Source organism: Perognathus longimembris, chromosome 9 (assembly GCF_023159225.1).
Source record: "Perognathus longimembris pacificus isolate PPM17 chromosome 9, ASM2315922v1, whole genome shotgun sequence".
Lineage (NCBI taxonomy): Eukaryota > Metazoa > Chordata > Mammalia > Rodentia > Heteromyidae > Perognathus > Perognathus longimembris.
The window spans coordinates 12,056,703-12,200,881 of NC_063169.1; the positions used below are offsets into that span (position 1 = coordinate 12,056,703).

General features: G+C 41.6%; 1 protein-coding gene and 1 pseudogene across 2 annotated transcripts; one reads left to right on the plus strand and one right to left on the minus strand.

The window, feature by feature from the left end:
• Positions 1-22,065: 22,065 nt before the first annotated feature.
• Positions 22,066-43,617, minus strand: LOC125357544 (annotated as a pseudogene).
• Positions 43,500-108,089, plus strand: Sec63 (SEC63 homolog, protein translocation regulator). Of its 2 annotated transcripts, none has more exons than XM_048353736.1 (21): positions 43,500-43,739; positions 61,982-62,081; positions 69,797-69,911; positions 71,221-71,333; positions 74,232-74,293; positions 74,801-74,859; positions 76,125-76,175; positions 77,132-77,240; positions 77,879-77,973; positions 78,080-78,212; positions 79,871-79,963; positions 81,230-81,384; positions 83,748-83,895; positions 86,254-86,336; positions 88,744-88,803; positions 89,465-89,638; positions 92,832-92,990; positions 94,712-94,813; positions 100,741-100,812; positions 105,767-105,871; positions 107,076-108,089. In XM_048353736.1, exons 1-21 carry the CDS (start codon positions 43,616-43,618, stop codon positions 107,217-107,219), a joined length of 2,256 nt encoding a protein of 751 aa, XP_048209693.1. In that variant the 5' UTR covers positions 43,500-43,615; the 3' UTR covers positions 107,220-108,089. The 2 variants fall into 2 exon arrangements, with proteins under 2 accessions (XP_048209693.1, XP_048209692.1); XM_048353735.1 differs by having other exon boundaries at positions 43,501-43,739; positions 100,741-100,839.
• Positions 108,090-144,179: the final 36,090 nt, after the last annotated feature.

A 144,179-nucleotide genomic window follows, 5' to 3' on the forward strand; every position in this document is an offset into this window, starting at 1 on the left:
TTCTTGTGATATCTTACGACCTGTTTTTCTATCCCTTGTCTAGGTCAGGTAGACATATATGCAATATACAATGTATCAAGAACATATACAGTATTCACAGACTTGGTCTCTACTGTCTCTCCGTCTCCCTTTGTTAACAGTCATATATCAGGGAGATCATGCCCCTTTGTTTTCTGTGTTCTAGGCTTGTCTCACTCAACATTATTTGTTCGAGTTCTGACCATTTCCCTGCGAATAACAATATTTCACCATTCCTAATCGCTATGTAGTATTCCATTGTGTATAAGTACCATATTTTTTGGATCCATTCGTCTGTGGAGGGGCATCTGGGTTGTTTCCATATTTTGACTATTGTGAATTGTGCCACGATAAACATGGAAGTACAAATGTCTTTTTGATATCTTGGGGTTTGCTGTTTAGGATAGATGCCTAGGAGTGGTATGGCTGGGTCATAGGGTAGGTCTATATTGAGCTTTTTGAGAAACCTCCATACTGTTCTCCAAAGTGGTTGTACTAATTTGCACTCCCACCAACAATGGAGAAGGGTTCCTCTTTCCCCACAGCCCCTCCAGCATTTGTTGTTTCCCCCCTTCATATTTTTTAAGGAAGCAACTTACCAAAAGGGGAAGAACAAGGGTTTTGAAATTCAGCTAGGTTAAAACTACCACTCTTCCTTTTATTTAGGCCAGCAGTTTAATTCTCTGAGCCTCAGCTGCACACATGAAACAGGAAGTAATAATGCCTCACAAAAGAAATGAGGTTAAGTATACAAATATTTAATTCTATTCAGCACGTACTAGCCAATCTTTTCCCCAAGTGACTACATACACTATGCACAGATTATACCATGCATGTAGCACTTGATGTATATCCCCTGTATTGTGTCCTAGGTTCTCTATGTTTGTGATTGTTATTCTTCCTCTCCCGGCTAGAGTGTAACCTCTCCTAGTTCAGGTACGTTTCCTGTTTCATCCTCTGTACCAGTAGTTCAGCAAGTGGTTCTGGAAATAACTAATATTTGTTTGAGGGAAAATGATAAATTATATTGCTGAAAGCTGATTATAGTGGCTCACACTTATAATCCCCTCTACATGAGAGAAAGAGACAGGAGTATTTCAAGGCTGGCCCCAAGCAAAAACCTTAACTGAAAAATGAGGGTACGACTCGTGTGGTAGAGCTCTTGTCTACAAAACACAAGGTCCTGGGGCTGGGGATATGGCCTAGTGGCAAGAGTCCTTGCCTCATATACATGAAGCCCTGGGTTCAATTCCCCATCAACTCATATACAGAAAACAGCCAGAAGTGGTGCTGTGGCTCAAGTGGCAGAGTGCTAGCCTTGAGCAAAGAGAAGCCAGGAACCAGTACTCAGAGGACTGGCAAAACAAACACACACACCCCACAAGGTCCTGAGTTCAAACCCTAGTACCTGCAAAACCATGCAAACAAAACATGTCTAGATTACATTGTCTTGTATCATTAGGTGTCTTTGTAGTTTATGCATTTTAAGGAATGCTTGGTCTGGAAGAGAAGTCCTTTAGCTGCCTGTGGAAAGCATACATGATATATCACATACCTGTATGGTGGAAGATGAGAAGTGCAAGCTTGTGTTTAGGCACCCTCACATTCAGATTCTGGGTGGGACAAGTGTAGGGTGTCATGCATTACTGCTCTGAAGCCAGCATCTTCGGTCATACCTAATACCTTCCTGCGTACCAGTTCCATCTGCTCAGCCTCTGCTAAATGAGTGTTTATTAGATCTAACTGTTAAAATGACTGAAGTAAGGAGGTCAGATCTGGCCAGCACCATCTCAGCCATATGTGATCAATTGTAGGATCTGGCGTCTTCATGGGTGTGCCTGAATTCCTAGAGGAAGGGAAGTCCCACCCCCAGGTGATGGGTGGTCCTGAATCCCTGGAGACAGGGCATTTGGCCTATAGGTTACTGAACCTGTCAGTCAAGTACCTGGACTGGGAGCTTCCTGTGACCATGCCCCTTGACCTTACATAGGGTCAGATGAGCTCAGGCACCAGTCTGCCATGCCACATGTCTCAGTGATCACGTCCTGTGTCCTGTCTCCTGTCTCCTCTCTCATCTCCAGTCACCATGGAGTCCCAGGTCAGCTCTCCACTGGAGCTGATTTGGTTTGTTGGTCTTGTTTTTGTTCTTTTTTTCTTCTCTGGCCTGTTTCCTAATAGTGTTGAGTGTATTTGCAGGCTGCAGGCCTTTGTAACAACTGGCTGCCTGCAGACTGCTAATGCTCTAATAAAGATTTCAACAGTCTGTCTTTCAATATGTGGCTTCTTGGGTAATTTACCTTATAACAATACCAACAGCAAACCTTAACACAATGCCCATAACTGGTTTAATTTATCTTTCCTCTTCAGTAATCTCACACATTACCTACTTACTTGCTGTAATGAACATGTCATTCAGCTAAAATAAGATTAACTACTACCATGGCATTCTGGACAGAGAACATTAATGCCGTTTTGTGTTTCATTGGAAGGTTCAGCAGTTAGACAATCCGGTGTTGTCTTTCCTTCCTCTGTAATCAAGATGGTTTCACTCAGGATTAGAGCTCCCCAGCTGATTCTCCTGATGGAACATTTGGAGCAGCCAATTTATATGCCTAGATTATAGCCTGGCAGCCCTGACTACATTGAGAATCAAATCTGGCTGGTGGCCTCATCAACCCGCAAATTGCACTGCACTTTGTGGAGGCCCCTCTGCCCCAGCACGGATGCAAATCTTACCCATGCAGACAGGTGGAAAATTGGAAGGGAACTTGAACATGCTTCTGGAAACAGCGCTAAGATGCCCCTTGATGGGCGCAGGGGCCAGGAAATTAACCCAAGTTCCTCTACATGAATGAACATTCTCCTGTACCTCTTTCAATGGAGCTTTCTGGATTGTTCCAGCTGTACTTTTTGTTTGAACTCTAATTATAATCATACTTCTCCCACCATTATTTAAGGCTGATTAGTACTGATTTACATGAATTGTATCTATGGTGCTATATGAACTGACACATTGTATCCAGTTACACTGCAAGTTTTGAGAAGTTGAGGACAAATAACCCCAGGGTTATTCCCCAACTGCAGGGTATGCCCTGGGCCCTGGGCCCCACGGTGGCTGCCTGGAATGTCCAGCAGGTGTCCTGTCCTTGTCATGCCTTCTCTTCTGGGAAACACATTCTGTCTTTGTGCTTCATGATGGTCAGGACCACAAAGAATCAGCATGGTGATTGACAGAATTGTCCATCCATTCCTGTATTTCTTCAGCAAAAATGAAGAACCTGCTACGTGTCTGCTATGAACCTCTGTGCTGACTCACCATTCTCAGACTCGCGAACTAATAGTGTCCATTGTAGCAGACATTGAAGACGTTTAAAAGACTATGGGAAAGTGGAGCACCAGTGGCTCCTGCCTGTACTTCCAGCTACTCAAGAGGCTGAGATCTGAGGATCATGGCAGGAAAGGCCTTGACTCTCTTATCTCTAATTAAACACCAAAAAGCTGGACAGGGAGCTGTGGCTAAAGTGGTAGACTTGAGCAAATAGTCTTGAGCAAAAAAAGTTCAGGAACAGTGCCCAGGCCCTGAGTTCAAGCCCTGGATCAGCATACGCGCACACACACACACACACACACACACACACACACACACACACACAATGAGGGAACAGACTGTTTCTTGTCACACACCAGTCCCGGAGCTTGAGGGTAGAGCAGGGCACACTTTCTAAGGCCTCCTTTCCTGAATTAGCCACCACCTCTTCTGCTGTCACCTGCTCCCTGGCCTCTGGCTGTGACAATAGCAGGCCACTGAATGTTGCTGTATGAAACTGGTTTGTTTAGGTCTCAGCCCTGCAGGCTGCCCTTACTACCAGGTTGGATGGGCTCCAGGTCCTGTCATTGGGGTAGGATTTCCTTAGGGTCAGGACTCTTTCAGTGAGGGAGTGGAAAGGGGGAACGGGGTTGGTTCTGATTCCCACCACAGCCCTCCTCCCCTGCAATCCTGGCTTCTAGTTGTTGACCATGTCTTGTTCTCCCCAGGGAAAAGCCAAAGCCCCCACTTGTGGGCTGATCAGATGCTGATCCGGGGGTGCTGGAGTCGCTTCTCCTGAGCTTCTCCTCTGGAGAAACCTGCGTCATGCTCAGAGAATGTGAATCCAGTCATTATGCTTCTTCCTCCTTGCTGCCTTTATTTTCTTGCTACAATCGGGGGACACATCCGAAAATGAGACTCTTGGTAGAGAGACAATAAACACACTTTCTTCTTTTTTTCTTATTTCTGGAAGTAATAAGTTATGACTGTCAGTGTGGCTTACCTAAGCAGATGAAACGCTAATGGCAGAGCCAGGACCAGAATTCCACTCCACTGCACTTCCTCATTCTCCACGCTGTTCTCAATGATTCTTTCATTGCCTCTCAAATTGTTAATTAAGATTTATTGAGTTGGGCATTGATGGCTCAAACTTGTAATCCTAGCTACTCAAGAGGCTGAGATCTGAGGATCGAGTTTCAAAGCAAATCTGTGAGACTCTTACCTACAAATAACCACCGAACAGCCAGAAGTGGCGCTGTGGCTCAAGTGGTAGAATGCTAGTCTTGAGCAAAAAGAAGGTCAGGGATAGAGATCAGGCCCTGAGTTCAAGCCCCACAGGACTGCCACACGCATGCATGCACACACCCATGTCATACTTATGTGAAAAACTAAGAGAAAGCTAAGGGAACTGAGTTCAAGCCCTACTAGTGGCATTAAAAAAAATCTATTGATTTCAATCTTTACTGAGCTATTAGCAGACACTAATCTAGCCATTACAACACTTTTCTAGAAAATGGGCTCTCTGGGGCTGGGAATGTGGTTAGTGGTGGAGTGCTTGCCTAGCATGCATGAAGCCTTGGGTTAGAGTCCTCAGCACCACATACACAGAAAAAGCCAGAAGTGGTGCTGTGGCTCAAGTGCCTTGAGCAAAAGAAGCTCAGGGACAGTGTCCAGGCCTTCAGTTCAAGCCCCAGAACTGGAAAAAGAAAGAGAGAGAGAGACAGAGAGACAGAGAGACAGAGAGGGAGAATGAAAGAAAGAAAAAAAAAGAAAAGAAAAGAAAAATGGGCTCTCTGGGCAATTCTTTGAGGGAAAACCCCTCAGGATTGAGGGACAACTCTTCAAGCTTTCATACTCAGCTTTGTGAAGGTACTCCACTGAACTGAACCTTCTGGAAAGGGAAGCACTTCATCCTGCAGTCCTGTTGTTGTCAGACTCCGAGGCCCCATCTCCAGCCATCTTTTAGTAGAGTCTCAGCCTCTATTTTGGATTCCTTCTTATCTACAGGAAGGAGAAACTGCTGGCAAGGCCCAGCAGTGAATGGATGATGGTCAAACACAAAATTCCTTCAATAACTACCATGTATTTCTTACTTTACTTGGGCCTGCTGTGGTCATTTATTGAAATCAACACACACACACACACACACACACACACACACACACACACACTCTGGGGCTTGAACTCAGGACCTTTCGCTTGGCTTTTTTGCTCAAGGCTGGCACTCTACGACTTGAACCACAGCCCCACTTCTGGCTTTTTTTTTGGTAGTTAATTGGAAATAAGAGTCTCATAGACTTTCCTTCCCAGGCTGGCTTCAAGCCATGATCCTCAGATCTCAGCTTCCTGAGTAGCTAGACTTACAGGTGTGAGCCATCAATGCCCAGTTGTAATTTTTTTTTAATATAAGCAATGAGTATTATGTCAATTGGGACTGCAAATTTAGCTTCAAGTTGCAGTAGCCACCTCTTACATTGACTTTTGATGACAGACAAAGGTTCAAACTACTACTCACCTCTAAAAGGTGCCCCACTATATTTGGAAACATTTCTAAAGGTAGGAAGACAGGTGTTGGGAACTGGTGAGAAAATATTTTCAGTGAAATGAAGGATAAACAAACCAATCATCTCCTGTCTTTTTATGTCCTACAAAGGAAAAAAATCCCAGAAGTTGTAGGCTCTCTTAAGAGAATACTTAGTCCTTATTAAGTATGAAAAAGCATGCTATTTGGAGGAAAAGGGCAAGAGAAATTCAGATTATATAAGCTTCTGGGGGCAAAGTGATACTGCCCACCTAGAACAGAATCTTGCTTTAATGAGAAAAATCTCAGCAGCCTCCATGAGCTAAATCAAAGCTTTTATAAGTAGTTATCAACACTGCCATGTAGGATTCTGCTGAACTATAGTCTTAGGAGACCTTTTTCTCTCTCTTTCTCTCAAACATTTATATTGTAAATGTGATATAAATATTAAGGGCTCTGAGAATTATACCAATAAATAACATTTATACGCACCTTTTATTTTCTTTTACAAACCTTACTCATTCCCCATGTAAGTTAAAAAAAAAAAAAAAAGAATGCTTCAGGGATTGTGACAGCCTTGAGCCAAAGTCCCCTTAACTACAGTCTAACTCATTGTAAAGATATTTGTGGTCGTGTTGTTCTGTAATCCCATCCAAGGAGAGATCTGATTTCAAGAAAGGGTTTCTATAAGGACCCAGTCTAATCTAAAGCCCGTGCATGTGTTACACGACCAACATCAAGAAACAGAGTCCCTGGGACCCTTGTTTTGTTCTGAATCTATCAATCGTTTCTGAGAAGTTCCTGAGAAGTTCTTGAGAAGAAGCTGGTAACCCCCTCTGACTCCTTATCTCTAATTCTGGCTTCATAAAAATCTCTCGGGGTGGGAGATAAAAGCTAAAACAGCACATCTGATACTCTTCTGGTGTTGGCTCCTTTCCTCTGCTTTCATTCACATTGACCCCTTACATTCTATCTCCTTTCAACCACTCCAGAAACAATATGGCTAAACTCAGTTTATCCAAAGCTCTGGTGCTGGACTGTGTCCACCCATTCATTTATTGAAGATGCATGGTGGTCCCCCAAGAGCAAGCGGGCAGTATGCCAGTCACGGGACTGGAGCAGTAACCAGAAGAAAGTAAACTAGACTTAACAAACCTTGGGATCTAATGCCAATCCAATGTTGGCTCTTATGCCCAGGACAGATGACCAATTATTAATGATCAGGGAACCTAATTGTATACAGACAATTTTATTTGAAAATATTAATCTGTATAACCTTTTAAATACAGTGATTATTGTTTATTTGGTCATTTTAACAAAGAATTCTTATATTTGGGCCTAGCATGATAGAGTATGTCTAAATTCTCACTCCTGGAGGGGAGATAGGAGGACTGTAGTCTGAAGTTGGACAAGCAACATCTCAAGACCCTATCTGAAAAACAAACTAAAAGCGAAAAGTACTGGGGGTCTGGGTTAAGTGGTAGAGCATTTCCCTACAAACATAAGGCTCTGAGTTGACTCCTCACTACCGCTGCACCTCCACCAAAACCAAATTTCAGTAGTCCATGAAAATGTATAAATGAAATGTATAAATAATATAATCATCGCCAAGCTTAATGAGAGCTGCATACTGTAATAGCATTACAAAAGAGGCTAAGCTAAAACTTTAATAGGCTGTTGTAACTCAAAATCTTTTGTTCAGACTTATTTAGTTATCATTTATTCAGTAGTACTAGAATTTGAATTCAGGGCCTGTCACTTGCAAGGCAGGCGCTTTGCCACTTGAGCTATACGCGAGTGCTTTTACATCTTTCAGATAGGGTCTCAATTTTGCTGAAGATCAGCTTTGGATAGCAGCTCTCCTACCTATTCCTCCAGCGTGGCTGAGATGACAGGTATATGCCACCACCTCCAGTTTGTTGGTTGCAATGGGGCGTACATAGGCTGACCTACACTACAACTCTTGCACTCTCTACCTCCCTAGTAGCTGAGATTATAGGTATGAACCACGTGCTTAGTCTTCAACACACTCAGATGTCAAGTGAATGATAAGTATTTATATGTAGAGAGGCGAGAGTTTGTCACAAAGAATATTTGAACTGGGGATTGTTTTCCAAGGTGTTTCTCTGCGTGAGCGTGGGAGGAGGACTTGCTGGGTTTAGATAGCTTTGAAGAAGAGCAGTTTCTGAGGCTCAGAGCTCAGAAGTCCACCTTCCACCAACAAACAGTAGTGCCTTTCTCCCTTTCTCTATGAATATATGATTTCACTTAATGCAGCTCTTCTCCTTTCATGGTACTGACTAGGATGAATTAATGTCCTTTCCCAGGGACAGAGATGGGCAGACTTTTAGAACGATCTGCCATACCTCCATCAAGGGCAGGGGACAAAACTGGCAGAGGCAGGTTTTGCCTTGGCTTTGGGGATAAGGCATGGTAAGAAACAATTGAGGAAAATTTTTCCATCAGATCTTGACTTTTCAGGACCAGAACAACCACTACCACTACAGGGGCAGGGAAAGACTTAGACAAGGGAAGATAGAGAAGGAAGCAGCAGCAGCTCTTCTCTAGAGACGGCCTGAATTCATGACAACGTGGCCATTTGCTTTCTCTAGAGGCCATGCATAATCCCTGCCTCTAAAATGACAAGCCAACTGCCTGCATATCTGCTACTCTCATTTCACCCTGGAGAGTCTTGGCAGATTTCTTTACAATGGAGGAGTTACAGCTTGTCAAACAGTAGTTCCAGACTGACTTCAAGACTTCCTACCCATAAAGCAGGTGCTAATGCCTACCCTGTTTCTCAGAAGACAATACATTTTCCACATGACTCATGCAGTCTAGCACTCTTTCTTGTCAGTTTTTTCCTTTACCTACCAGTCTATTACACAGACTAATCCTTCTACTACCCTCTGTCCTTAGTTACATCCTTAATCCAAAGCCCCCCGCAGTGCATTTGCAATGGCGTTTCCCAGTACCCTTTACTGCTTCCTATAGCTGTGGTCTAAAATTACTATTCCTTCATCACTAACTTTAGCTCGGAGTGTAGACTCTGAATAGATGAATACATTTGAAAGTTACTGTTAGAGACTGGAGGTTATGAATTCTATTTAGTATATTGAACATAAATATTCTTTCCCTACTGCTGACACTCCAGACACTGAAAGAAAACTTCAGAAAGATTTTTAAGGATAACTTAGCCTGAAATGAATTCAGACTAGTTTAGAGAGTAAAAGGGAAGACTTGGTGTAAAACCTGTGTGTGCCAGTACTGAGGCAGAACTCAGGGTCTGGGCACTGTCCCTTAGCTTTTTCATGCAAGGCTAACACTCTGCCACTTGAGCTACAGCTTTACTTCTTACTCTTTACTAGTTAATTGCAGATAAGAATCACAGAGATTTTTCTGGCCTAGATTGGCTTTGTACTGTAATCCTCAGATTTCAGCCTCCTGAGTAGCTAGGATTATACGTGTGAGCCACCAGTGCCCAGCCAAGAAACTTTTCTGAACTTTACCACCAAAATGCCTTCAGGGAAGCCATCTTGTTGAACTCCCTAATGATGTGCACTGGGAAAGGCTTAAGAAAAGATTTGGGATAAGAAATAACAGGGTTGCTTTTGAGTTCAAGTTACTGGGAACCGCCCACATAGAGAAGGTCCACCCTGTCAGGGGGAAGAAAGCGCCACCTTCACTTGTGTGTGACTTGGGAGCTGACAACACAGTGTCTGAATAATCTGTCATTTCATTTCTTGTCCGAAGTCCTACAGCTCTCCGGCTTTCTCCATATCAGTGCCCATTTAAGCTCTGCCAACAGGTATACAGGCAAAAGAGAGGAAGTTCAGGAAGGTCAGCCTCACTGTAAAGGTTTACCAGGGAGCCAGCTGACTTCATAGCACAATGGTGAGAGCTTCTTTAAATCTTTATTTTTCCTAGATTCTGCCTCTGCTTGCCTTCCTCGCTTTTTTCCATTATATTTCCTTTATCCTTCCTTAGAAACATCTTGTTTTCTAGTCTCACTTGAAATGAGAAAAGTTCTGGGAGACTTCAGCATCTGGCACAATATATCCTGAGGGGAAATTGAGGCTCAGAGATGAGAAATGATTTGCCCCTGAGAGTGAGGAACTTGTCTCTTGGCTATTGGCCTCAATTCTTTCACGCTGTAATGCTGTCTTACTTCCCCAAGACAGCAGTGAAAAGAAAGAAAACTCCAGGCCCTGTTTTTTGGGGAAGAAAAAGTAATGGCAACATCATATGTGCATTTATGATTTCAGAATGGTTCCAGAAGTGAAAAAGCCACACCCATGTAACAAAATAAAAAAGAAATCTCAACTAAATTAGAAACTAAAAATGATGTCAATGTCTGTTGAATCCTCAGCTCTCTGATTTGTTTCTGCAGTTAACATGTCAGCTGCCCAATGCTTCTCAAGAGCAAAGCTCTAATAATGTGCTCATTACACTCCTCGGAGCAATGGAAATCCCAGAGAATCCAAAAACCTACATTCTCTATGTATCCTACTACTGTCTTCACTTTTCTTTTTTATATTTTAAAAATTATCTTTAGTTGTAGAAAGGGGTTCAGTCCAACACATCAGTTTATAAGCACAATGCATATTGATCAATATCACCCCTTCCATCATTTTCTTCCCTTTCTATGCATGGATTTAAGGTATCTTCCTCCCCCCACCCCAATCCTGGAGCTTGAGCTCAGGGTCTGAGCGCTGTCCTTGAGCTTTGGTGCTCTGCCCCTTGAACCACAGCACCACTTTTAGCTTTTTCTGAGTAGTTTATTGGCAATAAGAGTCTCACAGACTTTCTTGCCCAGCCTAGCTTTGAACTGCACTCCTCAAATCTCAGCCTCCGGAATAGTTAGGATTACAAGCATGAGCCACAAGCACCCAGCTTCAAAGGCATCTCTCTATTAAAATATAACACAAAAAATTAGAGTTGAGGAGCTGGAGATATGGGCCAGTGGTAGAGCACTTGACTAGTATACATGAAGCCCTGGGTTTGAGTCCAGTGTGGCACAATGAGCCAGGTGCTAGTGGCTCATGACTACAATTCTAGCTACTCAGGAGGCAGAGATTTGAGGATTGCAGATCAAAGTCAGCCTGTGCCAGAAAGTCCAGGAGACTCTTATTTCCAATTAACTACCCAAAAGCTGAAAGTAGAGCTGTGACTCAAGTGGTAGTGTCAGAATGGAGTGAAAAAGCTAAGGTACAGAGCCCAGGCCCCAAGTTTAAGTTCTAGTAGCAGTGCATGTGTGCATGCACACACACAGACACACACACAGACACGGTTGATATAAAAATGAAATATTAGAGATTATTTTTGATAAAATATTCCTAGAGAGAGCCACTTCCAAATCAGTCTCTAAGTAAGAGTTGAGCACATTAGACCTGTGGCTCTCTAGTAGAAACCAAGACTAATTTAAGAGTAAGAACTGGGGGACAGGGCGAAGGGAGAAGGAGAGAGGAAGTGAGGTTAATCAGGGTACATAGTATGCATGTATGGAAATATCACCCCAACTAATATATGCTAATAAAAATTATTTTAAAAAGAACATTAACTTACAATGTGGTTTGTAGAGCAAAGGGATTTCTAAAAAAATAATCTTATTGTTATTATCACTGTGTTGTACAGAGGAGATACCATTTCATATGTCAGGTAGTGAGTACACTTCTTTTTTTGTGGGGGGGATAATGTCTCCTTTTGCTTTTCACCACTTTCCCCCTCCCATCCCTGAGCACAAGTTACATAGGTCATTTCCCACAGTGTCTACTGAATGGCATGATTGTATCTGTTCACCCTTCCTCCCTCCCCCGAAGTTTTTGTTTAACTTGTACAATGATAATTTTCCATCACCAGGGATGCTGGGGAGCTGGTTTCCATTTCCCATTCTCTGGGGACCTTTTCTGGTAGCCTACAGAATAACCAGAGTGTGCGTGAATCAGGAAGTGGCACTGTTGCTCAAAGCAGTAGAGCACCAGCCTTGAGCAAAAGAGCCCAGGCCCTGAGTTCAAGCCCCACAACCCATTGTAGGGAGTAGAGCTGACTCCATCTTGATTAGGGAAACATGGTAGCAAATGTTGGGGGGAGTAGAGCTGACTCCATCTTGATTAGGGAAACATGGTAGCAAATGTTGGGCAGGGTAGAGCTGACTCCAGCTTGATTAGGGAAACATGGTAGCAATTGCTAAAATGAAGTTAAATATTAGGTCAACCTGATGCCAAGCTCGGCTTTGCTTCCCTTGGCTTCTATAAATGCCTTAATTTGTTTGTTGCTTGTTCTACCCCCTGTGTCAACCTCCTACATCTGTACTAGGCTTTTACCTTTATAAACCCCAACTGGAGGACTGCTGGGGGTCACGGTGTCAGCTCCCGAGTCTGCACTGTGTCCCTGGCGGGTCAGCCTGCTTTTTTAGGTCACAGTTTTTTAGGTCACAGTTTCAGCTCCTGAGTCTGAGCTGTGCCCCTGGCCGCTTTTTGCTTCCCCCCAAAATCTTTTTGCTTGAGACTGTCTATGAGTGGTGGACTCTTGGAGGGACGTGGAATCCCCTCCCTCGAACCCCATAACACAACCAACAACAAAACAAAACAAAAACCTGGTGGCAGAGTGTGTACAAACACCCAAGTATCTGCGTAATGGTATGCCAAAGCATATTAAGTACCTTGTGGTCAGCCTGAATCCCCCCCTCTGTGGGGAGGGATTGCCTGCATGGGCAAATGAACTGAGCCGGCCTTCTTCTCCATGCTCATCACAATAGGACACTGGCTCCCCTCAGTCACAATGCTCCAGCCCAACTGTCTTCCATTCTCCTCAAATTGCACCTGCTGCTCCCAGCCCCTAAGCCTTTCCCCTGCCTTCCCCTGTCCCCCTGGGCTGGCACTTCCTTCCAAGGCGCTTCACCTCCATCCCCTCAGTCTCCAGCCGTCCATCCTGTTTGTCTCCCCACGTAGCAGTGAGTTCCTTTTTTTTACTCTTCTCCCTCTAGAAGATAAGTTCTTTAGGAATGTACTCCTCTTTTCCATTAGAAGTAACCCCGGCATCTTAGCACCTGAAGCTTTTATTTTATTTTTGGTACTGGTAGAGGGGCTTGAACTCAGGACCTTGAGTTCTTGCTTAGCTCTTTTGCTCCCGGCTAGCATTTTACCGCTTGAGCCACTGGCTCTGCTTCTGGCTTCTTGCTGGTGAATTGGCGGTAAGAATCTGCCCAGGCTAGTAAAAACTCAAAATCCAGAATGAGAGAAAAAATCCTTGACTCAGCTTCCCAATGACTCTCTGGTTTCTAGGCTCCTGAATTCAACAACAAAATATAGTTTGAAGACATTCACAATGAGGATAGCAAAGATTTACTAAGAAACAGAGTGAAACAAGAAAACCAAAAGGGAAAAGAATGACACATCCTTTGGTGAATGCCACAGGGGTAGAGGAAGGAGCTACACGGGCAGGCTTCCTCCTAGGAGTGTTTATATCACCTCAGCTGCAGAGATGTCTGTCTCCAGACAAGAGATCACCTGGCAACTTTCAACCATTGTGCTAATTCCTATTTTGATGCTATCATCCCCACGTGCAGACAATAGGTTTAGGGTGGTTTTACAATCCAAGGACCTTTTGACTTGGGTGTCTGCTTCTTGTGACCTTGGACATTGCTTTCTGGTCAAAGGGTTTCTGAATCAGGACTCATCTACCAAAATTGGAACTCAACACCTGGAAAAGGGTGTGGATTATCTTCAGCATTTAGAATGCTAGGCATAGAAGGGGGAAAGTCCTTCTTCCAAGGATAGCACCCAAGAGAATGACCATTATTATAAACATGTCATTTTACTCACATATGAAATATTTGAATTGTTCAGTGATTTTTTTTTTTTTTACTCCTAGTTCCTGACTCTAGCTTAGTTTCCCTATCATCTGTCCTATCCATCCTACCTCCTGACCCAAACCAAGTCTTTTAGAGGAGCTGGACCTCTACCACCTGATCTCTAAATGTGTTCTGGAAGAAGGCATGTGCCCAGAATGAGGAGAGGGAAAAAGATCCAGGGAGCTGAGGAAGATCAGGAGAGGGCAAATAAGGAGGAACAGACTCAGAAATGTTCTACAGCTTTTTTGCCTTTCTCTAGTATAAGTAGTAGTGAAAAGCCAGACTTTGAAGTCAGGCCCAACTTTACCAAGTGAACCCCACTTTACCACGCGAACCTGAGATAAGCAGGCCCTGTGAGCAAACCCAGGACAAGCTTATTAGGGCCCAGCCGGTCAAGAACTCTAACCGCAAAAAAAAAAAAAAAAAAAAAGAACTCTAACAGCTGGGAATGCTTAACTCTAACTGCCCCCAGAATGCCTCGAGCCCTGAGCCAACCAGATTTGTACCCGTGTCCTAATCTTGCTTGCTTGAACACTTGATTGCTGTAACTTTTTTTTTTTTTTTTTTTTGCCAGTCCTGGGGCTTGGACTCAGGGCCTGAGCACTGTCCCTGGCTTCTTTTTGCTCAAGGCTAGCACTCTGCCTCTTGAGCCACAGTGCCATTTCTGGCCATTTTCTGTATATGTGGTGCTGGGGAATCGAACCCATGGCCTCATGTATATGAGGCAGGTACCCTTGCCACTAGGCCATATCCCCAGCCCCTAACTTTGTTTTTTGTCTTACTTGAACACCTGATTGCTGTAGCTTTGTTTTTTGCCTTTATAAGCCCTGTACAATCGCAGCTCGGGGCTTCCTCCTAACCTCCGCTGTGTCGGTGGGTAGGACGAGGCCCGAGTTGCAGCTCGCCTGAATAAAGCCTTGCTTGCTTTTGCATTTTGGAACGTCTGAGTCTCGGTGGCCTTCTTGGTGGTCGTTTCGCGACTTGGCATAACAGTAGGCCTTCCAAGGATTTCAGATTTATTCTTCTTAGGAACAGGAGTGGCTGACTCTCTGGGAAGAGCTGGGCCACTACAGAGGCAGAAGTCACAGAAAAGTTTTGACTGACACGGGAGCTGCTGAGTGATCTCAACAACAGCTGACCCATCATGAGACCTTAGGGAGAAAAAACAAATGAGAAGTCCGTTTCTGAGCTTCTAGTACTCAGCTAGCTCCCTGCAAGGTGCTTGGAAACAGATTGACTAACATAATAGAATGATTTTGTAATCTGTCATAATACCATAAGCCACAGATCCACAGACTTTGACCCCATACAGGTATAAAAAGCTCCTTTATTCAGTCACACATGTTCTCCCTATGGGGAGGGAGGAAGGGGGTCCACCTCTAATTATATAACCTAAGCATATGTTTTGCTGGAGCACAAAGCATTATATTCATTAGCAACAATCTTATAAGCCTGGTTCTTTTTACTAGCCTGTTAACTAATTGACAGTTAAGAATTTGTATTATTAATATACTGCAGCTAGGCATTGCTTAATCTGACAGTTTGATTAAAAATGTAGGCAAGCTCGGCAAGCCAGCATGACTACCAGTCTTTGTGTGGAAATCCTGCTTATCAAGACTCTTAACTTGCCTGCAAAACAATATGGCTTTGGCAGAAAATTGCTTTCCTAGGTCAAAGTCCAGGAGTCAGTGGAGTTACTTGATTGGAGGACTTTTGGTGTTGTTCCCTTTGGGACACATCTGAACAAGGAAGTGATTTCTGCTTGTATTGTCTGAGAATCTTATTGGCCTGGTTCACTTGTTCTGGATAAAATTCCTCCAGTGATAGACTTCCCTAAATCTTATGCTTTTCTCTCTCATTCTTTAATTATTTTAAATAATATTTATTATCTGCAAGTAGTTGTACCAAGTGAAATTTTTTATTTTATAACGAGTAGAAAGAACTATTTCTCAAATGATTAGCAACTGAGGCAAAAGAGAGGTCGGACATGCAGGGGTGGGCTAGTAGAAAGTGCGTGGAACTATCCCTGGCTTCCTTTCCTAGGAAGACACAGTGGGCATGCCCAGAGCTAACACTTGCCAGCTAGTCTGCCGAACACTGGTGGCTTTTCTCTGCATTTCTGAGGCCGCACATATACAGAGCCCTGGGGGCTGATACAGAAACCACAGAGAGGCAGCTGACTGAGGGATGGTGGTAACCATCAGCCTGGAGGTAGCAATATCCAGGCGCCTTGACATGATCCCCTTTCATCTTTGTGACTGTTAGGTTTTTAAAGTAGGTAGCCGGTTAAAGGAGAACGCCACGCGGCATTCAGGCAGGAGAGAACGTTTATTACCGAACTGCTGGCCGGAGAGAAGGGAGAGGGAGGGAGAGGGAGAGGAGAGAGAGAGAGAGAGAGAGAGAGAGAGAGAGAGAGGAGAGAGAGAGAGAGAGAGAGAGAGAGAGAGAGAGAGAGAGGGAGGGGGAGGGGGAGGGGGAGGGGGAGGGGGGAGGGGGAGGGGGAGGGGGAGGGGGGAGGGGAGGGGAGGGGAGGGGGAGGGGGGAGGGGGAGGGGGAGGGGGAGGGGGAGGGGGAGGGGGGAGAGGGAGAGAGAGAGAGAGAGAGGAGAGAGGAGAGAGAGAGAGAGAGAGAGAGGAGAGAGAGAGAGAGAGAGAGAGGAGAGAGAGAGAGAGAGACCCTCACTCAGCCCTGCTTTATTTAGGGCAGGGGCAAGGGGGTGTGGCCAGGTGGATTAGGATGTCACCTCAGGGAAAGGGGAGGTAACTGCCTCCAGGTCTGCAGGTTACCCAGGTAACTGGGTGGAGACTTAATGAGGTGGGGGCATCTGCATGTAGCCCTCAGGGAGAGGACCTAACAGTGACCAACCAGGTAGGGAGAGTCTTAGGATTTATTGTCTCAATCTAACAAAAAATTGAAGGAAAGGACATAAAACGTTAGGGGTAAAGAAGCTGAAAGCTTTATTATAGGAGCCAAGGTAGTTAAATGTTCCATCAGATGGAGAATTATGAGGCAGGAAAAATGGCGGGTAGAGGCAAAGTTTATTTGAATTTAAGCTGCTAGGGGAAACTGAGGAAATGTCTTTTAGCTATTGGAGGGCTGGGATTAAACCTCCAACCCAGACCTCCTGTTTGGGAAGGCCATCTCAAGCAGTAGGAGGTTTTATCCACCTGCTTCCCATGCAGAGAGGAGGAGGAGAGGGAGGGGGGAAAGGGAGGGAAAGTAAAGGGAGAGCAAGAAGTGGGGGTACAGAACTCAGAAGCCCCATGGAGGCTATAAGGTCCTCCTTTATAGTCCTTTTGTTCATTGAAGCTATTCTGGCATCTGGTGAGTCACCACCTTTGCTTGCTTACTTGTCTGTCAAGGGGTTGAACTCAGTCAGGGTCTGGGGTACTATTCCTGAACTCTTTTAATCAAGGATCCGCTTCCCGTTTTCTGGTGGTTAATTGGAGATAAGAGTCTCCTGCCTGGGCTGGCTTGGAACTGTGATCTCAGATCTCAGGTCCTGAGTAGCTAGGATTCCAGGCGTGAGCCACCAGGGCCTGGCCTACTCCTTTGCCTTCTGGACTTTTTCAGAGGAGGGAGCTCCACCAGGCAGTCTCGGCATTTCCAAGGTCTCCATTTGTCCTGACAAAGCTTAAAACACTTACAGGATCAAATTTATTTGCAAAAGAATTCAATAATTCAACATTACAACAAAAATTAAAATACCCCAAATATAAAATGCACAACATCTGACACCTAATAAAAGTTGGTAGGCATCCAATGAAGTAGAAAAATATCCCCCCAATTCAAGGAGAAAAATCAACCAAGAGAAACAGATCCAAGTGTGACAGAGAGGACTGGGAATATGGCCTAGTGGCAAGAGTGCTTGCCTCATATACATGAAGCCCTGGGTTCGATTCCCCAGCACCACATATCTAGAAAAGGCCAGAGGAGGCACTGTGGCTCAAGTGGCAGAGTGCTGGCCTTGAGCAAAGAGAAGCCAGGGACAGTGCTCAGGCCCTGAGTTCAAGGCTCAGGACTGGCAAAAAAAGTGACAGAGATAATGGAATTTATAGACAAAATTTAAAAACATATAGTATAACTTTCAGGGCTGGGAATATGGCCTAGTGGCAAGAGTGCTTGCCTCATAAAACATATAGTATAACTCTTTCAAATAGCTTTAAGAATATTGTGCTAGTCATATTTTCTTCATGGTGACAAATACCTGAAAAAAAAAAACTACTTAAGAAGAAAAAAGGGTTGAGTACCTGTAGTCCTAGCTACTAGGCTGAAATCTAGAGGATCACAGTTTGAGGTCAGCCTGGGCAGAAAAATTTGACTCCATATCCAAAATAACTAGCAAAAGCAAAGTACTATATCCCAGTACCCCAATACTGCCAAAAAAGAAAAAGAAAAAGAATTCAATGTATATCCTATAAAACTTAAGAAAACTGGGCTGGGAATATGGCCTAGTGGTAAAATGCATGCCTCACATACATGAAGCCCTGGGTTCAATTCCTCAGCACCATGTATATAGAAAAAGCCAAAAGTGGTGCTGTGGCTCAAGTGGTAGAGTGCAAAAAGAAACCAAGGACAGTGCTCAGGCCCCGAGTTCAAGCCCCAAGATAGGTTAAAAAAAAAAAGAAAGAAAGAAAATCAAGGGAAAGAGTGAGTTGGAAGAGATGGGTGAGGATGTTGGAAGGGATAAACTGCTTTGTTGAATGGAAACTCCTTTGTACAGTGACTTAAAGGTAATAAAAATAGTTTTAAAAGGAAGGGTTGACATTGTCCAAAAAATATACTCATTGCCTGATTTATGAAATGGAAACCCCTCTGTACATCTTTATAATAACAATGTTTTTTAAACTTTACAAATTATTTTGGCTCAGGGTTACAGAGTTTTAAACTGCTCACTCACCCCCATTTCAATGGGCCTGTGGCGGCACAGAACATCATGGTGGGGCAGGTGGGAAGTGAGGCCTGTTTACCTCCATGGGGGCTGTTATGCACAGAGAGGGTTCAGGGAGGGGTAAGCGTTCCAATAGTCCCTCCTCTACCTTGGAAGCGTGGTCTCACTAGTGACCAAAGCTAGCCTTGAACTAACTATGTAACTCAGCTGGCTTCAAACTCACAATGGTCTTGCCTCCACCTCTGGAAAACAGGGATAACAAGCATATACCCTGCCCCAATATAACCCTTACAATAGGATAAGCCAATGCCCTAACTTCCTACAGACACGCCTTACGTGTGTGTGTGTGTGTGTGTGTGTGTGTGTGTGTGTGTGTGTGTGTGTGTGTAGGCCTGAGCACAGTCACTGAGTTTTTTTTTCACACAAGTGTAGCACTCTACCACTTTGAGCCACAACACCATTTCTGATTTTCTGGTGGTTAATTGGAGATCTTAGAGACTTTCCTGCCTGGGCTGGCTTTGAGCTGCCATCCTCAGATCTCAGCGTCCTGAGCAGCTAGGATGACAGGCATGAGCCATGGGGATGCCCGGCTCTGTCCGACCTCGTAAAGGTCCATCACCTCCCAGCAGTTCTACAGGCTGGTGAAGAGGTCTTGAACACGCTCCCCTTGGGCATTCCAGGACAAAGCTGTAACAACTATAAAGGACATGGTGAGAAATAAAAGAGGGCAGTACCACGGTCGAACTTGGGATCTCATACTTCCTAGGCTGGTGGTCTGCCACTTGAGCCACACCTCCAGCTCTGTTTTTTTTTTTTTTTTTTTCTTTGGCCAGTCCTGGGGCTTGGACTCAGGGCCTGAGCACTGTCCCTGGCTTCTTTTTGCTCAAGGCTAGCACTCTACCACTTGAGCCACAGCGCCACTTCTGGCCGTTTTCTATATATGTGGTGCTGGGGAATCCAACCCAGGGCTTCATGTATTTGAGGCAAGCACTCTTGCCACTAGGCCATATTCCCAGCCCCTGTTGTTTGTTTTTGCTGGTTATTTCTAGGTGATGCTGAGGTTTGAACTCAGGGACTCTTGATTGCTAGGCAGGCTCTCTACCACTTGAACCACACTCCCAGCTGCTGGTTATTTTTGAGATTGGGTTTCAAGAACATCTCTTTGGGGTAGTCTTAAAGAGTTGGGATTACAGGCGTAAGCCACTGGTGCCTGGGTCAAGATGCACACTTTTTTTTTTTTTAAGATGTAGAAATGTGGGGCTGGGTATGTGGCTTAGTGATAGAGTGCTTGCGTAGCATGCCTAAAGCCCTGGGTTCCATTCCTCAGCACCACATAAACAGAAAAAGCCAGAAGTGGCGCTGGTGGCTGAAGTGGTAGAGTGCTAGCCTTGAGCAAAAAAAAAAAGAAAAAAAAAGCCAGGTGCAGTGCTCAGTCCAAGCCCCAGGACTGGCAAAAAAAAAAAAAAAGAAAAAAAAAGTAGAAATTTGTTTTCTAGTATTGGTACTGCCACAGGTTTGGCAGTCCCTGGACTGAGGATATTGTCTCTTAGGCAGTCCCTGGACTGAGGATATTGTCTCTTAGGCTTTCTCCTCCTTTGCTTCTCTTTCTTGTCCTGTAAATTCTATAACTTAAATATATTTTTTGAATCTACTCCCATGACTTCATCTGGGGAAGGCTCCCAGATTCCCATTCTAACCACTGCCACCTCCAATTTCTCCTACAGCAGAGCTAGAGAGATATTTTCTTCTTACAATGAAACCAAAGTCTGCCTTTCACTGTTCCTAAGAGGAAGTCCACTGTGCAAATGAGAGGCCCTTCATGCTCTTCTTGCCCCTGGAACCTATCCTTGCCTGGAAGCATTCTGCTCTTCCCTCATGACTCCATTCTTGTCCTTCGAATTTTGAGGCCTCCTACCTGTAACATTGCTCCTAATGACCTCTCTCTCTCTCTCTCTCTCTCTCTCTCTCTCTCTCTCTCTCTCTCTCTCTCTCTCTCTCCAATCCTGAGGCTTGAACTCAGGGTCTGCACACTGTCCCTGAGTTTCTTTGCTCAAGGCTAGTGCTCTACCCCTTGAGCCACAGCTTCACTTCCAGCTTTTTCTGTGGTACTGAGGAATCGAACCCAGGGCTTCATGTATATTAGGCAAGCACTCTACCACTAAGCCATATTCCCAGCCCTCCTAATGACTTCTCATTCCATGCTTATCTGTTCCCTCACTAATTTCCCAGCTTAAAACCCCATCCCCCGGGGCAACTTCTCCGAGCACCTGTGTCCCTTCCCAAACCACAGGGGCTGCTCCTGCCAAGCTTTCTCAAATCTCTCTGACTTAAGAGCAGTAGCTTATCTCACAGTATTAGAATTGCTTAATTGTCTCTCTGTCCCCACCTCTGTGCCTGTTCTTCTTGGCATCCTACCTAACCCAGTGCCCGATTTTAAAAAGGAAGAATCCATTTTCATCCTCCATAATGTCTCCCAGCTCTGCTCTTTGCACCTGAGTCCAGCCCTATGCCATGTCCCTCTTACACCTGGTTGGGAAACAGAATAACTTAGCATCCTGATCCAGGGGCTTCATCTCATCCTCCCTTCCACAGGCATGAACCATTGTCCTTAAGCACCATTTTGATCACATCATTCCCTTTTTCAGAAGTCCACAATAGCTCCAGTTGTTTCTTGAATTAAATTAAAACCACTAATCATGGACTTCAATGGTCTCCAGCAATTACCTGCTTGCCTACTCTACATTTAAGTGCTGTCTTCTTTTCTAAGGTCCTCAAGTGTGGCTTCCCTGCTGGCCTGCAAATCTGCCCTATGTCCATCTACCTCCTCAGCCTCCCATGGCACTCCCTCCTTGGTTAGCTTTTTTTCGGCATATTTCCTCTCCTCTTTCTTCCCCTACTTAAAAAATGTTGTTCAAACAATGTGCTAGTGGCTCATGCCTGTGTAATCCTAGCTACTTGGAAGGCCAAGAATGAGAGGATCATAGTTCAAGGCCAGCCTTGGGAAAAAAGATTGGGAGATCCCTTCTGAACCCATAGCTGGTACAATGATGTGCCTTTGCCATCTCAAGGAACAAGGCTGAAAACCAGGAGATTGAGGTGTCAGGCTAGCCTGGGAACATGCGACTCAGCCTGCACGGAAGGAAACGGGGTATGGTAGCACACACCTGTGATCTCAGCAAGGCTGGCAAGCCTGAAGTAGGGGCATCTGTTTATAAATATCATGGATCTTTCTATTATAGCTGCCTCTAAACTCCAGACCTAGATTCCCAGTTTCGAGAGCATAGTGTGTTCTCCTATCCCGTTTCTCATCAGATCTCTGGGTCAGTAATGTTTATGTGCATGTTTTAAAGGATGGTCTAGGTAAGTCTTGGGTTCTTTAAAGATGCAACATGAAAAATGGAGACCCAAGAGAAAATGTAGGGATTGAATAGAGGATAGAGAAAGGACTTTAAATTTTTTTCACCAATTTATTTCTTTTAAGTCACTTTTAGGTGAGGTTCAAGTAACTGAAGAGCCTTTATGAGCGAGTAGCTTATATTGTCCTGATCCAAGATATGTTGCAAATGCAGAATGAAGTAAAATGGGAAATAACATCTTTCTTAATGACAGGCTTAGAAAGCCTGATCCATTAAGTTGTTTCCTTTATCTGGTAGCAGTGTTGATCTATACCTGGCTGCTGGACCACCAGTTTCAGGTATAGCTGAGAATAGCTGAGATAATAGACTACCCCAACCTAAATCAATCAGTCCACCCTGTGTCTTAGTGCCCGTCTCACAACTCAATCACCTGCGCTCAAAGGGAAACTTGCAAAACCTTTGTACGCCACCTTGCCTGTCAAAAATAGGATCCCTGCCATGGGTAAGCCAGATGCCACTGGAACCATTGTCCCATGGCAGAGGTATCAAAAGAGACTGCCAGCTATTCGGTCACAGAGAGCAGCTCTGATCCATGCTCAAGGACATTCCCGTCTGCTTTTGGAAGTTGGTTAATTTTTCTGGTTGTGATATCAAACATGAAGTTTTCCTTGACAGCAGTATCTGGTTTGTGGTTTTTCGTCTAGAGCCTCTCAGCAGCCAGCTCTCTGGTTCTATCTACGCCACTTGGGGAACGTGATAGCAGTGGGGCACCTGTGGCTCCAACCTGTCATCCTAACTACCCAGAAGGCTGAGGTATGAGGATTGTGGTTCAAAGCCAGCCTGGGCAGGAATGTCTATAAGACTCTTATCTTTAGTTAACCACAAAAAGCTGGAAGTGGAGCTGTGGCTCAAGTGGTAGAGCACTAGCCTTGAGCAAAAAGTGTTCGGAGACAGTGCCCAGGTCCTGAATAAAATGGAAATACAAAAAAAATTACACAAAAACAAGAATGTGATGACCATTATATCTGATTGTATCCCTCTTAATCTGTTCCTTACTGTTGAATAACACCATTTCTATTTCCAGATTAGTTTTCATGAAGATTATAGATGAAACTGTTATCCCGTTCAACTTAATTGTGTGTGTGTGTGTATGTGTGTGTGTGTGTGTGTGTGTGTGTGTGTGTGTGTGCTGGCACTAGGGTTTGAACTTAGAGTCTAGCACTTGCTTTTAGCCTTTTTGTTCCTGGCTGGTATTCTACCACTTAAGCTATGTCTCTAGTCAGGCACATTGCTGGTTAATTGGAGATGGAGTCGTGTGGACTTTTTTTTTTTTGCTTGGCTGGCTTTGAACCACAGTCTTCAGATTCCCATTCCTAATTAGCTAGGATTATAGGTATAAGCCACCAGTGTCTGATTTACAAGAAAGGTGGCCTTCTATTTCCAGCACATTTTCCTGGGAAACTCTTCTCTCTGTGGCTGAAAAAGGAAAGAAAAACCTGGTATTTTGAGGCCATTTGAGATTAAAGAGTGACATCTCTTGGTGGAGAAAGAAAGGGGCTGTTTTTATTTTTTTTATAATTTATTTATTAACTAAACAAATTTTTTTGACAAGGTGTTGTGCAAAAGGGGTACAGTTACATAGTAGGTCAGTGTGTACATTTCTTGTGATATCTTACACCCTGTTTTTCTTTCCCTTCCCTAGGTCAGGTAGACATATATACAATACACAGTGTACCAAAAACATATATAGTAGCCACATGGCCTATGCCAAAGGAAATTCGCCTAGGGCTTTATTTTTTTTATTTTTTAATTTTTTTTTATTTTTTGGCCGGTCCTGGGGCTTGGACTCAGGGCCTGAGCACTGTCCCTGGCTTCTTTTTGCTCAAGGCTAGCACTTTGCCACTTGAGCCACAGCACCACTTCTGGATATTTTCTGTAACGTGGTGCTGGGGAATCGTACCTAGGGCTTCATGTATGGGAGGCAAGCACTCTTGCCACTAGGCCATATCCCCAGCCCCTCGCCTAGGGCTTTAAATGTATGTCGACAATAGATTTTGCTTATCCTTGTTCTTATATGAACATACATACATAGCTTTTGAGCTATTGTGATCCACTGAGAGGTCTATTTTTGACCTTTATATGTTGAGTAGTTGTTTGGTTTTAGTTACATAATGCAAGGTCACTGACCCAAACCTGTGGGAAATACCATTTGACAAGAAGATTTTGGTTTCACAGACCTGGTCTCTACTGTCTCCCCTCCCCCCACCTTAACAGTCATATATCAAGGAAATCATGCCCCTTTGTTTTCTGTGTTCTAGGCTTGTCTTGCTCAACATTATTTGTTCAAGTTCTGACCATTTGAAAGGGGCTGTTTTTAAATGGGCCAAAAGGCAGCAAGCATCTTCAAGCAAGTGTTCTTCAACCTTCTAAAGTTGTATGAAAATTGAGGGGCTGATTTTATTTTTAATTTGATTTATTTTAATTAAAGAATTAATTTTGTGCTGATACTGGGGCCTGAACTCAAGACCTGGAAGCTGTCCCTTATCTCTTTTTGCTCAAGGCTAGTGCTCTGCCACTTTAAGCCAGAGTTCCACTTCAGGGTTTTTGGCAGTTAATTGAGACAAGGGTCTCATGGACTTTCCTGGCTGGGCTGGCTCCCAACTGAGCTCCTCAGATCTCAACTTGTTGAGTCACTAAGATTATGAAGTAGACAAAATTATTCCTCCTGGTCTTTCCAGCATCCAGTTGCTGAAACGTGGCCAGCTGGGGCTGTTGCTGGAAGGTGGGTTGGGGCAGTACATGAGGAATCTATAGCAGGAAGCCCAATGGGCGTTTTTCAATAATAATACAGAAGGGGTAGTAACCTGATGTCATGATTTCTGTACAACTAAAAGGAATTGCTCTCCTGCTCAGAAGTTGACTTCAGCCCTCCTGGCCTTTTGAATATTTGAATAATGCCTATTTTTGTGTGTAACCACCTAGCATAAAACCCAAAGTCTCCTCTCCCTGGCTATCCAGATTTCTTTCTGGCACTACCCCGGTTCAGGTCTTTGGCAATAAACTCCTTTATGCTCTCTGAAAAGTGGTCTTGATCTTTGCTGGTCTATCACCCTAACACTTACAGGACAGGTGTAAATCGCTTGCACTCAGCCTGGGGGTTGTAACATGTGTTTGTTGTTGTGTTGTTTGTTCCCACCCCCCCCCCCGCCCCCAGAAAGTGGTCTTGACTTTAATTAGGTTCCTATGAAAGATTAAGTAAAGTCACTGGGTTGGGTTTGCATTCTCTCAATGCGGTTGGATGGGATGAGACTCAGATTCCTGGGTCCTACGGAAGATTTCAGTTGGAATCTCTAGAGACATGGCCTGGGACTCTGTATTTTTAACAACTTCTCCAGATGATTCGGTGAAATTTCTGAATTAGCTAGAAATCTTGCAATGTTTAATATTGTGTTTTTTTTAATCAGTCATTATGGTATAAAGAGTGCCTGCATTTTCCCCAATAGACCTGGATGAAAATTCCAGCTCAACTACCTTGTGGCTCAATAGCCTTGGCAACTGATGGATTTCCCTGATCCATAGGCTCTCATCTCAAAATATGGAGCTAAATAATTTATCTTGTTTAGGAAATGTTGTCTAATACATAGTAGGAGTTTAAAAAATATTGTTTTATTATTTACTATTCATAGTTTCTAATAAACACTGAATAGTCCCCCAAATTATTCAGACCCCACATGGTGTGTGTGTGTGTGTGTGTGTGTGTGTGTGTGTGTGTGTGTGTGTGTGTACTGGAACTTGAACTCAGGACCTCATGCTTGCTAAGTCAGCACTCTCCTTGAGCCATGCCCTCAGCCCCCATGATTGATTGATATTTTGGTGCCAGTCCTGGGGCTTACAGTCATAGCCTGGGTACTGTACTGTCGTTGAACTTTTTGCTCAAGGCTGGTGCTCTACTACTTGAGCCACAGCTCCACTTCCACTCTTTTGGTGGTTGTTAGAGATAAGAGTCTCGTGGATTTTTCTGCCCGGCCTTGTTTTGTACCATGATCCTCAGGTCTCAGCCTCCAGAATAGCTGTGATGACAAGCATAAGCCACTCTCACTTGGCAAGATTTATTTTTTAAATGCTTTACAAGAATTCTGTAAAGCTATTGTCCAAAAATTTTAAAAAGATAGGTTAATTACTTTCTTTTTTTTTTTTTTTTTTGCCAGTCCTGGACCTTGGACTCAGGGCCTGAGCACTGTCCCTGGCTTCTTTTTGCTCAAGGCTAGCATTCTGCCACTTGAGCCACAGCGCCACGTCTGGCCATTTTCTGTATATGTGGTGCTGGGGAATCAAACCGAGGGCTTCATGTATACAAGGCAAGTGCTCTTGCCACTAGGCCATATCCCCAGCCCCAGGTTAATTACTTTCTACAATGACTCATCAGCCATGTCTAAAGAGCTTTTCTTTTTTTCCTTTTTGCCAGTCCTGGGGCTTGAACTCAGGGCCTGGACACTGTCACCAAGCTTCTCTTGCTTAAGGCTAGCACTCTACTACTTCAGCCACAGTGCCACTTCTGGCCTTTTCTCTTTATGTGGTACTGAGGAATCGAACCCAGGGCTTCCTGTATGCTAGGCAAGTACTCTACCACTAAGCCACATCCCTAGTCTTAAGGAGTTTTTATTATATCATCAAATATACTTGAACTGTAAACTGTAAGCTGAAATTCTCTGTCAGCCTCACAGAAATATGAGTACATGTTAATTTTCTGTAACGTTTGCCACCCTGAAAGTCTCTGTGAACACCACAATTCTGGCAAATGGAGAATATAAATACCACTATTACCTTTCCATTGGTAATGGGATGGTTCTGAGGAAGGGTAACTCTTCTGATACGCTATGTCTGAATAGTCATGTTACTGACAGTATTTGATTTAATTAAGAAGCTACTAACTAGTATGTTTAAGGGAGCAAACAATATAAAAAGAAAAAAGTAGAAATTCTTATTTTTGCAAAACAAGCTATAAAATCTGATGTTTGATATGAACTCCTTTCCCCCTCCTTCACACATGTGTGCATGCATACCCACGTGCACGTACATACACACACGCCATATACACACTGGACTGGCTTGAGCAAAACCCCTCTCTCCACTTTCTGGTGATTTTGAAGCTCTATTCTGCCATATATATATATATTTTTAAAAAAACAATGAAGTATTAATTTATTTTCACATAGACTAAGCAAAATATCCATTTGACCTAAACTACATAAGAATGTAACTCTAATAATTTTTTTTTCTAGTCCTGGGGCTTGAACTCAGGGCCTGGGCACTGTCCCTGGCTTCTCTTTGCTCAAGGCTAGCACTCTACCACTTGAGTCATAGTGCCACCTCCAGCTTTTTCTGTGTAGGCCACATTCCTAGCCCCCTCCCCCTTCCCACTTTTTTTGAGTAGTTTATTGGAGGTAAAAGTCTTCTCATGGACTTTTCTGCTAGGACTGGCTTTGAACCATGATTCTCAGATCTCAGCCTCCGGAGTAGCTAGGATTACAGGTGTGAGCCACCAGTACCTGGCTAATTTTTTTTGGCCAGTCTTGGGGCTTGGACTCAGGGCCTGAGCACTGTCCCTGGCTTCTTCTTGCTCAAGGCTAGCACTCTGCCACTTGAGCCACAGCGCCACTTCTGGCCATTTTCTGTATATGTGGTGCTGGGGAATCGAACCTAGGGCCTCATGTATACGAGGCAAGCAGTCTAGCCACTAGGCCATATCCCCAGCCCTAATTTTTTTTTAAATAGTACTGGAGTTTGAACTCAGGACCTTGTAAGCAGGTGCTTTATCTCTGAGCCATGCCTTCTGCCCTCTTTTGTACACTTCCTGGCTTATTTTTTGAGATGAAGTCTCACTTCCTGCCTGGACTCAGGACTGGACTAGAATCCTCTTGTTCCTTCCTGTTGTATCTGGGATGACAGAACATCATGTCCTGCTTCTTCTACTGAATGGAGTCTCATGGGCTTTTCTTACCAGGCTGGTCTGGAACCTTGATCCTTCCAGTTTTGGCGTCCCATGTAGATAGGGTGACAAGCATGCGCCATCACACCGCTATTTGTTGAGAAGGGGTTTCACAGGTATGTCCCAGCTGGCCTTGAGCCACATCCTTCTGATCTCAAGCTTCCCAGGATTCCCTGTAGCTAGGATTACAGGCATGAGCTGGGCGCTGGTAGAAAAATACATGTTTGTTTGTATCATTAAAAATAAAATCACAGTTTTGTGTGTGATGCAGTGGTCTGCTTATCTTAAACTTATCACCTTAGGTGTACATCTATTTACCAAATTCTTGGAACGTGTACTCTCCAGTTTTGTATTCCTTGATTGCCATCTGCTGGTAGACCTCTATACTAGAGGCTATATTTAAATACTAGTAGCAGTACTTTTTTTTTTTAATTGAGAACTTATAACTTTCATTTGTTTTGTGTGTGTGTGTGTGTTTTGTGTTTTTTTTTTTGCCAGTCCTGGGCCTTGGACTCAGGGCCTGAGCACTGTCCCTGGCTTCTTTTTGCTCAAGGCTAGCACTCTGCCACTTGAACCACAGTGCCACTTCTGGCCGTTTTCTATATATGTGGTGCTGGAGAATCGAACCCCGGGCTTCATGTATAAGAGGCAAGCACTCTTGCCACTAGGCCATATCCCCAGCACCATAACTTTCATTTGTTAACTCACTTATCGAGGAAAAAAAAACTTTATGAAGCAGGAAAAGGTATTCTCATCTTACAGGTGAATTCCCCAGAAGATTGGAACAACCTCATTGCAACTCTAGAATTTACCACCCACCTCTTCTGAGTCCAAGGCCAGTCCTGGGCCTTGAACTCAGGGCCTGAGCACTGTCCCTGGCTTCTTTTTGCTCAAGGCTAGCACTCTGCCACTTGAGCCACAGCGCCACTTCTGGCCGTTTTCTATATATGTGGTGCTGGGGAATCAAACCCAGGGCCTCATGTATATGAGGCAGGCACTCTTGCCACTAGGCCATATCCCCAGCCCTGGATGAGAATATTTTGAACACCTATGGTGATTAAGAGAGTTAACAGCCATGTGTGTGTGGAACCTTAGGTAATGATAACTGTGATTCTAACAGATAAGTCCATTCACTCAATAAATATTTGTTCAGCATTTACTGTGGCCTAGGTGCTAGGGATACAGAGATAAGCAGGTCAGACAAAATCTATCCTCACAAATATTTGATTCTAATGCAGTAGGCAGGAAGCAAACACATTAATATGATCTCAGAAAGTGGTAAGTGCTACCCAACAAAATAAAGCAGGAAGGAAAAGTGATGGCAGAGGGAGGGTGTTATTTGTGAGAGATATCCTTGCAAATAGATCTGAACAAGTTGAATTTTGCTGACAAATTTCTCCTTGTAGGCACTGAGCAAACACCTTCCATGCAGCATATGGAAACTTTTGTACAGGGTTTGAACACAAGGCATTGTGCTTGCTAGGAAGGCACTCTATCCTGAATGATATCCCTAACCCTTTATTTTTCTTTTTGGATAGTGTCTGTTTTTTGCCTGTCAATTTTCCTTATGTCTCTTGAGTAGCTGGGATTCCAGGCATAAATCGCTCTGCTCAGTCTATGTGTAATCCTTTCAACACCTATGAAATAGGTGCTGGAAATCTCCTTCATTTTACTAATGAGAATACAGAAGCAGAGAGAAATGGAGCTGGTCTCCAAAGGCCAGAGGCGCTGTTCTTTCATACCACTTCATAACTTTTCAAAGCTCTTTTGTGCAAAGGGAATAATACATGCAGAAATGCTTTTGTAGGATACTTTGTGGACACACATAAGTAATTGGGGAAGTTATAGCTATTTTAATTTTTTTTTGCCAGTCGTGGGCCTTGGACTCAGGGCCTGAGCACTGTCCCTGGCTTCTTCCCGCTCAAGGCTAGCACTCTGCCACTTGAGCCAGAGCGCCGCTTCTGGCCGTTTTCTGTATATGTGGTGCTGGGGAATCGAACCTAGGGCCTCATGTATCCGAGGCAGGCACTCTTGCCACTAGGCTATATCCCCAGCCCTAGCTATTTTAATTTTAATGTAATCTGATTTGACCTTCGTGGCATCTTTGTGAGAGAATCAAGGACATATTTCTTTTTTTTTTTTGCCAGTCCTGGGCTTTGGACTCAGGGCCTGAGCACTGTCCCTGGTTTCTTTTTGCTCAAGCACCACTTCTGGCCGTTTTCTATGTATGTGGTGCTGGGGAATCGAACCCAGGGCTTCATGTATATGAGGCAAGCGCTCTTGCCACTAGGCCATATTCCCAACCCCAAGGACATATTTCTTTTTTTTTTTTTTTTGGCCAGTCCTGGGGCTTGGACTCAGGGCCTGAGCACTGTCCCTGTCTTCTTTCTGCTCAAGGCTAGCACTCTGCCACTTGAGCCACAGCACCACTTCTGGCCGTTTTCTGTACATGTGGTGCTGGGGAATCGAACCCAGGGCTTCATGTATACAAAGCAAGCACTCTTGCCACTAGGCCATATTCCCAGCTCAAGGACATATTTCTTAAACTCTCTAAGTCTTCTTTTTTCATCATGTGGAAACTGGGTGTGGTTAGAGGTCCTAATTCATAGAGCTGTTTGAGGATGGCATGAGCTGGGCTGGTGTATTTACAGTATGACAAGTGTTCGTGTCACTAACAGCATGGGTTTTGTTTCAGTAGGAGGTTGTGAGCAGTTGTCAAGAGAGAAGGTTGACCCTGGAGAGAAAATGCCTATGTATGTGAGCTGAATGTCCTGCTGCCTGATGATACTCAAGATTTCTGTTCTGTTTTTGGTGCTGGGGATCGAACCAGGACTTTATGCATGTTAGGCAAGCACTCTACCACTAAGTCACATTCCTAGCCAAGCTTTTCTGTGGACTTTCTTATTGGCTCCTTTGTCCCTACCCCAACTTCTGAGGACCCCATATAGTCATCACCAACTTCTAAAATAACAACATAGGTAATTTTCAAGTGCATTATTATTATTGCTGTTATTGTGATTATTATTATTATTATTACTATAGAGCAGGGACATGCATTTCAGTAGTCAGGATGCAAAGGCCGAAGCATTTAGATAGTGGCAATGGTGGTCTTGAGAGCATGAGCAATGGTCCCTCTATATACATAGTCTAATTTTGCAGAGTTATAATAGAATCGGCCAGTATTAGTTAACTTTCCATTACTGTGACAAAATTCCTAAGAAAAACAGCTTAAGAGGAATAATTTCTTTTGGCTCTCGGTTAGGGATTTCAGTCTATAGTCTTTGGCTTCTAGGCTTGTGGTTACATGGTGGCAGGTGGTAGAGCAAAGCAGTTCACCACATGAGGGAGGAAGATGAAGAAGAAGGGAGGGGAGAGAGAGATGGGAGAGAGCTAGAACAAGGTATGTCTTTCAAGGTCATGACTTCAGTGACCTACTTCCTCCAACTAGACTTCACCCCCTATAGTTTTTTACCACCTCCCAATAGTCAGTGGACTGACTAATCAGTTGATGAGATCAGAATCATCATTGAATTCCCCAAAACCCAGTTCTTCAACACATGAACCTTAACTTTAAAAGACATTGGAGATCCAAACCATATCACAGCCATGGCAGAAAGCAATTAAAAAAGAGTTCAATAACAACACATGACATTGGATGAATAAAAGTACATTTGGTGAAGCCCTATACACTTGGCTATATTTAAAAACTAGTTGCAGTCTTTTATTGAGAACTTATAACTTTCATATGTTAAGTCATTTATCAAGGAACAAAACTTTATATGAAGTAGGAAAAGCTATTCTCATCTTACAGATGAAATTAAATCATTTGGCTAAGGTCACATGGGTAAGAGCCAGGTTTAATTTTTTTATTTTTTTAAAAGATATTCTTAGGGGCTGGGAATGTGGCCTAGTGGTAGAGTGCTTGCCTACCATGCATAAAGCCCTGGGTTCGATTCCTCAGTACTACATAAATAGAAAAAGCCAAAATTGGCACTGTGGCTCAAGTGGTAAAGTGCTAGCCTTGAGCAAAAGAAGTTCAGGGACAGTGTCCAGGCCCTGAGATCAAGGCCCAGGACTGGCAAAAGTAAAATATTTTTAGGGGCTGGGAATGTGACTTAGTGGTAGAGTGTTTACCTAGCATGCAAGTCCCAGGAATAGCAGTGTGTGTGTGTGTGTGTGTGTGTGTGTGTATTCTTTGTCCAAACAGAAATGTATTCCTTACCTGACTTATGAAACTGTAATCCCTCTGTATATCACATTTACAATAGCAATACAAAATTAAAAATATTTTTATTATCTTTTAGTTGTACAAAGGAGCTGCCATTCAATTAAGCAATTTATGAATACAATGCATCTTGATCAGTTCACCCCTTCCAACATTCTCACCCATCCTTCCCCACCCACCCCTTCCCTCACTTTTCTTAATTTTGTAGGATATGCATGGTTATTTTAGCCATGTAGCGAATACATCTTGATCTGTTATCCCTTTCAACATTTTCATCCCCCTTTGGCCCACCCCTTCTATTTTCCTTAATTTTGTGGTATATACAATAAATTCTTGACTGCAGTCTCCCCCCTCCCTGCCTTCATTTTGAAAATTTAATGTATGTTGGGAGCCCATTCTCTTTCCTTTGTACTCTTCTATTTCCCTTTTACTCTCCGAGCTAGAGCTTTCCATATTGTCATTACACACTCTAGAGTTGAGCCTTGACTATCATAAATCTATTTTATCAATATGATTTATAATCCTTCCCACTCTTGTTTTTTTCCAGATAGTATCTTCTATGTGGTTTAGAAGTATTTAGAGGGCTGGGAATATGGCCTAGTGGCAAGAGTGCTTGCCTCATATACATGAAGCCCTGGGTTCGATTCCCCAGCACCACATATATAGAAAATGGCCAGAAGTGGCGCTGTGGCTCAAATGGCAGAGTGCTAGCCTTGAGCAAAAAGAAGCCAGGGACAGTGCTCAGGCCCTGAGTCCAAGGCCCAGGACTGGCAAAAAAAAAAAAAAAAAAAAAAAAAAAAAAAGAAGTATTTAGAGCATCCTGACTACATGAGTGTCATTGTCCCCTTTTGTGTTAGCATTTGACCTGACAGTATACATTTGCTGCTTTTATTTATTAACACTGAATTTTTTTTTTTTTTTTTTTGGCCAGTCCTGGGCCTTGGACTCAGGGCCTGAGCACTGTCCCTGGCTTCTTTTTGTTCAAGGCTAGCACTCTGCCACTTGAGCCACAGCGCCGCTTCTGGCCGTTTTTTCTGTATATGTGGTGCTGGGGAATCGAACCTAGGGCCTCGTGTATCCGAGGCAGGCACTCTTGCCACTAGGCTATATCCCCAGCCCAACACTGAATTTTGGGAATATAGATTCCACAACTTTTGTTGCTCCCGTTCAACAGCCTAACCATCACCTGGAGCTTGTTGGAAATGCAAAAATCACAGAATCCCATTCCAGATTTGAATCAGAACCTATTTTAAGAAGCCCATGGGGGATTCATATATACATAATAAAATTTGAGAAGTGCTATCTATAGCTTTGAGCAGAATCCCTGGAGCCACCAGACTTCAAGTTACCTATTAGAGGGGAGTTTCTGATCTTTAACAGTCTCTAAGAGCTGATTCGCTCCTATTGGAGTAGATTCAGAGCCCTGAGGATGAGTTGATGGGATGTCTATCTCCCCAACACAGCCCCCAACCTTCTCAAAGCAGGATATAGGTTGTCATGGTAATGGGAGTCGATTTCAAGATGAAGAAACTGACAAGTGTTTTGACATGAAGAGGAGTTTACCTTATGCGAGTGTGCTGGTTCTAAAACTTGGCTTCTAAACCACCCTCTGTATCAATCATATCAATTATTGGCATATCAATTCTGATATAATTGGTAGGGAGGGTGGCTTCTGCATTGAAAAAATTCTTTTGAATTACTCGTGATTTTTTTCCTTTTTTTGGCAGGAGAGTGGGTACTAAGGTTTGAATTTAGGACTTTATACTTACTAAATAGGCACTCTTCCATTTGAGCTAGTCCAATACAGTTTTGCCTTTTGCCTGGGCTGGCCTGGACACATGTCTGACTGCAAGCTCTTTTTTTTTTTTTTTTTTCCAGTCCTGGGCCTTGGACTCAGGGCCTGAGCACTGTCCCTGGCTTCTTCCCGCTCAAGGCTAGCACTCTGCCACTTGAGCCACAGCGCCGCTTCTGGCCGTTTTCCGTATATGTGGTGCTGGGGAATCGAACCTAGGGCCTCATGTATCCGAGGCAGGCACTCTTGCCGCTAGGCTATATCTCCAGCCCTGACTGCAAGCTCTGTGTGTGTGTGTGTGTGTGTGTGTGTGTGTGTGTGTGTGTGTGTGTGTGTGTGTGTGTGTGTGTGTGTGTGTGATGGCATTGTACTCTTGGAAGGGGGTCTGAACTCAGGGACTCTCCTTACCAGGCAAGTATACTCTGTCCCTACGCCATGTGCTAGCCTGGAACTTTGATCTTCCCAGTCTCAGCCTACCATGAGGCTAGAATGACAGGTGCATGCCACTGCACCAGATTTGGGCTGAGAATGTGTCTCACACCCTACTGGGCTGGGCCGGTATAAAACTACATCTTAGGGACTGGGAATGTGGCTTAGTAGTAGAGTGCTTGCCTAGCATGCATGAAGCTCTGGGTTCCATTCCTCAGGACCACATAAACAGGAAAAGCTGGAAGTGGCGCTGTGGCTCAAGAGGTAGAGTGCTAGCCTCGAGATAAAAGAAGCTAGGGACAGTGCTCAGGCCCTGAGTCCCAATCCGCCAGGACTGGCCAAAAAACAAAACAAAAACTATATTCCATGCAGCTAGGATTTTAGGCTTGATCCAGTGGCATCTAGCACAAGCGGTGTTTTAACAAGTCTCCCAGTTAATTTTCATGCAACCAGAGCTTGAGAACTATATTAGAATCTTCTCACCTTATAATACAAAGAATGTTTGAGAATATACTTACTAAGATGCTTTTTGTGATGGAGTATCCCACGGACCTTCAGAAAGCTTCCAGACAACAATTAAGTATTTATTATCTTGCATATAAACATGTATATTATACTATTACTATAGTATAGTATTACTATAATCAATAATTACCAACAATTCATATTATCAATGCATTATATTTAATATAAATATGTGGACTAGAATAGAAATGTGTCATGGTACATATCCCCTAAGTGAAGGTGAAGTATTTTTTAAATCACACTTTTTTTTCCCCAGCAATATACTGAGCCACAATGTAAAATAAAGTTCTTTTTTTGCCAGTCCTGGGACTTGAACTCAGGGCCTGAGCACTGTCCCTGGCTTCTTTTTGCTCAATGCTAGCACTCTACCACGTGAGCCACAGTGCCACTTCTGGCTTTTTCTATATATGTGGTGCTGAGGAATTGAACCAAGGGCTTCATGTATACGAGGCAAGTACTTTACCACTAGGTCATATTTCCAGCCCCTAAAATAAATTTCTTGTTATGAATCATGGCAAAAAGGAAAAATTTTGAAAAGTATAGCTGTATGGGACATTTGGTAGTTATTTCTCACCCATGTGAACAAGGCATGCTTTATGAATAGAAATAGAAATACAGGTTAGTTGCAAAGAACCAGTTAGTAATCTTTGTGAAGGAAGAACTTCTTTTTTTTTCTGGTCTTGGATCTTGAACTCGGCCTGAGCACTGTCTGAGAGTCTGTCTATACTCAAGGCTAGCACTCTACCATTTGAGCCATAGCACTACTTCCAACCTTTTCTGTTTATATGGTACTGAGGAATAGAACCTAGGGCTTCATGCATGGTAGGCAAGCACTCTACCACGAAGCCACATTCCAAGTCCTGGAAGAAAGAACATTTCCTAGTGCTGTTTTTTTTTTTTTTTAAATTCTGTGGAGCAATCTTGGGTTAGTTATGGTTTTGTTCGCCTAAATACCTCAATTTTTGATGTAAAGAGATATAGACACTGGCATACCATTTTAACATCCATGTAGAGTGTATATAGACTCTCTACTATACAGTACTTAACCATTGTTAAAAGTAATTCGTGGGGCCACGTGTAGTGGCTTATACCTTCAATCCCAGCCAACACTTGGGAGGTTGGGGCATTGTGAGTTAAAGGCTAGCTTGAGCTATGTAGCATTTACTTATCTAACAAATAAATGATGGCCACCCGAAAAGGAACAAACAGATGCTGTTCATTCAGAACTTTTAGTACCAAGGGATTCACTTGTTTTTCAGAGATGCAAAGCCAGGCATGAAAGTAGAGGAAATTGGGAAGGCTTTCAGTATATTCTAAATGTAGGTTGTTGGCATGGAGAAGCTGGAGGCAGGCTAACAAAAAGTGGGGCATGCTCTGTGATTGGTTTAGGGAACACATGTGGCCGGTTGATCTGGACTTAGAAGTGAGGGTGGAGGAAGGGCTGATAGTCCTTGACCAAGTCATGATGTTCCAGGCATGGTGGACCTTTTTTTTTTTTCTGCCAAAGGCCAGTTGGATATAGCATCATTTGAGGGCCATACGAAATTATCAATAGATAGAGAGCTGGGGATATGGCCTCGTGGCAAGAGTGCTTGCCTCGTATACATGAGGCCCTGGGTTCGATTCCCCAGTACCACATATACAGAAAACGGCCAGAAGTGGCACTGTGGCTCAAGTGGCATACTGCTAGCCTTGAGCAAAAAGAAGCCAGGGACAGTGCTCAGGCCCTGAGTCCAAGCCCCAGGACTGGCCAGAAAAAAAAAAAATTATCAATAGAGGCAGATGGCCACAGGGAGCAAATGGGTGGCATCCAAGAAGCATAGGTGTCTGTTCCTTCAAGTATCACACGCTTTATAAGGGCAGTGAGCTGGAGGTTCTCCACCCCTACAGCAAGTTATGACAGAGGTTTGGTTTCCTGCGTTGGTTGCTGAAAGGGTTGTGGGTCAGAGGTGTTATATAGGTGTGGCCATTGTCTACTTATCAAAGTAAGGCAATAACTTCACCACCTGAAGGGCAAATTTATTCACTTCTTTAACACATATGACCTCTTGCCAAATTGCCCAGTGAAACAGAAATTGAAGGCTGGGCTGAAATGAATACATCTATAGGTCTAAGTTCTCTTACCTTACCTGTTAGGCCATACCAATTGGCTTTTGGTTGACTGGAAATTACTGCCGATGCTGAAACTTTTTAGCTGGTTAATAAACAGATCTCGGGTAGGCACTGAAGTCCTTGCTAATCTGATGTTAGCTGTAAAAGCTAGGAACGTTGTAGTGGCTATAGCTACTCATTCCTTAGAGGTGTTAGATGTATGTATTTAACACTTAACTTTGGTGTGTAGTTGTTTATACATCCAGGAATGTTTCCTCTAACCAAGACGCAAGCAAACTCATGGAGCCTTGTAATATGAAAGAGTGATATACTGGGCTGGGAATATGACCTAGTGGTAGAGTGCTTGTCTTGTATACATGAAGCCCTGACTTTGATTCCTTAGCACCACATATATAGAAAAAGCCGGAAGTGGTGTTGTGGCTCAAGTGGCAGAGTGCTAGCCTTGAGCAAAAAGAAGCCAGGGACAGTGCTCAGGCCCTGAGTTCAAGCCCCAGGACTGGAAAAAAAAAAGTGATAGACTTTGATTTACAGTATTAATACATCTCATGAAGTATGGAGATACTGGAAGATAAACATTGTTTGAAATGTATGGAGACAGAAATTATTCTATGGAAATTTCTACTTACCAAATACAAAAATTCCCTGGAAATTTCTGCTTATCAAATACAAAAATTATATGCAGAAGATTTGGATTTCTTTGTTGAACTTTGTTAAGAAGGAAAATCTCCCTTGTAGGAATATGTTCAATTTGTCACATATATGTATATTTGTTTATATATTTATTTATTTTTGGTCAGTAATGGGCCTTGGGCACTTGTTTCTGAGCTTTTTTTTTTACACAGGCTAGAGCTCTACTACTTTGAGCCACAGCTCCACTTCCAGTTTTTAAGTGTTTAATTGTAGATAAGATTCTCATGGATTTTCTTGCCCCGTTTGGCCTTGAACCATGATCCTCATATCTCAGCCTCCTGAGTGGCTAAGGTTGTAGGTATGAGCTGCCAGCATATAGTTTATAATTTATTTAGTGTCAGTACTGGGGCTTGAACTCAGGGCCTCATGATCTCACTTAGACTTTTTGCTCAGGGCTGGCACTCTGTATCTGGCTTTTTGCTGTTTAATTGGAGATAAGCATCTCTTTATCTTCCAAATCTGGCTTCAGACCTTAAACATTCTGAGTGGGTAGGATTACAAGCACGAGCCACTGGTGCTAGCTGGTTTGCTTTATTTTTGAGATAAGTCCTTGCTTTGTATAGTCCAGGCTGGTCTCAAACTGGAGGTCTTCTGGTCTCAGTCTCCAAAGTACTGAGATTACGGACATGTACCCTCCGCCCAATTTATAAAGTATTTCTTTAAAATGAAAAGATGAAAATTCTCAACTTAACATGGAAAGAGATTGATAAGACAGAATCTTCTAAACTGGCGCCTATGGCTCACACCTATAATCCTAGCTACTATGTGTGAGCATTTCCCTAGCCTCAGGTCCTCAGCTCTTCCCACTAGCCCCCAGATCCACCCATACCTAATAAGCCACTCCTACTCACTACCTACCTACTGCCCCTTTACCCCCAGAGAGAGAAGCTGCCATTTGGATAAGGTGCAGACGCCATGTTGCTCCCTCTCCCGTGGGAACTATGGCCCCACTAATAAACCTTCTTATGAACCTTCTTCTCCAGTCTGTGATTATCTCTGCATGGTCCTCTGGGATGACCGGGACCTATGCTTTCACTCTGGAGGCTGAGATCTGAGCATCGTGGTTCAAAGCCAGCTCAGGCAGAAAATCCCAAAGACTCTTATTGCCAATAAAACAATAAAAAGCTGAAGGTGGAGCTCAAGTGGTAGAGCACTATCCTTGAGCAAAAGAAACTCAAGGACAGCACCCAGGTTCGGAACCCAAGACTGGCACAAAAACAAAACAAGGGCTGGGAACATGGCCTAGTGGCAAGAGTGCTTGACTCCTATACATGAATCCCTGGGTTCGATTCCCCAGCACCACATATATAGAAAACAGCCAGAAGTGGTGCTGTGGCTCAAGTGGCAGAGTACTAGCCTTGAGCAAAAAAGAAGCCAGGGATAGTGCTCAGGCCCTGAGTCCAAGGCCCAGGACTGGCAAAAAACAAAACAAAACAAAACAAAAAACAAGAATCTTCTATCCATGGAATTGTCAATACAGGAAAATAAATTGGTATTTGCTTTGTTGTCATATATTAAACTGCAGAATTTATGGCCACACAGTGTAAGGACTTCGCTAAGATGGAAAGAGCATTACATTTCTTTATGTGAGTATAAGGAAAAAACACTATACATGGGGTTGGTACTGTAAGGTCCACTCCCAGGAGGTCTCCATGCAGATGCCCACCACCTGTTTTTCTGTGCCCAGTACCTGCGTTACCTAGGTAACTGGCACACTTGGAGGCACACCCTTCTCTGAGGTCACATCCAATCCACCAGGACATACCTCCTTGCCTTTTCTCTCCTTTCCCTCTTTTTCTCTTCTTCCTTCCACTCCGTCTCCCCATGCCTACATCTTGTGTGGTCTGGCAGTTTGCTTTTCTCCAGTAAACTCCTTTCTGTCTGAACCATGTTTCCATTCCAAGGAACCTCACAGGTACTACCTGTGTTTTCAGGCATCCACTAGGGGGCTTGGAATCGCTTGCAGACCCATTGCAGATGGGGTGGTTATCGTATTAAGGTGTGAGGAAATGGGAAGACACAGTAGAAATAATTGCGTATAGCTACTTAATAATGATTCCTCTCAGTCTCTGCAGATAACTCTATTAAACAGAAAACCAAATGCTGATGGTGACTGCACATGTCCTTTGCATGCATAAATGTAAGTCAGCATTGTTCATACTAAAAGGACTTACAGTAGAGGAAAGATTTCCTCTAGGGAAAAAGCAAATATTGAAAGGAACTTAAAAATAGGTTTTCCTTACCTGAGAGGAAATAATCTACCTAGCAATTATATAAGGATAGTTAATATATTCCCTTATGAAGACAATACTGAAATAGATTTTAGTGCTGTTGGACACAGATGTGCTTGTAGCCTTGTTTCTTCTGTATTTATTTACTACCATTAACTATTTCACTAAAATGATCTCTTAAAAAATGTGTGAGTTAAAATATCACTATGAATCAGATATTGAGTGAAATTAATTGGAAGTATGATTCAGATTTACTATGGGAAGTATTTGGAGAGTATTCTGTGTTGTTCTAAAATAAAATGTACACACACACAAACACACATTTGTGGCAGTCCTAGAGCTTGAACTTAGTGCCTAGGCAATGTCTTTAAGCTTTTTTGCTCAAGGCTAGTGCTATACCACTTGAGCCATATCTATACATTTAGGGTTTTGCTCACAGACTTTGAAGTGTGATCTGTAGACCTCAGCCTCCTGAGTGACTAGGATATAGGGCGTGAGCCACCATTGCCCGGCTTTGTACTTATACTTAAAAAATATACAATATATTTTCAAATCTTCCAATTCTTTGGTTAAAATATTACTATGTTGGATTTGTCTTATGATTGACGAATTAATGTAGCTTGTTCATATTGTTATGTCATGGTTAAATTGGATCGTCATTCTTATTCATGATCCCAAATCTGTACTGGAGATTATTCCTGTAGAAAGTTAGAATATTTAAGATCAATAACTTATTTTGCCCTAATATTAGAAAATGAATGTATTATCTTCACACCAATGCTGAGCAAAATATAATTGGAATGATAATTTAAAAAAAGTTAAATGTTCTTAAAACCTGGTAAGGCTTAACAGATTAAACATAAGCAAAAAGAATTTTAGTGTTAGGTTGGGGGTGGGGGGAGAACAGTCCCTACCCCTTCCTCTTCACCTGCCTGAAACCAGTAATTCCCTGTCAATCACCTGACTGAGTCAGCAAAGGATCCCAGGCTCTAAGGTCACTTCCTCTACTGCTGAGGTCATTTCTTGAGCTTCCCTGGTAATGCCCCCCTAAGACAGTGAGAGGTCTGCAGCCTCTGGGATCACTTCCACATCCTCTGTGGTCCTGCCTTTTCCTATCTAATCGGGTTCAACAGGAGTTCCCTGCTCTCTTTCTCTTTTTCCTTCCCCTCTGCCTCTGGCCTGCCTCAGGCTCCATCTTGTGCCGGCTTCCCCCAATAAACTCTTCTCTGTCTGAACCATGTCTTGGGTCCTTTCCACTAATCTTACATTAAGAGTCCTATCCACTTCAGTTGAGCCAAGTTTGGGACTGATTTGTGTTTGGAGCAAGGCAAATTTTTCATTCTGGGCATGTCAGTGTTAGGTGATCACAATACTGTGTCCACTTAAACCAATCTTCCTTTCTTTTTTTTTGGTGCTTGTCCTGAGGCTTGAACTCAGGGCCCAGGCATTTTCCCTGAGCTTTTGTGCGGAAGGTTAATGCTGTGCCATTTTGAGCCACAGCACCATTTCATGGAGTTTCCTGACCCGGATAGCTTTGAACCAGGATTCTCAGAGTAGCTAGGATTAAGGGTGTGAGCAACAGGAGCTCGGCTTTTCTTACTTCTGTTTGCTTGTTCCCCGGTAATAAACAGCCCTTAGAAACTATGCAGACAAAAGTGAGGGGGGAAATGGAAGAGGGAATGATTTTCAGAATTTTATTTTAAAGTGGGTAGATGGGAGATTTGAAAAGAGGAAAGAGAATACATGAGAACACAATCTTTCACGAAGGGAAAGCATAACAGATTATGATAAATACTTGTTTTGAAGACATAAAGTAAAAGAAGATTTCTTCCACAATGAAAGGCATCGTGAAAGCCATTTAGGGAAGATAACCTAAATTATTAATGTGAATCTTTAAAAGGTAGTGAAATACAGTTGACATATTTGCATAATACTTGATTTTTCCTTTGCAAAGCATGTTCATGATTATTTCTTTTAATCTTTACGTCCACTCTGTGAGGTTGGTCGGGTGGGTTAAATTTTTTTTTTTTTTTTTTGGCCAGTCCTGGGCCTTGGACTCAGGGCCTGAGCACTGTCCCTGGCTTCTTCCCGCTCAAGGCTGCTAGCACTCTGCCACTTGAGCCACAGCGCCGCTTCTGGCCGTTTTCTGTATATGTGGTGCTGGGGAATCGAACCTAGGGCCTCGTGTATCCGAGGCAGGCACTCTTGCCACTAGGCTATATCCCCAGCCCTGGGTGGGTTAAATTTTTGACGCACAGAGGTGATGCTGACATAGATCCAGCAGAGGCTGCCACGCTGCAGCCCGGCTGATACCTGTCTCTGGCATCCCATACTAGGGGCAGTAGGGAGAGAAACTTCCCAAAGCCACTGCTCCTCCTAAGGGAAGACCCCAGCCCAGAGCCCGCAGGGAGATGCCAGCTGCTCTCCGGGGAATGTGCTATAACAGTCAAGGGCACCGCTTTTATGGAAGCAGAGGGATTCGGGTTTGAATCCCTAGGACGTCTGTAGTGTACACGACCTTAGGTAATCTTTTGGAGGATCAATTTCCTCATGTACAAAGATTTGCTGACAAAGCCTTTTTTTTTTTTTTTGGTGACAAGCGACACAAAGAAATTGAGGTCCTAGCCTACTGTTGTGTCGTTTACAACGTTGGTAAATAGGCACAGAATAGTCTATGGAGGTTTGAGGAGTCTTCATCTGCAAAACGGGCACCTTGGGATTGGGTTGCAGTGTTTTGGTTTTGTTTTTGCCGGTCCTGGGGCTTGAACTCTGGGCCTGGGCCCGGCCCCTGAGCTCCTTTTGCTCAAGGCTATCGTCCACCACGTGAGCCACAGCGCCACTTCTGGCTTTTTCTGAGTAGATTATTGGAGATGCGAGTCTCACCGGGACTTTTCTGCCTGAGGTGTCTTTGAACCGCAATACTCAGATCTCAGTCTCCAGAGTAGCTAGGATTACAGTTTACTTTTTCTTTTCTTTTTGAACTCAGGGCTTGGGTGCTCGGATTGCAGTTCATAAATACCAAACGTTACTTTGCAAGCAAAAGTACCTTTCTCCTCCCTCAGTCTAAACGACACTTGTTTCCAAAATGTGGGAGGAGCAGATCGGAACGTGGGGTAAGGAAGGAGGGTAGAGAAAGGAGAGAACCTTCGTTCCATTGCACCCTGGCTCGCACCCTGACGATCCGCTCGTGCCCACAGACGGGGGTCGGAAAGCCGTGCTCCGGAGCCTACAGGTGCTCAGCGATCCCCTCCGGCGCCAAGGTGGGTGGGTGCTGGGGAAGAAAGTAGAGGAGGAAGGGGGAGGGACTCCGGGCTAGGGGCGGGGCCGGCGGAGGAGCCCAATAGGGATGGGGGCGGGGCCGTGCCTCGGGGCGGGGCTCAGGGGGGCGGGACCTCGCCGAGTTCGTTCGCTGCACGCGCCACGTCTTCCTCAGCGAGCGTGAAGGGAACAGCCGGGAGAGGGAAGAACCCGAGAGGGGGCGGGGACTACCTCCTCTCGCGAGAGCTTGCGACGGCAACGGCGGCGTGTCTGTGAGAGTAGCGTGGGGGCGGGGAGGAGAGGCAGCGGCGGCGTCCGAGCTACGCCACACGGGGCCGGGACGCTGGGAGCCCGAGCGTGGAGCGGGGTCGTGGCGGCGGCGGCGGCGGCGGCGAGGAGAGCGAGGAGAAGGGGGAGCCATGGCGGGGCAGCAGTTCCAGTACGATGACAGCGGGAACACCTTCTTCTACTTCCTCACTTCCTTCGTGGGGCTCATCGTGATTCCAGCTACTTACTACCTCTGGCCCCGAGACCAGAATGCCGGTGAGTCCGGCCGCCCGCCGCCTGAGGACCGGCCCAGGCCCCGGCAGCCTCTCCGGGCGGCTCCGGGCCCCGCCGCTCCCGCTTGCCCGGCCCGGCCCGGCCCGGCCAGCGGCGTCCCGGGTGACACCGCCCGCGCGGCCGGGCCTCGCGTCCGTCCCGGCGTCCGGCGCCGGCGGGGCCCGGGCCGGGCGGCGGGTCCTCCCCACACCGCCTCTTCTCCTTGTCCTGTCCTCCGCGGGAGTTTTGCTTCGCAACCTTCCCCCCCCCCCATTGTTCTGGACGCCCCGGGGCAGAGCCTCCCGCTGCCCCTTTGTCTGGTCTGCCTCTGCTTTCCGGGGTGTTGTGGATGGAGGGAGCGGGTTGGGATGGGATGGGATGGGGTGGGGAGGGTGGGAACTGGGACGCGAGGGAAGAGTTGGCAAAGGAGGAAACCGAACGAGCAGTCACAACTGTGAACCGCCCCCCCCAGACCCCCCCTAGCCACCCCGCTCCCCCTATCACGTCCTCGGTTTCCCCGTCGGTAGCGGTTGCTGCAGATGCATGGGGGCACCCTGGAGCTGGGTGGCACGGCTAGGACTCTGAAGTGAGCTCACCAGCCGCCCCCCAGCCCCCGTCACTTCCTCTCTCGCGTTTTTCATGTGTTCACTCCCGGTGTGGGGGTTGGAAGCAGCGCCGTTATTCAACCTCTTAGCAAAAAAATAGAAAAATATAGGCATTTCTCTGTTTTCCTTTCCTCTGGAGTTGGCAGTTTCTGACGGAAGAAGTGCAAGCATCGAGGGCTCTACTCTCGTGTCATTCATCCTCAAGGTAGTTGTGAGGAGGTCGCCGGTCCATTAGCATGTAGTTCTGATTATTTTCGCTTCATCGAATTAGAACACAGACTGATAGAGATTCTTTTATGTTGGGAGTGGTGTTGGATTCCATTTGTTGCAGTGTACAGAGACATATGGTTAAGGGATGTTCTTGAAACTGATGGAACTACAAGTGCCCAAAGGATTATTTATGAGAGTGTTAACAAAAACTAGTTGGTTTGGGGTACAACAACATTTAGGGAAACCTTTCTATTGCACAAGAGAGATGACTAGTTGCCCAACTACCTTAAATTGGGTGTGGTGGTGCTCTAGGTTGTTTGAGTTGTGTGCCGAACTTTGGAGAAATTGTTAACCGGGAAGCATTGAGTCAACTCAGACCTTGTTATGCTTTGAGACAGTTCTGTGTCTTGTGAAATTCTTGAGTTATGACATTAAAACAAATATAGGATAAAGAGCAATAAAGAATTTCACCTTTTTTTGTACACTTCACAATAAATGAATGTAAATGTTTATTTAAATCTCCTTTGAATGCAAGAAAAAAAATATACCCAAAGCTGCCAGTCTTAATCAGTGGCTCATTTATGGACTTGGAATTTTTGACTATTTTGCTTTCTTTTTCTAAGTACATTTAAGTTTGTGGGTTCCTGGATAGTTGGTCTGTGTAGGGTGATAAAGTCTTAATTCAGAAGTGGTTTCTCTTGTTTACAAGTGTAGGCCTTTTGGTATTTGAAGGTAAAAGGGTCCACTTTTCATTATGGCAGAATATGGTTATCACCCATTGGTTCACCCATTCGTTGGTGTGTGTGTGTGTGTGTGTGTGTGTGTAGTTGGTTATATAGAAAACAAAAGAGTATTTGATTTAATTAGAATCTTCTGTGATTTGATATAAAAAATTTGCTGTCACTTTTTACTGGATTTTTGAAATTTGAAAGCCATTTTTCATGGTGGATTTTGTGTTATATAAATTTGCTTGGTTAGGGGCATGGAGTGTGGCTTAGTGGTAGAGTGCTTGCCTATGAAGCCCTGGGTTCGATTCCTCAGCACCACATAAATAGAAAAAGCCAGAAGTGGCACTGTGGCTCAGGTGGTAGAGTGCTAGTCTTGAGCAAAAAGAAGCCAGGAACAGTGATTAGGCCCTGAGTTCAAGCCCCAGGATTGGCAAAAAAAAAAAATTGCTTGGTAACATAGAGGCATACTTCTGCCTCTTTCCTGTATATAGACATGGAGAAATGCTAGTAGTTTAGGTTGAGGAAATTAATATTCACTGCTTGCTAAAAATGAAATGAAGTGGGTAGTTACTATCCTCTTTTATTTTTTTTTCTTTTTTTTGCCAGTCCTGGGCCTTGGACTCGGCCTGAGCACTGTCCCTGGCTTCCTTTTTGCTCAAGGCTAGCACTCTGCCACTTGAGTCACAGCGCCACTTCTGGCCATTTTCTGTATATGTGGTGCTGGGGAATCGAACCCAGGGCTTCATGTATACGAGGCAAGTGCTCTTGCCACTAGGCTATATCCCCAGCCCCTACTATCCTCTTTTTCAAATGAAGAAACTGGAGGTTTCATGGTGTAACTTTCCTGTTTGGTAGAGTCCTGATTAGGACATTGGTCTAGTTAGCATAGCATCAAAGCCCTGTGTTTCTGTTGAGCTAGAAAGTTAGGTGAGCTGTGGGATAGATTTTTCCCCTTCTGTACATCTGGCTGTCTGTTTCACTCTTGCCACAAGTAGATGTATTTGTTTGGTGGTGTTCAAAATTCCATTATGGAAATTAATGTGGACATTTAAATGTTATTCTTTTCTAATTATGAAAATTGTTGGCACTACTGGTATTTTTTAATGGGCTTCCCACAACAAGTTGCTTCTTTAGAATTATAGTGGTATTAAAAGGATATTTTCAGGGCTGGGAATGTGGCATAGTGGTAGAATGCTTGCCTAACATACATGAAGCCCTGGGTTTGATTCCTTGGCACCACATAAAGAGAAAAAGCCAGAAGTGGCGCTGTGGCTAAAGAGGTAGAGTGCTAGCTGTGAGCAAAAAGAAGGGACAGCACTCAGGTCTAGTTCAAGCCCCTGGACTGGCAAAAAAAAAAAAAAAAAGAAAAGATAAAAAGGATATTTTCATAATAGCGAATCTCCCCCACCCCAAGCCCAGCTTTCTTATTCACGATTTTCTTGGTTTTGGCTGGTGTACTGGTACTTTAGAAGTTTGATAAGTCTTACAGACTTTTCTGCCCCAGCTAGCTTCAAAGCTGGGTATTGAATAGAAAAAGAAATATTCAATCACAGGTTTATCCAAAGCTCTAAAAGTTTTTCACATGTCTAGAGCAAAATAAGTTGCTGACCTGTACTGTCAGGATATTAATGCTTTTTATTTATCTCACTTAGAAAATTGTGAAGTTCTGCTTTGGGGGTAGTAATTTGTTGGTAATTGATTGTGTTTTAAACCTTCTATGGCATGTTAGGAATAAACACTATATTATCTTTGTAAAATCCAAAAAATTGTGAAACATCTGCCTTAAGGGTTCTAAAAGTAAAGAAGGTGGAACTGTAGTAGTGCTTTTGAATAACTCAACAACATATTTTAATACTTCCTCTTGAAGATCAAATTTTCTGCAAAATTATCAACTAGCCAGATACAATAATGTAGGTGTGAGCTTGAAAATTTTGTCAGTCTTCACTTTTCAGGTATATCCTATGTAAAAGCATGAAAGATTTGCTCTGTTAACAGTTATATGTTCTTCAGCTTGTACTTAAGTAATCTTTATTTAGCTTTAAAAATTTTTATTTAATTGAAATGTTTGGGACCTTCAGTTGGTTCTTTTAAAATTATTGGGCTCTTGAGAACATTAATTCCATTTACAGATTGTAAAATCTGGGGCTTAAAAAATAGGAGTAGTTTGGTCATTGGCATATTTGACATGTTTATTTACTTTACCCTGATACTTAAAATATTGTTCATAGACTTTGCCTTCATTTTTGTGTACTATGTTGGGCTAACTATACTTGGCATAATTCACACTCCTTTAGTAGTGAAGAGTCTTATTTGTCTTACTCTCAGGATTGCTTACAAATTAATGGAATACCTTTTCAATTATGGACAAAAGCTCTACATGAAGAACTCAAAGCATGGCGGGTTTAAATTTCCTTACCACAGTGGTTCTCGCTTATGGTGACACATTAAGATGGCTTGGGAGCTAAATTAATCAAAAAAGCAGGCTAGGGATGGAACTTGGGACTTTATGCATGATAGGGTTCTACCACTGAGCTACATCCTCAAACCACTTGGGAGCTTTTAAATATACTTATTCCATCCTCAGATATTCTGATCTAATTGGTCTGGTATGGGTGTTGCGAATTGGTACACAGAGACACATATTTTTGTACTGGTATGAGACTTGAACTCAGGGATTCAATGCTTTTGCTGGGCTTTCTTTCTTGCTCATGATTTTCTTGCTTATGGCTGATGCATTGTATTTTAGCTATGCCTCCAGTCCAGCATTTTTGTTGGATAATTTGATAACATTCCCAGACTTTTCTGCTCTAAGCTGCCTTTAAATCGTAATTCTCTACGTCTCTCAGCCTTTTAAGCAGCTAGGATTACAACTGTGAACCACCTATACCTCCTTGTATTGTTGTTGGGTTTTGTTTTTGTTTTGTTTTGTTTTCTGATCCTGGGGCGGCTTGAACTCTGGGCCTGGGCACTGTCCCTGAGCTTTTGTTTGCTTTGTTTTGTTTTTGTTTCCAGTCCTGGGGCATGGCCTGAGCACTGTCCCTGGCTTCTTTTTGCTCAAGGCTAGCACTCTACCACTTGAGCCACAGTGCCACTTGCTTTTTCTATACATGTGGTGTTGAGGAATGGAACCCAGGGCTTCATGTATGCGAGGTGAGCACTTTACCATGGGCCACATTCCCAGCCCCCCTGAGCTTCTTTTGCTTAGAGCGAGTGCTCTACCACTGGAGCCACTGCACCACTCACCTTTTTTTGAGTAGCTTATTAGAGATAAGAGTCTCACAGTTTCCTGTCCCAGCTGGCTTCAAACCAAGATCCTCAGATCTCAGCCTCATCAGGAGCTAGGATTATAGGCATGAGCCACCAGCACCCAGTTTTGTCTAGTATTTTAAATCTAAACTGAGAAATTCTGGAAGAGGAGAACTTCTTGACTTTTTCTTTTGTTGGAGTTGCCATTTTGGGTGCTACTTTGTTTGCTTTGGTATGTAGCTTTTGCTAAAGCAAAACCAGATCAAAACACCCAAACTAGTTCTTAGTCTTTTTGATTTACAAAATGCTTACTATTTCAAAACAAATTTCTGGTAGTTGAAAATCAATTATTTTTGTCAGAACTTTAATAATAATGGATTTAACCAGATTATGATAATCATTTATCAATAGCTTTCACAGTATTGTTCTGTGATTGGAATTTTATGTATTTAGATATTCTTAGACATATTTTGAAATAATTGCAGTGACCACCTCCTACCTTTGATGCTGTCTACAATATTGCATCGGGACCTTTTGTATATACTGTCCACTCATTATTTCCTGTTGACAACTGTCTAGTGCTTTTGGGAGGGGGGGTCCTGGGGCTTTAACTCAATGCTTAGGCACTGTCCCTGAGCCTCTTTGTGCTCAAGGCTAGCACTCTATCACTTCTGGCTTTTTTGAGTAGTTTATTGGGACTTTTTCTCATGGGGACTTTTCTGCCTGGGCTGGCTTCAAACCACGATCCTCAGATCTCAGCCATCTGAGTAGCTAGGATTGCAGGCATGAGCCACTGGCGCCCAGCTTGTCTAGTACTTTTTTTTGTGTGTGGGGGGAAGGGGGTGGGGTGGGGTGGGGGCGAGGGGGGCCTGTCATGGGGCTTGAAATCTGGGCCTGGGTGCTGTCATGAGCTCTTCAGCTCAAGGCTAAGCTAGCCTTCTATCACTTGAGCTACAGCGCCACTTCTGGTTTTCTGGTGGTTAATTGGAGATGAGTCTCATGGACTTTCCTGCCCGGGCTGGCTTTGAACCATGATCCTCAGATCTCAGCCTCTGAGTAGCTAGGATTACAGGTGTGAGCCACTGATGCCTAGCATTGTCTAGTACTTTTTATTTGTTTGTTTGGTTTTTTTTTTTTTTTGCCAGTTCTGGGGCTTGAACTCAGGGCCTGAGCACTGTCCCCGGCTTCTTTTTGGTCAAGGCTAGCATTCTGCCACTTGAGCCACAGCTCCACTTCGGGCTTTTTTTCTATATATGTGGTGCTGAGGAATCGAACCCAGGGCTTCATGTATAGGAGATGAGCACTTTACCACTAGGCCATATTCCCAGCCTCGTGTCTAGTACTTTTTTTTTTTTTTAAACAATTATTTATTTATTTATTTTTTGCCAGTCCTGGGCCTTGGACTCGGGGCCGGAGCACTGTCCCTGGCTTCTTTTTGCTCAAGGCTAGCACTCTGCCACTTGAGCCACAGCGCCACTTCTGGCCATTTTCTGTATATGTGGTGCTGGAGAATTGAACCCAGGGCCTCATGTATACGAGGCAAGCACTCTTGCCACTAGGCCATATCCCCAGTCCCATGTCTAGTAATTTTTAAATGACCTTATTCTTAATGTTTATGTGTAATCTGAAGGTTACTTGTGTTTAATGTTTATTGTTACTTTGATTTTACAGTGGAGGAGTTATTTCAGATTGTTCTTATTGTTTATACTAGGTTCACATTAGTTTGTTTGGTCAGAAAATAAACAAATTGCTTGTGAGTACATTTCAAATACTCAAAAGTATGATTTTCTTTTTTCCATAGGTTAATGATTATACTCTTGAACTAAGGTTTATAAACCATTATATTTTCCAAGTCTTTGTTTACTGTTTGATCTTAACCTTATTTTTTTTTTGAAACTGCCTGTTTTTGAACCCTGGCTCTGTAGTTTACTGTGGTTTTTATGCAAGTTATTTTAACGTCTTTATGTTTCAGTATAGTCCTCTACAAATTAGACACAGTCTGTTTCACACAGTTATGAAGTTTGAGGTTTCAACAGTGAGATACGTGTAAAGTGTTGAGCACAGTTTAGCACATAGAGATAGGGTTAGCTTCTACTGTTTTGATTTAGTATTTAAGTGGGAGATTTATTTATTTTTTTCTTTTGTCAGTCATGGGGTTTGGACTCATGGTCTAAGCACTGTGTCCTTGGCTTCTTTATGCTTGAGGCTAGCATTCTATCTCTTTAGCCACAGTGCCACTTCTGGCTTTTTCTGTTTATGTGGTGCTCAGGAATCGAACCCGGGCTTCATGAATACTCTACCACTAAGCCACATTCCCAGCCAAGATTTAATTTTTAATTATTTGAAAGGATTGTAAAACATACTCTGTTTTATTCTCTTACTTGAGAAATGTGAGTAGGCATTCACTTTATTTTTGTTTTTATTTTGAAGTGATGTATAAAGAGGTTACAGTTAACATAAATAAAGGCAACGGGCACATTTCTTTTTGCCCTTTATTTTCCCCTTGTTTTCTCCTGCTTTCCCTTTGTCCTCCCCCTCCTCCCAAGTTGTAAAGTTCATTTCCAACATAGTGTCCAGTAAGTATAGCTGTTACATTGGTTCACCCTTTGTCTTACCCTTTCTGTGATTCCCCTAATCAGATAAACTTATGTACAATACAGAAGGTACCAAAAACAGTGACCACAGGGAATAAACCAAAGGGGGGGGGAACAAAAGAAAAATAATCATTGTAAAGAGTACACTGAAAAAAAAGGGATGTAAGAAAATATGTTCCAGCCTAGTCCTAGTTTAGTTACTCTGAACTTTGAGTCTCATTTTCTAGGGTTAGTAATAATCTGTTTTAAGTAACTAAGCAGTAGTTATGAGTAGCAAAGAAAGAAGTGCGTATAAATATGCATGGAAAACCACACACACTGCAGAAATTCCTAGAGCTTCATCTGGATGTCGCTTCTAGGTTCTGGATCTCTCTCTCTCTCTCTCTCTCTCTCTCTCTCTCTCTCTCTGTCTGTCTCTCTCCTCTGTGTGTGTGTGTGTGTGTGTGTGTGCGCGCGCACGTGCACGCGCGCCAGTCTGGGGACTCTTAACACCATCACTGACTTTTTTGCTCACAAGTAGCATCCTACTACTTGAGCTCCACTTCCAGCTTTTGGTAGTTTATTGGAGATGAAAGTCTCATGGACTTTCCTGCTGGAGCTGACTTCAAACTGCAATCCCTAGATCTCAGCCTTCTGTAGGATTATAGGTGAGAATCACAGCTACCGGCCTTGGATCAGATTTTTGTTGTTGTTGTTGGTTTTGGAGCTTGAACTCTGAGCCTGGGCGCTGTCACTGAGCTGGTCAGTTTAAGGCTAAGATAGCCCTCTACCACTTTAGCCATTGTGCCACTTCCAGTTTTCTAGTGGTTAATTGGAGATAAGAGTCTCACGGTCTTTCCTTTTCCTGCCCAGCTGGCTTTGAACCACTGGCTTTGAACCATGATCCTCAGATCTCAGCCTCCTGAGTACCTAGGATTACAAGGGCAAGCACTTTCTTTATTTTATTTTATTTTTTTGCCTGTCCTGGGGCTTGAACTCAGGGCCTGAGCACTGTCCCTGGCGTCTTTTTGCTCATGGCTAGCATTCTGCCAACTTGAGCCACAGTGCCACTTCTAGCCTTTTCTGTATGTGTGGTGCTGAGGAATTGAACCTAGGGCTTCATGTATATAAGAGTAGCTAGGATTACAAGCACTTAGCTTAGATCAGATTTTTAAGTACATGTAACTTTTTTTTTCTTAAAGCTATAGATACCCGATGCACAGAGAAATGAACAAAAGCTGCGGTATTTCATCACCAATATTACTGAAGGGCCTCAGCAGTGTTTTTTTTTTTTTTGTGTGTGTGTGTGTGTGTCCCATTAGCTTTGATATATTGCGTGTTTTTTCCCCTTAATGTCCAAAAACTTTGTAATTCCTTTGTTCATGGTGTTAATATTCATAATCTTGTGAATTTTATTTCTGTTACTGATTTCTACTGTCATCACAAAGAAGTCAGAAAAAGGTACTCTTTATGGTATCTAACATCTATTGAGACTTAATTGTGTTACAGTAAACTTCCTACAAAATGTCTCCTGTACTTGAAGAATGTAGATGTTCTTGTTGTAGTGTTTTTCTGTAGTTTGATAACTAGCTGGTTAAAATTTTTTTTTATCTATTTCCTTTTGTTTGGTTGCTTTATCAATTATTGAGAAAGGGGTATTGAAATCTTTTGTTATGTAGAACTGTATTCCTCCAATGATGAGTTTTCATGTCATTTTGATGTTAAGTGCATAAATATCATAAATGTCTATCTTGGTGTATTAAGCCTTCTACTAATAGAGTATCTTTCTTTGTCTTTAACTGTTACTTAAGCTGTGCTTCCAATTCCAGCTTTTTTTCTGGTTAACTGGAAGATAATTTGTCTCTCTGGACTGACTTTGAACCTTGATCCTCCGATCTCAGCCTCCTGAGTAGCTAGAATTAGAGGTGTGAGCCACCATTGCCCTAGCTTTTTTGTAACCTCTTTTCATTTGAAGTCTATTTTGTCTGATGTTAATATAGCCACCCTTGCCGCACAGTATCTTTTCCTGTCACTTTACTTTCAGCCTTTTGTCTCAGGATCTAAAATGAGTCTCTTTTAACTCGCATATTGTTGGATCATGTTTTATTCTGCCAATTTCTGTCTTTTTGTTTGGAATACTTAATTCATTTCATGCATTGCTGTCATTTTGTGTTCAGGTTTTTTTTTTTTTTTTGGTAGTGAAATGTTTAAGTTTCTTCTCATTTCTCTTTGTAATTTCTGTTTCTCCAGTTATCGTTCTTGTGGTTACTGTAGAGATTATATTAAATAAACACCTTAAAACTATAACACTGAGGGCTGGGAATATGGCCTAGTGGCAAGAGTGCCTGCTTCATACACATGAGGCCCTGGGTTCGATTCCCCAGCACCACATATACAGAAAATGGCCAGAAGTGGCGCTGTGACTCAAGTGGCAGAGTGCTAGCCTTGAGCAAAAAGAAGCCAGGGACAGTTCTCAGGCCTTGAGTCCAAGCCCCAGCACTGGCCAAAACAAAAAACAAAAAAAAAACTATAACACTGATTTGAACTTATTCTATTTAACTTCAGGAACATTCAAAAACTGTTTCTTTGTAGCACCATCCTTATACTTTAAGCTTTTGATGTGGCAGAATTGCATCTTTAATCATTTGTATCTTCACACCTAAACTAGTGCTTCCTTTATATTTTTACTTATTTACTTAATTTACTCACTTTTGTGAGGATTGAACTCAGGGCCTCTCCATGCTCTGGCTTGGCTTTTTAGCTCAAGGTTGGTGCTCTAGCACTTGAGCCATACCTCTACTTGCAGGTTTTTGCTTATTAGTTGGAGATAAGAGTCTCATTGACTTTTCTGCCAGTGCTGGCTTTGAACCGTAATCCTCAGATCTCAGCTTCCTGAGAAGCTAGGATAGTGTGAGTCAATGTTCTGCTAATACTTCTTTTAAATGCATTAGATTCTTATGTAGAAAAGAAAGTTACAAACCATTGTTATAGTAACCTTAGCTTTTATAATTGTCCATACATTTACCTTTATTGAGATCTTTATTTACTCATACGATTCTGATTTACTGTCTAGTGTTCTCTTTCACCAGGCAAGGCTCTTTTTTAAGCCTACCTGCCCTCCCTCCCCTTTTCCTGCCTATAAAAATGTCCATTAGGAAAAGAATATATTTTATAGTGAAAGAGGGTCATCTCTAAGATGTGAATAACCTTGCTGTTAAGTTTTCAAAGCCCTGTCTTTTTTTTAACTATGAAGCTTTTTTTTTTCTCTTTTTGTGCCAATCCTGGGGCTTGAACTCAGAGCCTAGGTGCTGTCCCTGAGCTTTTTGCTCAAGGCTAATGCTCTATGAGCTGCTACAGCTCCTAATTCCTGCATTGTTGGTAGTTTATTGGCGATAAGTCTCACAGACTTTCCTGTCCAGTCTGGCTTTGAACTGTAATGCTCAGGTCTTAGCCTCCTGAGTAGCTAGAATTACAAGCATGAGCTACCTGTGCCCAGGTACCCAGTTTACAAAGTCCCTTTTAAAGATTATTTTTATTAGCATATGTTGTACAAGAGGAGGTTCATTCTGATAATATAACACATACAGTGTTATCCCCATCACATTCATTCTCTCCATCATTCACTGTCATCCAACGTCCTCATTTCTTAAAAAATGTCACCAGGTTTCCTTGTATTTTTCCCCCTCCCCTCCGAGTCTTTCCCCCCTCTCCCTCTCCCCTTCTCCCTCTCCCCCCTTTCCTTCTCCCCCCCCCTTAGTTTTCACAGGAAAAAAAAAGGAAGGTCCTTGAGGTCCACATATGAAAAACATTTTAAAGGATCTCACAAATAGAGGTGGAAGTTTTGACAGCAATTTATTTTTGTGTAACAAATAGGAAAAAGACAAGAGAGAAACGTTTCCTTATCTTCTTTGAGGAAATGGAGTTACAGATTCACAGTGGGTTCCTAACTGTAGTCTTTCTGAGCTTGGACAGTGTTTTTGGGTAGGTAAGACTAGTGGAGATGTGACCTAAACTAACCCAAAATAGAGACAGTAGGTGATTTTATAGCTTCCCCTTGCCAGACATGCCTTCCAATTCTTTGTCTCTTGACTCATTGTAAAGAATTTATAACTTTGACCATCTCTAAGGAGAAGATGACACATGCAGCTAGTCCCCATGTCTCCTGTTCAAAACTAGGTCTGGTGTGAGGTATTTCAGGTTCTTTTTTTTTTTTTTTCTTCCTGGTTTGATTTCTGAGCCTGATACTTTCAGTATTAATTACTTTAAATTTCCCTGCTCCTCATTATCCTACTTTACATACATATAAAGGATGTTGACCATTTACCTACATTTACTCTCTTCGTTGGCCTACTCCCCTTCTCCCCTACTACCTTTCCCCACAATGGCCTGTGGTTTCTCCTACCTTCCCCTACGGTTTATTGGAGATTAGAATCTCATGGATTTTCCTTTTCCTACCTGGGCTGACTTTGAACTGCAATTCTCTGATCTCAGCCTCCTGAGTAGCTAGAATTACAGGCATGAGTCCCCGTGCCTAGCAGTTCTTTAATTTTTTTTTTTTAATTTAAACTTAGCCAGGTGCTAAAAGGATTGCAGAAGGCTGAGATTTGAGGATTGCAATTGAAGCCAGCCCAGGTAGGTAGGAAAGGCTCTGAGACTCATCTCCGATATACTACTCAGAAAAAGCTGGAAGTGGCACTGTGGCTCAAAGTGGTAGAGCCACTAGTCTTGAGCAAAAGAAGCTCAGGGACAGTGCACAGGCTGGGTTAAAGCCCCAAGACTGGCAAATAAAAACGTTTTAGTGTATATTAATTATTCAGAGGGTTTTCATTTTCATCACTGTATTTCACATGCATATACATATTTATATATAACGTAGATTAATCTCATCCATTGTTCTCAACCATTTTCCTTTCCCTCCCTATTTTGCAGTAGACTTCACTGAGTTTCCTATGCTAACCCCTCCCTCCCTCCCTCCCTCCCTCCCTCCCTCCCTCCCTCCCTCCCTCCCTCTTGCCAGTCCCGGGGTTGAACTCAAATGACTTTTTTTCTGCTTTAAGACCTTCTTCCCTCCCTTCCACCCAGCTCTACATTTGCTATTGGTTGTGTGGCTTGAATTCAGGGTCTGGACACTGTTGTTGAGCTCAAGGCTAGTGCTCTACCATTTTGAGCCACATTGCCACAGTTGGTTAATTGGAAACAGAGTCTTCAATGACTTTCTTGCCTGGGCTGGCTTTGCACTGCAATCCTCAGATCTCAGGCTCCAGAGTAGCTAGGAGTACAGGTATGAGCCATCAGCAACTGGCTATACAGAATTCTTGTAGGGATGACTTTTGACATAATCCATCTTACAGGGAATGGACTCCCTCCCCATCTACTGTGAGACACATAACCTCTTTCTGGTAGCTTCTGAGGTATATCTGTTGTTTATTGAAGGTTTACTAGCCTCTAAGTAGGGTGGCCGCTATCAGTATTTTGAACTAAATTCATGTGTTGTGTCTTTGAGAAAACAGCCCACACTTAGATTATTGTGAATAATGCTCAGTGAATAGTATATCTGTTCAAGTATATCTGTTTGAATCTTTCCTGTTGGTTCTTTTAAGCATATTCCTAAAGAGTAGAATGAACAGTAGAAGGGCTGGATCCTATGGTATTCTTTCTGCTTTTAACTTTTTGAGAATCTGCCAAACTATTTTCTATACTGACTATATCAGTGATGTACAGGGGCTCCATTTTCTTTATTTCCTCTTCAACACTTGTTTTTCTTTTTGTAAAACACAAGTAATTATAATTATCCAATAGGTTTCAAGTGGTATCATTATAGTTATAATATTTTATTTTTTTTAATGGCTAATGATTCTGATCTTTTAATGTAATTTGTATGTCTTTGGAGACACGTTTATCTAAATCCTTTGCCCCATACTTTTCTGGTATTGAACTATTTCTTTGTTCATTTGTAGGAATTCGTTATGTATTCTCGATTTGAGTCTATAACTATTTTCTCTTGTACTGTACATTGTTTTTTTCACTTTCTTAGCAATGTCCTCTGGTGAACTGGAAGCTATTTTTATTTTGGTGAAGTCCAGTTTATTTTATTTTATTTTGTCTCTTGTTTATGCTTTTGAGGCCCTATCTAGGAATCCATTCTCAAATAAAAGATTATGAAAATTTACTCATGATTTTTTTCTAAGAGATTTATGGTTTTATGTCTTTCAATATTTGAACCATTTTTAACTCCTAAGTTTATTATTTTGAGAGTCCAACTTCATTCTTTGTAAAGTGGCTGTGTTTTTTGCCTGCTCTGCCCTCCCCTCCCATCCTCTCCCGACACAGACACAGACACACACACACACAGAGAGAGAGAGAGAGAGAGAGAGAGAGAGAGAGAGAGAGAGAGAATGAGAATGAAAGGAAAGAAAGACAAACATCATGACATGGTGTGGTATATACTTGTTGCTCTTCAAGTTGAGCCTCACTTTTGCTTCTGACTGTCTGCTAGTTAATTGGAGAGGAGAATCTCACAGACTTTTCTTCCTGGGCTGATTTCGAACTGGGATCTCAGATCTTAGTCTCTGGAGTAGCCAGGATTAGAGGTGTGAGCCAGTGGTGCCTGGCTAGGATATGTACATCCTGAGGGGAATACTTCCTTATTGAAAAGTTATTCTTTTCCCCATTGGCAGGTAATATTTTGAGGGAAGGTACTGGAATCCTGGATTTCTGTTGTGGATAATGGTGTTCAGAAGCCAAGCAAAATATGGGTGCAAGTAATATTGTTTTTGTGGTTTTGTTGGTCCTAGTCATTCTTAGAAGAGCTAGGAAGTATGTATATATGTCTGTACAGCTGTGTCTATACTTCCGTATTAAGGTGTTCATATTGATTAATGTAGTACCAAAGATTTACTCATTTATATTTTCATATTACTGACTTTTGACAGGAAAAAATGGATTTCAGTTTTTTCAGTATATTAACTTATTTCTCAATCTCCCTGCACTTATACGAATCTCCTTTTCTGTCACCAACTCCTTTCTTGTGGATCCTTCTTCAACCTCTTCTGATACTTCTAGGAAGATATCTCCCATGTGGATGCCTTCCTCAACAGTAGTGTTAGGGTAGTCAGATTTATTATACTTTACAATAGCTTTGGATCGTTCCCTACCTAGCATCTCTTATGGATTTTTGGGGTGGTCAGGAACATTCCCACATGAGCTACCACACCCACAGCCCCTTCTAAAAACTTATTTATATAATTTATGGCTTGAACTCAGGGCCTTCTTGGCTGGTTTTTTAATAATTTATTTATTAATTAAACAAAAATTTTTGACAAGGTGTTGTGCACAAGGGGTATAGTTACATAGTAGGGCAGTGTGTACATTTCTTGTGATATCTTTTTTTTTTTTTTTTTGGCCAGTACTGGGCCTTGGACTCAGGGCCTGAGCATTTTCCCTGGCTTCCTTTTGCTCAAGGCTAACACTCTGCCACTTGAGCCACAGCGCCACTTCTGGCCGTTTTCTGTATATGTGGTGCTGGGGAATCGAACCCAGGGCCTCATGTATACGAGGCAAGCTCTTTTGCCACTAGGCCATATCCCCAGCCCCTTTCTTGTGATATCTTACACCCTGTTTTTCTTTCCCTTCCCTAGGTCAGGTAGACATATATACAATACACAGTGTACCAAGAACATATACAGTGGCCACGTGGCCTACGCCAAAAAAATTCGCCTAGGGCTTTAAATGTAATGTCAACAGTAGACAATATGTCAACAATAGTCTTATATGAATGTACATACATAGCTTTTGAGCTATTGTGATCCACTGAGAGGTCTATTTTTGACCTTTATATATGTTCAGTAGTTGTTTGGTTTTAGTTACATAATGTTGGGTCGCTGACCCAAACCTGTGGGATATACCATTTGACAAGAAGTTTTTGGTTTCGCAGACCTGGTCTCTACTGTCTCCCCCTCCCCTCACCTTAACAGGCATATATCAGGGAGATCATGCCCCTTTGTTTTCTGTGTTCTAGGCTTGTCTCGCTCAACATTATTTGTTCAAGTTCTGACCATTTCCCTGCGAATACCAATATTTCACCATTTCTAATCGCTATGTAGTATTCCATTGTGTATAGGTACCATATTTTTTGGATCCATTCATCTGTGGAGGGGCATCTGGGTTGTTTCCATATTTTGACTATTGTGAATTGTGCAGTGATAAACGTCGAAGTGCAAATGTCTTTTTGATATCTTGGGACCTCTTGTTCAGGATAGATGCCTAGGAGTGGTATGGCTGGGTCATAGGGTAGGTCTATGTTGAGCTTTTTGAGGAACCTCCATACTGTTCTCCAAAGTGGTTGTACTTACTAGTTTGCACTCCCACCAACAATGGAGAAGGGTTCCTCTTTCCCCACACCCCACCCCCTCCAGCATTTGTTGTTGTCTTGGCTGGTGTTTTACCACAGAGTCCTGTCTTAGTTTGAGCTCTTTGCAGGTTAATTGGACATAAGAGTTTGAAGATTTGTCTGTTTGGTTTGATAACTTAGATCTCAGCCTTCTTAGTAGCCAGAATTATAGGCATGAGCCACAGCACCCACCCAGCTCCCTAAGTTATTTTCAGGGTAGGATAAGGCATTATGCCCAGATGGGTCTGGGCTGTAATTAGCTACTTGTGTTTCCGTTACCTGGGGATAAGAGGCATGTGCCAGTGAACTCAGCCACTTAGCTTGTCATACATGTAGCTGGGATAACAGGCACTTATCACTGTGCTTGTCATTGTAGAGTCTTTCAAGCTTCGTTTTTGCCTGGTTTGGCCTCAAACCAGAGTCCCCAAATCTCTACCTCCCTAGTAACTGGGATTACAGGTTTGAGCCACAATTTTTTTAAAGATGTTGAAAGATTGACATTTAGAATTAGTTGGCTAGACTCAGTTCACACGATCCCAACCTTGCTGGATGCATTTAAAACATTGGGGTTGGGGCAAGTGGCTTAAGTGGTAAAGTACCTGTAGCAAATGTGACGTCCTGAGTGCAAATGTCAGTACATACCCATCCATCTACCCTTCCATCCATACTTCATAGTAGCCAGTTTTCTTTCAAGCCCACTAATGTCATGGAGCTTCTGTTCATAGCTTATTTGATTTTGATATATACAGTGAACACAAGTGGGTGGTTACCTTCTGTTGTCTTCATGACTTACTCATTGGTCAGGGGAACTTGATTGGCATGATGGTCAAGCTTGTTGCTTGTGAGGGTGCTTTTGTGAGGATATTGAGATGTTTTCAAACCTGTAGTGTATTGGGCTACTGGAATGTGGGTGTTGTGTGGGCCTTTTGTGTGTGTATGGGTGCTAGTGGTGGTTGTGTATGCCTTTGAGTACTGCCATCCTGGCCTTGAAAGGGTTTGCTTTGAGTTTAGCATTGAAATGATCAGAGACTTCCTTCTGCTTTCCATCCCAGCTTTATGAAAAGATATTTTCATTTTGAAACTTAATATTTTTAGTATTTTTTTATTATTAAGGAGTTGTACAGAGAGGTTTCAATTCCATGTGTCAGGTAATTAATGAGTGCACTTCTTGGACAATGTCCTTCATTCACTTTGCCAGTGAAACTTTTTGTTTTTTAATCTTGGGAGGATTCTTCAAATCATGGGTTTTATTAAGCTAATATATATATTTTAGCGTTGGTTTAACTTTTGACTGAATTGCAATTTTAAAATAGTGAGTTAAATAACAAAGTTTTGTCACAACTTTTTTTTTTTTTTGGCTTCAGGGCTTGAACTCAGAGTGGCCTGGGTGCTGTCCTTGAGTTCTTTTTCCCTGGGCTAGTGCTCTACCTTTTTGAGTCACAGCTCAATTTCTGGTTATTAAGTGGTTAATTAGGGATAAGAGTCTCAGGGGGAACTTTTTGTCTGGGCTGGCTTGGAACCTTGATCCTCAGATCTCATCCTTCTGTGTAACTAGGTTTATAGGCATGAGCCACTGGTACCTGGCCTGATAGAACTTTTGTACAAATCAGTGCTAAGTTCTTAGTTAGAGGTTTGGACACCTTTTCCAATACCATAAATTCTATTGAATTTTTCTCTACTGTTGTTTCAGCTGGATGTTGATTTTGGAGTTTATGTCAAAAATTCAAAATCTATTAGTTTTACATCTTAAATAGGTACCATTCTAAACTTTGTTGATTAGAAAGTATTTTGGTAAGCAATTATTTTCATGTTTGAAAATATCATTTCTCCTTAGTTTTCATAATGAAACATATTTTATCCTTTTTTTAAAAAAACTATTAGGTTTTAAAATCAGAGCCTCCTCATATTTGCTCAGCCAGTACTGCTGAGGCACGTCTCTAAACTTAGTTTGTGTTTCTTCTGTAGGATAGAGAAATTTCTCAGATATATTGATTCTTTGGCTTAATATTTTGGATTCAAGTCTGTTTTTAACTTTTCAACAAGAAATGGTCTCATATGAAGAGTAGTAGATAACAGTTTTCTAGATAGAACATTGTTCTGAACAACAGAAAATTAGCCTATCTTAAGAATTTTATAAAGATTATTTGAATAGAAAATACTTTCATGTTTCAATAAAATATTAGGGTGGGCTGGATGCCAATGGCTCATCCCTGTAATCCCAGCTACTTAGGAGGCTGAGAATGAAGGTTCAAAGCCAGCCTAGGCAGGAAAGTCCATGAAAATTATCTCTAATTAACAACTGAAAGTGGATTGTGTGGTTCAAGTGGTAGAATGCTAGTTTTGAGCAAAAAAACCCTCTCAGGCACAGTGCGTAGGCCTGAGTCCAAGCCCCATACATGATACCCGCACATATAAGGATGGTAATGGAGGTTAGTATGGTTTTGCCTCAACTGTGAGAAATGACTTAATTCATCTTATTTTTCTTTCTTAACAGAGCAAATTCGATTAAAGAATATCAGAAAAGTATATGGAAGATGTATGTGGTATCGCTTACGGTTATTAAAACCCCAGCCAAATATTATTCCTACAGTAAAGTAAGTAGTGTATTTAGGTAACACATGTTTTTAGTGCTTACTCTTTGCTAGTTATCATACAAAGTAAGGGTTTAGTGGTGACGAAGATGTGTCTGTAAGAAAATTATAACCTTTGTAGAGGTAATACATACTTATTAGTAAGCTTAAGAGCTCTATGAAGAAAGTTTAAGAGCTCTATGAAGAGAGTAGTTTTAGAAGTCTAAAAAAAGAGAGCAGTGAGATTATGAAGACCTGTGTACTGTATGCTGTGATTTGAGTGTTAACGCCTTTAAAATACTATTTTTTTAATTTGGTTGTGGGGCTGTACATGGGGGCTGGCACTGTCCCTGAGCACTCTTATGCTCAGGCTACCTCTATACCAATTTGAGCCACAGCTCCACTTCTGGTTTTTCTGGTAGTTAATTGAAGATAAAGAGTTTCATGGACTTTCCTGCCCAGGCTGCCATCTGAACCACTGTCCTCAGACCTCAGCCTCCTGAGTAGCTAGGATTACAGGTGTGAGCCACTGGTGCCCAGCTTAAAAAAAAATATATATATATATATATATTTTGTTTTGTCTGTTGTGGGTCTTGAACTCAGGACTTAGGCATTGTCCCTGAGCTCTTCTTCCTCAATGCTAGCACTCTACCACTTGAGCCACAGTGCCACTTCCTTAATTTTTTTTTATTGTTATAAAGGTAATGTATGGAGGGGTTACAGTTACATAAGTTGAGTAAAGAGTACATTTCTTTTTGGACGATGTCACTCCTTCCTTTCCTCTGCCAGTTTTCTCCTCCAATCCCCACCCACAAGTTGTTTAGTCATTTTCAAAATAGTGTCAAGTGAATACCACTGCTACATTAAAAAAATTTTTTTTCCCAGTCCTGGGGCTTGGACTTGGCCTGAGCGCTGTCCCTGGCTTCTTTTTGCTCAAGGCTAGCACTCTGCCTCTTGAGCCACAGTGCCACTTCTGGCCTTTTGTTTATGTGGTACTGAGGAATCGAACCCAAGGCTTCGTGTATGCTAGGCAAGCACTCTACCACTAAGTCACATTCCCAGCCCTGCATTTTTTTTGGTCTCCATTTCTGTGCCCCCTCATGCCCTCCCTAAGATAGATAAACAAACAGACAAGACAAAAGGAAAAGAAAACAGCAACAAAGAAAAAAACCTTGCTTCCATTTCTTGGAGTTCATTTCTTAGAGTTTCATTTCACTTTAAACATTTTATATGATAAGCTGCACATTGGCATTCTGCTTTATGTTCCTTTCCTAACAGTATCCTCCTTTGGTATCATTGTATGAGAATGTCTAGCGTTCTGTATAATTTATCGTGTTTCAGTATATTTTAGATAAAATACATTTCTTACAGAAGGGAAGTGACAGTCACAGTAGTTATTTCATAATTAAAGTTATTGAGCACATACTGTATGCCAAGTGCTTTATATATTATTTCATTTAAATTTCAAGGTAAATATGTTTGCTCGTTTTCATATAGGCTAAAAAGGATGAGTTAAGTTGACCAAGGTCATTCAGCTTACGTAGTGGATGAAACTGGTGCAGAGCCACCCTTAGTGATTTTGGCAAGTCCAGCTGCTTAAATAGATTACTGGCATGTTTAATTAGAACAGATCTGCTTGATTCCATGAGGCTGTGAGATGTGTTTTATACCTTCTTTTACCTGAAATCATCAGCTTAGATGAACAGATGAAACTGTGGCAAAAAGTGAAAGTTGCCATTGTTGCCGGACTCCATCTTGTGAATGACACATACCTACCTAATAGAAAGGAAAAAAAAAACCTATCAGAGGAAAGTAGTAAGAGTAGAACCTGTTGTGGTTTTTTGTTTTTGCCAGTTCTGGGGCTTAAACTCAGACTGAGCATTGTCATTGGCTTCCTTTTGCTCAAGGCTAGCATTCTACCACTTGAGCCACCGTGCTGCTTCCGACTTTTCTGTTTATGTGGTGCTGAGGCTTCATGCATGCTAGGCAAGCACTCTACCGCTAAGCCACATTCCCAGGCCCACTGTTATTTTTAATAATTGTTTAAATGATGATAACTTTACATCTTTACATGTAGTCATGTGCCTCAGAACTTTTTTTGGTAAGGTTTGACTTTGTTTAGCTACCCTACAAAAATAAGAAGAACCCTAGCTTTGGTAGTAATCATTATTCAATGATGTGAAACTAAAGACAAAACAAATCTTGACCACAGCAGTTTTCTGTGCATTTCTTTTGTTCTTTGCTGTTCATTCTCATTTTAAAGTAAACATTTGTGGCATAACAGTTATATTACTTTTCATGTTCAATTTATTTTTTATTATATTTAAATAGTTGTACAAAGATTTTCAATTCAACATGTTAGTTTGAGTATACTGCATCTTTTTTCTTTTTCCCCATTTTTCCTACCCCCAAACTTTTCTGATTTTTGTTTGGTATTTTGAGAGCATCTGAACCTGGATATTCAAGAAAAAAAACTCTCCAAGTTCTTTCTAGTGGTTAGTAAACATGTATTTTTGAAGTACAGATTAAGAGGTAACTAAGTAGATACTAGTAACAATTAGTAACAGTTTACAAACTATGGAATCTTTTTGCTACTTAAATGAAGCATACTCTCAGAATTAAACAAGTATTGTGTAGGGCTTCTTCTCTGATAGCATAGGTGTAATTGTTGGAAGTTGCTTCCAAATTAATATTTAAAATATGCCTAAAGGAAAATGCAAGATGCCACAAGTATTTTCTGGAGCTACCCATTCAAGGAAAATGCTTATCTTCTTTTTTTTTTTTTTTTGGCCAGTCCTGGGCCTTGGACTCAGGGCCTGAGTGAGCACTGTCCCTGGCTTCTTCCCGCTCAAGGCTAGCACTCTGCCACTTGAGCCACAGCGCCGCTTCTGGCCGTTTTCTGCATATGTGGTGCTGGGGAATCGAACCTAGGGCCTCGTGTATCCGAGGCAGGTACTCTTGCCACTAGGCTATATCCCCAGCCCAATGCTTATCTTCTTGGAAGAACCGAATTCGTTTTTGTTTTGTTTTGTTTTTTGGTACTGGGTCTTGAACTCAGGGCCTGAGCGTTGTCCCTGAGCCTCTTTGTGCTCAAGGCTGTCCTTTGAGCCTCTGTGCTCAAAAGCTAGCGTTCTACCACTTGAGCCACAGTGCGACTTCCCAGACTTTTTCTGAGTAGTTTATTGGAGATAAAAGTCTCAAGGACTTTTCTGCCTGATCTGGCTTCAAATGTATCCTCAGATCTCAGCCTCATGAGTAGCTAGGATTATAGGCATGAGACACCAGTGCTCAGCTTAAGAACCAAATTCTTAAAACAAAAATTGGGCACAGTATAGTGTAATGTGTATTCTACCTTTGCTTTGGCTCTTTGGAAATTATAGCATGCTCTTGTTGGCCATGGTAATTTTCATGCAATTGGGAGAGTCTTATCAAGAGACTCCTCCTTTTTCTACTGGCTCTGAGAATTGGCATTTAACCAACAGCTTAGCATATGAGGCATTTTGTTTTCTTTCCTATGTTTGCATTGCTTTCTGAAGGTTTTCATTTTATCTTTATTTTCTTTGGTTTGTTAGTCTTTTAGATAGTGTACACAATAAAACATGGACTTATTTGTGTGGTAAGCATTTCTCAAGTGCTAGCATATTGAAGATATAAGCAAATGTTGGCTTTGGATTTAAAATTAGCTATTTCAAATTTATCCTCATTCATTTTACAATTCGTTATTGTGTGCCAACAAAGTACCAGGTATACTAGATGTTGGGTGTACTGTGGCTAATAAAATAGACATGGTAAGGGATTTTCTGCTCAGTCCCACCTCTTAAAGGTTTGACTACCTCCTTATGCTGCCCCAGTAGAGATTAAGCTTTTAATACCCTTGAAGGATAACCTTACTTAGATCAGTGGTCCTTCTTGGTCTTCTCCCGGAGAATATCCCTTATAGACTTTAGAGGGTAGGGAGAGTACCATAAAGAAACACAAGGGCTCCTAACTCTGGCCCAAGACAGAAATGCTTTCTTGAGTGAGATTTAAGCTGATTGCTAAGATTTGGCTAGCAGTTATTAATCGCAGCCCACAGCTAACATACAAGTACCTTCTAAGTACTTTGCATACCACATCTTATTTAATTCTCAAATTCATCTTGAAAGTTGGAAACTGCTGGGTGCCAGTGGCACCAGCCTATAATCCTAGCCACTCAGGCTGAGCTCTGAGGATCATGGTTCAAAGCCAGTTCAGGAGACTTATCTCTATGAGATCATCATGAGACTTATCTCCAGTTAACCAGCAAAATGGTAAAAGTGGAGCTGTGACTCAAGTGGGCAGAGCACCAGCCTTGAGTGAAAAAGTTAAGAGAAAGCATTCTCATCCTGAGTTCAAGCCCCAGCACTGCCCCCCCCCCAAAAAAAAAGGAAAGAAGGAAGGAATGAATGGAGGAACTGAGGTGTAAATGGCATTTGCCAAGCTTTCTTTGTTAAGTGGTGAAGCTGGGAGTTGAACTGAGGGAGTTTTGTTTTGTAAGTCTATGTACTGAACTCCTCTTAGAGAACCAGGTAAGGAAGTAAAGGTGTGGCTCAAGAGGTAGAATGTGAACCTTGAGTTAAAAAAACAAAGAGAGAATGTAAGGCCCTGAGTTCAAGCTGCAGTAATGGGGCTTAAATAAGTAAAGAAGTAACCAGGTACAAAGCTTTCCACGTTGTTGCCCTGTTCTTTTAGGCATAGATGAGCATCTGTAGTATAGAAAGTAGTTTTTGTAATATTTAATATGGTCAGATGGAAAGAAATTTGTATCTCAGTGCTACTTTTGCTTAAGCTTTTTTGCTATTAGTAAAAACTGAACAATATCATGCTTGTACTCCTTCCTAGCTGCTCAGAAGGCTGAGATCTGAGGGTCGTGATTCGAAGCCAGCCTGGGCAAAATAATCCGCCCGAGACACTTTTAAAAAATTAATTGATTTTTTTCTGTTTGTGTGGGTGGTACTGAGGAATTGAACTTAGGGCCTCATGCATGCTAGGCAAGCCCTCTACCACTGAGCCACATTCCCAGCCCTTGAGACTCTTTATCTCCAATAAACTCAAAAAAGCCAAAAGTGGCACTGTAGAAGTGGTACTGTGGCTCAAGTGGTAGAGTGCTAGCCTTGAGCACAACTCAGGGACAGTGCCCAGGCCCTGAGTTCAAGCCCTAGGATCAGCAGAAAAAAGAAAAGAGAACTGAAACCTGAATAAGACCTGTCCCAGATACCCAAGGAACATGAAATGACTCAGAGGAGAAGTCATTCATGGTTTGTACTTTTTTTTGTGACTGTAACTATGGTTTCCTATTGATCTTCTCTGCAAAGATTAAGGTATATTTTTTAGAGGATGAATTATTTGCATTAGATCTTGAAGGATGAATATAGAATTTGGGTAGGTGTAGTGATGGAGCATGGGAATTTTGGCAGAAATCAATAAAAGCAAACATACAGTGGTGGGGAAAGCTATGGAACAATGGGACAAGGGCATTTATTTTATTTGAAAAATAGAGGTATTAAAGCTAAGCAGGTAGACTGGAATGGATCGTTCTAAATGGCAAGATTCATTCCAAGTAATGAAAAGTTTCTTCCCAGTTTTAAAAGCAAATCACTTCAATTTTGATTTGACCTTAAATGATTCATTTTGTATTTTTGTTTTACAAATTTTATTCAACAAATTATCACACAAGCAGTAAAAAAATAGTCATTCAATTTCATCACCTAAAGGCAGCTATCAATATGATTACTTCATCTATTTATTTTTAATATATTTTTTGATTTATAGAAATTGGATAATGTTTTACATGGTATGAAAGCTGTTTTCTCTTAAATATAGAAATGTAAGGTAGGCAGACTTTCAGAGTGAGCTTTTAGTGTCAAGAAAGTATTTCATTGTGTGGTTGTACCACTAACTCATTTGTGCAATGATCTGATATGTTTAGGTGGGTTTTTTTGCTATAATATATATGTAAATACTCATCATATACTTAATTCTAGCTTATTTCCTACTAAACTTCTGAAGTAATAATGTATGTATAGATTAAAATGGGGATGTGTATTTCTTTAAGGCTTTCTTTTTCTTTTTTCTTTTTGCTGGTCCAGGAGCTTGAACTCAGAGCCTAGGTACTGTCTCTGAGCCTATTTGTTCAAGGCTTGCACTCTACCACTTGAACCATAGCTCCACTTCCAGCCTAATTTAGGGTGGTTAATTGGAGTCTCATGGACTTTCCTGCCCTGGCTGGATTACAACCTTGATCCTCAGATCTCAACATCTTGAGTAGCTGGGATTACAGGTGTGAACTACTGGCATCCAGCTCTTTAAGTTTTCTTCTTGTTGTTGTTGTTCATTTTGGGTCCGTCATGTGGCTTGAACTCAGGGCCTAGGTGCTGTCCCTGAGCTTTTTTGCTCAAGGCTAGTGTTCTGCTACTTGGAGCAATGGCTCTCTACTTCCGATTTTTTGATGGTGGTTAATTGGAGATGAGTCTCACAGACTTTCCTGCCCTGGCTGGCTTCAAATTGTGATCCTTACATTTCAGTTTCCTCAGTAGCTAGGATTACAGGTGAGCCACCTGTACCTGGTACTCTTTAAGGCTTTTAGTACTTTTTACCATTCATCAGTTTATAATATAGAAGAATTTTTTTCTTTAGACTGGTAGTACCAGTCTTTGAAATATCATTATTAAAATGTGACACGTTTTAAACAAATGCACATCTTTGTTTTATTTTAGTTGCTTTTTGTTTTCTTTTGCCAGTCCTGGGGCTTGAACTCAGAGCCTGAGCACTGTCCCTGGCTTCTTTTTGCTCAAGGCTGGCACTCTGCCAGTTGAGCCACAGCGCCATTTCTGGCTTTTTTTGTGTATGTGGTGCTGAGGAAACGAACCTAGGGCTTCATGTATACGAGAAGAGCACTTTACCAGTAGGCCATATTCCCAGCCCTTTATTTATTTTATATGTATATATTTTGGTCGGTTGTGGGGCTTAAACTCTGGATCTAGGCACTGTTCCTGAGCTCTTCATTGAAGGCTAGCATGCTCTACCACTTTGAGCCACAGCTCCATTACCAGTTTTCTGGTGGTTAATTGGAGATAGAGTCTCATGGACATGCTGGCCTGGGCTGGCTTTGAACCATGATCTTCAGATCTCGGCCTTCTGAGTAGCTGGGATTACAGTCATGAGCTTCTGGCACCTAGCACATCCTTATGTTTTAACTACAGAATGTCTTCTTGTATGGTTTTGTCATGGTTGATTAGTCCCTTATAAATGATTTTTAATTTATTACAAATGGACATTAGCTTGTTTCCAAATATTTCTATTTGTTAATTTTTGTACAAATTGACCATTTATTTTCTTTGAACCGTTCTTTTTTTTTTACATTAACTGGATTACTGAATATTTAGTACTTATATATTTTAACTAATTTAGTGAGTCCATTGTTACCTTCTGTTTTTGAAATTATGCAGAGTAGTTGAGAAAATCTTACATGGGAGACGCTGCACAGATTCTATAGAATTCAAAGGTGAAAAATACATTATCCCTGTTGTATAGAAGTTTTGCAAGTTAGCATGTGTAGAAATTGAATCAGAGCATAGTGATAGAGAACTACTTTGGATTTTTTTATGCCTTGTTCCACAAATTAGATTCTTAAATTCATATTTATTCATACTTGTATGAATTCAAATTCATATGAATTCATATGTATTCATATTTACTTCATTTATCTTTTTCCTAAACAGGAAAATAGTTCTGCTTGCAGGGTGGGCATTGTTCTTATTCCTTGCATACAAAGTTTCCAAAACAGACCGAGAATATCAAGAATACAATCCTTATGAAGTATTAAATTTGGATCCTGTAAGTAATATTTTTATACAGTGAACATTAATTTAAAGATCTTATGAAAATTCTTAGGACCACATCTTTAAAAGAAATTGAGTCATTATCTAAAGAAATTCGGCTTTGATAAGTTAAATTTTTTGTTTGTTTTGGTTTGTCTTGGACCTGGGTTTGAACTCAGTTCCTGGGCTCTGTCCCTGAGCTTTTTTACTCAAGGCTAGTGCTCTACCACTTGAGCTACAGCTCCACTTCTGGCTTTTTTGGTGTCATGTCTCATGAACTTGCCTTCCCAGGCTGTCTTTGAACTTCAGAGCTCAGCTTCCTGAGTAGCAGGGTACAGGCATGAACCACCAGCATTCAAGAATTAAGTCTTTTTTTTATTAAAATAAAATAGGTAGATGAGTGTGGCAGTACATATCTACAATTCTAGCTACTTAGGCAGAGGCAAGAGCACAAGTTTGAGGCTAAAGTTGGTAAAGTGAGTCTGGGTAAAATTAGTAAAACCATATCTCAAGAGCAAATATGGAAACATAAAGCCTGGGACATGGCTCTGGTCTTAGAGTACATAGGCTGTGGGTGCAATATTCAGTGTACTGCAAAAAAAAAAAAAGGTACAGAGTTATCATTCTAAAGTATATATTTTTTTAAAGCTTCCAGCTTTTGATTACCATACTATTTAGGGTTTGTAAGAATATTTGAAAATGAGAAGGCAATGAGCATGTGTCTAAAAGACATCTGTATAAGATTGAACTTGATTAATGAGCTTCCATAGAAAATTAGTCTTTTGGGTGCATCATTAGAATGTTAGAATGAAATTAATGGAAGAGATCATCTAGAGAAAATCACACCATAGTGCTCAGTAAAGTAACTATATTGGGAAACATTTTTGTTAAAAAATGTGTGTGATGAAATTTATGGAACAAAATATATAGGGTGGTTAGGCATCAATGGCTCACTCCTGTAATCCTAGCTATCCGGGAGACTGAGATCTGAGCAAGATATAAAGCCAACCCAGGCAGACAGATTTGTGGGACTCATCTATAGTTAACCAGCAAAAAGCCAAAAGTGGAGCTGTGGCTCAAGTGGTAGAGCACAAACCTTGAGTGGAAAAAGCTAAGTGAGCGTACAAGGCCTTGAGTTCAAGCCCCAGTACTAGCATGCTCTCCTCTCCCCCCTACCCCTAAAAAAAAACATACACACACACAGGATGAAATATTTTTTGTCAGAATACTAAGTAGTTTATATTTCAAGTTCAAAATAGGATGAATTTTTTATTGACAGCATTTTGCTTGCTTTTATTTACACTAAGCTTTTCTTTTTTTTTTAGGGAGCAACCGTAGCAGAAATTAAAAAACAGTATCGCTTGCTGTCACTTAAATACCATCCAGACAAAGGAGGTGATGAAGTTATGTTCATGAGGATAGCAAAGGCTTATGCAGCGTGAGTACCATAAGTCCAAGTGCACATTGTAAAGAAGGGGTAGCTTTCTGTTTTTAATAAATTAACAAGGAAACCAGTGTCATATACTTTGATTAAAGGTTAACCTCATATTTTCAATATTTTTTGATTGGTATATATTAGTTAAACAAATGTACATGCAAATAAAAATACGTTAACCATATTCTTATTCACCAGGATGTTTATGAACATTATTTATGGTAGTATAGAAAGATGGCAAAGTTATATTAACTTTAGGAATGATACACGGAAATACTGTTACATAGAAAAAAATTGCTTTTGTAAAATGAGTTTTTAAAAGTTGCTAAAACAGATGTGTGCACATGCCAGTAATCCCATTACCTGGCAGGATGAGGGTGAGTTCAAAGCTAATGTGAGTTAACATGAGATAAACTGAAAGACTCTTATCTCAATAGGAAAAAAAAAGAATTGGTGATTGCTTTAATTTGATAGAATGAATATCCAAAGTGGTGCCTGTCACAGCAGTTATATGAATCAGCTTAATAAATGAGCTAGTGTCAAAGCAAGTATGCATATACAGGTTGTAAAATCAAGAGCTGTACTTTATTTTCGTAAAGTCTGAGGGTATTGTGTAGGGAACAAAGAATTTTCTTGCCACCATCAATCAAGAAGGAAGAAGAGACAATTATTTTGAGGGAAGAGTCTGTTAGAAGACTTAATATCGAGCAAAACAGCAGCTAAAGTTTTATGTTTGGTATATAACTGTACAGGGAAATCAGGGTAAAATATTTTGAAAAGTGTTCCTCAGCAGAAAACAAATCAGCACCAGTATTTATTAATCTCAAACCAAATGCTTTCATTGGCTTTTCTCTATTTTACTGTAGTCATGGATCAGATAGTATAAGTGAAGTTATAGTTCAATAAAAATCACAGATTTCAAGACAGTTGTTTTAATGAATTTGATGAGTTTAAAATTATTTTCAAATGATTAACTTTTTTGTTGTTGTTGTTGGTTGTGGGACTTGAAGTCAGGGCCTGGGAGCTGTCCCTGAATTTTTTCACTCAAAGCTAGCACCGTACCACCGTACCACAGCTCCACTTCCAGTTTTTTGGTAGTTATTTGGAGATAATTGTTTTACAGACTTTCATGCCCATGCTGCTTTCAAACTCTGATCCTCAGATATCAGCCCCCTGAATCTCTAGGATTACAGGTGTGAGCCACTGACACCTGGCTGATTAATTTTGTTTCTTTATTTGCCAGTCCTGTGGCTTGTACTCAGGGCCTGGGCACTGTCCCTGAGCTTCTTCTGCTCAAGGCTAGTGCTCTAGCACAGGAGTCACAGAGCCGCTTCCATTTTTTTTTCTGTGTATGTGGTACTGAGGAATCGAACTCAGGCCTTCATGCATGCTAGGCAAGCACTCTGCCACTAAGCCACATTCCCAGCCCCTGATTAACTTTAATAAGTGTACTTTTTGCCATTTTGTAAAAATGTCTGCATTGCACTTTCAATTGGAGCTTTGTAGAGTTTCTAAGACTGCATTCCCACCTAAGTTCTGGGAGAAAAATGTGGTTAAAAGTAGATTTGTACATGAATAGAATTTCTACTAGTTGGTCTGCAAGAATGCCTTGTTAGGCATGTGGTGTTCCTCTGTCATCGTGGCACTTCGTAGGCAGAGACAGAGGGCTCACCAGTTTGAGGCTAGCCTAGGCTACCACACCAAGATCCTTTCACAAAAAGAAAATGAGGGAAAAAGAAAGAGAATGCTGGAATGCTATCTTTGACAGTGATTTTTTTTAATGTATTTGCCTTGTCTTCTCTAACTGCATTGCACAGTTTTTGAAGGAATTGAAATTTTCTTTTAGTGCCTTTTAATATCTGCGCTGGACCCTGGTAAAAATAGCTTTTTTAATGTTAGTACTAGGGCATGAACTCGATCGAGCCTGGGAGCTATCCTTAAGCTTTTTTTTTTTTGCTCAAGGCTGGTGCTCTACATCTTGAGCCACAGTTCTGCTTCCAGCTTTTGGATGGTTAATTGGAAATAAGAGTCTCAAGACTTCACTGTATAGGCTGGATTCAAAAGGCAAGCCTTGGTTTCAGCCTCCTGAGTAGTTAGGATAACAGGCATGAGGCACTATTGGCCCAGTTGAAAATATCATTTGTTTCTGCCTGAAGCTGTTGGGCAGGTCAATGGTAATATTGTATTTAGGTGTTTAAAAATTATTTTGTGGGCTGGGAAATATGGCCTAGTGGCAAAAAGCGCTTGCCTCATATACATGAAGCCCTGGTTTTCAATTCCCCAGCACCACATATACAGAAAACGGCCAGAAGTGGCGCTGTGGCTCAAGTGGCAGAGTGCCAGCCTTGAGCAAAAAGAAGCCAGGGACACTGCTCAGGCCCTGAGTCCAAGTCCCAGGACTGGCCAAAAAAAAAAAGGAAAAAAAGCGCTTGCCTCATAAAAATTATTTTGTTGCTTTTATCTTACCTATCCTGGTAAAATGTTGTTTCAGAGTATGTTCCTAGGTCTTAGGGTCCTTGGCTTAGGAAAAATATCTGATCTTACACAATACATGTGACCTTTTGCCATAGCAATGGTTTTCCATGTGGTGGTCATTTGTTTTCTTTCATTTGAGATATTTTGAGAAATAGATTATAAGAGAAAAAGTAAAATTTCTTAATCTTTCTTACCATCCTAGAAAATTTGATGGCTTTTAAATTTCATTAGCTTGAGTTGGCTAAACTTGAAAACTCCTGGGTCAACCAGCAGTTTTTATCAAATTTCAGCATATGTATCTTGGGCCACTCCTCTCACTTTTCCTTCACAATTTATGAGAGACTTACTCTTAATTTGTATCTTCTAAGATTGTTATTGTTTTAGATGTGACTTTCTAATTTTGCTAACTTGATGTTTTTCTGCCAGTTTAACAGATGAAGAGTCTAGGAAAAATTGGGAAGAATTTGGAAATCCAGATGGGCCTCAAGGTGTGGAAAATGATGATTATAAGATATTGGTAATATTGTATATAATGAAAATAGCAACTATATTAGAAGGAATATTTTGACTTCCTTAGTTTAGGAATGGGAAAATTCTAATCAGGAATTTCGTAGAGCTAGAGCTCCCTTGTAATTTTTACATAGTTTCTTTTGTGAAGATTGGTTTGAAATGTAAAACAGATTGATTTAGGAGAAAAGGATAATTATTATCTATTAATCCTTGCTGGTTAATAGATAAGAATTGGGCATATCTGTGTTTCTTTATTGACAAAGTAGTTTATATTTTCTGGAAAGAAATTCATGTTCTTAGGTTTTTTTTCTCTGGAAATGGTACAGTTCAGATACTATTATTCCCTAACTTCGTGTACTAGGGAGCCACATAATATGATATTAAGGTTTTTGGGGGAAGGGGAAAAAAGCAGAATATTGAAATATAAATAAAATAAAACTAGACATAGAGACTCTTTGAAAACTATGATATTCTTTCTATTTTAGCCACAAGCTTTGGAATTGCATTGCCAGCTTGGATAGTTGACCAAAAAAATTCAATTTTGGTGAGTGCATTTAAATAAGACACATTGTGATGTATATGACATACTTTTTATTACGTAGTTTGTGTCTTAGTAAAAAAGAGCTTTTTACAAAGAAAGTACTAGTTTCCTGTTTTTAACTATGTTATGAAAATTGTTTTTACTTAATTGGTAAGAGAAAATAATTTGTTCCTGTTATTTGACTGCTGGTTTGGAGTAGGTTATTTAAATGTAGGGTTTTTTTTGGCCAGTCCTGGGCTTGCGTGCTGTCCCTGAGCACTCAGTGCCACTTGCAGCTTTTTCTGAGTAGTTAATTGGAGAGAAGAGTCTCACGAACTTTTCTTGCCTGGGCTAGGTTTGAACTGCATTCCTCCTATCTCAGCCTCCTGAGTAGTTAGGATTACAGGCGTGAGCCACCAGGATCCGGCTAAATGTAGTTTTGAAAGTTTTAATTTTTCTTGTTTCCTTTTGAAAGTCTTTCTAGATCAGGCCCTACTATTTGGTTTATGGAAGTACTGGTTTTGCCTTGACTTACTGTTCAGGAATAGATGATTCTTGACTTGAAATTTCTTTAGTATCTTTGTCTAGGAACTATTTTTGAAGTAGCAGAAGCAAAAATCCACAGTCTTGTAATTTTTCATTGAAAAAAGCTATTATATGACAATAAAATCGATCATCTTCAAGTGTCTATTGTTGCTGCATTTAAGTGCATTTATCATTCTTAAGGTTACTCAATGGGCATAATGAAGAAGGCATAGATAGCTAATAGTTTAGGATCAAGCAGTAGGAGAAAAAAAATCAAGAGCTAGAACTTACTAGCTATAAAATTAATGAAACAGGGTCTTGACATTTAGGCAAAGGAGCCAGCTTGTCCAAGGGCATCATATATGATTTATTTCCATGGCACTGTTTTCAAGGTGTAGATATAGGAAGTACTTGACTGGAATAAAGGACACAATTCATGAAACTTTTGCTGTTAATATAGTGTCTCAGTAAGTAGAAAATTGAAAGGTTACTTCTTATAATGGATAAGAATATAGGTTCTAGAGTTCATATCTAGCAGTGTATATTATCTTCATGGGCAAAAACTATGTAACCTATTGAGGTACTATTCACAAAAGAAAGACAATAGTATCTTTCTATATAGAGTTTGATAATAAGGTCTAAGTGAAATAATATGCATGGAGTGCTTTTAACATTACTTCTCCTTTGTAAGGCTTTGTAAGTATTTATGGGTATTGTTATAATTTACTTAATGAAGGCTGTAACATTTTTATCTTCAATTCTAGGTTTTACTTGTGTATGGATTGGCATTTATGGTTATCCTTCCAGTTGTTGTGGTAATTTCTAACTTTATTTATTAATTTATTTTGTTTTGGAGGGGCAAGTCATATTTTGGCATTCCCTGTAAGATTTTAATTTTGAATTAAGAGGCAGTCCATTGATATTTGAATTTAAGATACTTCTAATCAACTGTACTTCTATGACTTGTATTCTTTCTGATGATGGAGTTTATCTGGGTCCTGTAGTGAGCATAGTAATGAATCTGTCTTAATTTTTTCATAGGATTGTTTTGTGAAAGGCGCAATGCCTAAGTGCCTCTTCATATTTATGTAAAATAATACATACACTGAAATGAACTCCAAGATATGGAAACAAAACTTTGTTTTGTTTTTGGTGATTCTGTCTTCTTTACCTTACATGTGGTGAGGGGAAGGGCACAGAACTTGAGAAAAAGAGTGAAAAGTTCAACAATGGCGCTCACTGGGCCTTGATGAAAATGAACTATACAGCTCGTGAGTGGAGACAGAAGGAAGGGACTAGGAAACAGTGAGGGAACGGAAGACAGTGTACTCATTACCAGACTCATGTAATTGTAATTTCTCTGCATATTGCCTCTATAAGAACAATAAAATAAATTAATTAAAAAAAGATTGTCTTGTAAGAAAGTTATATGAATGAAAGTATTATCTTAATTGTAAAAATCACTCCTACATTTATTACATATTTATTAATGACATGCTTTAGCAACCAGCTAATTGTTTATAATTTTACCTTTAAATAGTTTTAACTTGAAACCTAGCACTGTTTAATCATAGGTATGTAGTAACTTGGGTTGGTGTTTAGGCTTTAGGCAATGTACTTATTTGCTAAATCAATCATTTGAAATATGTAACAGTCATTTGTTTAAAGCTTGTACTTTTATTAGTTTATAAATATGTGGAAAGTTTGACCTAAAATAAGTATGTTCTGCAACAAACTTAGCATTTATTTCTTGTTAAATTGTGTGTTAAAGGGCTCTTGGTGGTATCGTTCAATACGCTATAGTGGAGACCAGATTCTTATACGGACAACACAGATTTACACATACTTTGTTTATAAAACTCGAAACATGGATATGAAACGTAAGTAAACTTAAGTAAATGTGATATTACTCTCTGAGTCATTTATGTGTGACTGATATATTTTTAACTTCATAGTGGAGAGATTCCATTATATAGTTTTGTAGATAATCAGTTATATAGCTAAAACTAGAGGGAAATGTTAACATCTGTTATCATTTTTCTTGATTTCCATTTTCATAATTACCATTTATGCAGCTATGTGTCTTAACAGAAATTGTCTGGAAAAGCTTCATATGTATAAATTTTGAATATTACTAGGTAACACTTTTAATTCATAGTATGGTTGGTACTGCAAATTACTATCTATGCATTTATCTCATTTAATTTATACTATGCCTGTAAATACATTTATTTTAAGCTTATCTTATGTGTGCGTCAAACAGAGTTCAGAAAGTTAACCTGCCCAGTGACACACAATGTACAACAGAGGCTGGGTAATATTGTTTCTATTTTTAAAAGTGAAATATTTCTTTTTTTATGAGAGAAATTAATACTTGTCTACAGTGAAGTTCAGATGGGTTTTAGCACTTTACCTGATTAAAAAACAATTCTCACTTTAGGATTAAGGAAGTATCTCAGGAAGAGAAATATGTAAGCAGATTTATTTATTTACTTTTATATTTCTTTTGTCTCCATAGGTCTTATTATGGTTTTAGCTGGTGCTTCTGAATTTGATCCTCAGTATAATAAAGATGCCACAAGCAGACCAACAGATAATATTCTAATACCACAGGTTAGGCTAATCTTCCAATTCCGTGATGAGCAGTTAGTTACTACCGAATTGAATCCTTTTTTTTTTTTAAATGTATGTTTTCGACTGATTATTTTATTTGCTTTAGCTAATCAGAGAAATCGGCAGCATTAACTTAAAGAAGAATGAGCCTCCACTTACCTGCCCATATAGCCTGAAAGCCAGAGTTCTTTTACTTTGTCATCTTGCTAGAATGAAAATTCCTGAGACCCTTGAAGAAGGTACTTGTGATTCTAATATCTACGTAGTTTTAATGGGACTAAAGCAACAGTTATACTTAGACTTTGTGATAAACAGTTTTGTTGGTGTTCCTTTGTGCTCAGTCAGATAATTAATTGCTCAAGGACATTAAAGACAATAACAAAGAAAAAACTAAGGCCAGGTACCAGTGGCTCCTGGCTGTAATCCTAGCTATTCGGGAGGCTGAGATCCAGGGGATCATGGTTCAAAGCCATCCTGAAGAGTAAAGTATGTGAAACTCATTTCTCCAATTAACCATAAAAAAAGTTGGAAGTAGAGTTGTGGCTCAAGTGGTAGAGCACTAGCTTTGAGCAGCAAAGCTCAGGATAACACTCAGGCCCTGAGTTTAAGCTCCAGCACTAGTGTGTGTGCACATGCACGTGTGTGTCCGCACACATATATGCACACACACAAAACCCCCCCAAATTCTATATATTGCATAATTACTTCACAAAATAGTTTAATGGCATAGGTCAGTTGTTTTTGGTAAATTTTAACATCATTCCAAGATGAAAGCATATGAGAAATGTTTAATTATAGATTATAGAATTAGTTCCTAATGACATTTGTAAAAGAACTTGTAAGCTTTTTTGAGCAACAAAAATGGATTTCATAGCAAATATCAGGCCTTTTCAATAGTGGTTATTTCTATTTGATCTTTATTTTAAGCTTCATAAGTACTGAAGCCATCTCTCTGTTTAAAATAGAAACAGTTGAATGGGATAACAGTGTTTTCAGGGATGTCATCCTTAAAAAAAGAAAAGTTGTTACCTTAGAAAACATGTTTTTTCTGAATGGAATCTTCTTAACTTTTTAAGTTCCTTTAAGCTAGTAATGTAATCATACTTCTGAATATGTCATTGATGTACCTACTAATTGGTGATAGGAAGGTTGCTTTGGGTGGAATGAAGGAGCACTGTTTAGGCATTGTCACAGAAGTTGCTTTGAAATATTAGTTAGTAATTGTTGCTGATTACTGTTTGTTTTCCCCATTTTTAATCATTACCACTACTATTTTCAAATAATCATTTTTTTTAAAAGTTGAGTACCAGACTCAATGGGTGGTCTTAATAGTTACCCTGGGTTTGTGGTTTTTTTTTGTGGTGCTGGGGATTGAATTTTGGAACTCACACATGCTAGGTGAGTATTCTACCATTCAGTTATGTCTTTACTTTAGGCCAGTAGTACATACAGTATAAATTGGTGTCTGTTGCCCTCATCCTCATCTCTTTGTGTTTTTAGTTGATAATATTCTTCCTCTTCTTTAGTCTTTGTACTTGCCCATAATTAAATCTATAGGAACTAAGTTCCCAAGAAGAAAATCCTTAGTTTTCAATAACTTAAGATAAAATAAAATTTATCATTAGGAGTGTTTTAAAGAAAATAGAGAATTGATTTTCTAAGCTTTAACTTTGTAATATTAAAATTTTGCCTTTGCTACGTCTTAAGAGTAGAAGGGTTTTTCTAATTTTTCATAGTGGTTGAAGAGGAACTTCCCTTTAATCCCCCATATTCTGAGGCCATATGAAATACATGTAAGATTTAAATTTAGTATTAGCCTTAGGTTTCAAGTGCTAAAGATGTTTTAATATAAAATTAAAATGATTTGTCTTGGGTTTTTTTTTAATTGTTTTTGCAGATCAGCAATTTATGTTGAAAAAATGCCCTGCACTACTTCAAGAAATGGTTAATGTAATCTGCCAACTAATAATAATGGCCCGGAGCCGTGAAGGTGAGGAGGGAAAATGTAATTAATTATGTTTTACTTTTTCTTGCAGTCATATACAGATTATACTTGATAGCTTTAGGATTTATCAGTGCTTATTGTATTTCTACCAATTCAATCTGTTTTTAGATTTGCTCATGCTTTTTCTTATCACTTTATTGTTTACTTTGCAAAGGTTTAAAATTTCCTTTTCCTTCTGGATATTTTTGGAGCTGGTTAATTCTGTATTTTAAAAGAATATGAAATAATCCAAGTGATGTATGATGATTTATCTGATATGTAATTTTTTTTATTAAGGGAAAAGAATTGGGATTTTTTCTCTTTTTTTTTTTGTCATTAAGGAAAAGAGAACCTTAAAAAAGGAGACTGCCTGTCATTTGTTATTGGTGATGTTAGTTTTGGGCATGGTGGCAGCATATCTGATGATAACACTGTTACTGGAATAGATAAAAAGAATTTTAAAAATGTCAATGAAGCTAGGCAGTGGACATCTATAGTCCTAGTTAGTCAGGAGGCTGAGATCTGAGGATCAAGGTTTGAAGGCAGTCAGGAAAGTCTTTTAAGACTCTTAATCTACAATTAACCATTAAAAAAAAAGCCAAAAGTGGAGCTGTGGCGCAAGTGGTAGAGCACTAGCCTTGAGCAAAAATACCCCTCAAGGACAGGGCCTAGCCTCTGAGGTAAAGCCTCAGGACAGAGAGAGAGAGAGAGAGAGAGAGAGAGAGAGAGAGAGAGAGAGAGAGAGACACACACACACACACACACCATTTCTATGGAATAAGTTTTTCTGTTTTTAATAGCTGCTTTTTTCTTCTTATGAATTGTATTTCCTAAACATGTAATAACGTGAGAGAGAGAGACACACACACACACACACACCATTCCTATGGAATAAGTTTTTCTGTTTTTAATAGCTGCTTTTTTCTTATTATGAATTGTATTTCCTAAATATGTAATAACGAGAGAGAGAGAGAGAGAGACACACACACACACACACACACACACACACACACACACCATTCCTATGGAATAAGTTTTTCTGTTTTTAATAGCTGCTTTTTTCTTATTATGAATTGTATTTCCTAAGCATGTAATAACGAGAGAGAGAGACACACACACACACACACACACACACACACACACACACACACCATTCCTATGGAATAAGTTTTTCTGTTTTTAATAGCTGCTTTTTTCTTATTATGAATTGTATTTCCTAAACATGTAATAAGTCCAGCTTTGTTGTTTCTTTTTTTTGTTCTTCTTTCTAAGAAAGGGAGTTTCGTGCTCCAACTTTAGCATCCTTAGAAAACTGCATGAAGCTTTCCCAGATGGCTGTTCAAGGCCTTCAGCAGTTTAAGTCTCCCCTTCTGCAACTCCCTCACATTGAAGAAGACAATCTCAGAAGAGTTTCGAATCATAAAAAGGTAACTTCATTGCTGCTTCAAAGATAGATTTTATTTTTTAGCAACTCGTTGTAAAGTATTAGTAAAACGCTTTCTAGAGATGGTTATGGATTTTTGAGATTTATTCTAAAACTCTCTCAAGTGGTTCTGGTACCATTTTCTTTGTTAGATAGCTCTCTTACAAAATTCTGTTAGTTTAATGTTACTGTTTTGGGGGAAGTATATTTTAGCAGTCAATTTTTAATATTTTGCTCTTTGAATAACCAAAAATAGATTAATTTTCTACTTTTCAGTCATCTAGTTCTTGGCTTAAAAGGTGGACAAGTACTTGCTTTGTGTGAAGTGTTCCATATTTTTAAAAAATATTTGCTATGAAGACTTTTAAAAAAGCTGGATGATGGTTTGTTGGTTGAAAATGAATAGATTAAGTTTTCAAAAATAAATAGATCAAGTAATTATAATTTTATTTAGAAATTGTAATTTCCAAATAAAGACATCGTGTCTTTATATTGAATCATAGGAGTAGCAAAAATATGTAAATGACAAAGTTGAGAAAATATAAGAAACTAATCTGTAGGAGATTTCATACATTTTTCCATATAGTAGAGTGAGCAAAAGATAGGTATTCGAATTATTTTTTAAGGTAGAGTTAATATTAGATGTTAGTATCAGAGTTGCTCTTAGAAATTTGATGAAAATGTTGTCATAATTTAAAACTTCAAAGCAAGAATTTTGCCTACCTTATGATCTAATTTTTAAAAAATGAAGTATTAAGTAACCAGCACCAAACACCTGGAAATCAAAGAACACTCATAGTAACCATTTATTTAAGGTTGGTAGTATGTAGTATGGTAGTATATATTTTACCATATTATAGTATGGTAAAAGCATATTGCAGTGTATTAAGAAGGTATTCAAATTGATGGTATTATGTAGTATAATCCTGAAGGTACAGCTATAATTGGGAACTTTACTTTTTAAAGGTCATTTATTAAACATTTTTATTCTTAAGAGTTGAAAATATAAGTTAAAGGAGGACGACAGTTCTTAATTTGATCAAGATTCTATAATAAACATTTTCCCCTTTATTTTCTCTAATTAAAAGGTAGGTCTATAGTATTTTTTTTCTTGTTGATGTTGTTGTTTTTATTTCTCCCTGCTTTGAAATGCCTGTAATGTTAACATTTTTCTAGAAGTTACTGGGTTTTATTGTGGTCAGCATACCAATAGTTTTTTTTATTTTTTGCAAGTGTAAATTGATATAAAAGAAGTTTCAGCCAGGCGCTGATGGCTCACGTTTATTATCCTAGCTACTCAGGAGGCTGAGATCTGAGGATCATGGTTCAAAGCCAGCTCATGCAGGTAAGTCCGTGAGACTCTTATCTCCAATTAACCACCAGAAAACCACAAGTGGTTCTGTGGCTCAAGTAGTAGAGTGCAAGCCATGAGCTGAAGAGCTCAGGGACAGCAACCATGCCCAGAGTTCAAGCTCCATGACTGACCAGAAAAAGAAGTTTCTTTGTGATATTTCTGAATATGCAATTTGATCAAATTCACTCTATTAAACTTTCTTTTCTTTTTGGTCAGTCATGGGGTTTGACCTCAGTGCCTGAGTACTATACCTGAACTTTGTGCTCTAACACTTTGAGCCACAGCTCCACTTCCAGTTTTCTGATGGTTAATTGGTGATAAGAGTCTCACAGATGTTCCTCCCTGGGTTTGCTTTGAACCGGGATCCTCTGATCTCAGCCTTCTGAGTAGCTAGGATTACAGGCATGAGCCACAAGTGCTCAGCTTTATTATTCTTTCTCAGTTACTCTGCTTTTAGTCTCTCCACTTTTGAAAACAGTATTTAAGCGGGGCGCCGGTGGCTTACACCTGTAATCCTAGCTACTTAGGAAACTGAGATCTGAGGATCACTGTTCAGAGCCAGCCTGGGCAGAACAGTCCCCAGGAGACTCTTAGCTTCCATTAACCACTCACAAACCTGAAGTGGAGCTGTGGCTTGAAGTGGTAGAGCACTAAACTTGTTTGAAATAACTCAGGGACAGCATCTAGGCCCTGATGAGTTCAAGCCCCATAACCAACAAAAACAACAACAACAACAACAAGCCAACAGCAGTATTCAGTAGGTTTGTGTTTTGGTCATAGTCACTGTCCAGTGCCTTCTCTCTCCACAGCTTCAGCCAGCAGGCAGACAGCTCCATGTTTATACTCATGTCCTACCATTAATACTACTACTATTATTTTAGGTCTAGATATGAGCAGAAATGTGCTTAACTTTTTGAGCTTGACTAACCTTGCTTTATTTTCCTGCAAGTGACATAAGTCAAGCATTTTCTTTTTGTGAAAAGTTATATTTGTTTTCTTTCTTTATTCAATAGTACAAAATTAAAACTATCCAGGATTTGGTGAGTTTAAAAGAATCAGATCGTCACAGTCTACTACACTTCCTTGAAGATGAAAAATACGAAGAAGTTATGGCTGTCCTTGGGAGTTTTCCATATGTGACCATGGATATTAAATCCCAGGGTAGGTGTAAAGTTCCCCTGTTGATTGCTTAAGTCCCAATTTATTTATATTTAAACCTCAAAATTACCATGTTCCCTGCCATTTTAACAGTATCTCTTTTGGTCTATTTTAAGGGCTAATAATTATTTTTCTATTTACATAATTGCCCCAGGATCATTTTAATAGCTGAGTAACATATTAGAACGCTAATAGAATTGGGAGATTATCTGTTCCTTTTTTGTGGTGTAGTTCTGAGCTTAACATTTGAGATACTATTGTAAGAACATTCTTGTAAGCATCAGAAATATAGGGACATCTTGAAAATAATTCTGTCTTCAAAGGGTTTATCATCCAGCTGATTATTATAGTTTTAAAACCAAGTGAAGCTGCGCACTGAAGATGCACTCCTGTAACCCTACAGGATTACCTTAATATGCCTCCACATGCAGCTTATTTGTTGAAATTTTGCTACCACTTTTTGGCCCAGATGGGGCTTTGAACTGCTAGGATTGCTGGTGTGAGCCACTGCCTGGGGTGTGGTTTCTTTTGTCCATGAGTTTTTAGACTTTATAAACACTAATACAGAGGCTGCACTTAAAAGGAAATAAAATTTAAATGAAGATAGAACCGAGTAAGATTCAAATTAAAATCTAGTTTGGAATTTAGTGAAAAACTTTTTTTTTTTTTTTGGCTTGGACTCAGGGCCTGAGCACTGTCCCTGGCTTCTTCCCGCTCAAGGCTAGCACTCTGCCACCTGAGCCACAGCGCCCCCTCTGGCCGTTTTCCATATATGTGGTGCTGGGGAATCGAACCAAGAGCTTCATGTGTTAGGAGGCAAGCGCTCTTGCCACTAGGCCATACTTCCAGCCCTAGTGAAAAACTTTGATATAATTAAGGATTGTGAAAAGCATGTACTTAGAAGAATACATGTTACAAGAAATTATCCTTTAAGGATTGAGGAAAGAATACTCATTCTTAGCCATAAAACCAATGTGTCCTAGTTCATAGCACTTCCTATATACAATTTATATCTTCATTGTATTATCAAAATATGTAATGTGAGTGTTGTAGTTGGAAGGAAGAGAAGTATCCTAGAAGTAGATAAAGGACATCACATAGTAGTGTTAAGAGATGTTGAGCCGCTCCTTCCTCTTATCACTAGGGGTGTATAGAATCTCTCTGTAGGCTTTTTCTTCACTTTAAAGCATAAATTAGCATGTCAACAGCAATAAAACATCTGTATCCAATTTTTTCTCATATGTATACAACTTTGCAAAATGAAGAATGTGGATAGTTAAATGGCCCATATTAAAGAAAAGATATTGTATACTTGGTTGATTCCCAGATGTCAGACTTGGAATTTGGTAGTAGAGTTCACAGTTATATCAGTTTACGATTGTTGGTATTTAATAAAAACCAGAACCATGTGCTACACTAAATCTGTAGAACATAACAAACTTAGAAAAACTGGACATTGCTATGCGCTGGTGGCTTATGCCTGTAATACTAGCTACTCTAGAGGATGGGATCTGAGGGTTGTAATTCAAAGCTAGCCAAGGCAGATAAATCTAAGAGAGCCTTATTTCCAATTAATGAGTAAAAAACTAGAAGTGGAGGTAAGGCTCAAGTGTTAGAACATTAGCTTTGAGTGAAAAAAATAAGAGTGCAAGGCACTAATAAGTTCAAGCCCCAGTATTGGCATCAAAGCAAAAAACAAAATTTGACCAAAAATAGTGAAGAAATCTCTTACAAGAAAAAGAGAAAAAATTGTAAAAAGAGTAGATTGATTCGATAGAAAGTATGTTTGTTAAGTTTTCCTAAGTTGAACTTCAATTATAGATTTTTGGGGCATGTATGACCAGTATTCTCTTCTTCCCTCCCTCCCTGCCTCCCTCCCTCCCTCCTTCCCTCCCTACCTGCCTAGTTTTAATTATTTTTTCTTGCAGTCAAGTATTGATTTGATGAGTAAAATCTTGTAAATGTTTAAGCTTTGCTAATTTTATAATAGAGTGACAGAACTATTTTGTTAGTCCTCACATTAACATTGTTTTTAAAGACTTGGGCTTGAAACTTGGCAGTATCAATACAACTTTTGTGTGACTGGCCATTTTACTTCATTTTGGGAGGTGTATTTCTTCCTTAAAAGTGAAATTTGTATTTTGTAAAGCTATTGTAAGTATTAAAGGAATCAGTTGTTTAAGGCTTCTATTGGAGAGTTTTAAACAGAGCAATAATAATAAATTATTTTTTAGTAAGTTTAATATACAATATGCTCAAAGTACTGAAGTATCAAATTGATATGGATGAGTTTAATAATTACTGTTTACATTACCTTATAAGTTTTTTAAATTTTTATTCATTTTCTCTCTGATCTTATAGTACTGGATGATGAAGATAGTAACAACATCACAGTAGGCTCCTTGGTGACAGTGTTGGTTAAATTGACAAGACAAACGATGGCAGTAAGTAGTCCATTTGTTGTTTTATGCTTTGAAATGATATACTTGAAACTGATTCTTTTAAATATCCCAATGTATGTATACTTTTAGAATCAAATGATGTTATTATGAATCCTTTTCCACCTATCCATTTCCCTAGGGAAAAGCTTTTGTCAGCCTCAGATGACTAGAATTCAAACTTTTGTGCACCATTTAAATTATTAGGGTGTGTGTGAAGACACATACTTTTGTACTTCTTCAATTTTTGTTTAAACCCAACCATATGTATATTTATTGTATCTTAGTTTTCTCCATATCTATTACATATTTATCACTCATGATTTAAGTTTCTGATACTTTTTATTTCAACTCAATTTATCCATCTAGTGGTAGATCCTGTTCTGCTCTGGGATCTCTTACTATCTGCAGGAAATACATGCTGCACTTAAACCCTGTGTTTAAAATACCTAAAAGGAAAAGCGTATTCTGTAGTTGGTTATACCACATAAAAATATTGGTTATACCAAACAAAATGTTCTTTTTTTTTTGGGCCAATCCTGGGGCTTGGACTCAGGGCCTGAGCACTGTTCCTGGCTTCTTTTTGCTCAAGGCTAGCACTCTGCCACTTGAGCCACAGCGCCACTTCTGGCCATTTTCTGTATATGTGGTGCTGGGGAATTGAACCCAGGGCCTCATGTATACGAGGCAAGCACTCTTGCCACTAGGCCATATCCCAGCCCCACCAAACAAAATGTTAATTTTTGTGATAGCAAGTGGTACGGAAGCATTTCTGTCACTTGGATTCTGGATGAAAGGTGCCTCCTAGGAGAAGGAGAAGCTAACCCATTGTCAAAATTGGGTTTAGAACCTAAAACTAACCTTCACATACTCTGCATTCCTAGCCTATGAAACAAGCAGTAAGTTAAAACTTGGACTGGTGGTAGTTGAAAAGGCAAAACTGTCTGCATTAAGGCAAAGAATCATGTGGGGTTCCCCCCCTTTATTCTTATATAAACTGGATCATAGAGTAATTAAGTAGAAGAGTTGAACCCAGAATTATAAGTGAAGAAATGAGAAAGTAATAGACTTGGGAGCGTTAGTGGTTCAGCAAGTATTTGAGGTTCACAGGCTTTACAGATGTTTGTAGCATCTACTGAGCTCATTTAAGTTTCTGTAAAACAAGTTTCTGAAGCTGGTGGTGGGCTAAGGGTGTGATTAGCTATAGGGCATTAGCTATAGGGCATTTGCCTGGCATGTTAGGGTTTATCCCAGCAACACAAAGCAGAAAACCAAAACTGACAAAAACTCCGATGGGATCTGGTTTGGTAGGATACATCTATAATCCAGACATTAAGTTTGGGGAGGCTGACGCAGGAGGATCAAATATTCTGGACCAAGGCCTGGAGGGGAGGCATGGCTCAGCAGTAGAATACCAGCCTAATATGTGCATGACCCTGAATTTAAACCCAGTACTACTTAAAAAAAAGAAAAGAAAAAAATACAGTGTTCCAGGCAGCCTGGAGTACATAGCCAGACTCTGCTTCCAAAAGCAAGCAAGAAAGGCTGGTGGTATGCCATGGTTTAATTTAACCTCTGTTTAGACCATCTCTGTAATGTAAGTGCTTACTAATTAAAATTGTTTTTACTTGTTTATTAATTCCATGAAGTATATTAAACACAACCATATTACTTTTTATCTTCTACCATAGATTCTTACCCGGTTCTTAGTGAGATCTGACTCTTACAATCACAGCTTTTGTAATGGTAGTAATTAGATTATATTGTTGGTGCATAAGTCTTTAGGATATGTTGTCTTTAGGATTTTCTTATTGATCTCCTTAGCCACAGATCCAATGAACAGTATCACCGGCAATACAAAATAAACTAATAGTGTTCTCATTAAACTTCTAATGCTAGAAAATGTGATATAGTCAAAATATTTAAATATTCATTTGATTGCTGTTAAAATAAGGGTGAGGTTTTTAAACTGAAATGTTTATTATTTCATAATAAATTTATATACTTTAAGTTATCAAATTTAACTACACTGCATTTTTCAAAATATATTTAAGATAGTTATGAGATACTAGCAGGGTGCTTGTGGCACATCCTGTTAGCTACTCAGGAGGCTGAGATCTGAGGACTGTGGCTTAAAGCTAGCCTGGGCAGGAAAGTCTGAGACTCTTATCTCCATAAACTACCAAAACGTTGAAAGTAGAGCTGTGGGTTAAGTGGTAGAGCACTAGCCTTGAGAAAGATACCTACCTGAATGTATATACATTTAGTAATTGCTAAGTCTCCTTCCTTCCCCTCAGTTATAGCCAGCCTCACAAAGGCTAAACTAAAAGACATTTTGAAAGATGTATTTGTTCATCTATTTGGAAGATAAATTTAGGCTAACATTTTATGTTTTTTCTTTTGCAACCCCTAGGAAGTGTTTGAAAAGGAACAGTCCATCTGTGCCGCTGAGGAACAGCCTGCAGAAGATGGGGTAAACATTTGACTTTTCTTAACCTGTCTTATTTTTTTTTAAAGGTGGGAAGGGGTTTTATTTACAACACAGCTTTAATTACAACCTAAAATTCAGAACCACAATGACCCTCTACCTCTAAATACTGGCACACAACTACCTTGTCCTGGGCTAATTACCCAGAACCCAGACCTGACCTCTGAGCCTCCACTCTTAACCTCTGTCAGCCTCAACCTCCAAACCCCCCAACCTCTAGAGGAGTGAGCTTCTTTCTATTCCTCCTTCCTGCAGGCCTGGCCTCTCCTCAGGCCTCAGGCTCGGGGCTCCTCCACAGGCTTCAGGCTCCATTCCACTCCGCAGGCCTGCAGGCCCCACTCAGCAGGCTGGCTCAGCTCCCCCTCCGCCCTACCCTGCAGACACTCTGCTCTGCTCCTCTGGTAGGCACTGCCCGCTTCTCTCTCTCCTTCCTTTCCTCTCCTCCCTTTCCCCTCTCTCCTCCCTCTCCTCTTCTCCTTTCTCTCCTTCACCTGTCTTTTCTGGTAAAAGAAATGTTTTTATTTCTCTGATTAACTTAGGTTACTGTGGAAGAATAATTTGTGGAAATATTTATTTGAGCCAATCTCATGTAAGAATAAAAATGACTTCCAAATGGTCCTATTAATGTGTGTGTTGTGACTTACAGCAGAATGATGCTAATAAGAACAAGGCAAAAGGAGGATGGCAGCAGAAGAGCAAAGGACCCAAGAAAACTGCTAAGTCAAAAAAAAAGAAACCTTTGAAAAAAAAGCCTACATCTGTGCCATTATCACAGACAAAGCAACAGAGACAGAAGCAGGCTAATGGAATTGTTGGGAGTGTAAGTTCATTATCAGTGTTGTTGATATTAATAGTTACACACACATGAACAGGTACATATCTTATGTGTATAGCTCCTTGTATATATATATTTACCCATTAAACTCAAATCCAGATTTAAAAACTCTTTCCAGCACCCTAGACCTTCCTTGTATCTCTTTTCAATCAGTGACCCATCCTTTCATAACTTCAGTTCTGTTATTCTGACTGTAATGCACATAGTTTAGTTTTACCTGTTCTTGAACTTTATTTAAGTAGAATTATTTTATGTCTTGGTTGTTTTCATTTGACATCATGTCCGTCTCATTCATCTTTATGTATTGTAGTCCATTCTTTTGTGTGTAGTAATTCATTGTATGAATATACGTACTTTATCTCTGTTCTGTGCTTCACTGTTTTTAACCTCATATGAATAAAGCTATGGAATTGGTAAGATAGATGTGTGTTTGACTCGTCAAAAGAGCCTATTTCCCAAGTGTACACTCTTGCCAGCAGAATATGAGAGTTAGATTGTTCTTCATCCTTATCTTCTATTACAGCTATTTATTTTTCGCTTGAACTGTGCCAATACTGCTTTATCTTTATTTGTTTTTACCTGATGACCTACATGTACCACACTTACTAGCTAAAGTGTAGTTTAGCCTTATTTTCTCTCATGGTTAATGCTTTTGTGTTTAAAGCATCTCAGCCTACCTCAAGGAGATGGAGTAGTTTTTCTTCTAGAAGTACTTTTTCACTTACTGTTTTTAGCTCTGTAATCTTGGATTAATTAGAATGGTATGATTTATGGAATATGGGTCACTTTTTGCAGCACTATTTATGAGAAGATAATCTAATAATTGCAGTGGTACTTTATTATAAAACAGGTAACTATGGAGTTTGCTAAGTCTACACATTATCCACTCCATTCTATTTATTTTTGGTACAGAATCATACTGACTTCATTGTAGCTTTATTGTATTGTGAAATAGTCCTCCAGTGCTTGCCTCACTAATTCTTTGTTGTCTTTGCAATTTTTAGATTCTTCCATTTCTAGTTAAATATTTACAGTGAGCTTAATAATTTCCATCACAAATAGTGAATTTAGCTTATTTCATTCTATCTGTGGTTCAGTATGAGAATTGAAGTGTTACCAATATCATATCTTTTAATTCATGATCATGTTTTCTTCATTAAATTGGATCTTCCTTAATTTCTTTCAGCATTGTTTTTTAATTTCCAATGCCACAGATAGGGCACTTAGATACACACTATTTAATACTTTGGGGAGAGGGGAAATTATTGTAAAATTTCATTCTTCAGTATTACTGGTACATAAAAATGAAGTTGCTTCTTTGTATCAAGGAATCTTAATGAATTGACACATTTTAATTGTGTGTGTGTGTGTGTGTGTGTGTGTTTATTTGGCAGTGTTGGGATTTTGAACCATGTCTTCAACCTGGCGTTTTTGCTGGTTATTTTGAAGACAGAATCTCATAGGACTTTTCTACCAAGTCTGGCTTTGATCCTTTCTCTGATAGCTGGAACTTTCAGTGTAATATTGATTAGAAATGATAGAGTGAACACCCTTGACTTTTGTGATCTTAGGAAGAAAGCAAACACTTGAGCAGCCACCAAGTATGTTTTTAGCTATAGGTTTTTATTCATATTCTTTATTTAGAATAAGTTATTTCTTTCCATTTTTTATTCACTGAGATTTTTTTTTTATTTCACATGCCTTTTCTGAAATCAGTCAGCTGATAAATTTCTTTTTTTCCATTTGTTAACGTGCTGAGTTGATGAATTAAAAAATGTCTTAAAACTTACTTGTAGGGCTGGGGATATAGCCTAGTGGCAAGAGTGCCTGCCTCGGATACACGAGGCCCTAGGTTCGATTCCCCAGCACCACATATACAGAAAATGGCCAGAAGCGGCGCTGTGGCTCAAGTGGCAGAGTGCTAGCCTTGAGCGGGAAGAAGCCAGGGACAGTGCTCAGGCCCTGAGTCCAAGGCCCAGGACTGGCCAAAAAAAAAAAACAAAAACAAAAAAACTTGTATTCCTGGGTCAGATTTCATTTGGTGATAACATAGGGTTGTTTTAAAAATTTTAATGGTACTACTGTTTGGATTCTTAAATCTATTTTTATAAGAGAATATTGCTTTATTATTCTCCTTGTAATATCCTATCAGCTTATACTCACAGGTTAGGATGTATTCTTTCCCTTTTCTGGGAGTTTGTGTAAGTTTGTGTTTCATTTTTATTTGGAAGCCATTTTCTAGGGAAATGGCCTGGAATTTTTAATAGCACTTTAATTATGGAGTCTTTTTCTTTAACATATATTTGCTTTTTTCTTATTGGTTTGTAACTTTTTTCAAAGATTTGTCTTATTTAAGTTAAGTTTTTTGGGATGACATAATTCATACTGTCCTTTTTTAGTGCCTGCAGATGTGGTGTATCTTTTTTTAATTTCTAGTAGTATAATTTGTATTCTTTATCTTTTTCTTTAGCATTCTTATTAAGGGGCTTGTTACTTTTATTAATCTTAAAAAACTGTTGGTTCTGAGTTTGTCTTTTGTGATCTTTTTTTGCCAGTCCTTGGGTTTGAACTCAGGTCCTGAGCACTGTCCCTGGCTTTTTGCTCAAGGCTAGCACTCTACCTCCTGAGCCACAGCACCATGTCTGGCCTTTTCTGTTTATATGGTACTGAGGAATCAAACCCAGGGCTTCATACATGCTTGGCAAGCACTCTACTGCTAAGCCGCATTCCCAGCTCCCTGTAATTGCTTTCTGTTTTCCTGATTTCTAGCCATTCTACTTTCTTTCATCACTGTTGTTTTTCTTCTTGAAGTGAGCTAGTAGATACTTTGCCTGGGATGTTATCTTTTTTACTGCTTTATTCTCTGACAGTGACAGAAAATGATCCTAAACTCCCAAAGTGGTACTCTTCTACAAATAGCCCATTTTCTCTCCTCAAGTGAAGTATGTAAGTTATGTTTTTGGAAGCTGAGTTTTAGCCATTGTAGTATACTTTGCAAGTAGAAATAAGATGTTTTCTGCATCTTATAAGAATGCCCCCCCTTTTTTTTTAAGATTCTCTACATGTGGTAAATAATTCTGTATGCTATATTTAGTGATGGTAAGAATAAGTGTCAGTGGTTCAGGATGATAAACTCAGTGACATATTTAGAACTTTCATATTTGCCTTTTCCTCTTAGGAAGCTACAATAAAGGAGGATGAAGAAGAAGTATCTGACAAAGGCAGCGACTCTGAGGAAGAAGAAACCAATAGAGATTCCCAGAGTGAAAAAGATGATGGTAGTGACAGAGAATCTGATAAAGAGCAAGATGAAAAACAGAACAAAGATGACGAAGCAGTAAGTCTTAATGGTCCTAAAGGATTAGAATTGTGCTTCCTATGGGTTTTCTTATTCTTCGTTTGCGTGTCTGTTTACTTATCTAACACCCATATACTTTATAATTTTATTTCTAGTATATTTTATTTTTCAAATGCCAAAATTGTTTCAGACATTTTTCCAGGACTGGAAATCCTGGTTTTCTTCAGTTTACTTAAAAAAAATAAGTTTGCTAAGTACATCAGTTTGGCTTCTTAAGGAAATTTTTATTTGTGGAAATGTCTGTGGAATGAGTGAGCAAAGACAGGTGGTGAAATGGTAGCAGCTATTTAGAAGGCTTTTGTCACAGGTTCTGAGAAGTTAGTTAAAGGAAAGCTTCATACAGAATGTCACTTTGCTTTTCTTGGGCTATAAGACATTTCAGAAATAAGATGATGAGATAAAGAATTTATGGTATATGTATGTTAATTTGCAAGGAAACACACATTATAGAGAGTAAGTTTTTGGTGGAAATTCACTGCAAGTGAAGTATAACCTGATCTGCTATTCTCTTTGTGTTTGTTAGTATGTTTATGACTGAGCTGTTGATCTAAAAGATCCTCTGGTGGTTTAGAATAGAAAAAGGGATCCTCTGAGTAGCCTGTGAAAAAGAAGGAAAGGCTAGAAAGAGGAAGAGGCAGAGATAGAAGGCAGCAGGTAAAAGTGTAAAGAGATAATGAACTCATCCTTGGGCATTATGGGAAATGATTATAGGTTATAACATTTTTATTAGTTGTTGGCCTTCACTGTTTTTACACTTCAAGAATTAAGTGATTGTCAGGTAACCAAAATCTCAAGCTTCCCTTTAAGAATATTCCTTTCTTAGTTTTTTTTTTTTTTGGTGGTGGGGGGGTTGTCAGTTGTGGAGCGTGAACTCTGGGTCTGGGCACTGTCCCTGAGTTCTTCAGCTCAAGGCTGGTGCTCTAGCCACAGTGCCACTTGTGGTTTTCTGGTGATTAATTGGAGATAAGAGTCACATGGACTTTTTCCTGCTTGGGCTGGCTTTGAACCACAATCCTCAGATCTCAGCCTCCTGAGCAGCTAGGATTACAGGCTTGAGCCACTGGCCTTTCTTAGTATTTTAGTGTTACTAGAAATGAGTCTTAAGGTTTTGACAGACTGGTTTCTTTAGAAAACCCAAAACACATTCAAACCTACAAATAATCACTCAGGATCTGTCCCATTGCAAGCACTGTTTGAATGACAGAGAATGTAAGCCAGATGTGATACGTAGATTGGTGGGGTTAGCAGGCTTATCAATAAACATTTGAGCCCATACAAGATTAACACACATCTTATGCATGGTGTAGTGATAGCACAAAGAAGGAGTGATTAGCTGAGTTCTGAGTCAGAGGGACATTTGTGGTAGATTTTCCTCAGGAGTTCATACCTTTGGTTTTAATGGTCTTAAAAGAAGATTGAGTAGGAATTTACAAGACAGAAAGGGAAGAACAGAATTCCAGTTTGTATTTAAGTGGAGTGAAGTCATTTGGTAACGTTCAGAGAAGATATAGGTAGTTTTGAAATGATGAGAATAAAAACTGAGCAGGAAAACACTGATGGCAGGAGAATGGAGGCAGTGTGTTTGTTGTGCCTGCTTGTAGGGGTTACAAGATCAGATTTCTACTGGCCTTCAGTAGTTAATTAACACTGTCAAAATGGTCAAAAGTGTGCCGTATTTCAAGTATTTTTATTTTTTCTAGGAGTGGCAAGAATTACAACAAAGTATACAACGAAAAGAAAGAGCTCTACTGGAAACCAAATCAAAAATAACACATCCTGTCTACAGTCTTTACTTTCCTGAAGTAAGTTTCACTCAATTCTAGGGTTTTCCTTTTTTTTTTTTTGGCCAGTCCTGGGGCTTGGACTCAGGGCCTGAGCACTGTCCCTGGCTTCTTTTTGCTCAAGGCTAGCACTCTGCCACTTGAGCCACAGCGCCCCCTCTGGCCATTTTCTGTATATGTGGTGCTGGGGAATTGAACCCAGGGCCTCATGTATAGGAGGCAAGCACTCTTGCCACTAGGCCATATCCCCAGCCCTAGGGTTTTCCTTATTCCATTCATTTTCTCAAATAGTTCGTATTTGACTTTTATTGTTCTATGTTTATCATACTAAGGGTGGTCTTCTCTTGATAGTTTACCTGTTTAAAGGATTTATTGCAAGTTGAATTACTTTTAATGAAAAACTTCTTTAAAAGGGGATTGTTAACTTTTTAAGTATTTCTATGATTTCCTGTTCTTTTGTATTTTCTGTGCACACAATACTCAGTGTTGTGCTTAGGGTTTATTTCTCCTTGGTGGTGCAAAATGTCAGACAAATGCATACTTTGTTTTTTACTACTTGACTGTTATAAATCTCTCACTGTTAACCAAGAATTCCATAGGATGAAGAAAATGGTTAGATTTTTCCTCTTAGAGTGCTATACTGGCCACTTTTCCTCTTAGAGTTCTATACTGGCCACTCGGAGCTACCAGGCTTTCTGTGACCTCAGTAATGATCCTAGTTTCTGGAAATGAATGAACTTAGGGTTGTAGGACTAGTTGTGATTTGGCTCTGAGCAAAGATCAGTAAGAGCTGAGCATTATGGAGTCCCAGATTTAGGTCATAGCATCGCAGTATCATTTGCTCCATTGTCTTTGTTGACTTGTGTCTTTACACCTCAGCTTTAATTGTCTTACTAGCCTGTGCTATTTGTCTTTCAAATTACTTGGATATTCCCTTGACCCCTTATTTTTGAAGAATTTTGTCTGTGGAGCAGAGGTCAACAACTTGTTCCCCCATGTTGAGGAAAACTACTCCACAGGATGCCTCACAGCTTTGCCACAAAGCTTCTGGAAAGTACTCATGTCTGGCCAGTGATTTCTGTTGTTAATCTGCTTTCTGTGTGAGATGCTACTCTAGCTATGCTGGAGGCTGCTTAAGGAAAATTCCTATGTAGTTTGACTCTCCTAGATAAGTCAGTGGCTCTGCACAGTCTGCTCAGGATTCTGTCTTAATGTACCTGCTGATCTTTTGGCATGTCTTGAGTTAGCCCATGTGTTTGTGCATTTTGCCCATTATACAGTCTGCCTGCACTAGACATCTCAAAATCAATCAAATACATTCTGTCCATTGATTGGTTTAAAAAGTGTTGTGGGATGCTGAAAGGTATATAATTGTTACCCATCCAACTAGTTCATTTTGTTGGACCATGCTTAGTTGATAAGTGAAATAATTCATTTATTCTCTTAAGCGAAAGACTGTTTTCTAGTAAAGTATAGTCCATATTTATATAGCAAATAATCTCAGAAGTACCATTTATCATAGGAAATGTATTTAGGATTTTCTTGACATTTATCCCTCTTCCTTTCCATGTGCTTTCTTAACTATCTACTTTGTAATTATTGACTTAATAGCTAGAACATCTGTTTTACTTTTAAGCATGTATATTAATAAGTCAGTCACACATGCAGTATCATTGATTAATATGCAGTAGCATACCTGTCTTTAGCATTTCTTTATACAATAGTGAAAATTAACTGACATTTTGTCTTGTTTTTCAAACTATTTCCTTCTGATCCATTTTGTTTTCTCTCTAGAACACCAGTGCTTTTTTTGGTTTTTGGTGCCATTACTGGTACTTGAACTGAGAGCCACATGCTCTCACTTGGCTTTTTCTGCTCAAAGCTAGCACCCTATCACTTCGTTAATTGGAAAAAAGTCTCACAGACTTTTCTGTTAGAGCTGACTTTGAACTGTCATCCTCAGATCTCAGCCATCTAGGTAGCTTCAGGTTGGCCTTTTCAGATTACTAGTTTTTAATGAATTAATTTTTTATATTTTCATTTTATTACTTTTTTTGTTTGTTTCCCCCCCCTTCCTCCCTCCCTCCCTTCCTTCCTTCCTTCCTTCCTTCCTTCCTTCCTTCCTTGCTTGTCAAAGTGATGTACAGAGGGGTACAGTTTCATACGTAAAGCAGTGAGTACATTTCTTATCAAACTTGTTATCTCCTCCCTCTTTCTTACAATTTTTAAACTCAAGAAGAATGAATCCATCGAGGTTTTTTTAGCTGTACTTTCTATGAGTTGGATTATAATAGCCATCTTAAATTGTTTATTTTCTTAAGCAGGAATAGGATTTTTAAAAATTCAAACTATTATCTTCACTATAATATCATAACTTCTATGACCTGTTATTGAATAAAAAATAGTAACAGAACATTGTAAGTGGGGTATATTTAAAGTGTGTATTTTTATGCATTTATAATAATTCTAACATTTCTTTATTTTTTTAAATTGCAAACTAATTAGAAGTGAATGCTTTTATTTTAATTAAATTATAATGTACAAGTATTATCTTTAGTATCATAAAACGTTAAAGTCTAGATCAATCAGAAATGTCCATGAGTGAAAATATTTTTAATGTCTTCGAAATTAAACAGACTAGGAGAGTGGAGAGAAAGGCATTTTCCAAGTTGAAAAGTAAATTAAGAAGGAATGCATGTTCTAGAACATTTCCTCATGCTTCTTATACTACATATAAGTTGTGGTACTATTACAAATGTCAGAACCACTTTAAAGGGGTGTATGTTATTTTACTTGATTTCACTAGTAGTTATGGTTGTCAGTATACTTTATGTGCTAATATTCTAACAAGTGTTTGACTTGTGTTATCTCCATCTTTGCAGCATAGTCAGTGATAGGCACTTTGCATTTAAAAGGAAGGAAAGCTAGATTTAGAGAGATGAAACAGCCCAGGTCTTTGTGATTTTAAAGCATTATACAGCCTGCAGGCCAAGTCTAGCTCCCTAGGCTTTATTGTGAACACATTTTTATTAGACCATAGCATCGTTCTAGCTGAGTGCTGGGGTGGGGTAGTTTAAATGACAGAGTGCCTGCATAGCACGCATGAGACCCTGAATTCCAAATCCAGTGTCTGCCAGAAAAGGAAAAGAACATAGCCCCACTTACTCTTTACAATACTATACCAGCAGCTTTGAGCAGAGAGACTTTGTGACTCATAAGGTCTAGGTATTCACACTTCATTTTGAAACCACTGTTGGAAAACTCACATACACAAGCATGCATACAATAAGTTTCCCTACTGAGGTCTTTCTAACCCTCAAGTTAAGCAGAAGTTGAAATTTTTTGTTAGATGCTTGCTTATATCATGGTACATTTTGTGACATAGTTATGTTAGGCTTTTTAATGCTGTTGTGCTTTTTTAGCCAGAAGTATTTACAGAAGAGGTTTTTGTTGAATCTGGTATAGCCTTATTAAAAAAAATAATAAATCCTCTGTTAAAGGCTAAAATAGAAATTGTAACCCTTCTCCACTGTTGGTGGGAGTGCAAATTAGTACAACCACTTTGGAGAACAGTATGGAGGTTCCTCAAAAAGCTCAACATAGACCTACCCTATGGCCCAGCCATACCACTCCTAGGCATCTATCCTGAACAACAGGCCTCAAGTTATCAAAAAGACATCTGCACATCCATGTTTACCTCTGCACAATTCACAATAGCCAAAATATGGAAACAACCCAGATGCCCCTCCACAGATGAATGGATCCAAAAAATATGGTACCTATACACAATAGAATACTACATAGCGATTAGAAATGGTGAAATATTGGTATTCACAGGGAAATGGAACTTGAACAAATAATGTTGAGCGAGACAAGCCTAGAACACAGAAAACAAAGGGGCATGATCTCCTTGATATATGACTGTTGGGGGGGGGGGGGGAAGGGGAGACAGTTGAGACCAGGTCTGTGAAACCAAAATCTTCTTGTGAAATGGTATTCCCCACAGGTTTGGGTCAGTGACCCTGCATTATGTAACAAAAACCAAACAACTACTCAACATATAAAGGTCAAAAGTAGACTTCTTAGTGTATCACAATAGCTCAAAAGCTATGTATGTACGTTCATATAAGACCAAGGATAAGCAAACCCTATTGTCGACATTACATTTAAAGCCCTAGGCAAATTTCCTTTGGCGTAGGCCACGTGGCTACTGTATATGTTTTTGGTACACTGTGTATTGTGTATATATCTACCTGACCTAGGGAAGGTAAAGAAAAACAGGGCGTAAGATATCACAAGAAATGTACACACTGTCCTACTATGTAACTGTACCCCTTTTGCACAACACCTTGTCAAAAAATTTGTTTAATTAACAAATAAGTTATAAAAAAAAAAAAAGAAAGAAATTGGGGGCTGGGGATATGGCCTAGTGGCAAGAGCACTTGCCTCGTATACATGAAGCCCTGGGTTCAATTCCCCAGTACCACATATATAGAAAATATATATGGTGGCACTGTGGCTCAAGTGGCAGAGTGCTAGCCTTGAGCAAAAGGAAGCCAGGGATAATGCTTAGGCCTTGCGTCCAAGCCCCAGGAATGGCCAAAACAAAACAAAACAAAACAAAAAACCACAAAGAAATTGTAGCAATTTAATTGTAGCAATGAAAAAAGTAGAAAACAAACAAAAAACAACCCAGTCTCCCTCCCCCAAATGATTCCTATGCAGTTAATTTTTATAATAATTTTGAAACTTGAAAGTAGTGTTGTTTTGGTTAAATGAATATTTAGAACATCCTAGAGCATATTTTTGAAACACATCTTTAAAACATTTCCTTAGGAACCGGGTACTGGTAGCTCATGCCTGTAATCCTAGCTACTCAGGAGGCTGAGATCTGAGGATCGTGGTTCAAAGCCAGCCCAGACAGGAAAGTCCGTGAGACTCTTTCCTCCAATTAACCACCAGAAAAACAAGTGGTGCTGTGGCTCAAGAGGTAGAGTGCGAGCCTTAGCTGAAGAGCTCAAGTACAGCGCCCACCCAGGCCCAGAGTTCATGACCAAAAAAAACACAAAAAAAACTTAGATTGATGTTAGAAAGCTATCTTCCCTACGTAGTTCTTCACACAAATTGATATAAGCAGATAACCATATGGTTACTGAGGGGAGCTATAATACAGCCACAGTTGCTAGACATTCTTAGGTTTGGTCTTCTCACTGTTTTTACAAACTAGTTTTGTGCCTCTGTTCTGTCATTCTCTCTGGTGTTGTACATTCTGGTGGCAGTTTCTTAATCTATTACTTTATTAGTTCCTGATGGTTTTGAAGTTCAACTAGAAATGCCAGACTTATTAAAATGATATGTATGGGGACTGGGGCATGGCTCAACAGTGGAGTGCCTGCCTAGCAGAACATGAGGCCCTGAATTCAAATCTCAGTGCTGCTGTGGCTTCTATTGATGATATGCAATGAAAGGTGTAAACGGGCTCTTAGATTCTAAGAAGCCCTCTTATACACACGAGTATAAACTATTTTAGTGTATTTATCCTTCATTTGGCTATCCAAGTCCCTCCACTTCTACATTATGGCTTTTGTTTATTAAGAAATAAGGTTAGTGAGATTACTTGCCTCGTGGTATTATACTAATTTATATTATTTCTTTACAGTCTCTTTTTCCAGTGAAGGTAAATTGGGAATTTTTTTAATATGGAGACCCAGACCCATCGATAGACTTGAAGAAATCATTAAAACCCTCAAAATTGCAGTCAGAACTATTTAGAACAATGACTGAACCTATAAATGGTTAAGAACTGTTTATTAATTCAATAAGTACTGTGTCAGTGCTAACTAAGGGTGAAGCAATGAATGAAATAAGACAAACTCAGTTTCTGAAATAAGACAAACTAAATTTGTTTCTCTAGTTCTCATTATTTGTACTCCTTTTTGTCTTTCTAGGAAAAACAAGAATGGTGGTGGCTTTATATTGCAGACAGGAAAGAACAGACATTAATATCGATGCCATATCATGTGTGTACTCTAAAAGATACAGAAGAGGTAATTATACAACAGTATTTCCATTTTAACTATGTGTAGCATTTCTCCATAGTGCTTCATATTTTTTTATATTTGGTGTATGGCATTCTGTTATAATATTTTTGTAACCATTCTGCAGTGTTTTGGGAGATAATAAGCTTATTGGAAATGTGTAAAGTATTGTTAAAGGCAGGCAGTTTGGTTAGTCTTTAAAAAGCAATGTATTTTTGTTAATTTTTACCATTACTGTCTACAAACTTACAGTTTTTTTCTTCCTCAGAATTTAATGTTTTATAAAAAAAAAGCTATGAATTTTTGTTCTTACTGGATTACTGCTGTTACATGCTAAGTATAATTGAAAAGAAAGAGCATGGCTTCAGTGGTTGAGCATGAACAAGATCCTGATTTCAAACCCCAAACGCTGCCAAAACCAAAAAGCCCTAGGAATGAATGCTGTAGGTTTTAGAGTGGAAATTTTTATTGTATGGCATTGTCCACTGTTAATGTCTGTATTAGTTTATTGTGGTGGTGGGGTTTTGTTTTTTTTTTGTCACTGACATGTCAGAGAAACAAAAGGAAGAAGTTCTGATACTTATTTTGGCTTCTGGTTTCAGAAATTGTATTCCATGGTTGGTTGAACTCATTGCTTTTAGATTCAAAAAAATACAGAGGCAGACTATGGCAGAAGATTGTTCCCTTCATGGTAGCCAGGAAGTAAAGAAAATATTCTTCCTTCAATTATATTTCCTTCACCAAGAGCCATCAGAGATTTCCACCACCACCCCCCCCCCCAGTCCTGGTGCTTGAACTCAGGGCCTGACCACTGTTCTTGAGTGTCCTTTGCTCAAAGATAGAGCTCTGCTACTTGAGCCACAGCACTACTTCTGGCCTTTTCTGTTTATGTGGTGCTGAGAAATTGAACCCAGGGCTTCCCATTCCTCAGAGATGAGGTTAGCCGTCCAAAGACTTATCCCAGTGACCTACTTCTTCCACCTAGCCTCCACCTCCAAGAATCCATCACCCCCCAGTAATGCTATCAGATTGTGACTCCATCAAAGGAGAATCATCGATTAGTTCAGAGCCCTCCTGATATAGAATTTCTGGAAACATCTTCACAGACACACCTAGAAATATATTCTTCACTAATCTAATCATTTCTCATTCACCTTGATTAAGAAATGATTAGATTAAAGGATGAGATTAAGGGGTAATACTAAAGGTGCATTGTGGTGAGCATACTTATCCTTGGCTACTAAGTTCTGTGTTATTGATTTTTGGGGGTGAGGACATGGGGAATAGGGATATCAGTACTGGAGCTTGAACTCAGGACCTCTCATTCTTGCTTGACTATTTTGCTCATGGCTCTACCACTTGAGCCATCCTTCAATCTAGAATTTTGCTCTTCAACTGAAGATGCCTTGAGAAATTTTCTGCATGGTCTTAGAACCATGATCCTCTCTTCTCAGCCTTCTGAGTAGCTAGGGTTACAAGTATGAGCTTCTAATACTATTTGTCACAGCATAATGTAATTTATTTTTGTGTGGTATCTTTTCAAAGAAGGAGCTCCTGTCAGTCTTGATTAAGTGGTCTTGGTGGACATGAACAAAGCTTTTGAGTTTCAAGATAGTTCTAGATGTTGACTTGTAGTAGAAACACTTTTTTGCGTTGTGTGCCAGTATTGGGGCTTGTACCCAGGACTTTGGCACTCTCCTTTAGCTTTTTTTTTTTTTTTCTTCAAATTTTTATTATCAAACTGATGTACAGAGAGGTTACAGTTTCATACGTTAGGCACTGGATACATTTCTTGTACTGTTTGTTATCTCCTTGCTTAAGGCTGGCACTCTAACACTTGAGCCACAACCCCACTGGTCTGGCTTTGAACCATAATCTTTAGATCTCAGCCTCCTGAGTAGCTAGATTACATGAATGAGCCACTGGCATGGTGCGATAAACATTCTTTTCTTTTTTCAATCTTCATAACCAAGTGGTAAATGTGTGGAATCATTTATTACTGCTCATTCGGCATTAAAAGATGAGCCAACTTAAGGAGATATATATATATATTTTTTTTTTTCTTCTTCTTTTTTGGCCAGTCCTAGGCCGTGAACTCAGGGCCTGAGCACTGTCCCTGGCTTCTTTTTTGCTCAAGGCTAGCCACTCTGCCACTTGAGCCACAGCGCCACTTCTGGCCATTTTCTGTATATGTGGTGCTGAGGAATCCAACCCAGGGCCTCATGTATACGAGGCAAGCACTCTTGCCACTAGGCCATATTCCCAGCCCAAGGATATATTTTTTGACAGCAACTTTTTGGTTTTAGATTAAATTTTACTTGGTTTTAAGTAGGTGATATAGTCACTTAGATAGATATTTCAGAAGATATAAAATGAAACAACTTTGCCTTCTGCATTTCACTCTTTCCTCTTTGGAAAATCATTGCCAAATTTTTATGTATCCTTCATGTGATATTGTTTGCAAATCTTAAGCAAATAATCCTTCTAGCACCCCCAATCAAATTTTGCACAAAAAGTAGCACACATTCTGTTTCATACCTTTCTCTGTATAACTTAGATTTTATGTAATTGTATATTGGATATGTATAACGTGGATGTGTTTGAGAATGGGCCTCTTCACTTCACAAGCAGCCTATTATTATATTCAAGAAATTTAACATTATATGTCATCTAATTCAGTTCATATTCAAATTTCCACTAATGTCTGTTACATTTTATGTTTTTTTATAATTTATTAAACAAAAATTTTTTGACAAGGTGTTGTGCAAAAGGGGTACAGTTACATAGTAGGGCAGTGTTTTTCTTTCCCTTCCCTAGGTCAGATAGACATATATACAATACACAGTGTACCAAGAACATATACAGTAGCCATGTGGCCTATGACATTTTGCTTTAAGTTCAGAATCCAAAAAGCAAATTTTGATTTAGATATACCATATCTCTTTCATCTGGAACACTTTTTTGTCTAATTTTGGGGGGATGGGAAGGATGCTAGGGCCTGTGACTCCTTTGTGCAAGCTGAACAATGTTCCAGAAGAATTCTATCCTGTCTCTCCGGTTTTTTCATACTATTGACATTTTCAAAAGTCTAAGGAAAATGTTTGTAGAATACCACTGCAAATTTGTGTCATTGGTTACTCATTATAGTCATCGTAAATACTTTAGACAAACATGGTATATTGTCAGTGTGCTTAATATATTACATGTAATATATTGGTTTGTCCCACATTGGTGATACGACGGTTACTTATTTAAATTTTTCTCTATTGTAAAAGTATTTCCTCTTATCTGTGGGGTATTTTTTTTTTTTTTTGGCCTTTATGTGACTACCCTGTTCTCATGCAGCTTTTTCCCTGGTTTAGTATATATGAGTGATTCTTAGGTAAATCAGTTTTTATTCTTGAATTTAGTGCAATTTCAGTTTTCTATTTCTTTCTTTCTTTTGCCAATCCTGAGGCTTGAACTCTTGGCCTAGGTGTTGTACCTGAGCTCCTTTTGCTTTTAAGGCTAGTGCTCTACCAATTGAGCCACAGCACCACTTCTAGCTTTTTCTGAGTAGTTTATTGGAGATAAAGCTCATGGACTTTCCTACCCTGCTGGCTTCGAACTGTGACCCTTAGATCTCAGCCTCCTGAATAGTTAGCCACCTGTGTTTGGCTTTTCTATTAAGATTAAAACAGAATGCCTTCAATATATTTACATCATAAATCTTTTTGTGTCTGTGACTGTTCTTCATTTTGGGGGGGGCTCTTTTAAATTGAGTTTGGGATTGGTTTTCATTACTATGAAGAAACCAACCAGCCCTTTGTGATAATATATTGCAAATATATCTCCTGTTTGTTTCTCTAGTGTGATTATTTTTTATGACTTTAGTTTTTAGTTTTTTTTTATGGTGTTAGAGATCAAACCCAGGCCCTTGAGCATGCTAGGCACATGTATAAGCTAGGCAGAAGTGTAAATTTATCCATTTTCTAGGGTCTTTTCCCCCTCATTCCCCCCCAACTCCTGGGGCTTGAACTGGGTACCTTGGTGCTGTCCCTGATCCTTTTTACTAAAGGCTAGTACTAGTACTCTACCACTTGGGCCATAACTTCACCTCTGGCTTTTAAATTTTTAATAGCTTAATTTATTATATAATTTTGAATACAAAAACTGAATTTTGAAGATTGTCAGCAGATCACCAGAGCACTCAAATGTCATTTTAAACAATGTATTCTTCCTTTGCCATAGTGGAATTGGAGTGTCTAAGACTTTGTACCTATTTATACAAAGGTATATGATTTGATGGGAAATAAAATAGTTTCTTGGACTATTAAGGCACTGGCGTTTATTCTAGAATTTAATTTTTTTTAGATTTTTTTGTGACTAGAAAGGTGATGTTACAGAGTGGTTATAGTTACATAAGTCAGGTAAAAAGTTCATTTCTTTTTGGACAGTGTCCCCCCTTGCTTCGCTCTCTCACCGTTTTTCCCTTCTATCCCACTACCACTTGTATAGTTGATTTTCCGCATAGCAACTAGTGAGTATTATGGCTGCATTTGTTCATCTTTTTCCTTCCATTTTTGTGTGCCCCCTCCTTCCCCACCCCAAAGACAGATGAATAAACAAGACATAAAAGAAAAACAGCAACAAAGAGCAAAACCTTGTTTCCATATGCTGGAGTTCATTTCAGTAAATATTATTTTATAGAATCAGATGGGCATTGGGCCTTTGTGTTCCTCTCCTGAGTATCTTCCTTTGGTCTCACTGTGTGTGAATGCCTAGAGTCCTGTATAATTTATCCTGTCCTGATGTATTTTACACCTAGCTTCTGCATATGAAAGAAAGAAAACATGTTCCATTTGTCTCTCTGAACTTGGTTTACCTCACTTAAATTGATTTCTTCTAGCTCCATCTATTAAAATGCAGGCTTTTAAATGCTGGTTTTATCTTCCAGGTAGAACTGAAGTTTCCTGCACCCGGCAAGCCTGGAAATTATCAATATACAGTGTTTCTGAGATCTGATTCCTATATGGGTTTAGATCAGATTAAACCACTGAAGGTAAGAATAATGGTGACTTGAATTTAGGAGCCTGTTTGAGTAACTAAATCTAAGAGAAGCATTTCTAGTTTTGAAATGTAGAATAACACAAGGAAAAAGAGATCATCTCATAGTCTTTCAATAATAAATTGTTAGATTTTTAAAGAATATAATGTTTTAGGACTTGACTATAAATTAGTGATACTTTTTTTTTCTTTTTGCCAGTCCTGGGGCTTGAACTCAGGGCCTGAGCACTGTACAGTCCCTGACTTCTTTTTGCTCAAGGCAAGCACTCTGCCACTTGAGCCACGGCGCCACTTCTGTTTTTTTCTGTTTATGAGGTACTGAGGAATTGAACCCGGGCTTCATACATGCTAGGCAAGCACTTTACCACTGAGCCACATTCCCAGCCTCTCACTTGAAGTTTTTATACAAGGCATTCTGTATTATTAGAGATCATGCTTTTAAAGCGTGTTATACTGTAAAAGTAAAGGGAACCAATAAACATGAGTCATTTTTCCCCAGGAGAGTTAACATTTTTTGCATTTGCCATACATCAAATTTTACTTTACATATCCAGTGGCAGTGTATATCTTTGAAAGTTACACTTGCTTTTTCTTTCTTTAGCAGAAAACGTCTGTTAAGATACCAGTAGGTATCATTGTGTAGGACTCACCATTCATGCAGGTGCTGGTGGCTCACTCCTGTAAGCCTACTACTCTGGAGGTTGAGATTGAAGATTGCAGCTCAAAGCCAACCCAAGCAAGAAAGGCTTTGTCGTGACTCTTTATTTCCAATTTACCAACAAAGTCTAAAGTGCAGCTGTTGCTCAAGTGGTAGAGCCTAGCCTGAAGCACAGAAGCTCAGGGACAGTGCCTAGACTCTGAGGTCAAGCCCAAGCCTCAGGACTGGCACCAAAAAAAAAAAAAAGAACGAAAGAAAGAAAGAAATCAACATTATTATTGGTTTTTTGTGGCGCAGACATGTGTTCGTTAGTGCTATAATGTCTACAAAGCCAAAATAATGAACTGTTAGAAACTTAGTTTCGTTTACGTGTTAGAAAAGTCTCACATAAAGTACCTATTTTGAAAGAATGCGTTGAATTTTCAGTTTTATCAATAGAAGTCTATTTCTTTATATGTATTCTGCTCATAGAAAATCTTTATCAGATATTGCATCGTTCCTTTCAAACTTTCTGATGCCTATGTTCCATTCCTCTTTGTAGTTGGAGGTTCATGAGGCTAAACCTGTGCCAGAAAATCATCCACAATGGGATACAGCAATAGAAGGAGATGAAGACCAGGAAGACAGCGAGGGCTTCGAAGACAGCTTTGAGGAAGAAGAGGAGGAGGACGAAGATGATGACTAATCAGTACTCTGGTGGACCACAGCCTTTGCACATACGTGCAAACGTTTGCTGTTTTGTACGTGTATAATAAACCAGAAGCAGTGCAGAACTGATGTTGAGGGAAGTGCTGGTTTCTTTATTAGAAATGGGTACATAAGATAACTAGGCAGTTGGCAGTGCCTTGGTACAATCTGAAAAAGGCCGACTTAGAGCCTTTCAAGTGGGTTGGTGCATTTATTTCATCTGCAAATGATAATAAATCCTTTGTTATTCTAACAGTCCAGCAGTGTGGGCTATGTATTATCTGATCAATTTAAGGTCTCAGTCAAAGTCAAGGTACATGAAAAGCAATCTATAAATGAACAACTTTCCTTTGTTCGCTTTTAGTTTTAGTAAACACTATGATAACCATCACAAATATTCAAATAACATCTGTTCAAGTGTCCAATCCCTTGATAAACTGTTATTCTTTTATTGATATTTTGCGGGTGATGCGACTATAACAATTCCATACATGAGCTCATTTTTACCTGTTTTGGTCATGAGTTGGCATGCTCACATTCCACATAATGCAGAGGGCTACATTTTGAGATTTTCTTTAATTGCCCAAGTTATCTGAATATGAATGGTTTTTAATGGCTTACAAAATCTTTAAGCCTCTTTCTTAGTAGGTCATTGCAGGATCTAGTTCTTTTGATAAGCTGTAGGTCTAAAAGTAATTGTGGGACCATACGTTCTTTGATATTGGTGGTTTCTGTTATCAAAGTTTTTTTTAAAAGGTTCACTAATCTACCTGATTCTATCAGAAGCCTTTTAAGGAAAACAACATGCAAAGGAGGCATTTTTTTGTATTCATTTTGGACTCCAGTCAATAAAATCAAAGTTTGACTCGTTTTATGTTTGCAATTGTGTTTGTTTTTACTCTCAATGAAAGCGCATAAACAGGGCAACTTATTCTTTTGTGATTTTTCAACTAAAATTTTTAGCAATTTCTGTATGTCATTGCTGCTGTCTTTGTAAACTGTAGGAGAACCCATGAGTGAGGAAGATTTCCCTCCTAGAGTACAACCAGAAGAATAGTCCTTTTTTTTTTCTTCTTCCCTTGTGCTGGCCCTGGGGCTTACACTCAGGGCTTGAGTGCTGTCTTTTAGCTTTGTTTGCTCAAGGTTAGTGCTCTACTACCACTTGGGCAATGGCTGGACTTCTGGCTTTTTTTCTGGTTAGTTGGAGCTGAGAGTCTCATGGACTTTCCTGCTAAGGCTAGTTTCAAATCTCACAATCCTCAGATCTCAGCCTCCTATGTAGCTAGGATTACAGGTATGAGTCACCAGCGCTTGGCTTCTAGAACAGTCCTTTTAATATAGAGTAGAAATGTTCATGTTCTGAATCACTGAAGTAAGAAGGGATATTTTATTGCTACATATGGAGGAAAACCCAAGTATATACTATTGAAAAACTGACTGTAATAGTCCTCAAAAATCTCCATAGGCCAAAGCACTGTTGCACTACTAACTCGTGACCTTGCTTATTTAAGGTCGCTACTCTTCATGCAGAATTACTACTGGTATTTTGTTACTATAGTAGTTGGAAATAAAATTTGAAGATTACCAAAAACACAAATGGTTTTTTGTTGTTTGTTTCCTTTTCACATTAATGGGATTTGAACTCAGGGCCTGGTGCTTGGTAGGCAAGACCTCTACTTGAGCCACACCCCTAAGCTCTCAAAGCAGCAGTTTAAGTCCCTTCCTTGGCAAAAATCTGTACATTGAGGATTTGTTTCAGTTGATTCTGTTATTAGAGGGTAGGCTTACTTTTCAAACTAAGTTTTGCTGTGAACTCTTGTTGATAGTCGGGTAAGGGAGTACCCAGTTTGCACACAGTGGAAGGAATGAGAGGTCAGAAAATGTGTGGCAGAAGACAAGGCAATATATAGTATTTGTAATTCCTAGTTTCCTTAAAGATTACCTCTCAAGAAAAACATTACTTTTCTTGTGGCCTTTTCCTTTGAAGAGGCTGTGCAAGTTCATTCACACAAGTGGCTTCTCTGGTTTTGAAATTAAAGAGGATTTCTCAGCCTAGCACCACAGTGCTTTTAAAATCAGCGCTTCCACGTGAGCAAATTCCATCCATTTTACTTTCCCAACCAAAACAGTTGGTGTTCCTCTAATAAGTACCATAGACAACCTCTTTGCAAATTAGAGTAGTGAGATAACTGAGCCTTCAGTTCTCTAATAAATGGCTAGACTACATCCCTTCTTTCTTTTTCTGGAATGGGATTAATAACTCATCTTGGTTTTCACTAATTTCTTCCCTATCAGAAACTGACCTTTTGTCAATAGAATAAATGAATACTTAGATGAAAGCATACAGTATGTACAAAGTGAGATTGGCTTTTTATGAAATTAATATTAAATTACATATTTTTGTCCCTTTAAGCCCTTTGTAATGCCATCCATAAGGGAATTTGGTTACGCCGTTGAGAAGATGGCAGTTTCTCATGAGTGTTATGCAGCCCCCATGTTTGCCTTGTGAAGACCTCAGTCTCCAAATTAGTCAAGTGTTTGTGTCCTCTTTAACATCTGTATGAATATTGGTAAGGAATCGAGCACGCAGAGTGAGGTTGTGCACATTAGAATAGAACCTGTGCTCTGCTGTCCTCCCAGCTTGCACTGAGTGGTAGAGGAGGCGTCCACCGTGTAGAAACAAGGGTGTGGATGCCCATACCCAAAGTGAGGCGGGGGGCAGGGCACTGAGGAATGGGACGAGGCTCTGAGTGTAGCTTTTGACCACAGTGTCGGTTCGTTTACCTGCTCCAGCCAATCCAAACTAGATACTGGGGAGATGAGTAGCAAAGCATATTTCAAATGCACTTCATACTTGGGTAGTTTTGAAGGATTGTTCGTGGTCATGTAACTGACTTCCTGAGATGACCTCTTTATGTGACTGGATACACTTTGTGTTCTCTGGTGTTCACTGGCAGCTAGGCTTAGGATGGGTGGATGTATGGCAGTCGTTGGAACCTATTTGCCTTGGCTAGTAGCTCTTCAGTCTTCCTCACCCCCTTTTGTCCTTCCACTGTGAGCAGAAAAATTATATTCTTAGGGCTAGCTAAGCTGACCTTTTCTTTGGGATAGGCAAGCCTCAACTTTGTTTTATAAAGCCCCCCCCCCAAAAAAAAATCCATAAAATCTGTTTAGTCTGCCTTAAAGTAAAAACAACTGAGTGGACTGTAATGTGACATCTTACCAGTTGGGTAGTGATTAGACCAAATATGTCACAAGAACTTAGCAACAAGCATCTTCACACATTTAAACTTGATGCTAGGGCTATTTTGCAAAACTTAAAAATTCAAAACAGATGTGATCTTTGTACGATTTCCTGTAACTGAGCTAAAAACCCCAAGTAACAACATCATCGGCTGGCGTTGGGGTTGTAGTTTCCGACGGGGTTATGTACATCCCAGGGGTATGCAGGCAATCCATTGGGAATATGTTCAAATGGTTATTTGTATTTAATCTCATCCTCTTAAATTTCTATTTTTGTGTGTTTTATAATGTACATAATATGTTGTACAATTGTACACCTACAATTTATAAATAAATGATACATTTACTGGTGCAACACATATATATATATTCTGATTTGAGTGCATGATGAAAATGTTTGGATACCACTGCTTTGTGGTGTTGCTCGGGTGACATTTAAGCTGAAGTTTGGACCTTGTGACACCCAGCCACTTGAGAACACAAAGTGGCATCGCATGCTTTCCCTCCCCCCCCCCCCCCCCCCCCCGCCCCGTGGAGCTGAGTAGCATGGGGTCTCGAGGCTGCAGGGGCGATCTCTGTGGCTGTTGGGTGTGGATTAGAAGTGTGGTAGGTGAAAAGGGACAACAGGAAGGGCCTGGGGCAAAGACTCCAGCTGTTGGTGGGCGGGGCAGCCAGGCAGTCAGCAGCTGCTGCTGCTGAAAGGTGATGGTGGGCAGGACTGTCCGCTCTCCACACTGCATTGTTCCGCTTGACACTGCCTCTGGGTACAAAAGGGAGCTGAAGGCCTGGATAATGGCAGCAATAGATACCACTTTGTGTGCAGCAACCCCATTGCCCTGGCGTTTCCAGCCTGCTTCCAGTAGAGGGCGATATGGCTATAATTTTCATTAGCAAAGAGTGGTGGGACTAAACCATTTTTTTTTAATTAACAAAAAATTAGGTCTGTATAGGCTGCCCTCACACTTCTAGACTCACCACCTCCCTGCCCCAACCTGCCATGGAACTGCCGGGATAACCATGCACCAGCTTGCTCTTTCTAGTTGCACCTTCTAGAATTACCTTCCTCGACCTTTTGTTTTCCTCTAACCTTTGTCTTTTGTATTATGTGTCCTTTAATTCACTAAATTTACTTCTGGTTGGGAGCTAAGCCCCTTTGAAGCACACCCTGTAGACATTCTGTGTGTGCCATTGCGCTGGTGGCTCACCCCTGGAATCCTAGCTACTCGGGAGGCTGAGATCTGAGGATTGAGGTTAAAAACCATCCTGAATTAGGGAAGTTCGTAAGACTTTCTTTTTTTTTTCTTTTGCCAGTTCTGGGTCTATGAACTCAGGGTCTGAGCACTGTCCCTGGGTCCCTGGGTCCCTGGGTCCCTGGCTTTTTGCTCAAGGTTAGCACTCTACCACTTGAGACACAGTGCCACTTGTGGCTTTTTTTTCTTTCTTTCTATATATGTGGTGCTGGAGAATCTGAACCCATGGCTTCATGTGTACAAGGCAAACACTCTACAACTAGGCCATATTCCCAGCCCCAAGTTCATAAGACTTTAATCTCCAATTAATTGCCCCCCCCCCAAAAAAAAGCTGGAACTGGAACTGTGTCTCAAGTGGTAGAACTCTAGCCTTGAGCAGAAGAAGCTCAGGGACAACACCCAGGCCCTAAACTCAAGCCCCAGGATTGGCACAAAAAAAAAAGCATTACATTGTTGGAGAGAAGTGAGCAGTCGAGACATAAATTCCTTTACAAAATTGTCTTTTGCATGATTGATGTCTGAGGGGTCAGCATTTTTTTTACTCTGAGCAAGGTAACCTGCCAGTGTGTAGGATAAAGGTCAGAGACACAGCAGACTGTCCTCATCTGCTCCCGTCAGCCCGGGTTCTACGTGGTGGAGGTGGTGGTGCCCGGGTAGGCGCTGGGCAGGCAGTGGTTCTCATGGCTTAGGAGCCTAACCTAGCGGCCTGTGAGCTGGCCTCATCACAGTGCACAAACGCCACCTGCCTGCCGAGGTTGCTTGCTTGCTATACAAACGTTTCTGAGAAGACAGTGTAGAACAAAAGCCCCTGGGCCTGTTCTCAGCAATGTGCAGAAGGGTGAGACCCCCATGAATGGTTTATTACAAAGGTTATTTACAAAGAGGAACAGAACACTTACTGTGTACGGGAAGGAGTTCTACTTAGTGAAAGTTAGGACCAGTGGAACTGCTTGTGACAAAGCACATTGAAGCCTCTTGGAAATGTCTTATTGTCAAAAGATCATTTTACGTTACAACTGAATTTCGCTCACCTAACCCGGACACTAAAAAAGTATCTAGAATTTTCCAAGTTGAATCTAGCCAGTTGTATAATGGAAAATGGAGTGTCTTTACAAAATGAGCACTGTTTAGGTATGTTGCCATGCAAGATTTTGACGATTGCCCTTGTGCCCTTTCTGATCCAGCTGCTACCTACCTCCTCCAACTCCCAGCAAGCAACACTTACACCCTTCCCTTCCAGACAGCCTGAATTTGTGCCTCCGGTGAACTGGCTCCTTGTAGAACAGTTGAGATTCTTTTAGTGATGCTCCTTTTCCACACGGCTCGAGCAAGCACAGGGAACCATTAGACCTTGGTTGGCTGAAATAATTGAGAACTTTGGAGATGTTCTGAATGGCTTTCCGGCACCCAGTTATTCTAGAAGGCAAGGTTTTGTTTTGTTTTCAACTACAGGAAGGTCATTTAGATAAGTAGGAATAGGGATCAAATTTTCTGGCAGGCAATTTGATTTAAAAAAAACAAAAAAAAACAAAAACCACCTCAGTGAGAGACTATATAAAATATGTAATCTTTGAATCCAGTCTGAAGATTCCCAAGGTGACATCTAGTAAAGTACTGGGGAAATGCAGTGTTCCTCACCTAGGTGTGCAAGTCTGTGCCCCGGCCTTTGCTGTAACGTTCTTGTTGATGATTGCAGCCAGGGCATCTCCAGCTTCTTGATGTGTTCATGCTTGGCCACAGCCTTCTCCCGTCACCGGCTGTGCTTTACCGCTCCCAGAGCTTACTGTTCCCCTTGACAAGGCCACGCGTGAAACCGAAGGGAGCCAACCAGGAGAGGTGCCTCCGCATTGAAAGGCGCTGCCATCAGCCTGCTTCAGAACTTGCTGTTAGTTTTCCCACAATCCTCAGGAGCGCTTGCCCCACCTCCTCACCCCTGCTCACAATCCCCCACTTCCCAGTCTGGGTCTGTTGTCATGGAGATGATAAGGATTAATGTGATAATCAGCAAAGTGCTTTGGAGAATGGCGGTGGGGGTGGGGGGATGAACTGTGGTGTTATGATCAAAGCAGCATGTTTTCATACTCCAGGAGCCCCCGCGTCTTTCAAGTCTGCTGACTTAATGACAGGATATCTCACTAAATGGCAGGAGTGACACCTGAGGCGCAGCACAGTTCACATTGCAGTTTAAGTTTGGCAATACTGAGGTTAGAGTAGAATTTTTTTTTTAACCTTTCATCGTATTAGAAGGAATCATTTTTAGTGGAAATAAGACCTAAAAGCTTCTTGGGCTGGGAATGCGGCTTAGGGATAGAGTGCTTGCTTTTCATGCATGAAGTCCTGGGTTCGATCCTCCCTCAGTACCACAGAAATAGAAAAAGCCGGAGTGGTGCTGTGGCTCAAGTGGTAGAGTGCCAGCTTTGAGCAAAAGCAACTCAAGGACAGTGCCCAGGCCCCACGACTGGCAGGGGGAGAGAGAGAGAGAGAGAGAGAGAGAGAGAGAGAGAGAGAGAGAGAGAGAGAGAGAGAGAGAGAAACTGCTTTCAGCTTAGTATGATTTCTGCATTTTTCTTTACAACCTGACTGAGCCATCCCTCCACCAAGCATCTCTACAACCTAACAGGCACAGAGCTGGAATGCAGGGATGCAAATCTCTGAGTGTGTAGACCTGGAGTTAACTCCATGAGGAGCCATAGTGGTGAAGTTAGTGGAAGTGTGTGTGTGTGTGTGTAAGAGCTGAGTGCTTGGGAGGCCTCTCTGATGCTCTGCTTTGGAGCCAATTGCATTCCCTGTTGAGCACAGAGGTCATAGATTGATGGGAGGTCAGGTTATGGAAACAAAGAGCCAGAGAAGAGAAGGGACTTGTCACAGCTGGCCAGATGTAGCTGGGACCCAGGCATCCCTGGGTCTATCACATACACACACACACACACACACACACACACACACACACACACACACACACACAGCGTTCTCTGAAATGGGAGCTGACAGAGTCAGGTCTAACATGACTGCCACCTGTACTCTACCACAGCCAAGAATTTATGTTCTGGGCTGGCAGGCTGGGTTTATATTTGAGTTTATCTGGGAGCTCCCGTGCAGTGTTGGGTGACGCTGCAAGCATGAAGGCTTTCGGATTTTGTATTTCCCAGTGCTGCCGCTGTAAATAACTATCGTGAGAGAGGCAACAAACTCTCCCCCAGCCTCTAACGTGATTGCCTTGATCTTAGGGGAACCGCCAACCCAGGCTGGCCTCCCTGGGAGCGCCAGGAGCCTCCATTCTCCCTTCCCAACCCAGGGGCTTCTAAAGGATCTGCTTCCAGGTTCTGTTCCTAAGATTTCACAACCAGGCCAATTATTTATTTCTTGGAGAATTTCTTTGCACTTAAGTAATACTACATCTGGGCTGAAGGCTAACCTGAGGGAACTGAGGGTAGGAAAGGTAGTATTTGCGACATGAGTATTGGGATTCAATTCAACCACACTGAAACTCCTTCTTGTTTTAAGTCCATCTTTCTGTCACCCACTTAGTAAGGTGGACCTCAGCAATATAGCCTAAGAAGAGGCAGACATTTTGAATCTCTCTGGAATGCTGGCAACCAGCTACTTGGGCTTTATCTAACTGAAATTTGAAGCAGGGGTGCTGCACTGGCAGAATAAATGTTTGAAGGTTAGATTCCTGCCAAGAAACCTTTCCCATTCAGTATGCGCATTTACTACCTATTGACAGGCATCCATTGTGGAAGAGCCTGGGAGAAGGACCACATGGCAACTACTTGGATTTCCCCTGTGGAGAGAGGGGAGCAGGGAGGGTCAAACCGGAGGGCAGCCTGTCCCTGACAGTCGAGGTGAAGCTGTGTGGCCACGTGACCACTGGCTTCAGGGGCCCTCTCCAGCCTGCTGTGTTCAAGTCACGCAGCACCTCAGGGGCTGAGTCCCTGCACTGGTAGCCAGCTTGGTGCTGCCTCAAGAAGCATCAAGATGGGGCATAAATGCAGACGGGAGAGGATGTGGTGCAGGCAAACTCAGAACAAAGAGTCACACAAACCAGTTGCAGGGCTGGGAATGTGGCTTAGCCGTACAGCGCTTGCCTTGCATGCGTGAAGCCCTGGGCTCCACTCCCCAGCACCACATATATAGAAAATGGCCAGAAGCGGAGCTGTGACTCAAGAGGCAGAGTGCTAGTCTTGAGCAAAAAGAAGCCAGGGACAGTGCTTAGGTCCTGAGTTCAAGCCCCAGGACTGGCAAAAAACAAAACAAACCAAAAAAATCCACATCACAAAAACTAGTTGTAGGTTGGGAAAGATGGGGACAAGGATGGAAGAGGTACCACTGATCTAGATGCAGTCTACTCAGAAGCTGTCTGGTTGAATTCAAGCTTCTTTATACAATAAGGTTGCAGTAATAAATAAATTAACAATTTTAAAAATTAGTTGTAGCCAGGCACCGGAGGCTCATGCTTGTGATCCTAGCTACTCAGGAGGCTGAGATCTAAGGATCACAGTTTGAAGCCAGCCAGGGCCGGAAAAATCCATGAGATTCTTATCTCCAACTAATCACCAGAGAGCTGAAAGTGAAGTACCAGTCTTGAGCAAATAAACTCAAGGGCAGCATCCAAGCCCTGAGTTCAAGACCAACAGACACACACACACACACACACACACACACACACACACTTAGTTGCAGATACATATAGTAGCACTCTACCGCTAATGATTTTTAACAGGGATATCAAGAATATCAATGGAGGGAAAAGAATGAACTAAATATTTCCAGTCAAAGGTGCTAGGAAAACTGGATAGTCACAGACAAAAGAACGAAGTTGGCCCTTCCTTTATGCCATATACAAATACTAACCCTCAGAGTATCAAAGACTTAAAACATAAGGCTACAAAAAGTGTTAGAAAAAGTAATGTAAAAGTTGCATATGCTGGGCTTTTCAGTTATGTCTTGGATATGACTTCCAAGGCTTAGACTTCATAAACAGACTGTCTTGTGCATCACAAGTGCTTCTGAGGCAGACACGGTGGCACAAATCTAGATAAATAGAATCCCAGCACCTGAGAGCCACTCTTTTTTTTTGCCAGTCCTGGGCCTTGGACTCAGGGCCTGAGCACTGTCCCTGGCTTCTTTTTGCTCAAGGCTAACACTCTATCACTTGAGCCGCAGTGCCACTTCTGGCCATTTTCTATGTATGTGGTGCTGGGGAATCGAACCAGGGGCTTCATGTATATGAGGCAAGCGCTCTTGCCACTAGGCCATATCCCCAGCCCCGAGAGCCACTCTCTTAAAGCCTTGAAGCTAGTCAGGATACACGGAGACCTTGGTTAAAAAAACAAAAAGACACTATCAACAGAGTAAAAAGAAACCCTGCAACATAGGAGAAAATATTTGCAAATTATGTATCTGATAAGAGATTTATTCAAGCCCAGTACTAGTGTCTCATACCTGTAATCCTAGCTACTCAGGAAGCTGAAATTTGAGGGTTGTGTTCAAGACCAGACAAGACAGACTGTTAGCTCCAATAAACCACCAGAAAATCACAAGTGGCACTGTGGTTCAAAATGGTAAAGCAATAGCCTAGAGCACAAAGAGGCTCAGGAACAGCCCAGGCCCTGAGTTCAAGCCCCATAACTGGAGAGAGACAGAGACAGAGAGATCTATTAAAAATGGGCAAAAACTTCAATAGACATTTCTCCAAAGAAGATACAGAAATAATTAATAGATGAATAAAAAGATTAATACCACCACTAATTGTGTAAATACAAATTAAAACAGAATGGCAACCATTGAAAGAACAAAATAGGAAATACTAAGAGTTAGAAGGATATGGAGACATTGGAGTGCTTGTGCATTGTTGCCACAATTGCTGTGGAAGACAGTGTAGCATTTCCTCAAATTATTAAAAATAAAGTTACCATCTGATCCAGAAATCCCAGTTCTAGGAATCTATACTCAAATGAACTGACTACAGGGTCTCAAAGCGAGATTTTTACACCTGTGATCATTGTAGCATTATTCACAATAAACTGTGGGAGCAATTTAAGTATGTACCCATGAGTGGATGAGTAAGAGAAAACGGATATGGGATATTATTCAGTCTTAAAAAGGAAATAAATTCTAACCTATAACACACAGGAGAATGCTGAGCCCATCGGGCTTAGCATCATGCTAGGTGACATCAGCCAGTCAGGAAAAGACTCCACTGAGGTGACACGCGCACAGTCGAAACCAGAGGCACAAATGCAGGCGTGGCGCCGGGCTGCTGGAGGGAGGGAGGGAAGGAGGGAGGAGGAGCTGTTGGGTGTTTTTCTTTAATATATGATTTTATTGTTAAGGTGTTGTACGGCGGGGCTTTCAGTTCACAAGTGAGGCAATGAGTGCATTTCTTATTCTGGACAATGTCACCCCTTCCTTTGCTTTCCTTCAGCGCCCACCCCCCATCCCTTGCCCACAGTTACATACATCATTTTCTACATAGTGTATACTGAATGGCATAATTGCATTTGTTCGCCCTCCCTCCCTTTCTGCAGGGAAGTTATTGTTTAATGGGTGTAAAGTTTCAGTTTTACTGGGTGAAAGAAAGTTCTGGGAATGGATGATATTGGTTTTATTAGTGCAGTGCAGTATGCATTATTTCATGTAACAGAAGTGTACAAAATAGTTAAGATGGCAAATTTTATATATATTTTGCTGAAGTAAGAAAATGAGTCAGGTGGGGCACCGGGTGGCTCATGCCTATAATCCTAGTCACTCAGGAGGCTGAGCTCTGAGGACTGAGGTTCAAAGCCAGCCCAGGCAGAAAAGTCTGTGAGACTCTCATCTCCGATTAACCACCAGAGAACCAGAAGTGGCGCTGTGGTTCAAGGGGTAGAGCGCCAGCCTTGAGCTGAAGAGCTCAGGACAGCGCTCAGGCTCAGAATTCAAGCCCCACGACCAGAAAAAGAAAGAAAGAAAATGAGTTGTGGGGTATTAATGGGGATTGGTGTGGCATTGGGAATAGAGCTGAGGAACAGGCCGCGTCTAGGGAAGGGGACCCCTCAACCAGCCACGGCTGTGCTCAGACTCACGCGTCACACACACAATGACTGGATGCTGCAGGACAGGGAGTAAAAGGCGTTTTTCCAGTCCAGCGGCAGGATGGCAGCATGGCCATTTGCAGAAAGGAAGGTTAAAGCGCTCTTCCAACATGCTTTCCACAATCCACTCCAGGTGGCTTCTAAATTTCAGCTGGAAAGGCAAAAATATAAAAGCCTTTAGAGTATAATATAGAATACAATATAGGAGAATTTATTCGTGACCTTAGGCTGAGAAAAGATTTTAAAAATGGAATATAACAAGCATTAACCAAAAGGAAAGAAAATTGACAAATTGAATTATATCCAAATGAATGTCTTCTGTTCTTCAAACACACAATAAAGAAACATGAGGCCAGCTACACAGTGGAAGAAGATTGCCACCCACATAATTGACAAAGCACTCGCCTGCACACTAAACAGAGCCCCTGTGAACTGGGAAGGAAGAAAAGATGATCAGACGCTGGTGACTCATGCCTATGATCCTAGTTACTCCAGAATTGCTGAGATCTGAGCATGGCAGTTCAAACAAAGCCAGCCTGGGCAGAAAAGTCCACCAATTAACCAGGAAAAAAACCCAAAACAACCAACAACAAAAACAACCCCAGAAGAAGAGGTGTGACTCAATTGGTAGCGCTCCACCCTGGAGCCAAAAGGCCAAGTCAGAGTAGGAGGCCCTCAGTTCAAGCCCCAGAATTGGCGCAAAATAGAAAGAGGAAGAGAAAGAGAGAGAGTGGGGGGGGGGTGGAGAAGGAAGAGGAGGAGGAAGTGGAGGAACATTCAACAGGAAATGGTCAATGGTCCTGAGGGGGCTTGGGAGGGATTGTTTGCTCCCTTCATGCTGCAGACTGTGTTCTCCAGAACGCGTGGTGAGGAGGCTTAGAATGACTGGAGAAGCTTGTTAGGAAGGAGAGGAGGGCAAGCCCTTGGACCGTGCCTGGGCGCCTCCACAGGTGCCTCAGGAGTGAATACGGTCAGTGTATCCCATAGCAGGTGGACGTGGCTGCGACCTTACCTCTTTCCTGCAAGCCAAGCTGGGTCCCCAGGAAGAGATGACCTTGGGCTAAATGGTTGTGTGCATTGAGGCAGACTGTGGGGCCCTGGGCCACCTGGTACTACTCCATCCCCTGCAGCTGAGACCTTTCCTGAAGGGGGATCTGAGTGCTTTCCTACCCTCGGGAATAGCCAACAGATTCCTGAAAAGCTCATCAAGCTCACTATCCATCAGGGAACAGTGAGAAGACATCACGGTGACCACATAGCCCTCTCGCCAGGGGCTGAAGCTTAAGACAGCGGAATACAGAGATTCCAGGCCATGAAGCAAGCAAAATTTGTTTCCTGATGGGCGTGGAAACAGGTAGGTCCCCCTGAAAAGCTTGTCCTGAGGACAGCCCGAGGCTAGTGCCCTACTACTGGAGCCACAGCACAACTTCCGGTTTTCTGGTGGTTAATTGGAGATAAGAGTCTCCCAGACTTTCTTGCCCAGACTGGCTCTGAACCGTGATCCTCAGATCTCAGCCTCCTGAGTAGCTAGGATTGCAGGCGCGAGCCACTACTCAGATGCCTATCAACCACAGACAGAAAGGCAGGTGTGGTGGAGCGTGTTTGTAAAGCTAGCACTTTGGAGGTAGAGGACGGAGTAGAGCAGATAGGTCAGGGAAACAGAACAGAAGACAGGAGTTCAGACATTATTTTAATGAACAGCTTGATTACAAGCACACAGGCACTCTTTTCTAAGTTGTACACTCCCTCATAAGCTGCAACATTTAGTTACAAGAAAAATAAAAGGACATGGAACAGCTCTTTCCTTCTGACCTTGTCTGCTTGCCCAAATAATTATAATTGGTGTGCTTTGGGAACTAAGCAAGAGTTACTTAAGTAAAAACACTTATCCTAGAAAGTGGGAGGAGAACTCTTGGGGGAAAGGACTCCTCTGGACAAAGAAAAATCCTTAAGGATGGACATCTTTCTTGAAAGGAGCATGAGCAGAACCCATGCTTTGTTTGAAGGGACGTTTGTACGTCTATGTCACAATGACCAAAGTTAATGAGCAGAACAACTTTGAAATCTCTGGGCCCAGTTGATAAGACAGTGTAACAGCAGGAATGATTAAACATACCAGGTGTAAGATCAAAGGGGAGACGCTTACCTGAGGGTGGATTTGAGCCAAACCACAGCCTACCTTTGCACCATAAATACCTGTAATGTTAAAGCACTCATTGCACCTGTTATCAGATGGGCCCACCCCCAGGTCTGGGTTGTATACTATCTCTCTCTGCTTTGCTTTGCTTTACTAATACATTTTCTTGGTCCTTACCTTGATGTGTCCTAAAATTGCAACAGTACCATGAACTCTCTACCTAAGGGCCAGGTGGAAATCTGTTCCCTTTTGGTAGCACGAAGATTGAGAGTTTGAAGCCAGCCTGGGCTACAACATAGCAAGTCCCTATCTCAAACAAACAAAGCCTACACCAACCCTCCTCCCCCTCATGAAACTGAAGAGAATGGATCAATACAGGGTTCTGTGTTTGCAGAAAGGTTGTGGCAGGCAGGCTCGGAGCTGGCCCCTGAGCCCTGTCCTGGTGCTCACCCTGCTAAGGGGCCAAGGCCTCCTCACTGGGTGGTAGGTGGTGCACAGGCAGGATTAGGCTGTAAGTGACACTGCCACTTCCACCATTGAGACTCAGCCTCCCTTAGGCTGCCTGGGCTTGTGGAAGGAGGGGCCGGTTTGTCAAAAGCAGGCCTCTGGGGAGGCAGGCAGGAGCAACTGAAGTCTCTGGGGACCAGTCATGGGCTGAATTTGCTCCTGGTTAAACCCTCAGAGACCACAGCCCAGGGGACAGTTTGCGTTTGACTCAACCCTAGGGACCCAAAATCATATTTGTAGCTAAGCCCCTCCAGATTCGAGACTAGAACATACGGGTGTGTGAGGGTGTGCTAGGGTGTGTGTGTGTGTGTGTGTGTGTGTGTGTGTGTGTGTGTGTGTGAGAGAGAGAGAGAGAGAGAGAGAGAGAGAGAGAGAGATGGGGTCTGAACTCAGAGACCAGGCACTGTCCTTGAGGTCTTTAGCTCGAGGCTAGTGCTCTACCACTTTGAGCCTCAGCTCCACTTCCAGTCTTCTGGTGGTTCATTGGAGATAAGAGCCTCACTGACTTTTCTGCCTGGGCTGGCTTTGAACTGCTACCCTCGGATCTCTGCCTCCTGAGTAGCTGGGATTATAAGTGTGAGCCACCAGCACCCAGTTTGTAAATGCTAGTTTTAAGCAGTTCTGTGTTTGTTTTTTTGGGGGGGGGGGGCGGGTAATTTATCATATAGATTCCATAAATAAGGAAAGTAAATGCAATGAGGCTATAACTGTCAACATGAGTGAACTTTACCAGCAACACTTGTGCAAGAAACCAACCACACAATCATATTATTCTACTAGTAAAGGTAAAACAAAAACAAACATAAAAACAGGTCAAGCTAAGGTTCAGTGTTTGGGAAGCATAGCTAGAGGGTAAAATTTAAAAGATGACCATAAAGTCAGGTTATTGTTTACCTTGTACGGAGTGTGGGGAGAGGAGGTTTGGGGGAGGCTCTGGTTGCTGGGAGCAAGAGTATTTATTTTGGAGGACTCTTGTTCAGCTACAGAATCTTAGTTTGACTCCTTTTCCCCCATAGGCCAGAAGAGAATGAGAGTAGGCAACTCTTAGAAGAAGCAGACTGCAAAGGGCGTAGAAGCTGGGAAGCAATGGAATCCGGGGTTTTGTGTTATTTGTTTCTTTGACTTAGGATGAGAGAAACATCAGGGTGTTTCACATAGAAAGAAATTATTCACTAAAGAGAAAAAGAAAAAAGAAACCTCACAAGACAGGAGAAGGGGGTGGCTGAGGCAGGCGAGAGGGCAGGGCAGACATGGAGCTCTGGTTCACCTTTACTAAGGGCTATCGGGAAACAGACCTCGAGAGCACACACCTGCAATCCCAGCACTGAGGAGGGAGAGGATGGAAACAGACCGCGAGAGCACACACCTGCAATCGCAGCACTGAGGAGGGAGAGGATGGAAACAGACCGCGAGAGCACACACCTGCAATCGCAGCACTGAGGAGGGAGAGGATGGAAACAGACCGCGAGAGCACACACCTGCAATCGCAGCACTGAGGAGGGAGAGGATGGAAACAGACCGCGAGAGCACACACCTGCAATCGCAGCACTGAGGAGGGGGAGGATGGAAACAGACCGCGAGAGCACACACCTGCAATCGCAGCACCGAGGAGGGAGAGGATGGAAACAGACCGCGAGAGCACACACCTGCAATCCCAGCACTGAGGAGCGAGAGGAGCACAGATTTGACACCAGTCTAAGCTACACAGTGAGAGGCTTATTTTAAAAAGAAAAAAAAAAAGAAGAGAAAGAAAAGGAAAGGAAAGAGAAAAGGAACCAAATGAGAGATCTACTTATATCTGTTTTTATCTCTTTGCCCATTTATCTATAGACACACACAAGAGAATATGTGCGTATGTGTGTATCATACTGAATGTATTTTCTCTCTCCTTTTACATAGTATGTGAATACATGCACCATTCTATAAAAGTGTGTCTGTCTTTTCGTGTACGTACATGCATCTCTCTATAAGAACCTGTCTATCTACCTGTCTCTGTGTCTCTGTGTATATGTGGGAGGTATTCTAAGACACTGGCTTACGGGACCGTGGATTAGTGGCCAGCCTGAGTCTACAGGAAAAGCTGGCATGCTGGAGCCCAGAGAAGGAGACCTGCAATCTGAGGCCTCAGAGGCAGGAGTCCCTCTTCCTCAGGAGGGGGTCAATCTTTTTCCATTCAAAGTCTTCACCTGATTGGAGGAGACCTACAGAAGCTCCTTCTGATTGGAGGAGGCCTATCTTGGGAAGAGCATGTGCTTGATTCAATGTCTACCCATTTATTCCCTTTCAGTAACACTTAGATCAGTATTTGACCAACAGTCAAAAGACCTTAGCTTAGCTAAGTTGACAAACCAGCTCAGTTGACACAAAGCTGGCTTGGATGGGCTCTGCCCTAACATACCTGGAGCGGAGGAGGACGCAGGGGGTTAGAGCAACTCTTGCCCTTGGTTTGCACCCAGTGCTGTGGGGAGGGGCGGGGGCTGGGTGAAATCACCACAGGAATATGACGGACAGACCCAGCCCCTCCATCTCCTCACCTTAGCAAGCAGAGCTCAAGAACCATCATTTCCTGGTGTGAGGAAGAGGTTTGCTTTACTGTAGCAATTTACATGCGTCTTTCTTACAAATTTTATATTATTTGAAAAGATGAACTTTCCACATCACCAAGGGGCTAGGCCGAGGCTACCTAATGCTCATTACCCATAGGAGCCAGTGGGCGAAGGTGCTCTACTGGGTTCCCCTTGGGGATATCCAACGTCAGGCTCCATTTTGCCTCCAGAACTGGGTGACCAGATGTTGGGGGCAACTCAGCTGTGTTATCTGGACTTAGGAGGATGATTGGTCTCTTTCTGTCTCCCCGCCCCCATACCAGTCCTGGGGCTAGAACTCAGGGAAGAGACACTGAGCCCCAATGAGGGCTTTCCCCTCCTTGGGGAACCTTCTCTCCCCAAAGCAGCAGCCCACTTTTCTTCTACTGGAGATGGGGGCTGATCTTCAGTAGAACATCCTCCCCGAGATTCACCCCACACATATGAATGGCCCTTGATGGCAATGGGGAGCCGGGCGCTGGTCCAGAAAAGATCAACAAGAGTCAGGCATTCAAAGCATTTAATAACACATGGCTGATGTGTACATAATAATCTGGGACTCACAAAACTGCCTTCTCGCTTTCTATTCTTTGCTCAGATGATAAAGCTGTAATGCACACAGAGCCATGCGTGTCTGTCACACACAATTGAAAACTAAAGACCCTAAGAAGCCCCTGGCCTATTTGTATGGAGGAGAGTGACTGAAGAGATTCAAATTCACCTCATTAGCCACGTATTTCAATATCCTCATAGTAGCAGAGCACCATGCAAATGAGAGAACCCCGTTCCTCCGTGGGCTTTAGGGAGACTGAGGAGCCCTGTCAATCACTTTGCAATCTCCAGGGCCCCAGCAGTTGGCCATCCCCTCCCCCAGTCCCCAGCGGGTCTCCAACCTCCAGTGTTGATGCATCAGGACAGATGTTTGGAGTCCTACGTTGAATTTCCCGGGACTCTCTTTATTTTGCCACAGGGAGGTCCTTTGTGCCACTATGTTGATAATACAATTTTTCAGTCTTCTACAGTATGTAATGAGTGCTAGAGCCATGCGAGTTGCCGCATGGACAAATGAGATGCAGAACTACTGGCAGTAAGAAACTGCACCCCCCCCCCCCCCCCGCACCATGGAACTGCAGCTTGGGGCTCCAGAGGTGAATGTTCAGGAAGGGAATTGAATCCTGCACTTCAAACTAAAGTCACTTGGCCAAGTAAGGAAGCATTAATCCAGCCCGGGGTCACAGGCGCCGCCGAGCAAGGCCTTTCTGCGAGACACTCCTTTCACTGTCTTCACAAACTACTTAGCCACCAGCTCCTGCTCAGTTGGAGGCACATTAACAGTTTCTCCTTGGTGTGTTTAATGTAAATGAGTTGTGGGGTGGATTGTTTTATCACTGCTGCACATGAGAGTCCATGCCTGTCCCTCCCTCCCTCCCTCCCTCCCTCCTGTCCTCCCTCCTTTCTGGGACTTCTCCCCCTAAATCTTACCTCCCTTCTCTCCCTCCCACTTTCTTTCTGTTGTCTATGTTTCTTCTCCTCTCCCTTATGCTCATTCATGTTTGTTTCCCACCATTTCATTTATTTGTGTTGTGATTTACATTTCATTCTAAGTGCTTTTCTATTTATTTATTACTATTTATCTTTCTATTACTATTTATTTTCCATTTATTCTCTTACATTTAGCCTTTTAAAAAAAAGTAGACACATACTTGGTTCACCCTGTGAAAACTAGATGTCATGCCATCCATGTTTTAAGAATGTCATATACTACGTGTATCATTTGAAAATAATTTTATTATTATTATTAAGGAGTTGTACAGAGGGGCTACCATTTTATAAGTCAGGTAATGAATTTATATGTATGTGTGTGTGTATATATATGTATGTGTGTATATTTGGGGGGAGGACAATGTCACCCCATCCTTTGCTTTCCCACGTCTACTCCTCCCATCCCTGCCCACAAGACGTGCAGGTCATTTGCCACATAGTGTTTATTGAATAGCACGACTGCATTTGTTCACCCTTCTTCCCTCCCTTTTAATGTACCAGAAGGAAGAAAAAAAAGCAAAAACAAACACCACTACCACCACCACCAACAACAAAAACCATGTTTCCAGCCCCTGGAGTTTGTTTCCATGAATAGCGTTGTAAATGTTTGGTAAGTTATGCCTTTATGGTCTTCCTCCATAGGAATCCTCCTTTACACTGACTGTGTGAATACTTGAGTCCGCATAGGTTATCATTCTTTTTTTGGTACTGGTCCTAAGAATTGAATGCAGGGCCTGAGCACTGTCACTTAGCTTTTTTTGCTCAAGGCTAGTGTTCTATCACTTGAGTTAGAATCACACTTTCAGCTTTTTTGGGTAGTTAATTCAAGATAAGTGGTTTATCATTGTTATTTTCAACATACCATGTAAATTATGCCCTTTTTTTGTGTGTGTGTCTTTCTTCCCCATGGTTTTACCCTTGATACCACTGTAACTGATTTTGGTGCCCTGGATATTGTATATACAAGTATTGGAACTAGGGAAGGGAAGGGGATATCAAAATGCCGAGACAAAGGATAAAAGACAAACCAATGGGGACTGGGAATATGGCCTAGTGGTAAAGTGCTTGCCTTGCATGCATGAAGCCCTGGGTTCAATTTCTCAGCACCACATGTATAGAAAAAGCCAGATGTGGCTCTGTGGCTCAAGTGGCAGAGTGCTAGCCTTGAACAAAAAGAAGCCAGGGACAGTGCTCAGGCCCTGAGTCCAAGGCCCAGGACTGGCAAAAAAAAAAAAGAAGAAGAAGAAGAAGAAGAAGAAGAAGAAGAAGAAGAAGAAGAAGAAGAAGAAGAAGAATTAGAAGAATATGAGGCCTTAAGTGAAACTCAAGCCCAGGAATTCAAAGACAGCAAAGACCTAGACCTAGTCTCAAAGTGAGAGAAAGAACAAAGAACTATGAGGACAGAAGAGAGGAGGACCAGGTGCTGATGACTCACACCTGTAATCCTAGCTACCACTCAGGAGGCTGAGATCTGAGGAGGGCAGCTCAAAAAACAAACAACAACAACAAAAGACAAACCAATGCAACAGAAATACTTACAAAACTGTGTGGTGGAAACCAACTGTACAACTCATAGGAGGGAGGAAAATGGGGAGGGGGAAGGTGAGGGAAATGAGGGAGGAGGTAACAAGTTGGATAAGAAATGGGCACACTACCTTACATATGAAACTGTAACCCCTCTGTACATCACTTTGACAGTAAAGAAATAATTTTTTTTTTAAAGAGTCTCATATAGCCTGGCCCTGTGGCTCACACCTGTAATCCTAGCTATTCAAGAGGCTGACATCTAGGGATCTCAGTTTATGGTTCAAAGACAGCTGGGCCGAGAAGTCCCTGTGAGACTCATCTCCAATTAATCACTCAGAAACCAGAAGTGGCGCTGTGGCTCAAGTAGTAGACCGCTAACCTTGAGCACAAAAAAGCTCAGGGACCATGCACAGGCCCTGGGTTCAAGCCCCACAACCAACAAAAGAAAGGAGAGTCTCATGTTCTTTCCTGCCCAGGCTGGCTTCTTACCGTGATTCTTAGATCTCAGCCTGTTGAGTAGCTAGGATGACAGGCGTGAGCCACCAGTGCCTGGCTGTATCATTGTTTAAGCTGGCATTTATTGAGTAGTTTTGGCACATCAGGTCTTGTCTAAGCATTTCAAATATATCCATTTATGTAACCCATATGACTAATGTTCTTTAAAAAAAAAAAGGGTTTCTTTTCCAGGACTGGGGTTTTGGCTCAGGGTATTGTGCTTGCTAGGCAGACATTCTGTAACGTGAGCCATACCCCAGTTCTTAATTTTATTGATTTATTTTTTTTAAACCAAACATACTATATTGTCCAAGCTGGCCCAGAACTTGACATATAACCTCAGGTGGCCTTGAACTCATGATTCTCCTGTTTCAGTCTCTGGAGTGCTGAGATTACAGGCATGCAATGTCGTGCCTGATGCAACTAATCCATTTACACCTGCCTTCTGTATATGTGGGACCTGACGTACACACAGGTGAGTAACCTGCCAAGAGTTAATGGATACATGTCAGAGTCAGAATGTGACTTGGGGCACTGTGACTGCTGTGCTCAGCCGGAAGAGTGCTTCTGCTGCTCTCTGTTACTCTGAGATGGCTCATTTGTCACTCACCTGCACTTGCCCAGGCCCCTGGCCCACTGCCTGACAGGTAACAGCTGTCAGTGCAACTTGGGTTATTTACAACTTGAGACCACTTTGGAATGAAAAGGGAAAGAACCTAGACCTATGGGAAAGGCAACAACTGTCAATCCACCTTTTTACCTGGGCATCGGCCATGCCTGGTAATCCTTTACCTGTATGGCATGACGTAACGGGGGGGTGTCACAGTGGGGGTGTGGCATCTGGGGGTCCAATCCATAGGAGTCATTACCAAGATCACAGAGGAGAGCAACGAATTCAATCAGGAACCGGTGTGTTCATTCTATGAGTTAGCGTGATTGCCTTCCTGAGGGGCCCAGAGACCCAGTACAGAGTTCCTTGAAGTTACTACCGGGTTCTGGTCTGAGATTGCTTTTAAATGTGACCGTGAGAACAGCAGTTGGACCATGATAACAGAAGCTCTTGTGAGCCAGCTGGTGTACTTGATGCTCATTGATCCTGAGAACCAGGCATGCTTTTACCTAGGCGGGCAAACATGCACAAAGTCTGCCAGTTATTTACTCAACTAACAGGCAATGGGAGCCCTGGGAGTGCCAGGCACTGGCTTAGGCTCAGCTTACTAAACAGACCAACGTGTGTGCCAGCACAGAGCTTTCTTCCTGCTGTAGGCAGACAGAAAATAAGAGGCAAATCAGGGAAATGGGTATATGTTAGATGGTGATGAGTGCAAAGGGGAAAAGTCTAAGGGAAGAAGGGCAGGGAGTGAGGATTGCTAGGGGAGGGTTCTAGTTACAATGGGTGTGGTCAGTGAAAGCGCTTGCCTAGCAGGTACCGTGTCAATAAATTTCTTGAGTGCCTTGAAGATAACAGGCACTGACTGAGTCTACATTATTCATTAAGTCCAAGAAAAAAAAATCCCATATCCAGCTAAAGAATAATAATTAACTATTTTCACAACAAATGTGCAAGGTCATGGAAATTTTTTATTAAGAGTAAAAACAACAGTTAGGTCTATAGGCTTATATTTTTATTTGAATTCATGATTACATTTCACTATGTTTTAAGGAAATTAGAGTATGGATTGGTGGATGTCTTTGCCTGTTGAAGACTCACCACATCCAGGGAATCCAAAGTGACCAGTAGCGGCCCAGGTGCCCGTGGCTCACGCCTGTCTTCCCAGCTGCTCAGGAGGCTGAGCTCTGAACACTGCGGTTTGAAGCCTGCCTGGAAAGTCTGTGAGAATCTTACCTCGACTAACCTACCAAAAAAGCCAGGAGTGGCAGAGTGCTAGCCTTGAGCGAAAGAAGCTCGGGGACAGTGCCCAGGCCCCGAGTTCAAGCTCTAGGACTAGGACAAAACAAAAAAAGTTCAAAAGGTACAATTGCAATATGCATCTGAGCATATAAAATAATGTTTATTGAAATGGACTTTAGGAAAAGGAAACGAGATTTTAAGTTTTCTTTACTTTTTATCTTGTTTGTTTACCCATCTTTGGAAGGGTAAAGGAGGTACAGAAATGGAGGGGCAAAGGGTAAACAAAGGCAGCAGTGGTACTCTCGGGACACTATGCTGAACATGAACTACACAACTTGGGGTGGGGACGGGAGGGAAAAATGGGAGAGAAAGAAGGAGGGGGTGACACTGTCCCAAAAGAAATGTACTCATTGCCTGACTGCGTAACTGTAACTCTTCTGTACATCACCTTTATAATAACAATAAAAAAACATTTAAAAAATTACCCAGGAGAGGTCTGGGAATGTGGCCTAGTGGCAAGAGTGCTTGCCTCGTATACATGAAGCCCTGAGTTCGATTCCCCAGCACCACATATACAGAAAGTGGCCAGAAGCGGCGCTGTGGCTCAAGTGGCAGAGTGCTAGCCTTGAGCGGGAAGAAGCCAGGGACAGTGCTCAGGCCCTGAGTCCAAGGCCCAGGACTGGCAAAAAAAAAAAAAAATTACCCAGGAGAGAGCTGTCCCTTCCTCCCTCCCAGGAGGTGACAGTCCCGTGTGCTTCCCGAAGCCAGGACGGGGAGACTGGCTGCTGGCTTTGGTTGCCCTGGGTTGGAAAGCTCGTGGGTCTTGTGATGCGGTGGGAGCCACAGTATCCATTGGAACTTCGGTGTGGGGTGCGGATGGTGTGGCAGCTGAGGTGCAGTTCTCTGGGGGTCTGGCCTGTGGCTGGGTGAGGGGGAAGCTCCCCGTGGGGTGTGGAGCCTGAGCCTCTCTCTGCGCTGCAGGTTCTGCCCCGGGTCCCTCAGCCCGGCCCAGCGCTGCAGAGGAGAGCAACGGCATCCGATTCACACACTTGGCAAAATGGCAGACTGGGGTGCTGGAAGCCCCTGTTCCCCACAAGGAGCCATCAAAAGCAAGCATGCCCGGGCGGGAGAAGCAGGCGTCTTACCTCTGCGGACTCCTCGGGAGTTCTGACTTGCCTTCGGCCACCTGACCTGATCTAGGGTCTTCTATTCTTTAGTTTTCAGCACTATCTTCGGATTCTTCCATTAAAGCATATACTTCTGTCCTCTTCTTTTCAGTTCCAAAGACTCTGATTTATATTTCAATGTCCCTTTAAATGTAGCAAGCCATTTCTCATGTTATTAATGTGACATAGAATATTAGGAATCCCGGGATATTAGTCATAACGTAGTCAGAATTAGTCAGAATGTTCCCTCTCTGATGTCTGCCTGTGTTCTCCGGGTTCTTCTTCTCGGTTGATTTTAGACCTCTGTCTTCAGTGCTGGAGGCTCGGACATAGTGAAGCCCTTAGGTTGTGACTAGACGTTCTCTGACATGGTCACCGGGCCATCTCGCTGGGTCCCTGACCTGACATCATGTGTCCCACTGTCAGTGTAGGTATTTCTCGTGGCTGGTCGTGGGCCCCCAAGGGAATCCTGGAGAGTCCCTCATGCAAGCAGTCTGGCAGCCTGCAGGGGCGGGTTGCTGTGGGACCTCTTCTGAATTTCATTTTCAGTCTGGTGCCTTCCTCTTCGGCGGTGCTGGAGACAGAATAAGCCTGTTCCATGAAGAAGTGGTCACCAGCCAGCCCCACAGAGCTGGGCGGGACAACCCCCTTGTTCTGGCCTCTCGCCTGTAATCCCTCTCCCCTTCAGAATCAAAGGCCACACTTCTCAGGCCCGTCTTTTGCCCATTTGCGTCACAGCTGCTACAATCTTGGTGCTTTTATCCACTTTCCTTCTTCTTGCCCCAATGTTATTTTTGCTGCTTAAAATTTCTGCAGTCGGGCTGGGGATATGGCCTAGTGGCAAGAGCACTTGCCTCGTATACATGAGGCCCTGGGTTCAATTCCCCAGCACCACATATACAGAAAATGGCCAGAAGTGGCGCTGTGGCTCAAGTGGCAGAGTGCTAGCCTTGAGCAAAAAGAAGCCAGGGACAGTGCTCAGGCCCAGAGTCCAAGCCCCAGGACTGGCCAAAAAATAAAAAATAAAAAATAAAATAAAATTTCTGCAATCCCTGCTGTGCAGGAGGCAGAGATAGGAGGATCACTGTCCCATAAAGATGTGTACATTTCTGGTTAAGTTCTCCTTTGATTTTTCAGGTTTTGGTATTCATAAGGGAACACTAGTGTTCAGAGAGTATAAATGTAGATTGAACCCTTTTCCCACGAACAGGGGGAAGCGAGACATTGTTCCCTAGGGAGTTTGTTTTCCCCTCCCCCAAATTTCTGGGTTTTATTGTTGATTCTCCACTCTCACATACTGCCATGACCAGTGACTGCCCAAAGCAAGCAAGTCGGCTGCAGGCCGCGGAGGCCCCCAAAGCCCCAAGCTGGACGGAGCCCCTTGTCAACTCCATCTGCTCCTCCCTGGCTGTCTCCTCTCATTTAAAAGAATTGTCTTTAACTGTACAAAGGACAGGCCGTTCCGCAAAGCCGTTTATCAATACAATGCTTCTTGGTCAACGCCACTCCGTTCTAGACTCTCAGGAATTTTCTCAAAATCTATCTGTGCTTCCACCAGATGCAAGTGACAGGACTTTCACTGCTTCTTTTCAGACCAGGCCTGGCATTACAGATCAGGTTCCCCAACACACAGCAATCTCAAGGGTGCTGGGCACGGCCCGACTGGCCGCTGCCAGGCTGGTCAATCCTAGAATCAAGCACTTTATTGGGCAAGTGTCAGTCATCTCAGACAAGTCACCATGAGAGTACCAACAGCCATGCCTTCCTCTGGAACACGCCTTCCTGTCTAAGACGAGGCTCCGCTAGACATCCTGCTAATACCGGCTGCAGTACCTGCCCACATGGCTCCCTCCCTCCCTTCCTCTTTCTTCTCTTTTCTCTCTCTTCTTCTACATAACCTGGATGGCAGTCATTGGTTCAAGGATGGGGCGTGGCCCAATTCCAACCAATGAGATGATGAGATGTCAGCAGGCGGTCTACAAAAAGGCTTGCTTGATGCTTCTTCGAAGCTGTGCAAAGAAGCTTCTACCTACCCCTTGCCAGGATGGGAATGGGGGAGCAGGTGGCAGCCATATTGACACCACGAGGAAAACCAAGCTTACAGATATTTAGACTCCATCTTTGGTGACATCAGCGTTGCCTAAAACTCTCTAGACTCTACAACCATGAATGCCCCTTACTTTTAAGACAAGTTGGACGCTTTTATTGTTTCCTTTCACCTTCTTTCCCAAGACCTCAACTCTCGGGTCAGCTACCACCCAGGGGCCCAGGAAAGACATGGTCCACCTTTGAGGTGGTTGTCTGTAAGAACCAGTTGCTCTTCATCCACCTCACAGTTGCCTTTTATTAAAGAGAACAAAACTTTTCAGACTGCGCCATCTGCATTCAGGTTCAAGTTTTGCTCTCAGGATGAGGGTGGCAGGCTGGCTTTTGGTAACTAAGGGTGTGGTCTGGGGAATGTTTCCTCAAACAAAGGGAGATGGAGCCTCAGTGCTCAATGGATTTATTCTAGAAATGGAAGCATCTCTCCAAAAGCTATTTTCAAATGAGATGTTAAACAATGTGGAGTCTGCCATAGTGTCTGTTGTTTCTCTCTCCTTCATCTCCTTCTCCTCCTTCTTCTCTCTCTCCCTCTCCTTCTCCCTCTCCCTCCCTCTCCCTCTCTCTTCCCCCACCTCCCTATTGCAGCCTAGGAGCAGTATTTTTGTTGTTGGTTGTGGGGTTTGAATTCAGGGTCTGGGCACTGTCCCTGAAGTCTTTTGCTCAAAGCTAGTGGTCTACCACTTTGAGCCATAAAGACACATCTGGTTTCCTGGTGTTTAATTGGAGGTATGAGTCTCACAGATTTTCCAGCCTGGGCTCGCTTTTGAACCTGGATCCTCAGATCTTTATCTCCTGAGTAGCTAGGATTATAGGCATGAGCCACCACCAGTTCCAGGTTTTTTTAAATTTAATTTTTATTTTAATTAGCTGATCACGTGTTATTTTATTTGCCATCTATCTTTCAGGCTCTTGGGAACAGGCAAGAGGTTAGGCTGACTCTTAGCATTTTCCAGTTCTAGAAGTGTCTCAACACCTCAAGGTTTGTTTCTCATATCTAACGTAAGGGAGCAGCTTAGGAGTAAAAGGAAAACTTAGCAAATAACCCAGAGTGCTTGGAGGTCACCTTTATGGATCTTCAGAGAAACACAACTCAAAGCAGAAGGGGTCCCAGGAATGGGTTGTTCTAGCAGTCAATGGACAAGAGAAATAGTAAAGAGAAGCCTCCTTTCAAATGTATCAAATAATGGCATTGGCTGGGCATGGTAGTACACACCTCTAATCACAGTCCTAGGGAGGCTGAGGCAAGAAGATATCAAGTTCCAGGTCTGTTTGGGCTACATAGTAGCAAGCCTCTGTTTTGACACACTCCCAAAATATGGTCTTTCTTTTTTCCTGATAGATGCCTAATTGTAGGTGTCTAATTTTTTTCTTTCCTTGTATGTGTTTGGGGTGGGTGATATCAAGTGACATGGGGTAAGGTCAGCAATGCCCAGCTGGGCACTGGTGCCTCACATCTGTAATCTTAGCTATTCAGGAGGTTGCGATCAGAGAATTCTGGGGCAAAGCCAGGTGGGGCAAGAATGCCCCTAAGACTCTTTTTTTCCAATGTACTCCCAGAAATCCGGATGTGGGGCTGAGGCTCAAAGTGGTAGAGTGATAACCTTGAACAGAAAAGCTCAGACATAGCTCCCAGACGCTGCATTCAAGCCCCACAGCCGACCCCCCACCCCCCCAAAAAAAATCAGCACACCCACCGTAAACTCTGTTTTCACTTTTGCTTAAAAAAATTTATTTGGTAATAATTATTCACTGATTCTCTACCACAGAGGAGTCACTACACTATCTCCTGATGATACACTGCAGAACAAACATCTGTTTGGTCTTGGAATTTATAGTCTTGTAGGCAAGGACAAGAGCGGGTATGGCCATGTCCTTGTTATTCTGCCTCGTTACCTGTCACTCCCTGGAGTGAGGTCTCTGGGCTGCACTCCCACAAACTGCCTTGCCTTGAGACAAACATCTCTACAATAGAGATCCCTGCCTTCCAGCCAGGCTCACAGATCCATAGCCATAAAGATCGTTGGGGCCAGGAGCATTTGGACAAGTCATCTTTTCTTTGATGAGAGTGATTTTCATTTTATTCCATCACCAACTCCCTATGTCTTCAAGCAAATGGTTTTACTAAAAGTAAGACTGGAGTGTATCACCTCTGAGTTGTTGACTCTCTTGTCATGGGAGGGTCTGGGTGGGGAAGGACAGGAAGCCGGTCCCTGCGTGTGCATGTGTGTGTGATCACTGTTCTGTAACCTGCACGGGGCCTGGACTATCCCTGATGGTGGAGCACAAAGTGGAGGAGCGTGGGTGACACAGTCTGGCTGACGCAGTTTGGATGTAAGCCACGCCCACTACACACACAGATGTCTTGTTTTAATTTCCGTGGTGAAATTTGAGACTTCAGGCTTATGGATAGAATCAGCAATTTTTCGTTGTGGATATAACAAGGAAAAATTCTCTTAGTAATTCTACCAGCAAGGAATCATTGCTATGAACACATTTCCCGTATTTTATACATCATTGTTTTTTTCAAAGTAAGATCCCATTCTGTATATTATTTTGTAACCTGAAACATTTCAACAGCCACCTTGACCATGTCTTTCCAGCCTCCAGAACTGTGAGAAGGAAATTTTCTGTGGTTTCAAGTACATCTTTTCTCCTTCTTCACTCCCTCCCACCCCCACCCCTGCTGCAATGAAATCAATTTTTCAATGACCAAATTAAAACAAAGTTATTTAAAAAAATCCAAATGTAAACACAAACAACTAGCCTTTTCCATTCTTAGTAACTGGCCAAGTTGTGGCCAGGGCCGGTTCAGTCCAGTGATGCTTGCTGCCCATCCCGGAGTCTGCTTGGCGTATTTGTAGAAGAGATGTTTCACGTAGTAGGAAATAATAGGGAACATCCCAATATCATGGAGTCACAGAAATGGCCATAGGGGGGCCTTGCTCTACTTTACAAGACAAAGGAGTGAAAGGTCCCCCACCAGTGAGAACTGAGTTACCATGAAGAGCAGCGATGTTGTCATTTTCCTGCCTGAGGCCCATCCCAGCACCGCAGCCCCCTCTCCCCCCGCCCCCCGTCCCAAACCCATTCAAGTGGGTAGAAACACTTACATAGGCACACACAGACCTGAACCACAGGCAGGGAGCAGTGCTAACGACCTGTACATGTGAGTGTAGGCAGTTGCAGTTAGTAGGTACAACCATGGGTGCTTGTTTGCATAGGCACAATCCTTTGGTCAACAAACAGCAACCTAAACAAAGATGCTACAGGAACCTTGCCCCCCCCCCATTTGTCTGTCTTCTCTGTCTATCTGTCTGTCTGTCTGTTTCTCTCTCTCCTCCTTTTTGTCCAGAGTGAACCATTTGCTTTGTCAGATCACCTCTGTCTTCTAAGTCTGGTGTTGGTCCTCACTGCTGCAGGGCTGGGACAAAGAGATGATGTTACAGTCTGGTTTCTATGGCAACAGAGGAGGAGTAATGCAAACTGAAATGTTGGAAACACCCATTCTGACAATTGTGACATAATTCAGGTTATTACAAGGACTAACTACCAAAGGAGCACAAGTGTCATTACCTTGCAGCTCATGTCGACAAAAAGCTACACAGCACATTTCGCTTAGTCCGTCAGCTAAGAGGAAGGAAACACACACATACACACACACACACACACGCACACGCACGTACACACAGAGGCCTCATTTTCTGCATGTAAAATGTGTGTGTTCTTTAAAGCCAGTGGTTGGCTGGTTTTCCGGACATGATGTGGTTGAAGCTGTCATCGTAATGGAAATTCATTGCTGTAGCTATGGTAAATCGAGTGTTCTGCCTGTGCTGAATGCATTAGTCTAATGAGATGTTTTCAGCCAGAGAGCAGGGCTGCCGGAGACTAACTGTGAGCTACTAGCACACGGGTGGAGGAAAGCTTTTGCAATACTCGGCTTGTATGTGCTGAAAGTCATCTGTCTTCAACCCTCTCCTGGTCTGGTCAGCACCCTGATCAGGGCTGGGTGAACAAGCTGTAGGTAAGGGACGTGCACAGCTGGAGGGTGTGTGTGACGTGGGTACTTCTCTTCTGGCTGTCAGATTACCTGCTTTAGTTTTTCTGGGTTGCATGCCTACCGTCCTGGCAATGTACGAGTGTCCTGTACTAAAACCCAGAGCCCAGCAGGGGAACTTCACTTCCTCTAATGCAAAATGCAATCTTTGATCGCTTAGCTAGATCTGAAAGGGATTGTAGCATTGACCAGTACAGTTGATACATTCTGCATATATGCACACTGCTCTTAAACTTAAAAAAAAACCAGTAAAAATGTGCATATGTTAAAATATGTAGAAAGAGGTTTTTTGAAAACCCAAATACTAGGTTAGATGGCTAGCTATCTTTATTTGCCACCTTTTGCTTTGTTTTGTTTCATTTTCTCAGTATGTTATGAATGTCAGTGTTGTTTTTTTAAGTTGAATTTTGGATACTGTAGATATTATATTTCCTATGTGTTTGTGTTGGTTTTTTTCCTAATTCATCTGTTCTAGATAAAGATACTATTGCTAGTTACTGGTATGCATTAGTTTTGCAGTGTGTGTGTGTGTGTGTATGTGTGTGTAACACTGTGTGACTATGGAGTATTTGGAGCCATTTTCCCAAGTTCAAATCCAGTCACCTCTTCCTAGATAGAGTAACACATGATCTGACCTCGCTCCTGCATGTTCTTCCGAAGCCTGAAGTAGCTCTAGATTCCTTGTTGCTGAGCACAAGTTGGTGGGGGCACATAGGCTACAGTGCTAAGTCCTTTCACTCCTCCTGGATGAGCTACAGGCAAAGTTTGTTCCACTCTCTGGGCTGGCAGATGAGAGGTAGTTTGTCATGTTGTTTTGTGACAGTGGTCGATCAGTGGCTTTCGGAGAATGTGACTTGTTAGCTGATCTCACACTGTGGAATCTCGAGATGATTGTTGTGGGCTCTGGTTTTTCATTCTTTCCCATTTGAAGAACAATTTTTTAAAAAAATTATTAGAAAGGTGATGTACAACAGGGTTACAGTTACATAAGTCAGGTACTGAGTACATTTCCTTTTGGACAATATCACTCCTTTTCTTGCTCTCTCCCAATTTTCTCCTACTATCCCCACCCACAAGTTGTGTAGTACATTTTCAACATAGTGTCTAGTGAATACCACATTCGTTCACCCTTAGTCCCTCCATTTCTGTGCTTCCCCTTAACACTCTCAAAGACAGATAAATGAACAAATGAGACAAAAAGTAAAAACAACAACAGCAACAAAGAAAAACCCTCTTGTTTCCATTTCCTGGAGTTCATTTTGATAAATATTATTTTGCATTACACCTTTGTGTTTTGAAGAACAATTTTTTCCTTTATTGAGATTAAGTAACTACATAAATTTCACAGTACACTTTTTAACCTTCACAATGACGAACATCATTCTAATCTACAAAGCTTAGGAACTCTACGAACATTAACAATGAAACTATTTCTTCCAGATCGGGTGATATGTACATTCTTTCCTTTTGCTTAGTTGAGGAACAATTTTTGAAGAGTGAAGGATCTGCTTGCTTTTTTCTCAGTACTATAAAAATAATAAAAAAATCTAGGATAAAGTATGAAGTGTAGAAGTAAATGTAAAGGAATTCATAGAGTGATAAATTATCTGGAAGGTGCAGTATTGTGTGGAGCACTTTTTTGTGTGTGTGTGGTTTTATTACAAACCCTTTGAAAACACCAGGGAATACTTCAGTAACAGTAGCTGGGTGACGATTACCTAGAAAAACAGTCCCAGAGTGTTGTCAAAATTCAAGTCAATGTTAGCACAGGGAAGGTAGCCAGCGGCTGCAAAGTCTACTTCTTAGATATAGTTGGGACATATTTTTTTTTCAAATATGAATGTTTTCTTTAGCTTTTCAAACCACGCATGAGGAAGAGCTCTGTGATGACTTGATAAATACTTTCATCAGTCAGGTTGATTTATGCAATTAGAAAAGAAAATACAGGTCCCACAAGAGCCCGGTTCTTTAATGCTTAAAGTGTTCAAATGTTGCCCTGAGGCCACGAAATCACTTTTACTTTACTTCAAAAGAAAAGAGAAAGTCATTGAGCAGCAGGTAGTAGGAAGAAACCAATAGAGGACTGAGTTCGGCTTCCTGGCAGGTCTGCCTGGGTTGTGTGGTATGTTCTCAGCAAGTGAAACCAGCCACACTTTCACTTTCTGCTTCTGGGTGGTCCTGGAGGACCAGTGGGTCCCACAGTTGTAGCAGATCAGCTGCTGGCAGTGAAGCCAAATCCACACAGGTCACCCCATCACCAGAGCTACCATTGTGACAATCCCAACAAAAAGGGCGGTTTTCAAAGTGGGCGTTCATGTTTGCTTCCTAAAAACATTCAAGCACTACCCAAAGGCTAGAGACAGAGTTTAATCTTTTTAAAAGTCTAAATGATGGGCAATTCTTGACCAGACTGTTGTAAACTTTTCATAGTATATTGGTATTTATTTATTTACTTAATTAATTTCGTTTTAATCCCAAGTGTTGGATCTCCAACACGTAACTTGAACAAGGTCCAGGCAAGACAAGAAGGAATGCTCAGAGAGGAACCATCTTTATGGTGCAAAGTTCACATCTTGAAGGTTTTGGGGGTTGTTGGGTTTTTTTTTTTAAATTATGGAGTTTTTCTGCAGATCTGTTTACAATTTTGCACGCATGCACACACACGACACACACACATCCATGCATCCCTGTGAATTGTCTGAGCAGATGAGGTAACTATCTCTGCTCAGAGCATGTTCTTGGTGTTGTCTTGTTACAGCTCCTTGGCACATCTTCCTCTCCTTCCCCAAGTCAGTGTCCTTGGAAGCCTGGGTGCCCCAAGGGGCTGCAGCCACACCAGGCAGCTGGACTCTGCCCTCCTGGTATTCCACACGTCATCTGGTCGGGCTGGGGCATTGGAATGCTGAGCAGCTCCTGCTGCAATCGCCCACCTGCCCTACTCATTGTTCTTGGGGCGAGGGCTGGAAAGAAGATGAGGAAAGACCTCTTCCCATTTATTCCCCCAAGATTGTAAAGTCTGGTGTAATATTTCAGGGGTGCCGATTGGGAAAGCTGTCCCCTTTGGAGTTAGCACACAAAGCTTCATGCTACTGGTGAGAAAATGCCACATTTCTAAGAGCGCCTTTAAAGCATTCTTCTTTGGGTATCTTATTTCTTCATCCTGCCATCTCTCCAAAGGCTAATTTGAGATTTTAGCCTCCCCCCCCCCCCACACCCCTTTTGTGTGTTTGTTGCTTTCAAAGGCATACAGGTGAGAAGAAGGTGGGGGATTAAAAACAGCCCCTGGGAGAAAAGTCCAATGATTTGGTACAAATATCAAGCCGCAGGGCCACCAGGATATCTGGCGAGTTACTCTCACTCTTAATGAATGAGTCACAAAAGCCATTCCACAAACCTTAAAGACTGCTCCTTTATGAACAAAATGCTAATTAACTTTCTTTGGAATTAGCAGTTTTGAGTCCTGAGTAGTTTGCAGCCTGGCGGGTTCTCTGGAAAGCTGCCAATTTTTAACATTTCTTTGTCCAATCTATTAGGTTTTAATTGCATTATTATTGTGGCATTTGCCAGGGTGGTCCAATGACCAAGAAGATCCCCCAGTGAGGGTAAAACATTTCTGAAGTTGAAAAAGTACCTTTGTTTGGATTGCCTTTGAGTCTATCACTTTCTCTTTCTGCAGTTCCCCTTTTCTACCTTTCCACCTAAAAACTCCTAGGTTTGCCAAAGCTCAGGATTCCAGGCTCCACTGTTAAGTATCTTCAGTCTTGGCTGGCAATGGCTGCAGCAAATTCTGCATTCGGCGGTGTGGTTAGCTTCGACCCCGGCGTGTTCTCCTTGTTGCACTGAGCCAACCTTGGTTTCAGTTCTGGGGAGGGGGTTTCCCTCACCAGGCTGCAGGCTCGCCCTCTCTGCTTTTCACGTGCAGAGATTTAGATTGAGATTTGAAGAGGAAGTGAGGCTGGAGTACCATTTTAGGACATCCTTAAGAGGTTACGAACACAGATAATATCTGTAGAAGCAGAGGAGTGCTTGGCATTTCAGAGCAGCTTGTGTCTCACCATACACACATGCATACACACACACACACACACACACACACACACACACACACTTCCCAGTGCACTAGCCTAAGCCAGCAGTGATGGGTGCAATCAGAAGCTATTGGCCTCTTCCAACATTAGCACTGCTGGACTCCTGCATGTCAGTCAATACCCTTTGCAGGAGAGGGGCAAGGAATAGGGCTTCCTGCTGGGCCAGGTGGCTGATAAGAGCCAAGAACTCCCCTGCCCGAGGTGGGCCGAGTGAAAATTAGAAGCAAGCAACCCTCCTACGTTCTAGAATAAATCAGCTCCTCACAACCAGGAAGGGCCCTTCCCACCAGTTTAAAGATAAAACTTCTCTTGCCTCTTGGGATTCCTGCTACTTTAGGGCAGGAAGGAATTATCAGAGGCGGTCTTCACTCAGCATTGAGCTCAGGAGTCCCCACGACACCCTGAAGCTGGGGAGCATGTTCTCAGACACTCCCCTCAGGCCCCCCTGACCTGGCCTGCAGGAAGCCTGCACCTGCTGCCGCCTGTCTCCATGGTTTTACAGACAGAGCATCCAGGATAGTGACCTCCAACCCTCTCCTATTAAGGCAGGCATATCTCCCTGAAAGTGATTGGTGGATGGGGGGTAGATGGGGAGCAGGTGTTCATTTCTTGTTTTGGCAGCTGCCTGTGTGTGTGTGTGTGTGTGTGTGTGTGTGTGTGTGAGAGAGAGAGAGAGAGAGAGAGAGAGAGAGAGAGAGAGAGAAAGAGAGAGAGAGAGAGAGAGAGAGAGAGCTTGAGTGTGTCCTGGGGCTTGACCTCCGGGATTAAGCACTGTCCCTGAGCCTTTAGTGCTCAAGGCTTGGGCTCTGCCACTTGAGCCACAGCTCCCCTTCTGACTTTTTAGTGTTTAATAATATCATGGACTTTGCTGCCCAGCCTGGCTTCAAACAGTGATCCTCAGATCTTAGCCTCCTGAGTAGCTAAGATTACAGGCATGAGGCACTAGTGCTTCTTGATCAGATAACTGGAACTTGGCCTCACCGTGGTGGGTATCCGAGACTACAGGCATACTCCTGCAGCCAGGCTAAGCCTTGTGAGAAAGATTTTGCTTTCTGAAGAGGGCACACAACGCAGAAGCAACAACAGTAGCTGTCATGAGAATACTTCTACCTGTGCCAGTGACAAGCAGAGTCAGTACTGCACGTTGAAAGGGGGCGATGGTGACCACTTTTGGAGCTAAATATTTGATAACAAGAGCTTTTGCACTTTTTCTTTTCTTGGGCTGATCTTAGATAGCCCTCATTCTTTCAAAACAGAAGTTATTGAAAATTGCCCTTAAGAAATATATAGCCGGGGCTGGGAATATGGCCTAGTGGCAAGAGTGTTTGCCTCTTATACATGAAGCCCTAGGTTCGATTCCCCAGCACCACATATGTAGAAAATGGCGCTGTGGCTCAAGTGGCAGAGTGTTAGCCTTGAGCAAAAGGAAGGAAGCCAGGGACAGTGCTCAGGCCCTGAGTCCAAGGCCCAGGACAGGCCAAAAAAAAAAAAAAAAAGAAATATATAGCCATCCATGGAGACTGGTACTAAACTTGGGGATGGGTGCTAAGCTAGACAAAGCAGAAAATTATTGTAGTTGGGCCTAAATCCAGCTGGGGAAAATGGCACTGAACAAAAAAAAGCAGTAGGAACCTGACACTGATGACTCACACCTGTAATTCTAGCTACTCAGGAGGCTGAGATCTGAGGATTGATTTGAAGCTAGCCGAGGCAGTAAAGTCCATGAAACTCATAACTTCAAGTAACTGGCACAAAGCTAGATGTTGATGTGTACCGAAGTTCACATAGTGGGCCACCAGCCTTGAGTGAAAAAGCTAAGGGACAGGGCCCGGGCTCTGTGTTCCCACTTCATCCTTCTCTTTTCCAATGAGGACTCTCCTTTTGTCTGCAGAGCAAGTTTAGATTTAATAATAGCTAATGGGGGCCATGTCTCTCAGCTTGTTGGGCTTATGGATACTTTTCTTTTGGGTCAAAGGAAAGAATTCTTTTCTTTGTCCCAGGTCATGTTGGGATCTGAGCTCTGATGAGAAAAGCAGGGCTGACCTCAGCTTTGTGTGTTTCCCTCGCACGCAGAGCCGGGCCTTTCTCTCCCTCGGCAGCCTGATGTGTTCTCAGGGCGGCCGTCTCTGAGGCTGGCTTTGGATCACAGACTTCAGGCTGGCTTAGGGGGACCTGAGGGTTCGAATCCTGTCTTGACACGCAATCTTTTCTTGGTAGGAAGGCAGGAAGAAAGAAGCTAAGAGAGGAAACAAAAACAAAAACAGTTGAAAGCCAACTCCAGGATTCATACTCCTGGTTTTGGAGACAGGGTTTTGTAAATCAAAATTATTCTTTGGGCCTCACCATGTCTGAGCTACTACAGGACTGGAAGGACATTTTCTTATTCTTTATAGTCTTGCACAAAAGAGGCTCACCTGTTCTCATGGTTCTTTAGAACCTAATGTCCTCATGGTTGGGAAATTGGTGTTGTCAAGTCTTTATCCAACAGTCAGCTAGGAAGACATGCTGGTTATTCTAAAGAAAAGAGCTCAAAATTCGCACGAGGCGTTGAGCGTATTGGTCAGTAAAGAACTCACGGTGGGACTAGATTCCTGTGACTTTTTCGGTTGTGAGAAACCTGTGGTGACTGGTTGGAATTAGAGAGCGTCTGCGTGCTGCTGTTGGTCTTGTCTTCTTTGTGGTGGTGGTGATAGCTTGGGGAAGGAGTGGGGTGCAAGAAGCCAGTCGCAGGCTGGCATTGTCCGTTATATTGGGAATGCTCCCTTTCAGATGCCAAAATGTGCTGCAGCATGTTTGACGAGATCACTTGTAAGAGCTCATTGACAGAGACCACAGGCTCACACCTGTATTTCTAGCTACTCAGGAGGCTGAGATCTGAGGACAGTGGTTCAAAGACAGCCCAGGCAGGAAAGTCTATGAGACTCTTCCTTCCAATAAACTACAAAAAAACCAAAAACAAAACCAAAAACTACAGCTCCAGAAGTGGAGATGGGGCTTTAATGGGAGAATACTAGCCTTGAGCAAAAAGAAGCCAATGACCAACTCCCAGGCCCTGAGTTCAAGCTCTAAGACTGTCACTTAAAAAAAAAAAGGATCAAGTAGAAAGCTAGCTAGATGTAAGTGGCATAAATTCTGGTGTTCAAAGGACAAAGCATAGAGACGGTGGGTGCTCCAAATCACTGCCCATAGTGGGGCGACAGCTCTAGTTTCGAGTGTTTGTGACGTGACGGACTTTAAATACTTAATAGAAATAAAATGGGTACACATGGGAGGGTTATATTGGTGTTTGATGTGGAAATGGTTCATGGGTCTCACAGTGAGTAGCTGTACAAA

Coding starts and splice junctions, on each gene's coding strand:
- Sec63 (XM_048353735.1), top strand. CDS start 43,616: ATGGCGGGGCAGCAGTTCCAGTACGATGACAGCGGGAACACCTTCTTC. Junction 62,082..69,796: donor AATATTATTCCTACAGTAAA/GTAAGTAGTGTA, acceptor TTTCCTAAACAG/GAAAATAGTTCTGCTTGCAG. Junction 74,860..76,124: donor ACCAAAAAAATTCAATTTTG/GTGAGTGCATTT, acceptor CTTCAATTCTAG/GTTTTACTTGTGTATGGATT.